This window comes from Pristiophorus japonicus, chromosome 14 (genome assembly GCF_044704955.1).
Source record: "Pristiophorus japonicus isolate sPriJap1 chromosome 14, sPriJap1.hap1, whole genome shotgun sequence".
NCBI classification, from domain to species: Eukaryota; Metazoa; Chordata; class Chondrichthyes; family Pristiophoridae; genus Pristiophorus; species Pristiophorus japonicus.
The window spans coordinates 18,860,985-19,005,163 of NC_091990.1; the positions used below are offsets into that span (position 1 = coordinate 18,860,985).

A 144,179-nucleotide genomic window follows, 5' to 3' on the forward strand; every position below is an offset into this window, starting at 1 on the left:
GCTAAGGGAGGCGTTACATACCTCTCCTAGGGTGTTAGCATGGGAAACTCCCGAGCTAAAGAGCCAGGCCAGGAGCACTCTGAGAGATGCCTGAGGGCGCGGGGGAAGAGGGAAACAATCCCAAAACATTGCCCACGCCACCACAACACAAATCGCAAAAAAAAATTAAAAGACAAAACAATCACATTTACATTAGGAATCCATCACCTACCTCTCCACTGTCGGCATCGATTTCCCAGGGGGTCGGCACGCGGTGCGCTTTCCGGAGGACCGGTCGGGGCAATAGTCCAAACTCGCGCCAGTGTCGCAATCAGGGGTGTTGCACACTGGGCGCAGCTCTTCCGGGCGGTGCTGCTCTACACCGTCGCTAAACCGGACCCGAGGATCACTGCAGGGCGCTGGAGGCTGACCGCCGCCATTGCCACCGCCCCCGGGACCAAAAACAGAGCGGAGAGGAGCCGTAAACCCACCCATAAGAGTAGTGGTGAGAGAGGAATCGCTGTTCTCTGAACATTTAAATTAAGGCCAGGTAGCTTTGCAAAGTGTCAAGGAAGAAGAACAACAACTTGCTTTAATGTATTGTACGACAAAACATTTGACACTGAGCTACATAAGGAGAAATTGGGGCAAGTGACTAAAAGCTTGGTCAAAGAGGTGGTTTTAAGGAGCGTCTTAAAGGCAGAGTGGTTTAGGGAGGGAATTCCAGAGCTTAGGGCTGAGGCAAAGGAAGGCACAGCCACCAATGGCTGAGCGATTATAATCAGGGATGCTTAAGAGGCCAGAATTCGAGGAGCATCGATATCTCACGGGGTTGTGGGGCTGAAGGAGATTACTGAGCTAGGGAGGGGCAAGGCCAGGGAGGGATTTGAAAATGAGGATGAGAATTTTGAGGAGTTGATTAACCGGGAGCCAATGTAGGTCAGCGAGCACAGGGGTGATGGGTGAGCTGGACTTGGTGCGAGTTAGGACACGGACAGCCGAATTTTGGATCACCTCTAGTCTGCGTCGGGTAGAATGTGGGAGGCCAGCCAGGAGTGCATTGCAATAGTCAAGTCTAAAGGTAACAAAAACATGGATGAGGGTTTCAGCAGCAGGTGAGCTGAGGCATGGGGGGAGACGGGCGATGTTACGGAGCTGGAAATAGGCGGTCTGGGTTATGCTGCGGATATGTGGTCGGAAGCTGATTTCCGAACCATGAGCACCGTGTGAACCAGGTGTGACACCGCGTTGGATTTACGCTTCGGGCAGCGTCAAAACTTAACGCGTTGTGAGACTCCCCCTCTACAGAGTCTCGCTGCGCTTTGCCCCAGAGCCTGATCCTATCCCCACTCAGTGGCCACACATGCACTCACTTCCTGCTAGGTGTTGCTGGCTAGTTATCAGGAGATGGGGAACTTTAGTACAGGACATCAAGTAGAAAAGAGAAGGATTAAAGATAAAGTACATTGAGGCTTAGTGTTGGCAGATGTGGGTTTTTAAATTTTGCAGGTCGTAGAAATTCTGGGAAAGAAGAAGAAAGGCCTGCATTTAAAAAGCACCTTTCATGATCTCAGGACGTCTTGAAGTGCTTTACTGCCGATGAAGTATTTTTGAAGTGCAGTAAGTTGCCTCTGCTTCATTGGCAGCACCTCCCGAACTCGCGACCTCTACCATCTAGAAGGACAAGGGCAGCAGGCACATGGGAACACCACCACCTCCAAGTTCCCCTCCAAGTCACACACCATCCTGACTTGGAAATATACTGGCCGTTCCTTCATCATCGCTGGGTCTAAATCCTGGCACTCCCTTTCTAACAGCACTGTGGGAGCACCTTCACCACACGGACTGCAGCGGTGCGGTTCAAGAAGGCAACTCACCACCACCTTCCCGAGGGTAATCAGGGATGGGCAATAAATACTGGCCTTGCCAGCGACGCCTACATCCCATTAATATTTTTTTAAGTCACTGTTGTAATGTAGGAAACGCGGCAGCCAATTTGCGCACTGCAAGCTCCCACAAACAGCAATGTGATAATGATCAGATAATCTGTATTTAGTGGTATTGATTGATGGATAAATATTGGCTCGGACACTGGGGAGAACTCCGCTGCTCTTCTTCGAAAGATCTTTTGCGTCCACCTGAGAGGGCAGATGGGACCTCGGTTTGACATCTCATCCGAAAGACGAAAGAACAGGAGACAATGTGATGAAGGAGCGAGGCATGCAGGGTGGTACATTTAGGGTTCAGTAGGAAGGGACGTTGTGAAGAGTATTGACCAAAATAGTATCAATAAAATAGAGGTGGAGAGAGATGGCTTGGAGGCCAAAGAAGCATCGTCTATTGTACAATAGTCTTCATCCTGTATCGTGTCCAGAGGCGGAAGAAGAGACTTCTCAAGGCTGCGTTCCACCTTCTGTAAGTTCAGGGAAGTTGAATTTTAGATTCGGGCTGTTTTTAGATTGTTACTGAAGTGCTGCATGATGCCTGTGGATTCCCTGTACACTTTAACACAGAGGCCAGGGGCTTGTAATAGCCTATTGCTAAGTGATTGATTATATTGTATGCTCAGTGTTTCTTGTTTGGTGGATGATGTGCCAGAGGCTCCTATGATGACTCATTAATTCCTGCGATGTTAGCTTACTCTCATGATACACAAGACCCACAATAATCAATCAGTTCATCAGTTAACCAATTGCGACCAGCGCTGTGAATGATTACCTTCTATACTTTGTTCCACATCGATCAGGAGACTAGCGTGTCACAAAGTAATATATATTACCTGTCACCTTTTCTGCCTTATCCCTTTACTCATAATACAGCACTCATAATAATATGTGAAAATCCAGCCATTGGAGACAAAAGTACCGACTGTACATCACACCTCTCGTCAATACTGAGTTCCATCAATATCAGCCAGCAGACCACCTGTTAACACTACTGTAATAGTCTAGAAAAGCATAAAATACTGAATGATTTTGGGAACTCTTGAAAGTGTCCAGAACCCTAAATGTTTATTCAAAAGCAAAATACTGTGGATGCTGGAATCTGAAATAAAAACAGAAAATAAATGTTTCTTGTTCACATTCTATATATCTCACATTCACACTTTCACACTCGAATGCACACTGTCACTCTCAAACTTGCTCTTTTTTTTGCTCACTTTCTCTCTCACTCACATACTCTCGGAAACGTGCACAGATACGCTCACAGACACACACACCCACAGACACACACACAACACAGATACTCTCACAGACACACACACACCCACATACACTCTCACACACAGACACACACTCACAGACACACACACACACACAATCACAGACACACACACACCGACACACACACAACACAGATACTCACACAGACACACACACCCACACACACACACAGACAGACACACAGGCACATTCACACACACACAGACAAACACACACACACACACACAACACAGATACTCACACAGACACACACACTCACACATAGATAGACACACAGATACAGGCACATTCACACACTCACAGACACACACACACAACACTGACAAACACACAGACACACTCACACAAACACACAGATACAGACACACACACACAGCCAAACACACACACACCCACACACACACAGATGCACATAGACACAGATGCACATAGACGCAGACACACATACACAAACACACACATGCGGTCAGTATGCTGAACAGATGCCAAGCTAAAACAGTTGCGATTGAGTCAGTTGACCCTTTAAAACAAAAAGGAGCTAGAGAAACACCTGTCTGGGAAGAAGAATAGAGATTACAGGGAAGAGCATAAACTGAGATCATCAAATACTCAATATAGCATGGTGGTCCCCGCACTGTTAAAGATAAAAAGAAAAACTTGCATTTCTATAGATCCTTTCATGACCTCAGGACATCCCAAAGCGCTTTGCAGCCAATGAAGTACATTGGATGTATCGTCACTGTTGAAATGTAGTTAGCGTGACAGTCAATTTGCACACAGCAAGATCCCACAAACATCAGTGAGATACTGACCAGATAATCTGATTTTAGTGATGTTGGTTGTGGGATGAATATTGAGAATTCACCTGCTCTTTTTCTGGGATCTTTTACATTCACCTGAGAGGGACCTCAGTTTATCGTCTCATCCAAAAGACGGCAGCTCCGACAGTACAGCACTCCTTTAGTACTTCTCTGAAGTCAGCCTAGATGTTATGCTCAAGTCTCTGAACTGGGACTTCAACCCACAATCTTCCATCTCAGAGACCCTGACTTTGCACTCAGAAATCGGACGCGACACATACCAATTTCTACCCCGTCACCTTTTTTCACCATTTTGAAATCAAACTGCAAGAGCTGATTTGATCATTGATCGTATCGAGTATGAAGAGAACAATGACATGCTTCCCATCTACAGTACAGGGCTCGTCCCTTTTTCTTGCGGGTCAGCATTTCAGGATGGGTCTTTACTTCAGACGTGCATCCCTTATTCTTGAAGCTAAACTTGTAGTTTTGTAAAAATATTCGCCGTGGATTAATCCCCGGGAAAGGAGAGCTGGTGGATGTACGTAAGTTTTTTCTCTCCTTTGCTGTGTCCAAAATAGTTTAAGGAATTTGATAACAGGTAACACCGTTGGGGACGGTTCATTAGTCAGGGAGTCCAGGGTTATGGGGAACGGGCAGGGAAGCGGAGTTGAGGCCAATGATCTTATTGAATGGTGGAGCAGGCTCGAGGGGCCAAATAGCCTACTCCTGCCCCTATTTCTTATGTTCTTATGTTCTTATGTCAGAAAGCTTGCTCGTTTTAAATGGAGATTGCCTCCATCACGGAGCGAGAAGAGATGGAAACAGGTCCGTGTCCTTTTACATTTTGGTGGGGTTTTTTTTTAGAGACGGTAATGAGTCATTTATGACATGGTTCGCTTGGCAATTGAATGGAAAAGGATTGGCTAAACATTTCTCAAGACCTTGCATCTTTAATCTGCACAAATGAATTTTTAGGTACTTATCAGTCGGAATTAATCAAACGCAATATGTTTTAGCTGCAAATGTGAAGAAAATTTTTTGTTGGCTGTGAAATATTTCCAGTGTGACTTTTTTTGACGCTCTCTGCTGAACTCGAGCTTCTTCTTCAAAACAGCCAACCTATTTTGCTCTACGGTTTCATGTCAACCCCCTCCCAACCCCCACTCCAACTCCATCTCTTGTTCAGATGGAGCCCTGTACTGTGCCCCCTGATTCTGAGCTGAGCTTCAAACCTCCCATCCTCTCCAGCACTTACCTCCAGCTCTGCAACATTGCTGGTCTCTGTTCCTGCCTCGCCTCAGTGTTCCCAGAGCCCTCTCCTTTTCATCGTTGGCTGGCGAGAGGCGGGAGAACCAAGCTGCATTCTTACTCTCCATCCCCTAGTCTGAGACGGTGCAATTGGCCTTCTCCATTGAAGTGCTGTGGTCCGTGTACTGATGGTGCTGGTTTTTGGGAATTTCAGGATCTTGACTTCAAATGGAAAGGAGAATCGGGCGAGGGGGGGGGGGGTTTGACGGGCGGCCGATCCATGACTTGGATTTGACTCCCATGGTGTTCCAATGATGCTGCTGCTCTTTACCTTCTCTGTGACCGAGGTCGCTGGTGCTGTCCAAGTCAGCTTTGGTGGGTTGCTGCAGTGCATCCCATAAACACCCATGAAGGCATGGGCTACGATGGTCAGGTCACATGGTGGGAGTGTCTGAAGAGTGAATCCCGAGGGATATCTTTTACGGCGCTGTGGCATTGAAGTGGTGGTCAGAAAAAGCGATATAAAGACCGCTTAAATGTGACCCTGAAACATAGTGCAAAATAGACTTTCATAAGTGGGAACAAGGTGCTCAAGATAAGAAAGCATGAAGATAAAACATCCACGGAGGCACCTCCTACTATGATGCCTGTCGTATCATTGATACTGAATGTAAACGCGAGCTGAATAATTGTTGAATAATTACTTTGCGTCAGTATTTACAGTAGAAGAGGAGGATAGTATGCTGGAAATCCCAAAATTAACTAATATTGAATCGGGGACAGAGACTCAATAAAATTAACTTCGGTAAAATAGCAGTAATAAAGAAAATAATAGCACTAAAGAGTGACAAATCCCCAGGGCCAGATGGTTTCCATCCCCTAACTATAATCTTCCAAAGTTCCCTAGAGTCAAGAACCATTTCTTTAAATTGGAAAATTATACATGTCACTCTGCTTTTTAAGAATGACAAGAGAGGGAAACCAGGTAATTATAGTTAGCCTAACGTTTGTTGTGGGGAAATTGCTAGCGTCTATAATTAAGGAAAGGATGACTGAACACCTCGAAAACTTGCAGTTGATCAGGGAGAGCCAGCATGGATCTGTGAAAGGCAGGTCATACCTGATAAACCTGATTGAATTTTTTGAAGAGGTGACTAAAGTAGTGGACAAGGGAATGCCTATGGATGTTATTTATATGGATTTCAGAAGGCATTTGATAAAGTCCCACGTAAGAGACAGTTATCTAAGGTAGAAGTCCACGGAGTTGAGGGAAAATTATTGACCTGGTTAGGAAATTGGCGGAGTGGCAGGCAACAGAGAATAGGGATAATGGGCAGGTAATCAAATTGGCAGAATGTGACTAGTGGTGTCCCGCAGGGATCCGTGTTAGGGCCTCAACTATTCACAATATTTATTAACGACTTAAATGATGCCATAGAAAGTCATGCATCCAAATTTGCCGAGGACACAAAGATAGGCAGCATTGCAGGCAGTGTAGATAAGAACATAACAACATAATAAATAGGAGCAGGAGTAGGCCATTCGGCCCCTCGAGCCTGCTTCACCATTCAGTAAGATCATGGCTGATCTTCTACCTCCACTCCACTTTCTTGCACTATCCCCATATCCCTTGATTCCCTTAATATACAAAAATCTATCGATTTCTGTCTTGAATATACTCAAAAGACAGAATATACTCCACAGCGCTCTGGGGTGGAGAATTCCAAAGATTCACCACCCTCTGAGTGAAGAAGTTTCTCCTCACCTCAGTCCTAAATGGCCGACCCTTTATTCTGAGACTGTGACCCCTGGTTCTAGACTCCCCAGATGAAAGCATAAAATTACAAAAGCATATTGATAGATGAAGTGAATGGGCAAAACTGTGGCAAATGGATTTCAGTGTCGGCAAGTGTGAGTTCATTCACTTTGGACCTAAAAAGGATAGAACAGGGTACTTCCTAAATGGTAAATAGCTAAAAACAGTGGATGTCCAAAGAGACTTGGGGGTTCAGGTACATCGATCATTAAAATGTCATAAACGGTACAGAAAATAATCAAAAAGGCTAATGGGATGCTGGCCTTTATTTTTTTTATATTCGTCCCAGGATGTGGGTGTCTTTGGCAAGGCCAGCATTTATTGCCCATTGCAAAGTGTACTTAAGAAGGTGAGCTACCTCCTTGAACTGCTGCAGTCTGTATGGCAAAGGTACTCCCACCATGAAGGAACGGCGATATATTTCCAAATCAGGATGGTGTGTAACTTGGAGGGAAGCTTGCAGGTGATGGTGCTCCCATGCGCCTGCTACCCTTGTCCTTCTAGGTGATAGAAGTTGCGAGTTTGGGAGGTGCTGCCGAAGAAGCTGTGGCGAGTTGCTGCAGTGCATCTTGTAGATGGTACACACAGCAGTCACAGTGTGCCAGTGGTGGAGGGAGTGAATGTTGAAGGTGGAGGATGGGATGCTTATCTTGGATGGTGTCGAGCTTCTTGTGTTGTTGGAGCTGCACTCATCCAGCAAGTGGAGAATATTCCATCACACTCCTGACTTATGCCTTATAGATGGTGGAAAGGAGTCAGGAGGTGAGATACTTGTTGCAGAATACCCAGCCTCTGACCCGCTCTTGTTGCCACAGTATTTATGTGGCTGGTCCAGTTAATTTTCTGGTCAATGGTGGCCTTCAGGATGTTGATGGTGGGGGATACGGCGATGGTAATGCCATTGAATATCAAGGGGAGGTGGTTAGACTCTCGTTTATTGGCGATGGTCATTGCCTGGCACTTATGTGGCACGAATGTAACCTGTCACTTATCAGCCCATATATATCTAGAGTATAAGGGGGCAGAAGCTATGTTGCAGTTGTACAAAATCCTGATTAGACCACAGCTGGAGTACTGTGAGCAGTTCTAGGCACCACCCTTAGGAAGGATATATTGGCCTTGGAGGGAGTGCAGCGTAGGTTTACCAGATTAATACACAGACTTCAAGGTTACGAGGAGAGGCTGCACAAAGTAGTGTTTTATTCGCTAGAATGTAGAAGGATAAGCGGTGATCTCATTGAAGTTTTCAGGATATTAAGGGGAACAGATAGGGTAGATAGAGAGAAAGTATTTCTGCTGATTGGGGAGTCTAGGACCAGGGGGCATAGTCTAAAAATTAGAGCCAGACCTTTCAGGAGTGAAATTAGGAAACATTTCTACACACAAAGGGTGGTAGAAGGTTGGAACTCTCTTCCGCAAACAGCAATTGATGCTAGATCAATTGTTAATTTTAAATCGGAGATGGATAGCTTTTTGTTCACCAAAGGTATTAAGGGATACGGGCCAAGGCCAATATAGAGTTAGATCGCAGATCAGCCATGATCTTATCGAATGGCGGAACAGGCTCAAGGGGCTTAATGGCCTACTCCTGTTCCTATGTTCTGATGTTCTGAGGAAGTCTCGTCTGAAGAATCAAGGTCTCCAACCCATTGTATCTGAGATCCGATGTTCAATCCATGGTTACTGTTTCTGAGCAAAAATAGGTTTTATCAATCATCAAAGAACTCACTGCAAAGAAATTCACTGATATTCCGGCTTTCTTTGAAATCGAAGGATGACATGCTGCAGCTCCAGTGTGCCGGGGCGGTGAGTTGGTTGATGGATATTGAGTCCACACCTTTGACACCTCCAGTTTTGACTACTCTAACACTCTGCTAGCTGTCCTCCCAAGTTCTGCTCCGCACAAATAATTGTTCAGAACGCCACCTCCTGCACAGTCCCAATTTGCTAACATATCTGCTGTTGTCTTCATTTAAGCCCCTTCCCCCCCCCCGAATACCTCTTTCTCACCCCCTATTAAATAGTTTCCTCAAAGCCTTGAACATTCATGATTACGCATTCAGTCACTGCCCCCAACTCCTGGTTGTTTTCGCTTTTCTATGAATTATTTCAACAACAACTTGCATTTATATAGCTCCTTTAACACAATAAAACAACCCAAGGTGCTTCTCAGGAGCGTCATCAAATAAAATCTGACACCGAGCCACATAAGGAGCTATTAGAACAGGTGGCCAAAAGCTTGGTCAAAGAGGTAGGTTTTAAGGAGCGAGAGAGAGGTGGAGAGGCTGAGGGAGGGAATTCCAGCACTTGGGGCCTAGGCAGCTGAAGGCACGGCCACCAATGATGGAGCAATTCAAATCAGGGATGCACAAGAGGCCAAAAATTGGAGGAGCGCAGAGATCTCAGGGGGGTTGTGGGGCTGGAAGAGGTTACAGAGATAAGGAAGGGTGAGACCATGGAGGGATTTGAAAACGAGGATGATGATTTTAAAATCGAGGCATTGCCGGACCTGGAGCCAATGTATGTCAGTGAGCACAGGGGCTGATTGATGAATGGGACCTGGCACGAGTTAGGACCACAGGCAGCAGAGTTTTGGATGAGTTCAGATTTATGGAGGGTAGAAGATGGGAGGCCAGCCAGGAGAGCGTTGAAATAGTTGAGTCTAGAGCTGACAAAGACATGGTTTAAGAGTTTCAGCAGCAGATGGGCTGAGGCAGAGACAGAGAAGGTGAAGGTTGCTGCTGTTACCAACTTCAATTTTAAAATCTATTTTGTTTTATCTTTTTCTCTTTGTCCATTAACACCGTTTGACCAGAGCTATATTTGCAGTGATTTGCTGCTTGTGAACTGTGACCCCTGGAGTTAATCAGTTGAACAGCAACCAAACTTGCCCCACCCAGCATTAAATGTTCTTTTTTTGGGGGTCGGCTTTTCGTCAATGCAAAAAGTTTGTTGAGTTTTCTGTGGTAGCTGCAGGACGCAATTTTTTAAAAAAATCATTCCAAAGTTGTGTGCAGCCTTTAAACCAGCACCGAGCAAAGGGCACAAGGATTCCCTCCCTGTAATAACTGGGTTGCAGCAAAAAAAATCATGACAACAGGAAATGTTGTAGTGAATGGAAAAAGGAGGCAGCACTGACTGCAGAACTTCCTCTTGCATCACAGACCAAATAAGGTGCACTGAAATAACTTTACTACGAAACCGTGTCAGTATCTTGTTGTCATGTTTCTACCTCATGGACTGCTGTACCGTGCAGAGCTGCACAGACAGAATCGAGATAGCAGAGTGTGGGGGGGGGGGGAATTCAGGATGATCCTTCCCAGAGGACAGTCACACACCACACACACACACAGGTACAGCGACTTGTATTTTATTTTGGTTGTTGAATGACTGCACGTTAGTGACCAGTGGGTGGCTGGGTCAGACTGCAAAGGAGTTTTATCTGTTCCTCTTCTCTCGTTCTCTCTCGCTCTCTAGTGTGTAAGTGTCACTCTATGGCTGTGCCGTGTCATTCAAGTTAAACTCGAGATTATTGTGGAGCCTGCTTTAAAATACTGTTGAAGCGTGACGATGTGTAAATATTAACACTCACTGTTTCCGCATTGAGATCAGATCTCTGTTTCAGCCTGTTCCTGTAAGTAATAAAACTGGTAGTTAATCTGCAATTTTCTCATTTGACATGGAGGCAGAAGCTGTCTCCCAGCTGAATAAGCTTTCTAGTGTTTCCTTAACATTAGTTGCTTAGGAGCTGAAGGCTTTTCTTTCTGCCCTACAAAGCGTGAGAGACTTTGAACACGACAAATGTCAGAGCAGACTGGATATTCTGTGTATTGAGTATGTTGGTGATCACACCTTTTAATGCAGAATTGCCTTTGAACAAGGAGCATGATTTTTTAAATAATCAACAGAGGACAAATATGAATGATCTGTGGTCTTAACAAAAAATGATTGTTTTATCCGTTACGCCAACTTGTTTACAGTTCAGCCCCATTCTATGTCTTTATCGACCTAATACTGTAAGTGTTGTGGAATGATTAACTGCTATTGTTGATTTGCTGACTTTAATTGCTGTCTGCTTCAGTAAGTGTCTCATTTTCTGGGGGGGGAATCCCAGTATTTCCCTAGTTGAATTTTTATTTCGTTATTTCTGTTCCGTCTGCTTAATTTTGTTCTATTTTTTGGTTTAATTTTTTTTTAATTGACCACAAAACCTAGACCCCCCCCTTCAACCGGCGTGTGATTTTAAGTGAAAGTTCTACTTTCCGGCACTAACTTTTCAAAGTGCCCTGGTATTTTCCCACCAGCTGTTTTATTTCATGTTGAATTCACAAAACTCTTGTGTCTGATTCTCTGAACGAATCCACAGTACCCCGATTATACAAACAAGCTTCAATAGCAAGTGAGCCTTTCCAGGAATGTTTCGGTGGGGTGTGGGGTGTGGGGGGGGGCAGTATTGCTGGTTGGGGCGGGGGGGGTGCGCGGGGGGATTGGTGTCACGTATCGGGGAGTGGAGCGGGAAACTGTAGTCTAAATCTAAAAAGGCGGGCTTGATGAATTAACACTTTTTGCAATACTGCACATCTGTTGTGTTCCAGTTTAAGAAATGCAAATGTATATTTGCATAGAGTTATGCAGGGTCTGGGCGCATTTTGTTTCGGGGTGAGAATCAGTTAGTCATAAAGTAGTTTGAATTAGTGTGTGTTTAATATATATGTGTGTCTATAAAATATCTGTGTGTATAAAATTATGTATGTGCATATAATATATATGCATGTCTATAATATATATATATATATATGTTTGTGTGTGTGTATAATATACATACATTACATTGACTCTACAGCACAGAAACAGGCCCTTCGGCCCAACTGCTCCATGGCGGCATTTATGCTCCACACGAGCCTCCTCCCACCTTTTCTTATTTAACCCTATCAGCATATCCATCTATTCCTTTCTCCCACATGCTTATCTAGCTTCTCCTAGAATGCATCTATGATATTCGCCACAGCACTCTTATGTGGTAGTGAGTTCCACATTCTCACCACTCTCTGGGTGAAGAAGTTTCTCTGGAATTCCCTAATGGATTTATTAGTGACTATCTTATATTTATGAACTCCAGCCTTGCTCTTGCCTGCAAGTGGAAACATTTTCTGCATTCTACCCTATCAAACCCTTTCATTACTTTACAGACCTCTCTCAGCTCACCTCTCAGCCTTCCTTTTCCAGAAAGAAGAGCCCCAGTCTGTTCTATCTTTCTTGATAGGCGTAACCTCTCAGTTCCAGTATCATCCTTGCTTTGCACCTTCTCCACTGCCTCTATATCTGTGTATATTACATATATATATGTGTATGTATCTGTATATAATAGATGTGTGTGCATGTGTCTTAAGTATACAGGTGTGTGTATGTGTGTGAAGATGTACATATGTGTGTACATGTGTGTATATGTATATGTCTAGATGTATGTGTGTATGTACATGTTTACATGTTTGTATAGACAGCTATGTGCCTGTGTCGATATAAAACGTATGTATGTATGGGCAATGTTTTCCACTCCCTGTTATTCTTGGCAGCAAATAACATTTGTTCTCTGCGGGAGCTCTCATTCTTGCAGTCCATCTAAGAAACAGACTGTATGTTCCTCTGCGGATGTATATTAAGCTGACCCCAGTGCAGTGTTGGTTCTGTGGGGCTCATTTTAATCGCCGGAAATGTTTTGGGGGATTTTTATTTGGGCAGCCAGCCAAAGCACCAGGAAAATCTGAAAGTGAATGACGAGGAAAGGGCCTCCCAAACAATGCTGATCTGACACAGCCGAGGGCTTTCGATGTCCTAGTGTCTGTATTAGAGGAGGACCAAGGGGGAAAGATTGGCAGCTGTTTCAAAGAAATGAACTTAGCGGAAAAGGAAAAACAAACAAACACTTGATTGCAGCTTAAGTAAGAGCAAGATAAGAGATTGGGTGCGCACCAGTCTGCTAGTTCACACAGACAGTGAGGTGTTAATGCACCGGGTCACTCCCTCTTGCAAATGCTGATGATGTCATGAAGGGCCATTCCCTATTGCCAAGCCAGTAATGTCACAAGGGTTCCCTCTTCGAGTCTTCTGCTGCTGTTGCTCGCCCTGTCTCCAAGCTTGCCCGTAGGCAAGGACAACTTGCTCAGTGTAAGAAAGCGTAGCGAGTCACCATCCATGGAAGCACCTCCGACTGTGAGGCCTGTCGCAATGCAGATGCTGAATGCAAACGGCAGCTGAGTCGACCTTGCCTGAAGAGTCAGGATCCCCAAACCGGTATATTCAATCCACAGTCGCTCATTGCGAGCAAGAATAGGCCTCCTCAGTCACCAAAGACCTCGCTGGAAAAAAAACTCACTGATATTCCGGGTTTCGTCTTCAATGTTGAACGACGAATGGCCAGACACCCTGATTAAAATCAGTGACCTTTTTTTAACCTATCCTTCTGAATTAATACAATTACAGACAAACTTTGTCCTTTTTTTTTAATATATTCATTTTCGGGATCTGGACGTCACTGGCAAGGCCACAGCATGTTGCCCTTACCCCGCCCGAGTGTCCATTCTTCATGGGCGAGCCTTGACGCTGAGAGTCAACAGGTTATTCAACCGTGAGAGCATCGCAGATCAACAAAGTCCCGCCTTCTCCCGGTGCCTACTCCTGTCCTCATCAACTCCACTGTACGGTTCAGTACCAGGCATGTTAACGCACTGAGCTTATGTTTCTTAAAAGTGGGCAAGGGGTCTTCTCATTAGCTGAACAAGCTTATCCAGCAAGCACAGGCAGGTGGGTCTAAAGGTCGATCACCGGGTTTATCAGGAGTTAGCTGATCTCAGCTGGGTTGGCGGCCAATGCAGTCCACTTGGCCTCAGTGCCGCCCCCCCCCCCACCCCTCCCCTCCCCCCCCCCCCCCCCCCCAGCTTAGGGAGAAGAAATTCCGAGTTCTGGGCTCCCACCCCTGATCGTCCTTCCTGCTGGAAGTCCATGTGTGGAGGTTGAATGAGGATAGGGTTGGGCTCGGCTCTGATCAAATGCCTGGCTGATGCTGTCGGGACTTGTGCGTACGTGAATCAGATGCCGTTGGGCGAGGTGCAGGGAGGTGACGTGTGCCTGTGGGGCAGTGACCTAACAAAGAATCATTGCTTTCAGAGGAAGGAGGTGAGGGGAGAAAATTGGCAAGAAAAAACATGTGCAAAGACCATTAATAACCCTGCCCCCCCCCCCCCCCACATGTACGGTTGCCAACTCTGATTGGACATTTTCCTGGAGGTTTCCTCACATGACCTCTTGCCTCCAACCGCCCCTCGCCATTGGTCGCCCGGCATGTCCATCTTCACAAATTTCTGCCTTCCCATGCTAATTGGAACATGAAGGGGCTCTTAATTACCCAATTTGCTGACGCTTGACTGTTCGTCAAACAGCCTTTTTTTAATCCCGTCCCCAATAATTTTGTACTTAATAAGTGAAAGCTTTCAAAGAAAATGAAAAAGATCTCTCTCAATATTTTTTTTAGTTGTCTCTGTGACTTTCCCCCCCCCCCCCCCGGGTTTGCTTGCAGTACTGCCCTGGAGATTTGTCTTTAATTCCTGGAGACTCCAGGGCAACCCCTACCCACGCACTCCTTTTTTCACACCATGTTTAGGATGGAGGTGATCCTTTATCGCCCTCATCTCGTCCTCTTAGCACCACAACCCTGGCGATTAGCAGGCATGAATCAGGCCATGAGCTGCAATGACAACTTGCATTTATAGCGCTCCTTCAGCATCGAATTAAAAGTCTCAAATTGCTTCACTGCAGTGTGAATTGACGCCAAGCCAACGCAGGAGATAAGCAAAAGATTGGTCAAAGAGCCTCTTAAAGGAGACCAGTGAAGTGGAGAGACTTTGGGAGGGAGTTCCAGAGCATGAGCATGGCGACCAATAGTGGGACAAAGGGCAGGGTTTGATGCTCAATGGGCCCGGAATCAGAGAGTCTGGGGGAGGGTTGTCACGCTGAAGAAGATTACTGATGAGGAGAAAACCCTGTCTCTGCTCACACATGAAGAACGGCATTTACAGTCAGGCAAGGGAGGGCTGTCGGTACTGATGGTCTGAGTCAGCTGACTCCAACCACACCTAAAGGTCATTCCGCGATCACTTGAACCTTCGGGTAAAACATTGCTGCATTGAGGGGAAGATGACGACTTTGAATAGCAGCATATCTGTCGGCGGAATTCCATGTGGGAAACCTAGTCGTCGCCAGTGAGAGAGGCCAGGGAACACGGAGCAAAGAATTTAACCATTTGACATAAAAAAAAAATACGGGCCTTGTAAACGGACATTTGAATGGTGAATGTTGTGAAGAATACGATTAGAACTTCATTCAGTCTTCGGGTAAAGTATAAAGCGAGCTATTGACACGTTCGATGGCAGGCGTGGTATTGAGTGTACAGGATTGGCCCCAGCCTGAGCTTTTTGGTTTGTGGCATTATAACATGCCTGTGTGAGCGTGGGTCAATAGTTCAGTACGATAGACCTCACTACAGTCAGTAATTTTGCATTGCATGAAGAGACATGATTAGCACTGGAGCACTGTTTGCAATCAGTATCCTCCTTGTTACAGCAACAATACAAGCTTCCTGCTTCCTTCTTGGAAAGCTGTAGGATTATGAAAGGTTTTTGTTGATGTATATATTTCTTTACAGCGACTGTAATGTTGCGCCTTGCCTTGGCTATAATAACAGGGTGTTGCCCTGTATAGAGTTGTGACACCACTGTATTTTCCCCAGTGCACTTCTGAGTTGCACTCTCCTCCACTTCGTGCTTGCTCACTGCCCCCTGTTTTCTTTCCGATGGAGCGAGTGGGATGTTCTCGTCTGTGGAATCGCCGAGGATTACATCAGTGTTGCTCCTTGGTCATCCTGGCAGGAAGCCCACTTGAGCAAATCGCTAAGGGATTCCTCCCCAGCCAGTTCTCTCAACCCACCTCCGGATGACCTAGCCATGATCAGAATGCTTGTCCCCTCGGGTTCAAATGTCAGCCAAGACTGGGATTTGAGCTCGAGACACGCACTGCAAGTCTGAGCTCCTGCAAACGGCAGATTTCTCCTCACTGCCGCCATGACGTTTAAAAAAGAATGTGCTGGCTGTTGAAGAATTTGTCCATCATTTTTCAGTCCCGTTCAGCCTCACAGCCTTGCTGAGTTAAAGATTTCCACTGACTCTCACTGCACTGTTGACGGCACAGGGTGTCCAATGTCCCTGATGAACGTCCTGGCTAGCTTCAAAGGTGGAAAAAGGGGGCAGAGATACCACAGTGACACCAAGTGGCATAGACTAGGCTTTTATTCCCTCGAGTATAGAAGATTAATGGGTGATCTGATTGAGGTGTTCAAGATGATTCAAGGAGTTGATGGGGTAGATGGAAACTATTTTCTCTGGTGGGGGGAGTCCAGAACAAGGGGGCATAATCTTAAAACTAGAGTGTGGTTGTTCAGGGGTGATGTCAGAACTTCTTCACACAAGTGGAAAACTGGAAGAATGGAGAGTGGAAATCTGGAACTCTCTCCCCCCCCCCCAAAAAAGCTGTTGAGGCTGGGGGGCGGTCAATTGAAAATTTCAAAATTAAGATTGGTAGATTTTTGTTCGGTGAGGATATTGAGGTTTATGGAACCAATACAGGTGAATAGAGTTAAGATTCAAATCGGCCGTGATCGAATCGAATGGCAGGACAGGCCCGAGGGGCTGAAAGGCCTCCTCATGTTCCCGGTCCACAATCCCGCACTATTGTAGATTAGTTCTTCATGCAGCTACTTCCTGATCTTGCCCGAATTCAGGCCAGAAGCTTCTCATTGGCAAGTAAATCCCAACAGCAGACACCACTGGGCATTCTCCTGCCTGGCTGCAGAGTGTCTGGCTCCAGAGTGACAATGGAAGAGGTCCTGAGGTGTCCCAGTTGCCTGCCCTGACGTTCAAGGTTATTAAAGAGCAGTGTTCATTTGAATCAGCCAGATGGCCCTCTCACAATCTGTATATTTCTCCGTTCCTACACCGTCGGGTCTTTCAATAAGAAGGCGATGGACCTGAGTTGACAAGGTCACCATTGGCTAATTCGGGAGAGTTGCAAACATTGGAACTGCACATCAAGCTGGTAGAGCTATCTGAGTGAGAAAGGTCGAGAAACGTTTCTGGTAGAACCCTTCAATAGAACTGGCCAAATCAAGCCAGAAACGTTAAGGTATCTTTCTCCTTTTGAAGCTGATCAACATGTTATGTTGTTCCAGCATTTTCTATTTGTATTTCTGACTAGCGGGAACTCATGTGTTTTGTCCCTGACCAGTCAAATTTCTGCAATCCTTTGAGTGCTCTCACGTCTATCTGTATATAAGCTTAGAAACTACTATTAGCGATAGTTGTTCGGCAACGCCTCGATTTTAAAGTTCTCGTCCTCGTGTTGAAATCATGCCATTGTCTCACCCCTCCCTATCTCTGTAACCTCTTCCAGCCTTACAACCTCCGAAATCTCTGTGCTCCTCCAATTCTGGCCTCTTGTGCATCCCTGATTTTAATCACTCCACCATTGATGGCCGTACCTTCAGCTGCCTGGACCTAAGCCCTGGAATTCCCTCCCTAAACCTCTCCGTCTCTCTACCTCTCTCCTCCTTTGACTCTCAAAATAACCTACCTTTTTGACCAAGCTTCTGGTCACCTCTTCTAATATCTCCTTATGTGGCTCGGTGTCAAATTTTCGTTTGATAATGCTCCTGTGAAGCACCTTGAGATGTTTCGCTATGTTAAAGGCGCTATATAAATGCAAGTTGTTGTAGTGGACAAAGGCTATTTTATAAACACCTCTAAAACAGCTGACAAAAGGAATGTCATACGGATGCATTAAGCCTTTGTCGTGATACCAACAGCAGTAATTTGTAGCCTACAGTGTGCAGTGTCTCGGATTCAGCATCGGAAGTGTAAATCCAGGTGAGCCCTGTTCACTCGTCGCCCATTTAAGACGGGGATGAGGAGGAATTTCTTCTCTCAGAGGATCGTGAATCTTTGGAATCCTCTACCCCAGAGAGCTGTGGGGGCTGGGTCATTGAATATATTCAAGGCTGAGATAGACAGATTTTTGAATGATAAGGAGTCAAGGATTATGGGGAGTGGGCAGGGAAGTGGAGTTGAGGCCAAGATTAGACCAGTCATGATCTTATTGAATGGCGGAGCGGGCTCGAGGGGCCATATGGCCTACTCCTGCTCCTATTTCTTATGTTCTTATGGTAAACTACAGGTAGAAGAAAGCACACAGGCCATTAGTGACTGAAACAAACACGTGTACCTGACCGGAAAATAAAAATTACACTTTAGTCTGATCTCCTCGATGGACTGACTAACTTTTCTCATCACTGACTTTACCTTGTGTGGCTCAGCTGCAGTTAACTTGTTCTAAATTGCCCCATTCGTTTATTTTTATTAAGTGTATCTTCCCTTCATTATGCTCTGTCACACACTATGTTTAAGGCGTGTTCTTGCACAGATAGTTCTTAACCAAGCAAAGGGAGGTGTAGTGAGAATGTCTGAAGTATTTATTTAAAGTCGGGCTGATTGTCCAAACGGGCACTTCCAGCGAGAAGTGGCCAGCGCAGGTCAGGGTCTCATGGCTGTGACACTCTGTCCGTTTAAATTATTGGATGGAAACGTGGCAGATGTGGGTCTTGGTCTCCCAGCCTGCGCGCTCTGAGAATGCCCCACCCAGAATCAGCCCTCACGTGCAAGAATGGCTTTCCTCACCAGTGAAATAAAATTCAGGTCACCCGTGATGATGGACAATAATCTGTGATTCTTCCATGTGTCAGCCGTGGCTCAGTGGGTAGCACTCTCGCTTCTGAGATGCCGTCTTTTGGATGAGGCGTTAAACCGAGGCCACGGCTGCCCTCTCAGATAGATGTCAACGATCCCGCGGCACTATTTTGAAGAATAGCAGGGGAGTTCTCCCCTGTCTCCTGGCCGATATTTTTCATTCCTCAACCAACATCACTAAAACAGGTTATCCGGACACTATCACATTGCTGTTTGTGGGAGCTTGCTGTGCGCAAATTGGCTGCCGCTTCTTCCAACATTACAACAGTGACTACACGTCAAAAGTACTTAATGGGCTGTAAAGCACTTTGTGACGTGCTGAGGTTGTGAAAGGCGCTATATAAATGCAAGTCTTTCTTTCTATGATGCACGGCGGTGAAGGGCGATTTCACTCGCATCAAATCTAGGCTGTCCTTTTTATCACTGATGTGTCCTTGGGTTATGTCAGTGGTGCCACATATTAACTTTGGACGGGTAAGCAAACCTGTCCATTTCCTATGGAGAAGTGGCTGTTCTGAGCTTCGGTGCCAGAGGATCATTGGACTTGGCACAGACTGTCATCACCAATTGTTGAGAACCTGCTGTATTTCAATGGGAGGTGAGTCTTGGTGATATACAATACCGTTCAATTCAAAGGCCCCCAGTGAGAGTCAGCACCTTCAGTCGAGGAGGTTCCCCAGTATGAGTCAGAACATTCGGTGAGTCAGCACTATCAGGAGGGGGGAGGGGGGGAAACTTGGAAGGACAAAAATTGGAACTGGATTATGATTGTGATCTTTCTGCCCCAGTTTATTACTGCCTTCCGGTGTGAGAGAAGGTGCAGCAAATGAGATCCCCAGTTCCAAATGGAGGGTTGCATGGCAGAGATTAAGCATTGAGAAACTCCTCGGTCCCATGTGATGCCGCTGTTGTTGTTTGGTGTCACTAACTGGTCTCAGGTGGGGCTTGTGTGATCAGATAGAAGGCAAGCCACAGGGTGGGAGGGGGGGATGGAGGGGGGATGGAGCAGTGAGTCCATCAGACAGCAGAGTGTCATGGAGTAGAATCCTGTCACCCTCCCCCCCCCCCGCACCCCCCACCCGGACTACGATTTTAATTAATGTCCAAAATGAAAACAAATTCCCGAGGTCCTGTAGCTTTAACGACATGAAAGACTTGCATTTGTATAGCACCGTTCACAACCTCAGGACAGCGCAAAGTGCTTTACAGCCAATTTTTGAAGTGTCGTCACTGTTGTAATGTCGGAAACTCGGCAGCCAATTTACGCACCACAACATCCCACAATCGTAATGCGATAATCACCATGTAATCTATTTTTGGGATATTGGCTGAAAGATTAAAAAAAAGGATACCGGGGGAGAACTCTCCTGCTCTTCTTTGAAATAGTGTCGTGGGGTTTGTCACTTCCACCTCAGAGAGCAAACGGGGTCTTGGTTCAATGTCTCATCCGAAAAACGGCAGCTCCGACAGTGCAGCACTTCCCTCAGTACTGCACTGGGAGTGCCGGCCTGGATTGTGTGCTCAAGTCTCTGGAGCGGGACCTGAACCCACAACCTTCTGACCCAGAGGCGAGAGTGCTACCCACAGAGCCACGGCTGACATTTACAAACTAGTCGCCCCCCCCCCAACTCTTTACCACACGGCAGGAAGACGATGGAGGAGGAATGCTCGGCGTTCCCACTCCGTCAAGGTGGCAGTGCCTGCGCTTTTTTATTCCACGCACTTGGAAGGACCCAGCCCTTTGCGGAGAGGCAGCGTGGTTCTGGTGTTACACTTTAATGATAGCTTCTATTTTGGCCGTCAAATTCTAGGTTTCGTTTTTGTTGAGATTCCAGCTGTTGTTTCAGCTTCGATTCAGACAGGAGCCACAATCAAAGAGGCACGGGAATAATGTGATATTCAGCCCCGACGAGGCTGCTGACACTAAACCAGATTGATTTATGAGTGATACCCAGTCAGCAGAGTGTCGCACTGACTGTACTATACCACATTGTTCAGTTTTGGGCACCAATCCTCAGGAAGGATATATTTGCCTTGGAGAGCGTACAGCGCAGAATTTTACCGCGGCTGAAAGAGTTAAATTATGAGGACAGTTTCCACAGACCAGGCTTATATTGCGTTGAGTGTAGATGATTAAGGGGTGATCTAATTGAAGTGTTTAAGATGATTAAGAACATAAGAAATAGGAGCAGGAGTCGGCCATTCGGCCCCTCGAGCCTGCTCCGCCATTTAATATTCATGGCTGATCTTCTACCTCAGTTCCACTTTCCTGCACTATCCCCATATCCCTTCATTCCCTTAATATCCAACAATCTATCGATTTCTGTCTTAAATATACTCAACGACTGAGCCTCCACAGCCCTCTGGGGTAGAGAATTCCAAAGATTCACCACCCTCTGAGTGAAGAAGTTTCTCCTCATCTCAGTCCTAAATGGCCGACCTCTTATTCTGAGACTGTGAGCCCTGGTTCTAGACTCCACAGCCAGAGGAAACATCCTCCCTGCATCTACCCTGTCAAGCGCTGTAAGAATTTTAAAGGAGTTGCTAAGGTAGATGGAGAGAAGCTATTTCCTCTGGTGGGGAGAGTCGAGAACAAGGGGGCATAACCTTAACATGAGAGCCCTGCCATTCAGGGCTGATGTCAGGAAATACTTCGTTACACAGAGGGTACTGGAAATCTGGAACTCTCTCCCCCCAAAAAGCTGTTGAAGTCAATTGAAAATTTCAAAATTGCGAAGATATAACTTGGTTAGTGAATGATCACGCTCTTTCTACTGGCTGATGTGAAATTGCTATTTGTTATTCCTGGCCAACGCTAATAGTTCTGAGTAATTCAGTAGGATTATTATACACTGTCTATAAACCAAACAGCTATGTTTTTAAATGAGTTTATGACAACTGTAGAACTTAAGAGAGCCAATAATCATTAAGCGAATGGCCTTTTTATCGTCATGAACCATCTCGGTATGCAGAGGGTTCCAGAAAATTCTCTCTTTGTTATTCTCCAACCACAGCACAAGAGACCTCAGTACTGGGACCCACAAATAATATGGAAACCTGTCATGGCTGGTGTTACCTCAGGACACTGTCCAGATAGATTTATTCGAGCTGCAACTGGATTTTCCTCACAATTTCCAATAAGAACATAAGAATTAGGAACAGGAGTCGGCCATCTAGCCCCTCGAGCCTGCTCCGCCATTCAACAAGATCATGGCTGATCTGGCCGTGGACTCAGCTCCACTTACCCGCCCGCTCCCCGTAACCCTTAACTCCCTTATTGGTTAAAAATGACTCGATAACCTGTTTTTTCTGTTTTTAGTTTTTTTTCCATTCATTTTCGGGATGTGGGCATTATTGGCAAGGCTGGCATTTATTGCCCATCCCCTAGTTTGATAATGAGGCCTCTTCAGAGACCTCTCTAGGCTGAGGGCAGTTAAGAGTCAGCCACATTGGTGTGGGTCTGGAGTCACATATAGGCCAGACCGGGTAAGGACGGCAGATTTCCTTCCCTAAAGGACAACCGTGAACCATCTGGGTTTTACTTTCAATGACAACTGACTGCTCCATGACCACTTTCACTGATATCAACTTTTTATTGTCCAGACTTTAACAAATTACTTCAAACTCTCAAGCTGCCACGGTTGGGTTTGAACTCAGATTCTCTGGATTATTAGTCCAGTAACGTAATCATTTCACCACCTGCACCCTACAGTGCTTTGAATCGGGACTCTTGATGAAAAAGAAAGAAAGACTTGCATTTAAATAGCGCCTTTCACAACATCCCAAAGTGCTTTACAACCAATGAAGTATTTTTGAAGTGTAGTCACTGTTGTAACGTAGGAAACGTGGCAATCAATTTGTGCACAGCAATGTGTTGAATTTCTTTTTGATATTGAGTGAGAGATAAATATTGGCCAAGAAACAGGAATTACTCACTTGCTCCTATTCGAAATAGTGCCATGGGATCTTTTACATCTACCTGAGAGAGCAGACATCTCATTGGTTTAACATCTCATCCGAAAGGCGGCACTCCTGACAGTGCCGCACTCCCTCAGCACTGCAACGGAGTGTCAGCTTAGATTTTTGTGTTCACGTCTCTGGAGTGGGACTCAGTGTTAGAGACGATGGTGCTACCAACTGAGCTTGAACACGAGGGTCGAAACGTCAACCTTTCTTTTCTCTTTATGGTTGCTGGTGGATCTACTGCCTATTTCCAATATGTCCAATCTTTTATTTCAAATTTCCAATGTTTGCGGGTTTTTTTTCAAATTTGACTTGCGAAACCAGCCAGCTGCTTGGTGAGGTTACACTTGGAGTACTGTGCACAGTTCTGAGAGAGAAGCACTGCAGAAAGTGCCAAAAAGATTCACAAGGAAGATAGCAGAGCTGATAGGGTACAACCATCAGGGAAGACCGAACAGGTAGGGGTTTTGTTCTCTAGAAAAGAGAAGGGTGAGGGATGACCTGAGGGAGGTCTTTAAAATTATGCAAGGATTTAATCGGATAGATGTAGAGAAGATGTTTCCGCTTGTGCAGGAGTCACAAGAGGCCATAAATATAAGATAGCCATCAATAAATCCAATAGAAAGAAAGACTTGCATTTATATAGCACCTTTTACGACCACTGGATGTCTCAAAGCGCTTTACAGCCAATGAAGTACTTTTGGAGTGTAGTCACTGTTGTAATGTGGGAAACAATAGGGAATTCAGATGAAACCTCTTTACCGAGAGAGTGGTGCGAATGTGGAACTCCCTTCCCCTTGGAGTAGTTGAGACGAATAACATAGATGCATTTAAAGGGAAGCTAGATAAGCACCTGAGGGAGAAAGAAATGGAGGGTTATGCTGATAGAGTGAGATGAAGTAAATAGAGTGGGAGGAGGCTCATGGGGAGCACCAACACCAGCATGGACCTGTTTCTGTGCCGTACAATTCTATGAAAGACGGGACTCTCAACAAAAAACAAACTGACGTCAGAGCTGTCTCCCGCTCTGTCTCTGGCACTGACACATCCACCTCTTCATTTCTCATACAGCGAAGTCGGGGAGTGCACCGTGACTGGGAAATGGGGTCAGAGTGCATGTGGGCAGGGGATGCACTGTTACAGTTCCCATAGGGCGGTCACAATGATACTGGTGATGCTGGTCCATGTTTTTACGGCGGTATCTCTGCAAGAAAACAGTTCGCAATTGCAGGTACGGGAGCGGTGATTCAGTCGTGGCCCTGCAGAGATGTTACAGTTGGAAAATGAGTTGGCCTGTCGACGTCATTCTGTGCTCCAACTCACCATCAGCAGCTCACTGTGGGTGGTCATGTGAATGTGGTGGCTTAAAGGGCAGCGTTATGGAGGCTGTCAGTATGAGTGTGTTGGGGGAGTTGTCAACTCTACTCCTCACTGCCCCCACCTCCAATTGGATGACGTTCAGGGTGGAGGGGGGTGGAGGGGAATTCCCCCCCCTAGCCGCCCTTCCCCCCCAGAAATGGGACTGGTGAGCTGTCAGGGAGGAGAGCCCAGAAGGCTTGATGTCTTGCTGGCTCGAGGTCAGAATATTGGTCCAGATTTTGCTAGGGCGTGCTCCGTGTGTTGGATTTTTCTCCTCATACCATCCAGCTCAAAAAAGGTTTGCGCTGTAACATGTTGGCAATGCGAGTTTATAACGAGGGCAACGGGGCATCTGGGTGAAGAACGTGACCAACAGTCTATCTCCTTAAGCAATGAGATTTAAGGATTGAGAAAGAAACAGAGGAAAAATCGGAGAAGGAAATCGGGTGAATTGGTGTCAAACCAAGTGAATAAAAAGAGGGAACGAAAGATTGGATTGAGAGACTGAGCCACAGCTGACACTTCTGTCGCTGATCTGGGATGTTCAGTCCTGTCACAAATTAAACTACCATAGAACGGCTGATCTCACCTTGGATAGCTGTAAGGGTGCACCTATCAACCATAGCACCCCCAGCCTAGGGGGAGCAAAATTTAGCCTGGTTTTCCTGCTCTTGATTGCTCTCTATTTTGCGTCAGCTGTGGCTCAGTGGATAGCACTCCCGCCTCTGAGTCAGAAGGTTGTGGGTTCGAGTCCCACTCCAGAGACGTGAGCACAAATTGTATGCTGGCACTCCAGTGCAGTGCTGAGGGAGTGCTGCACTGTTGAAGCACCCACCTGCCCTCTTGGGCGGACATAAAAGATCCCATGGCACTATTTTGAAGAAGAGCAGCGAGGTTCTCCCCAGTGGTCTAGCAACATTTATCCCTCAACCAACATGACTTTAAAAACAGATTATCTGGTTATCACATTGCTGTTTGTGGGACCTTGCTGCCGCGTTTCCCACATTATAACAGTGGTTACATTTCAAAAAAGTACTTAATTGGCAGCAAAGTGCTTTGGGACGTCCTGAGGTTGAGAAACTCCCCTGAAGGAGGCAGTGCCTTCAAGATAAGCCTGGGAGATGGCTAAAATATATAGCGGCGAAATCTTAATAGTCAGCACCTCTGACAGTGCCACACTCCCTCACTACTGCACTGGAGTGTCAGCCTTGATTATGTGCTCAAGTCCTGGAGTGGGGTTTGAACCCACGACCTTCTGACTCTGAGGCGAGGCCACTGAGCCACAGCTGATGCAAAATGGAGAGCAAATCATGAGCAGGAAAACCTGGCTACATTTTGCTCCCCGAACCCAGGGCGGCTATGGTTGATTGGAGCAACTGATTGCTGCCAGGGTTTCGGCGAGGGTTGCATTGAGTTGTGGATTGTTTGAATCTCATCAGGGGGGATGCCCGGTCCTCTGGGAATCACTGTTTTGTCATCTGAGGTAGTTTTCCCTTTATCTTCTGGCAATCGATGCTTAACTTTCACAGCTGCGGTCCTGTGCCAGTTGTTTGGCACTGAAACGAGGAGTGCACCCTTGAGAACAGCAGGGATGTCACGAAGGGAAGGCAGACTGTGAACTGGCGGAATTAACCCTTTGGAGGCACAAGGTTGGAATTTTGAAACATCCTCCACTATGAGGATGAATTCCCTTTCCAGCTACAGCCTTCAGCTTTATTAAAACCCTTCAGCTCACTGATCTCCGTTCTCTAACCTTGGCGTGAGGGGAGGGCACCTGCAGTGTGACCTTTGACCCAGGTCCCTCAATTTAAAGCACCGTCAAACGATGCCGGGGTTACGAATGCTGTTCGGCAATTACAGGCCCGTTTTTACTCTGTTTCTGTCCACCAGCCATTGCTCGACAGACTTTCTATACAGCAGACAAATAAAATACCCGTATTTACAATTGCTAAATGTATATAAGCAGATGTGTGTGTAAAAAAAGAATCAAATGAGCACACTGGCGCCATCTGGTGGTGTCTCTGTGCGACGCGCCTTTGCTTTCCTGCATTATGCTGCATTGCTGATGTAATCGTCCAGAAATTCCTGGGATTGTAATGATGCATTAATGGCGTTCGCCATTATTAATGCGCAAAAAAATCCAGCAATTTGCGGAGTAAAAGAGATACGTCGTGAATTCTGATTGTCCGCAAATTGCTGAACGATTTTCTGTTAGCCTCATCAAAGCCAATGAAAGAATAAAAGAACTTGCATTTATATAGCGCCTTTCATGACCTCAGGACATCCCAAAGCGCTTTACAGCCAATAAAGTACTTTTGAAGTGTAATCGCCGTTGTAATGCAGGAAACGCGGCAGCCAATTTGCGCACAGCAATGAGGTAATGACCAAATAATCTGTTTCAGCAATAATTGGCTGAGGGATAAATATTAGCCAGAAAAGTCCCTTCTCGCCGTGAGCCTCCCCGATTGAAGTTAATGCTGATCCTGAAATTGCTGGATTTATGGCATTATTACGAATTATTCCCACCACGGCCATTTAGGACTGGTAATTAATGCCGTCGAGGACCCTGATAATGTCGTGGTTGATGGCCCTGCCATGACAATGCTCAGCCTTGGAGGCCCAGACAAGGAACAATGAAGCTCTGGAATCTCATTCCAGCAGGAAGGGAATGGTGTCTAGAGGTGTTTTTTAAACCTTTTATTTGTCTTGGCAGCATTTTTGTGCCAATCTTGCCACCCACATTCCTGTTGGTGTCAGAAGGCATTCATTTTCAGGATGCAAAACTGTTTCGACACTCAGAAATGCAAATTAGATCGATTTCGTTCAGAAAAAAACATTTTGGGTTACAGTATATGAGCAATTTAAGACGTGATGTGTGGTGAGTGTTGCGAGCTCAGGAGGAAAATGTTGACTTTGAACCTCTGGTTCCCAAAGCTCTCCACCACTGGCAATTTCCTCACTTCATGGTTGGTTCTGATGTAGACTCATTGATAGAGACTGATTGCTGTGATTGGTCAACAACCTCATTGTCATTATATCATGCGACGACCAGGCTGGTAGATGGTGAACTAGATGGACTTTGGTCTTTTTTTGTCCAGCAATACCTATGGCAGCAGGTCCTTTGTTCCTGATCATGATGGACAGGATGGCTGGATCTATACTTATTGAGTCCAGAATGTTTGTACATTTTGTGCACCATTAACTCATTAACTTTTCAAAGACTAACAGTTCCCAAATATACCTGTGTTAGTTTGCCCACTTCTTCTCCTTGTTCTGGTTTCTTATTTTCTTTCTTTGATTTTCTGTCTTCATTTTTTTTCTCTCACTCTTAATCCATTCTCTTTCTTTCTATCTCTATATATTTGGTTTGACTCTTAATTCGCCCCATTTCCTTTTCCGCCAGTTGCTCCGTTTCTTTCTCAATTCTTTTCTTTCATTGGTCAAGGAGTTCAGCCACTGGCCCGGCATTGGTGAGGTCCCAGATGCAGCATTGGCCTCGCTGCGGTGTTATCGTCCCAGCAGTTTGCACAATGTCAGAGGTGAGCGTAAAAGCCCAATTCACACGATTTGCTACCATTGCAGCAATCTCTGGCCCAATGTTCTGTTTGAAGCATCTCTTCACTCGAGTACACCGTAAAACCCCCTTTATAATCACGTGTGGGAACGCCAGAGTGTGGACTACATGTGTTACTCCACAATCCATAAGTTCCGCTATGTATTCCCCGTCCAGTTAGCTTCAGTCTCTCCCTGGGAGATGATTTGAGTGTGGGATGTCCATTTTAAGGAAAAGTTGATTTCCATCGCAATGGAAGTCCCTAATCAGTGACAATAGCCTCCAATTATACACAATAGCTGTGCAGGGTTGGGCACGGGATATGGCAACCAGCGATGTAGCAGTGACAGCATGCGGCACGTCTAGGCTCACATTGACCGTGATAGATCACCACACAGCCTACAGCATTTGGAAGGTCTAACACTCTAAAGGTACCGTAAGCAATTCCGTGAGTGGGCTGGTGCTGTGATAAGGTGCTGATTAATTGCCTCTTTACGACAGTGGAAGTTGAGTACAGTTCTTTCTTGAGTTTCAGTTCTGGCCAGAGATCTGACCGGTCTCACTGATGGGGAGTAACCAGATCTGTCCTGCAGCTTAATGGGCACTGTGCCTTGCTGGCCCCTCTTACAACAGCGTGCGTTAAACTGTCGAACTGTAGGAGGCCCTGGACCGACTGCCCACTCCGTGAAGGTGAGTCGCAGTGAGGTGAAAGGAGGACAGGATAGTGTAAAGAAAGCTGGGAGGCACAGGGATAAATCCAACAATGTTGGAAATCTACAGTGAAAAGGAAAAATGCTGGGAAAGCACAGCAGGTCTGTAGGAGCTGGCAATGGGTCTCCATCTGGAACATTAACCTGTCTCAACTCTTTTCAGATGCTACATATTTCAAGCGTTTTGTGTTTTTGGCCTTGTTACCATGGAGGGGACTTGGTTAGAATTACCGGAACCTGGGGCTAGTGCCAGGAATATTACTTATCTATCGCAAAAATCACAGCGGTTTACAGAGTATGATAGAATTCACTCCCCACAATCCAATGGACTTCAGCCTCCCCTGTCACGGAGTACTGTGTTCAGTTCTGGGCACCACATCTTAGGAAGGATATATTGGCCTTGGAGGGAGTGCAGCGAAGATTTACCAGAATGAAACCTGGATACGAGGAGTGTTTTCACAAACTAGGATTGCATTCCTTAGAATTTAGAAAATTAAGGGGTGATTTGATCCAAGTTTTAAAGCTATTAAGGGGGTCTGATAGGGTAGATTGAGATAAACTATTTTTGCTGGTTGGGGATTCTAGGACTTGGGGGCACAGTCTAAAAATTAGAGCCAGATCTTTCAGGAGTGAAGTTAGGAAGTACTTCTACCCAAAGGGTGGTAGAAGGTTGGAACTCTCTTCCACAAACAGCAATTGATTCTAGATCAATTGTAAATTTTAAATCTGAGATTGATAGCTTTGTGTTAACCAAAGGTATAAAGGGATATTGGGCAAAGGTGAGTATATATGGTTGGGTCACAGGTCACCCATGATCTCATTGAATGGTGGAAAGGCTCGAGGGGTTAAATGGCCTCCTCCTGTTCCCACGTCCCTATAGGACAGCCCTGATATCTGAATATTCCAAAACCAATTCGCTGTGGAGTTACTTGATCATGTTCTTGCTGTGCAGAATTGAAGAAACATTGTCACCTGTTGAAGTTTGCTGTTAAGGATTTTACGGGTGTTTAGACCGAGTTGTGTACAATCACTTGGTCAGGCATGGCTCAGTAGTGACCACAACTCTTTTTGATCTATATTAATGACCTGGATTTGGATATACAGGGCATAATTTCACACTATGCAGATGACACAAAACTTGGAAATATAGTAAAGAGAGGAGGATAGTAACAGACATCAGGAGGACATAGATTTGTAAAATGGGCAGGCACATGGCAGATGAAATTTAATGCAGAGAAATGTGAATTGATGCATTTTGGTATGAAGAATGAGGAGAGGCAACATAAACCAAAGGGTACAATTTTAACGGGGGTGCAGGAACAGAGACGTGTGGATTCACATACACAAATCTTTGAGGGTGGCAGGACAAGCTGAGAAAGCATACGGCATCCTGGGCTTTACAAATAGAGACGCACAGTACAAAAGCTAGGAAGTTACTGTAAATCACTGTTCAGGCACACCGATCACATTGGGGCACAAAGGCAACTAGATCAAAGGCGTTTTGAAGAACCTTTCAATTTATAGTCCGTGATCCGTGAGTGCTCACCCGAAATTAGTCTCTCAACCTCGGCATGTACTCATTAGTCATCATCATAGGCGGTCCCTCGAAAGTGGGTGACTTGCTTCCACGAGAGTTCACCTCTGCTGCCTCCGATCCCAACTCTTTAGCACCCAACTTGCTCATCTCAGCTCTCTGCAAGCTGATAACATTGGTCCATCTCTATCCTCTGGCACCATCCATATCCCCTTCAAAAGAGCTGTCATCATCCCTTCCTCAAAGGGCCTGCCTTAAACGACTCCACCCTCTCCAACCATTTCCTATTATAGCCTCAGAATCACAAGAGGGAGTGGTAATCTTCCCTACCTCTCCAAAGCCCTGAGTGTGTTCTTGTAATTACATGCCCCTCTCCCCCACTACTCCCTCTTTGAGATCCCGCAATCTGGTTTTCATCTCACCCACAGCACAGAGACTGCTCCGGTCAGTGTCTCTCATCATCATCATCATAGGCGGTTCCTCGAACGAGGATGACTTGCTTCTACAGGAGTTCACAGATGTTTCAATGAAGGACCTGATGTTCCAGTCCTGAACTCCAGTTGAGGGGGTGGAAGATGCCTGTGCGTGGATTTTTTTAACATGTGGTGACCGTTGCACATCAGCCACCACACGGGCTCGACAGAGCTAGGCCTTTATCCAGTGGCAAGCATTAATCAGGACGACTGGAGACCTGCTCTGCTGCACGGACCTAGTGCGCACACATATCGCAGTGTGGGCTGGCCCGTGCTGCCCCTGGGCCCTCGGCTCTTCTGGGCCCCGCACCCTCATTCACCGCACCTCCGCCACAGTGCACCGGTGGTGGAGAGAGTGAATGTTGAAGGTGGTGGATGGGAGTGCCACGTGATCCAACGAGAATGGAGCTGTTGACCAATTGGGCAATCAATGAGTCTACAACAGATCCAGACACGAGGCGACAAAGCCCCCCCCCCCAGTGATGGAGAGCGTTGGGACCCACAGGTCCAAAGTCACCTCCCGAGCTCGCTGCACTCACCACACGTCATGTCTCTGATTCCTCGTAGATGCCGGTGAATGACTACATTATTAGGGTATTAATGGGTGCATTGTGTCTTTATGTTCTCAATAGCCACAGCTGACCAAGTGATTGTAAACAACTCGGTCTAAACATCCGTAAAATCCTTAACGGCAAAATTCAACAGGTGACAATGTTTCTTCAATTCCGTGCAGCAAGAACATGATCAAGTTAGTCCACAGCGAATTGGTTTGGGAATATTGAGATATCAGGGCTATCCTATAGGGTCACAGGAACAGGAGGAGCCCCTCGAGCCTGTTCCGCCATCCAATGAGATCATGGCTGACCTGTGACCTAACTCCATATACCCGTCTTTGCCCCATATCCCTTAATACCTTTGGTTAATTAAAAGCTGTCGATCTCTGATTTAAAATTAACAATTGACCTGCCGAGAGTTTACAACTCCCCAACGTACACCAAGCAAAGGCGACTCTATTTCACTTGAAAAGATCGATGGAAAAAGAAATTAGCCGTCGTGCCCACAACACCTCCCCTTTTGCCAAGAACTAACAGTGTTTGTTTCGCAATCGTTTGGGGGAATATCAGGCAGATCGTAACATTGTACAGATGTTCGGTGCCCCACCACAGGCTGCACGCAACAGCACTGCGCGGCTGATGTGCAGTTTGAAACCTTTTGGTGTATAGCCCCACTTTCTGGGTTACAGATTTGAATCTATAAGTGTTGTAAATTGAAAGTGTTACAGTTGTTTTCATTGGCCCTTCGCATTCCTACAACTGTTTGCATTGGCCACATCTGCTGTCAGACTGGGTGACTACTGAAATAACTATTGTGGTGAAGTAACAGGAAATATTTGCTTTGCTATGTTTTGGTAGGAGTTAATTTTCTCTCTCCCTTTTTCTTCCCCAATTACTATGGGTTTTTTTTAAGCTGCTTTTCAACTGATGGGTGATCAGAAAGTGGTGGGTGGATGGGGATGTTGGTGGAGCGGGTGGGAGGGTGGTACCAGGATTAAAGGGGATACACAGTAGGGGTTGCCAACGCTCCAGGATTAACCTGGAGTCTCCAGGGATTAAAGATTAATTTCCAGGGCACTGCTGTTGGCAACACCCGGGAGAAAAACCATAGGGAGGCTAAAAAGAAAAATAGTGTTTTTTTTTCATTTCTGTAATATATGCGTCTGTGAGGATACTAATAGCTTTGTAGAGCTTATTGCATTGTGAATGGCTTAGCCAGTCATGTGATGTTCACAAGACTCAATAAAACCCCAGCCAGTTGGGTCTAGGTCATACACGATGAGGTATGCAGTTGTGAACCAAGTGGATGAACTGATAATGTGTAGTGTGATTCGAACATAAGAAATAGGAGCAGGAGCAGGCCACCTGGCCCCTCGAGCCTGCCGCACCATTCAATAAGATCATGGCTGATCTGATCATGGACTCAGCTCCATTTCCCTGCCCGCTCCCCATAACCCTTCACTCCCTTATCGCTCAAAATTCTGTCTATCTCCACCTTAAATATATTCAATGACCCAGCCTCCACAGTTCTCTGGGGCAGAGAATTGTCAAACATTTGTTAATAAACCAACTAGTTCTTAACAGCAATATGTTGCTATAAGTTCTTAAGCAAAGAACCCATGAAGCAAATACATTACAATTTCCCTTGCTCATTTATTAGTTGTAAAAATATTGCAGATGGGATGAAAACAAACTCTTTGACTGACAGTCAACAATGATCCAATTGGATAACGAAGAGTCTGCTGGCTTTCCGATTGGCCGTGGGAAGGCGGGGCGGGGCGAGGGTGGACATGCCGCGGACGACCAATGCTGTGAGTGTGAGGGCGGGGCCAGTCGGAGGCAGAAGGTCAGGTGATGACACCTCCAGGAGTACGTCCAACCAGAGATGTACACCGCAGTGCTGCATTAAATTTTAAGGGAAAAAATGGGAAAAGAAAACGTCAGACGATTTCAGTGGTAAATGCAGGGACTACTGCACTTCTGCCTGCAGCAGTACCAGTACGCAGACTGTCAAAAGCCTCTCCCATTTTCCCTCATCAAGCTTTGTCTTTTCCTTTTGCAGATATAACTAAAACAGGAGCTTGTGAAGAACCAAATTCGGGAACAACAGGTACAGGAGCAGTTTCGATCAGACGTATTGAAATAGTACATAACTGTAATTGTCCTTCAATTATTTTCCAACTTTCTCTCCTCTGCTGTTGGGTGTGTGGTGATTCGTGGTAAATAATCCACACTCTCTCCTGCTACGAGGATAAATTCAATTCAAACCGTCCTAACCCTGAAATCTCCAAAAACAGCTCGAATCTCCTGCAGGTAGCGTTGCCAACCCTCCAGGATTTTCCTGGAGTCTCTAGTAAAAAAAAAAATTTATTCATTCCTGGGATGTGGGCGTCGCTGGCATGGCCAGCATTTGTTGCCCATCCTTAATTGCCCTGGAGAAGATTGATCTCCAGGACACCACAGGGAGCAACCACAGGGAGAAAAATCACAGAAGTATTGAAACAAATAATTTCCATTCAATACTTCTGTTTATTCGGGATAGTTATGAGTTGGGAAAGAAAGGTTGTTTGACTGACAGTCACAAATCACCCAATCGGGTAACAAAGAGTCTGTTCACTTTCCAATTGGTTGTGGGAAGGCGGGCGCCGTGAGGATTGACAAGTTGGGTGACCAATGGGGGGTGCGTGGGGGCGGGGCAGTTGGAGGGAGGAGGTCATGTGGTGAAACCTCCAGGATTCCATCCAGCCAGAGTTGGCAACCCCACTTGCAGTGAGTGTTACATCAGTCATCATGGACTTTTAACAGCGAGTTAGATTTGTATTTTTTCTTTTGCAACACAAAATTACAAGAAATTCAAGTCCCCAACCAGTTGCACTAACTGAATTTTAATGAGCTTCTTCCTCAGAATTTCCCCCTTTTGCAGACGTGTTATTTTGTGCTTTGTGCAACGTCAGACAGATCTGCTCCAACGCAGGTCACACGCAGCACAGGGGCACTGAGCTCTGACTTTGTGCTCAGTCCAAGTCCTCGAATAGGGCCAGCGTGTGGCTCAATGGGGAGCACTCTCGCCTCTGAGTCAGAAGATTGTAAGATCATAATCCATAAGAACATAAGAAATAGGAGTAGTCCATTTGGCTCCTCAAGCCTGCTCCGCCATTTAATATGATCATGGCTGATCCGATCATGGACTCAGGTCCACTGCCCTGCCCGCTCCCCATAACCCTTTATTCCCTTATCGGTTATCCAGGTTGACACTCAGCACTGAGGGAGTGCTGCACTGTCGGAGGTACCGACTTTTGGTTGAGACGTTAAACTGTCTGCTCTCTCGGGTGGATGTAAACGATTCTATTTCGAAGAAGGGCAGGGGAGTTCTCCCCGGTGTCTTGGCCAATATTAAAACACTCAACCAAGACCTAAAAACAAATGATTTGGTTATTATTGCATTTTGTGTGTGGGACCTTGCTGTACATAAATTGGCTGCCGCAAGTAATACATTACAACAGCGACTACGCTTCAGAAGTACTTAATTAACTGAAAAACGCTTTGGGACATCCTGAGGTCGTGAAATACGCTATATAAAGCAAGTTTTTTCTTTAAAGTAGTATCACTAGTATGATATTTCTGCTCTCTGTGCTCTCTCCTTGCGCAGTGAGATAAATGAAAGGCAATTGATGCCAGATCTGAGTGCTGGACTGGGACCAACATCGAGCCTCTGCAACACTTGGTTTACATTGGACCATTTGTGTTTCTCAGGGAAGATCGCTGCCCCCTTCGGTCTGGAGTGGGTCCAAAGATCCAAGCCTCAGGGGACCGGTGGGGTCAGAAGGCAGTCTCTGGAGCCCGGGTTCAACTGTAGCTCACTGTTCGCTAGGTCTCTCCTTCCAACTGGCTGACAGGACAGTGGTCATAAGAGAAATGAGCTTGGACAGACTCAAGTCAGCTCCCGAGGGCAAATATCCACAGCAGTGTGTGGACTGATTCAATATTTGGTTGGGCAGTTTCACTCATAGAGGAAATGGAACGATCATGCTGCAGCCACTCAGTGTTTGATATTAAGACCCATTGTTGGAGCAGTGTCGAAGAGTTTGCAGACTGCACCTGTCCCGCATTATGTCCAGCCAGTGTGCAAGAATTGAACATTCCTCTTTTCCAAGGTTATGTATTCAGAGGCCAAGAAATGTCAGTCTTCACAAAGACCAATAGCCAAAGCAGTCCAACTCTGGGCCAACAGGCTCAGCCTCTGCACTGCAGATTGATCACACATTTCCCGCCCACAGTATTATTTTTTAAGGGTTAGCCAACTCCAAACCATGAAGTAATCCCAGAAGCCGAGAGAAACCGGGGTTCTCCTCTCACAGCTTAAAAAAAAAATCATCAGGAAATATGAACAGAAGTAAAGGTCGAAATTGGATTGTGTGCGAATCGGGCCACGATCCCAGCGATCTCCATGAAGCCCGTGGCCAGACCAGGGCACATTGATCCACTGGCCTCACTGGGATAGTGCCGGTGAGCTGAGGCCGCTATTCGTCGCTGCCGAGGTTGGAAGCCCGCCAATCGCAGAGGCGACAGCAAGATCACATGGGCCTCCTGAGAGTCTGGGGGAGGAGGCAATTGGCGGGGTGGGGGGAGGGGGGCGGCGGCGGGGGGGAGGGCCGTGAGCGGTGGCTGGGAGCAGCTCAGATGCCTGTCCCTTTAAGGATGGCTGGTTTAGCTGCTGAACACCTGAAGAAACTTATCGCAGTACGCACGGCACATTCACAGACCAGTTTGGCAAACAGGTGTGAAACAGGCATTCGGCCCCTGATTTCCATGTGCAATGGGTTTAACCTCAGTTTCAGGTGCACACACTGAACGCCTACTTTGCAGCCCTAACCAATAAGGTGGGTGGCGCACGGCAAATTGGACCTTTAGGCGTCCATTTTAGGCCTGTAAAATGGGGACAGCGCCATTGAATTTCAAGGCCAAAATCTGTCCCTCACAGATGTAAGTAAGAAACAGAACTATGTGGAAATCAGTTCAGGTCAGATTGGTTTTAGTAAAACATCGTACAGAAAAACTAAAAGAAAAGAAAGAAAGACTTGCATTTATACAACGCCTTTCATGACCACCAGACGCCCCAAAGCTTCACAGCCAATGAAGTACCTTTTGAAGTGTAGTCATTGTTGTATTGTAGGAAATGCAGCAGCTCAGCAAGCTCCCACATACAGCAATGTGACAATGACCAGACAATCTGTTTTAGTGATGTTGATTGAGGGATAAATATTGACCAGGACACCGGAGATAACTCCCCTGTTCTTCAAAATAGTGCCATGGGATCTTTTATGTCCACCCGAGAGGCAGACGGGGCCTCAGTTTAACATGTCATCCAAAAGACAGCACCTCCGATAGTGTAGCACTCTCACAGTACTGCACTGGAGTGTCAACTTAGATTTTTATGCTCATGTCTCTGGAGTGGGACTTGAACCATCAACCTTCTGACTTCAAGTCAAGGGTGCTACCCACTGAGCCACTGGCTGACACAAACACTGAAATCTAAGGCAGGAAACTACACAGTCTAACAGTTTCAACTTTTGGGTTTGGTAATCTGTAGAGTGGGAATGCCCCTAGTGATGCCCAATCATCTGTGATAGATGTTCAATCTGTAATGCCAAGGCATTTTCGTGTGGAACTTCACTGCAGTCGTATTTACAACAGTGCTGTCTTCCAATGTAAATTGATTGGCAGCACGGTGATGGTTTTATTGAGTGCCCAACCCGGGTCCTTTTAAGCAACTTGTTTTCTTCGGAAAAGAGATGTCAAAAAGAGGTTTTCATGACATGTGAGTGAAATTGACATAACTGAGCCAAGCAAATTGCTCAATATGGCAAAGGGTTGAAATAATACCAAGAGGCACAATTTAAAGAATGGGAAGTTGGGAGGGATGTTAGGTGATATTTTCTCACTTACCGGGTGTGAAGTCATAGGTTCCCAGGGCAGAAACCGAGCCACATAAGGAGATATTAGGACAGGCAACTAAAAGATTTATCAAAGAGGTAGGTTTTAAGGAGCGGAGGGAGGCTGAGAGGTTTAGGGAGGGAATTCCAGAGCTTAGGGCCGAGACAGCTGCAGGCACGGTCACCAGTGTGGAGCATCGAAAGTTGGGGATGCGCAAAAGGTCAGAATTGGAGGAGCGTATGGACTTCGGAGGGTTGTAGAACTGAGGAGGCGACAGACATAGGGAGGTATTTGAAGCAACATTAAAAGCAGCAAATCAGCAGTGAACAGGTGCTGGTTGCACGCATCAAACATGAGGGTAACAGATAAACTGAGGGCACAGGAAAAAACATAACAAGAGCAGGTCACAAAACCTCCCAATGAAAGAAGGGTAGCGGAACCAGTCTAATCTCACTTTCCTTATAAACTGGACACGTGTTACTGGAAATAACAAGTAAATAATGTGACAAAGATACAAAAATGATTATTAAATGTATGTTTAAATGGCCATTATAAAATTGCACTAACTGTTAGTGATCCAATATTCCTAGACTCAACACCCATCCCGGTGGTTCTTATGGGGATCAAATGTTACCGGTGTGCTTCTTAATCTGTTGTTCTTTCTGATTTATCGCACTCAAAGCAGGGGAACGGGACTCAATTTCTAATCCCGGATTCCAACAATCCTCTACATCCAACAATCAACTAATTAGCTCCTGAGCTTCATCAGTTGTGATTACATAACATAACTAACCACAGCATTATTCTGCAGCTTAGCATATATGACCATTAATGTGTAAATAAAGACCGCAGTATTTTACAATAATCAGGAGTCGATAATTGTTAGTGGTAACACTCTCGCCTCTGAGTCAGAAGATTCGAGTCCCGTTCCAGACACTTGAGCACAGTGCTGAAGGAGTGCTGCACTGCCGGAGGTGCCATTTTTATGGATGAGACGTTAAACCGAGGTCCCGTCTGCTCACTCAGGCAGACGTAACAGATCCCACAGCAATACTTTGAAGAAGAGCGAGGGAGTTCTCCCCGGTATTCTGGTCAACATTTATCCCGCAACCAACAACACTAAAAGCAGATAATCTGGTCATTTATCTAATTTGCTCTTTGTGGGACCTTGCTGTGCCCAAATTGGCTGCCGCATTTCCTACCTTACAGCAATGACTGCATGTCAAAAAAGTACTTAATTGGCTGTAAAGTGCTTTAGAACATCCTGAGGTGCTGATAGGCGCTACAGAAATGCAAATTCTTTCTTGGGGAAAGCATCTCTAATGATTAAAACCTACTTGAGGCTCGTTATCTCTGAAAATAGAGCTTCTGTAGACAGTGAGGAGATACAGTGATTAGCATGCCTGTTATTAATAGCAAAAGCAGCACTTTGAAGCAGCATTTTATAACGAGGCTGTCTGCTCCTGCCTCTGCAAGTTGAGGGAGCTGGTTGGTATTTGGGATCAGCACTGATGCGTTTAAAAAAATAATTGTATGCATTTCCAGTTCCGATCAAAGGGTAAAAACTTAAAACACCTTCTAGCCCAAAGGTGCCATCAACGCCAGGGAAATGTTTGATTAAAAATAATGAGGACCGTCAGACAAAATGGAGCTCTGTTTGCTTTTTAAGAGCGATACAATCAAAATAAGTCAATTTTTTAAAAAAACGTTTAAAATGAGCAATTCTCATTCTGCAGATCCGGTTGAATACGGTTGTGTTGGTCTTGTTTGTGTGAAAGAATACAACAAAAACTCTCATTAATTGTCTGCGGCAGTCAGACTTAATCTACATGTTGATTCCCTTTTAATTGAATAGTCGGTCGGTCGTAAGTATTGTTGGCTATTTTTTGGGACGTGATCGCAGTAAAGCACAAGTGTGTGCACTTCAGCCAAATAACTCGCATGCTCCAGAATATAGAAACCTCGGAGACAGATGTGTTTGTGGTAGGCACTGCATATAGCACACAGTTCATGGGGCATAACAGCTAGAAAATAACGATATGGCTACAATGAAATTCTTCTTCGGCAATCCTTTGTATCGAGGATGACTTACTTCCACACCAAAAAGGGATGAGTTCACAGGTGTTTCAATGAAGGACCTAATATTCCAGATCCCAAACTACATGTTGAAGGGTGGAAGATGCCTGTGCGTGGATTTTTTTAACGTGTGGTGGCCTTTGCACACCAGCCACCACATGGGCTTGACAGAGCTAGGTCTTGGTCCAGTGGCAAGGATTGACCAAGACGAATGGAGACCAGCTCTGCTGCACGGACCTAGTGCGCACACATATCGCAGTGTGGGCTGGCCCGTGCTGCCCCTGGGCCCTCGCCTCTTCTGGGCCCCGAACTCACGCCTCTCCTGAGCCCCGATCATGTCGCTCTACAATCTCTCGCCGCTCCTTTGTCCCGACCTCGCCGCTCCTCTGCTGCTTGCCACCTCTCCTGCTGTATCTGCCCACGCTCCAATCAGTGAAATGAAATTAACTGATCGCCTTCTGCACCTAAAATTTACACAAAGTTGTAATCCCTGAATCAATGCTAGAGTTGTGTCCGGGCCTACTAAAATCCATACAGGACAGACCAGCGATAAGGAAATACAAGCACAAACAGAACTAAATTGCTTGGAATTCATGGGATTGGCTCACCAGCTCTGGTTGGACCTATTCCTGGAGGTTTCATCACATGACCTCCAACTGCCCCGCCCCCCACACTCCCGCCATTGGTCGGACAACATGTCGATCTTCGCGGTTCCCCACTTCCCCACCCAAACTGTCTCATCGTTACCCGGTTGGATGATTCTCAAATTTCAGTCAAACGGCCTTTATTCCCCCCCTCATCTCCAATATTTTTGTAACTAATAAACAAAAGTCTTAAGAGAAAAAAATAACGAAAACACAATTTTCACCCTTAAAAGTTCAGTCTAAGTGGATGACACTCAATTTCAACTGCTAAATAAATAAATAAGAGCACCTGCAGCTTGTTTGGCACAAAATGCATGGAGTCGGTACAGAATGGCAAGTCAGCCTGTGCTTAGAAGGTTTGACATTGCAGTGGTTGCTTTTCTGAGTGAATCACATGGAATGAGATAAGCCAGTGTAGTTTTGTGAAACGAGAATAAATATATCAAATGGATAGAGGAGGAGGTAATTACATACCCCGGGGTCCTAACAGGAAAATCTTCAATAAATGGAGGAAATGGTGAGGTTGTTTTGCTTGGCGTGCAGAGATTTGAAATTGCTAAATGCTGTTTGCTCAATCATTTAGTATTCTGAAACCTTTACTTAGCATTATAAGATCTATCATTAGCACAATCCCTGAGTGATAACAGCTTCCCAATAGTTGGCTTTACTCCAGTTTGGCCCACGGAATTCCTTCAGCTTCAGGCGAATTTCTCTGTGACGTCCCTCTTCACAGTCCTCGCAGCCCGCATCCCCGCCCATCCACACAGGCACCACCTCTCCCCTATCCCTGCCACTCCCCCCACTCTCTGCATTTTTGACCGTAAAGACAGTTTTTAGGCTCGTTAAAAACCACCGGAACTCAGTAGAGATCCGCACAAAAGTGTTGCAACTTCCCAAACCTTAACGATTGTAATTTTTCACACAAACATTTATTTAGTTCGTTAACCCAGTTCTCTCTTTTGTTTGAGAATCAGTTAATGCAGCAAGCTGGAAACTCAGCTAGATCCAAGCAGAGAATTTGACCCCCTTCCGTGGCTCAGTGGGTAGCACTCTTGTTTCTGAGACAGAAGGTCGCGGGTTCAAGCCACACTTCAGAGAGTTGAGCGCATACTCCAGGCTGACACTTTAGTGTAGTGCTGAGGGAGTGCTGCACTGTCTTTCATCTGCCCTCTCAGGTGGATGTAAAAGATCCCATTTGAAGAAGAGCTAGAGTTCTCCTCATGTCAAATTTATTGCTACAATAAACGGACAGACCTATTTCCCTTAGGTGAGGGGGTCAACAACCAGGGGGCATAGATTTAAAGTAATTGGTAGAAGGTTTAAAAGGGATATGTGGGGAAATTTCTTCACCCAGAGGGTGGTGGGGATCTGGAACTCACTGCCTGAAAGGGTGGTAGAGGCAGAAACCCTCACCACATTTAAAAAGTACTTGGATGTGCACTTGAAGTGCCGTAACCTGCAGGGCTACGGACCAAGAGCTGGAAAGTGGGATTAGACTGGATAGCTCTTTGTTGGCCGACGCGGACACGATGGGCCAAAATGGCCTCCGTCTGTGCTGTAAATTTCGATGATTCTATGACAAAAGAGATGACCACAGGACGTCCCAAAGTAACTTTCAATTAATGACGTTCAGCAAACTCCCACAAACAGCAATGTGATAATGACCAGATATCTGTTTTAGTTTGAATGATGTTGGTTGAGGGATAAATATTGGCCTGTTAATTTGAAGAGCATGAGTAATTACAACTATAGTAATCTTTGGTTGACAGTTACATCATTTAGCAGTTTGTTAACCAAAATGCTGGCAAATAAAAATTAAATCGTTAAAGGTAGTTGCAAAATGGTGAATTAGAAGTAGTGTTACCAGTTATATTATAGTCATGATAAGCTTTTGAGGTCAACAGGAATCCAGGCAGGGAGTTAAGGATATAATGACCATGAGATGACTTTCACGTGACCTGGCAACGGGTGATAATCATCCCCAGTCTCCAATGATGTTGAAGCTTCAATGCCATCTAACTTTCACAGTCAGAATACAATTAGCACCCAGAACAGGCGTCCTGGCTCAATATATTGATTTAAGCCATTAAGATTATTGTAGAAATAATCCAATTTGCTGTGACCTAATACCGCGTGTAGAAGCTGCTTAATTTCCAACCAGGTGATCGGAGGCTTTATCGCCAAGTTGGCCTGCTGCTCAAAGACCCATTTTTCAGCCGGCTGATTGGGTGGTTGCTTTGCTGACCACCTCTGTTCAGTCCGCAAACGTGACCCTGAGCTTGCGGTCGCTTGCCATTTTAATTCTCCGTCCCACTCTGACCTCTCTGTCCTCGGCCTCCAACACTGAAGCTCAATGAAATCTCGAGGAGCAGCACCTCATCTTTCGATTAGGCGCTTTACAACCTTCCGAACTGAGCATTGATTTCAATAACTTCAGATCCTAATCATTGCTCCCATTTTTGTGGGCAGCTGCTGCTGGTAATGGTTCTACTGTTGCCATTTACAGCTCCTCCAGACCCATCATTTGTTTCTCATTTGTCCCGTGACCACTCCCTTTTGTTTGCACCGGCATCTCTTTTGTTATTTAATCACTCCTGCCTTCCACCTTCCCTTTTGTTCTTTCCTCCACACCTCTTTGTCCCTGGCTCTGTACTTGCTTAAAAACTCTGCAATCGCCAGCTTCTTCCACTTCTGACAAAAGACCATCAGCCTGTAAAATTAACTCTGTTTCTCTCTCCGCCGATGCTGCCTGACCTGCTGAGCATTTCTAACATTTTCTGTTTTTACTTCAGTTAGCTTTTTTGATTGGTTGATGAGACCTTTGACCTGTTTTACTGGAGGTGGACGGAGACTGTGGTCCACTACCCCCAGTGCAAAAAGCCACCTCAGTATTGATGTGGAGGCTATGGGGACTTTGTTTTTGCTTTTAATTTGTTCATGGGATGTGGGCTGCGCCACATTTATTGCCAAACCTGGTGGTGACCTTCTCGAGTAACGATTGTATTACAATCGGCCACTTCAGGGGCCGATCACTCAGTGTGGGACTGGAGTTGTTTGTCGGTTCCTTCCCCTGAAAGACATCAGTGAACCAGTTGAGTTTTTACAACAAAACTGCATCTTATATTGTCACTTCTGTCTTTTAAAACTAATGCAGTCGGCAAGAGCTTAGGTCAAACAAATTGGTATGAATCATTGATTTCTCTCCCCATTTCCTTTTTTCAGGAATGTGCCAATTTATTTCCCCGTGAATACCCCTTTCCCCAAAATAAAAGCAAACATAAGACAGGGAATGTACCAGTCAGAACGTTTTTTTAATCATGCGCATGAGTTGAGTTGCTTTTGAGTGTGCAAAAAAATTTTGGCCTCTTGTACATCCCTGATTTCCATCGCTCCACCATTGGCGGCCGTGCCTTCAGCTGCCTAGGCCCCGAGCTCTGGAATTCCCTCCCTAAACCTCTCCGCCTCTCTCTCCTCCTTTAATACGCTCCTTAAAACCTGCCTCTTTGACCACGTTTCCGGCCACCTGTCCTAATATCTCCGTATATGCCGCAATGTCAAATTCCTGTGAAGCACCTTGGAACGTTTTACGATGTTAAAGGTGCTATATAAATGCGTGTTGTTGTAGTGTGTCATACAAAGGCAATAATTGACTGCGGTTTGTGGATTTTATTTTTTATCTTGAAGGAATACTGTCAACGCCAGGTTACAATGGAAGATGAGAGAAGCTGCAAAGGAGGTCCCAGAAAAATCGTTTGGAATGACAATCTTGAAGTTGTATGTGATTGATAATTGCCTTCAAAGGGACTCGCCATGAAGTGAACTTTAAATAAATGTCCCTTTTCTTTGCATCAGTATCAAGCAGGAATACTTTATCAGAATCCGAACTCAATAAACATTTGGAGCAGGTCAAACATTCTTGGCTAATGTGAGCAGCACAGGGATTTTCTAAAAGACAACAAATTTAGCAAATGAATCCTGCCAAACTCCAACGAAATAGTACTTGAAGCCTTTTGCTGGGTCATGGAGCCTGAGTCAAGCACTGCACGCCAGAAGAGTACAGGAAGGTCTGATCATAGTCCAGGCAGGAAGTCAAGCAGGGGTGAAGTCTCTCCCCCAAGTGTAAGGTCAGCCATTGCCTATCAGCCAGGCCAGCTTCATCCCCAAGGAAGCCTCGGTGGTGACCCCATCCCACCCCAGCCGTGTTTTCCAGGGCCGCTGCAGATTCCCGCGGAGCGCGCCCAGCAACAGGCCCCGACGGCGGACCAGCCAAAGCACACCAGCGCTTATCCCTACGAGCCGTCGCACCACGCCTCGCCCCAGCTCCTGCAGCAGCCCATGCCACCAGCATTCATGGCCCCTGTGAAACCAGAACTGGCCCTGGAGAGACGCTCGTGGCAACTGTTCGACCCGAGGGGGTCCGTCACCTCTGGGCCTTTCGTGCACTCCGGGCTTCACTCACACGGGCACCTCCTCGCCTCCCGTGGCCCCATCATTCCCAAAGAGGACCCCCAGTCTGCCCAGCCGGCGTATGGCCACCACACCACTCAGGTGACTTTGAAACCTGAGGAGGCGCCCAGGAAGGACAAAAAGCCTCAGAAGCCTGGCAAGTACATCTGCCAGTTCTGCAACCGACCGTGCGCCAAGCCCAGCGTGCTCCAAAAACACATCAGGTCACATACGGGTGAGCGGCCCTACCCTTGCCATTCGTGTGGGTTCTCTTTCAAGACGAAAAGCAATTTGTACAAACATAGGAAATCTCACGCTCATAAACTCAAAGCAGGGCTGGTCTCGGGCACAAAAGGAGAAGCGTTTACAAGCACCTCCAGTCTGGAGATGGAGAAACTCAGCGGGGACGAGCCCGAGGAACATACAGAAGGAGATGAAAGCACAGACTCGGAAGACGAGACTTCTGGGATATTGGGCCACTCGCTCGACTTGCCGTCCAAACATAAGCACATTCCAGGCTCTAGTTCATTCGGCGCGCAGGAATTGAGCCCCAGGCAAGCAGCCTTCATGTTAGCGCAGCAAAGCGAAACCCCATCTCTCGATGAAGGCTCGCAGGTTTCAGAATCCTCCCTGGACCTCTCCTTCAGCCACAAGTCGGAAGACTCGCACACGATTAAGCAAAAACTAGCACTGCGGCTGAGCGAGAGGCGCAAGGCGTTGGCCGATGAGCAATCCCAGACCTTTCTGAGCCCCGGGAGCAAAGGGAGCACAGAGTCGGGCTACTTCTCCCGGTCAGAAAGCGCAGAGCTGCAGATCAGTCCCCCACAGACCAGCGCAAAGTCCTACGCTGAGATTATTCTCGGGAAGTATGGTCGGTACGGCCAGCGAACGTCCATGATCGCGGCGAGCGCCACTCAGCGGACGCAGCAAATGGCCTCGGAAGACAAGCCTGGCGCACTTTCATTTTCCGTGCCTAAAGCCCAAATGGAGCAAAACGTTATCGAACACATCACCAAGCTCATCACCATTAACGAAGCTGTGGTGGACACCAGCCAGATCGACAGCGTCAAGCCTCGCAGGACCTCATTATCGAGACGCGGTAGCATTGAGTCTCCAAAGCCAAGTACCTCCAGAGATGCTTTCCAGTTCGACCTGAAGTCACTGGGCCCCAGTAGCATGAGCTCAGATCCAAGCAGGCATGCATTCTCAGCAGTCCACCATGTCCACAGTGCCACCGAAACAGTGCCTCTGACGAGAAGCAACTCCATGCCTTCTGCAAGTAGCACCTGTTTCCCGCCAGCGTTCAAGGGAAGCTACTCGTTCGACGATAGGATGACGGAGCCCGACCAGGTCTTCAGTCACGGGCTGATATCTCACCACCGCATGCTGAAGAGGCAGAAGGCAATCGAGTTGCCTGCGGGGATGGAGTATCAGACAGAGGAATGTAGTTATTCAGGGAAAGAGTCGCAGGCGCTGCCAAGCAGGTCTGGCGAAGAGCAGGAACCCGCCGAGACTGACCCCACCAAAAAGAGCAAGAAAGGCCCGCGGGTGAAAGGGCTGATGTACGAATGTGACATCTGCGGGGCGCGGTACCGCAAACGGAACAACTACGAGACCCACAAGAAATATTACTGCTCCGAACTGCACGCGCCGAGATCCCGGCCCTACCTGGCGCACGTTGCCCGGGAGACGGAACACCAGGCTCTACCTCACGACGTGCAGCCGCAGATAGTGCACTACAAGCTGCGCCCGTCGCTGGAGCTCACGCCGGCGAGGAAGAGGAGGAAAGAGAAGAGCTTTGGGGACGACGAAGAGGTCCCAGCAGACTATGGCAGCCGGGCGACCTCCTCTGCCGTGCCGAGTGCGGCTGCTGGTGCCGGGGTCAGTCAGTCCTCGGCGCCTCCGTCGTCTCAGACTGCTGGCGGCCCGACGGTGCTGACCCTGCCGATTGCCAAAAGCGAGTCCCTGCAGGCGACGGAAGCAAGTTCAGAGCCAGGACTCCGACCGAGGCCCGCGTCAACAGAGACATCATCGTACGCACCTCCGGCCCTGAGCTCCGACAGCAGCAGCAAAAGAACGACCGGGAAGGAAATTTCCGTCATCCAACATACCAACGCATTGAGCAGGCCCAGCTCGTTCGAGAAATCCGAATTTCTCGAGCAGCTCAGCAGTGTGAGTTCACAGGAAAGCCTGTCCCTCGAGTATCCTTCCCAAACCGGTGACGCCGAACCAACCGGAGCTTGGCAACCAGTCTCTCAGCACCCTCGCCATCGCCACCATCACCACCATCCCTTGCAGGCCCGGTTGGTCCGCCAACGGAAAATCCAGGTACCCGAGATCCTTGTAACGGAGGAGCCAGATAAATCGGAGAGGGAGAAGGAAGCCAGCGCGAAAGAGCCAGAGAAACCCCCCGAAGAGTTCCAATGGCCGCAGAGGAGCCAAACGCTCTCGCAGTTCCCGACGGAGAAGCTCCCGCCGAAAAAGAAGAGATTGCGCCTGGCGGAAATGTCGCAGTCGTCGGGCGAATCGAGCTTCGAGTCGGTGACGCTGACCCGAAGCCCGAGTCAGGAGAGCAGCATCTCCCATGGCTCCAGCCGCTCGGCGTCGTTTGACCGGGAGGAGCACAGCAAGCCGGAAGCCGCCTCGTTGAAGGAACTTGCCGGGCAGCCGCCTGAGATCCACCCCAGGCCTCCGGGCTCACACATGCTGACCGTCCCCAGTCACCACCATCACCAACGTGAGATGAGGCGGTCTTCCTCGGAACAAGCCTCCAGCGGGCAACGCCCTTCCGAAGCCTCCGAAGCACGCAGCAAGTCTTTTGACTACGGCAGCTTGTCCTCTGAATCCTCCTTGGGCCCCAAGCTCCTCTCCCCTTTGAAAGAACGGAGGCGGTGCTTCCTGGTTCACCAGTCGTCGCTGAGCGGGTACGCCGAATCCGAGCAAGACGCCAAACCCGGTACGCGGCAAGAGAAGCACGAGCCAGCGCACGCGTTAGGCAAACCTTCTGTCCACGGTCTAAGTCCTCACTATCATTCTCCCCCTCCTCCGTTGCCTCACCCCTGCCAGCTGAGTGATTCACAGCCGCAGTCCGATATGCCCCAAGTGTTTTACCCTCCGCCACCAACCGAGGCCTTCCAGGTATTTCAGCCGCCGTTACCACAGGCAGTGCCGCCACAGAAGCAATACTTGCCGCAGCAACTCTCTGCTTTTCCAGGTCAGCATCTCCTTCAGCAACAAGGGCAGATCTCGTCACTGCTCTCATCGCCGGGGATGTCAGAGGTGCTTTCAACTCCCGTCCCCGTGCCACACGCCCCGTACCCCCTGTTTCCGTCGCCGCAGCTGCCCATCCGGCAAACACAGCTCCAGCCGGGACAACAGCTTCTGCCACAGCCGGTGGAGTTGCCAGCTCACCCTTCCTCGCTCCTGCACATGCAGCGGCCGGCTCCCGCCTCCGCTCCTCCGGCCATCTTCCTACCCGTGCACTCGCAGCTGGCCTTTCAGTTGCAGGCAGAAGCCGGCGGCCATTTCCGGGAGCAAAAGCACCCGTCCCACCTGTCTCCCCCCATCCGCGTGGCCCCTCGCTCGCCGCCTTTCCATCCGCAGCCCGAGTACGGTGCGGCCGGCCCCGCCCATTCCTCGGCCATGCCGTCGGCGGGCACGGCGTCCCTGTCGGTCTCGCAGCCCTCCATCACCGAATTTCCCGAGCATCTGCGGCCTGTGGTGTCGCTCGTGGTGCCCGTCCGGGTCCAGACCCACATGCCGACCTACGGCAGCCCGATGTACACTACTCTGTCTCAGATGTTGGTGACGCAGTCGGCAGAAAGCCCTTCGACGGTGGTCATCTGCAGAGTGGAAGACAGCAGGCCCAAAGGCACCCTTGTGTGCACTGCGGCAATGCACGGAATCGGCCTGGACTTGGCACAGATGATTGCTGGCCACCACAGGGACTTGTTCCAATCACCCTACTTAAGAATACCATTACCCATGACCGAAAGAAAGGGTTATATACCACTCGCATCACCAACAGAGGGCACGTACGGAACAGATAGTTATCCGTCTACCATTGGTGGAAGCAAGCGGATGTTGTCTCCAGCAGGTAGCCTAGAACTGACGATGGAGACCCAGCAACAAAAACGCGTCAAGGAGGAAGAGATTGAAGAGGAATCGGAAGAGAGCACTGAACCGGTGAAACTTTTAAGTGCAATACATTCAAGGGTCGAGGACACTGCAAGACTGCAGAAACCTCAGCCAGCAAGACAACGCCCGTCTGAATCGAAGGCATCGTCTACTCAAACCTCCCAAGAATGGGATTCTGGTTCAAAGCAAACTCTGTCCCTCTTACAGTCCTCCGTGCAGTCGCCCGGGCCTTCGGAGAAATACAAGCAGTGGCCGGGACACCAGTACAGAAGCAAAACGCCTTTAGGGCCAGTGAAGAAAGAAGATTCCCAGGAGACGGTCCGAGAGAGATCCCCTCTGCACTTGCAAGAGCTTCAGCAACTCGCCTCCAGCACTTTACCCGAGCCAAGCACCAGTCCCAGCGCCGTGAAGTCCAGCACCTTTCTCATCACGGACGTTGGCGACGTCCAACAGGTCCTCCACTTCCCGAGCCTTCACACAACCACTAACGTCAGTTGGTGCTACTTGAAGTACACCAAGCCAAACCCCATGGAGCAAACTGACCGGAGGTCATCTGTCTACGCCAGTTGGTGCATCAGCTTGTACAACCCCAACCTACCCGGCATGTCCACCAAGCTGAGCCTCGCGCTTCTCAGATCAAAGCAAAAGACTAGCAAGGAAATCTACACCATGGCTGCAGTTCCGCACCGAGAGACAGGAAAATTGGTCCCATCGAGCACGAGGAAACTCCGAGTTAGTGAGGTAAGGCTGCAGTGAGACCTGCCTTTGATGTTTAATGCTGTATGTTGCTAATAGGTCCATTGAGAGCAATAATCTTAAATCTTCGGTAAATGTAAAAATATAAACCACATCATTAAAAAAGGTGCCCTGAGCTTGCAATTGGGACTTAGTGCAATTTATTTTTTTTCTTCTTTGTCGCATATTCCACCAGAATCTAGTTACCTCTTTGTAAACTTTAGTAAACATTTACTAAGATTAAAATCAGTAGTGTGTGTGTACACTGTTGTAAAAAGAGAACTGTATTGGAGAAAGTGTTGAAGGTGGCTTTTGCCCTATGTGAAATTAGTTGGCCAGTCTCAACACAAAACGATCCCCAGGTTGTCACTGTCACTCAGAAAGACCACAGGGTGACTGATGTGGGAAATGCAAAAACACCACATTATTGCAGCAGGGGTTGCTTTTCTGGATCACCACACCATCCTCCTCCAATGCCTCTCTCCTCCATTGTCTGGCTCAGTGAGACTACCCTTGTTCAGTTCAGTCAGCCGTGGCTCAGTGGGCAGCATCCTCGCCTCTAAGCCAGAAGGTTGTGGGTTCAAGTCCCACTCCAGAGACTTGAGCACATAATCTAGGCTGACACTCCAGTGCAGTGCTGAGGGAGTGCTACACTGTTGGAGATGCCGTCTTTCGGATGAGACGTTAAACCGAGGCCTCATTTGTCCTCTCAAGTGGACGTAAAGGGTCCCATGGCACTATTTTGAAGATGAGCAGGAGAGTTTCCCCCTGTGTCCTGGCCAATATTTATCCCTCAATCAATGCCTAAAAACAAATGATCTGGTAATTTATACATTGTTGTTTGTGGAAGCTTGCTGTGCGCAAATTAGCCACCGCATTCGCTGCGTGCCAACAGTGACCACACTTCAAAAGTACTTCATTGGCTGCAAACGCTTTGGGACATCCTGAGGTCATGAAAAGCGCTCTGTAAATGCAAATCTTTCTTTTCTTGTTCTTCCACTCTTATTTAGCCAGAGGATCTTTACCAATTACTTTTCCTCATAGTCACACAAAGTTTACCTCGAGAGTCCACCATGGAACCATCCTTGGTTTGAGAAGTCTTCCTCACCCATATGCTGCTTTTTGGCGACATCATCTACAAATATGCAATCAGCTTGCGCATACGCACCGATGACATCCAGCTCTCCTTTTCCATTATCCTGACATTTCTACCGCCTCTGTGTTGTCACATTGCTTGTCCAATGAGCCACAATTTCCTGCAGCGAAACATCGGTAAAGCCAAACCCATTGTCTTGGGCCTCAAACTAGGTACCCTCACCATGACTCCACCCCACTTCCCGCTCACTGTCTCAGACTGAACCTGCGACCCTCAAAGTCCGATGTGACCAGTACCCTCTCCAGCACAAATCCAGCAGTCTCTCTAATGCATGTATGGCCTGGTATTGAACACAGTGCTCCTTGTGAGGTCTGACCAATGCATTAGCCACACTTAGCGCAATTTCTGGTGACTTGTATTACGCTGTTCTGGCTTTCATTCCCAACATTTTGTTCGCTTTTGTTAATTGTTTCACCAATTTGTCTGGACATTGACCATTACAAGTCTGCTATTACTCCCAGATCCCTGTCGACGACTCCTTGTGCTGATGCCAAGCTTGACTTTTAAAAGCACGCAGATTGTAAGAGGAAGGGAAGAGTGAGAGAGGTAAGCATGTTGCCCAAAATTAAACTAATTATACAATTCGAATCTTCCTGCATAGATTCATATTCCTTCCCTGCTTTCTGGTGATGGTAGAAAAGAAGTCTGCAAAATAGAGAAGGAGGAAGAAAGGAGAGAGAAGCATGAAGATGAGACCTCAACACCCAAGAGGCTGGAGCCAACGAGAATTAAGATCTTTGAAGGAGGGTAAGAGCAATGTTCGAACATGTCTGTGTATTGTAGAGCGATGGTGGTTTTGGGCTGAAGTGCGTGACCTTTTTAGTGAAGGGAATTTGCCTGGGGGATTCAGTACCGTAGCCCACACATCGTTAGAATGGTTACATTACAAACCTTTTAGAATATGGTTGGTCTGAGGCGATGTTTCAAATACCAGAGGATACAAGTTAAATGTTGAGGCAGATTTTTTTCTTGGAACCAAAGCAGAACAGATTTATAGTGCAATTTGCCAGAGAAGCTATTTGAAATGGTGGGTTCAAGAGGCAACCAACTGTGTTTCTAGAGACAAAATGGATGGAGGGACATGGTGAGAAGGTGGGTAGCTGGCAGTAGGGCGATCTGCGGGCCTAAAGGCCTTTTGTCTGTTTTTAAGTAAACACTCTGCAACACGTACAGCAAGACAACTGACACCGAAGTTGCAGTCAAAACTGTGGGTTACTTTCGCTCATTTGAAATCTGTATTGGATTAACACTGGCTTAATATGAGGCATTTGCCACGTGTTGCCTCCCATTGGCACCATTTGTCACAGCGAACATCATTGTCTAGCTAAGGGTTCACGGTCTGGGTCGCAGATTGCTCATGACCAACACAAATGATCACCAGCATTATCCTGGAACAAAGTGAGCAAGTCCCCACTTTCCCCTCATTCAGATGTGGAATGTCTCACTTCTGGGATTGCGTCATCTTTGAGTGACGTGCCTGGAAACTTTCTAAAATCGAAACCAGACACCAAAGGCCTGATTTTCAAAACAGAAGTCCACTTTCCCCCCAATATATCTGTGCCTTACTACGTGGAGCATTAGTCAGTCGGGCACACAATTAATTCTCATTACTGGCAAACAATGAAATTCACGTTATGGCCCCCACCCACCCTCTGCTTGTTCCTGTCTGGTTTTTGGCTTGGCAATGATCGTAATCCTGCTTTTCCACGTGATGCTTCATCTATTGGTCTGGCTGAGAAATGTATAAGTCATCCACTTGAGACATGGTGAATTTGTTTGGCCATTTGCCTTAGGATCCGCACCCACCAATCAATCTACAGGAGAGAGCCCGACAGCTTAACCTTTGAACCCTTTGGCCAGGAGATGCATCCTGAACTGCATATGCTGGCACAACTTTTTGATCACGTCTCTTAGCTGAAAGTAGGCTTCCAGTTGTAAAATTACATTACTTTTGCACGTGTGTGTGGTTTTCTTAAAACCAAATTTCAATATGATGTTCATGTAGTCGTATTACTTAAAACCAATTTGTGCGACGTCACTTGAAGTCAATCTTCAAGGGAAGAGGGATCAAGCCTCAGGTCATCACTCCTTTACCTATAGTGGTTAGAATGTGGAACTCACTACCACAAGGAGTAGTTGAGCCCAATAGCATAGTAGATGCCTTTAAGGGGAAGCTAGATAAACACATGAGGAAGAAAAGAATGAAAGGATGTGTTGATGGGGTTAGATGAAATGTTGTGAAAGGAGGCTCATGTGGAGCATAAACTCCAGAGCAGACCAGTGGGGCTGAATGGCCTGATTCTGTGCTGTAAATTCTATGTGATTCTACGTAGTATTGTGCAGTTAGTATAGTCAGGAAGAAAAGTCGGTTCTTAAATATAAACTTTGGCTTTAAAACCATTAAAAAAAGACACATTCCCAGTAGTTAATGTTAGAAGTGAAGTAAAAAGAGAAAGAAGGGCAGTTACTGACCTGGACCTGCAATTTACTGCCCTCTGATTGACCTCGGTACTCCGATTGGCCTATTTCAAGCAGTGGCCATTAAAAGACAAAACAGTTTGTCAGTCAAATGCAAACACGCTTCAGACCCCAGACTGTGTGCAACATCATAGGAGGACTGCATGTATGTTAAGATAAAGACTGTTGGGGTGATTTGTGTAAGTGCCAGCTACCAAGCTCACTGGCTATACTTTCCGGGAAATCGCAGGTCCACTGCCCATTTGTTTTCTGTCCATTGAAGTTAACAGCGAGAGGATCCAGGCAGCATTCATTCTATGTTATTTATTTCGTGAAGAAATGTCGTCAGGGATTTCTTTACATTTTCCCCACTTTGGTTTCACTCATTGCTTCAGTCACGTCAGTAACGAGAGCTCGGGATTGTCCAGGACCTTTCCGGGTGAGAACTCGACTGAAAACGTGTCACAGAGGGAATTACTCTGTCGGAATGATGCTCTTGGAGAATGCCTTTGGTTTGGATGTTTTGAGCCATTGTGAAAGGTCAAGTAGCTATTCACCATGTGTGTGTGTGTAATAGGCCCACATTATCTCCCACTGAATAAACACTTCACAGTCATTTGGAGGATGCAGATAACCTTTAAAGGTCAAGTTGCTAATGATAGTTCAGAAGCATTTGTTTGAGTGCCAGTGATGATTCTGTATTTTATGTGCCGAGCTAATTTGGATTTTCAGAAGCTTGAAGTCTCATATCATGAAACGTTATCCCAATATTGACTTTAATAGTGTCGCATGATTACCCGGTAGAAAGCTAGATTTCCCAGTATTTAAAGTACATTAGTGCCTCTGTGAAGGTAACATTAGATGGACTGAAGATCAATATTTGTTTTGCTCAATGAAGTGTAACACTGGCTGTAGCGACAATTGACATAGACTTGGACCAGTGACACTGTCGACTACTGCTAATTTGATAACTGATTTATTTGTACAGAACTTTATTCATGCACTTGCTATGCTTACCACCATGCACCCAGTTCAATATAATCTAGGCAGACACTCCAGTGTAGGACTGAGGGACTGCTCGCTGAGGATGCAGTCCTCTGGATGAGACACTGAACCGTGGCTGAGGTGAGGTGGCAAATGAAAGATATTCAATAAAAGAGCAAGGATTTCTCCGGGTTTCCTGACCGAAATGCCTTCGTCTCTGTAAGATTAGGATCACAGGTCACACACAGATTGCCCAAAGGGTCTTAGGAGTCATAAGGCATTTTCTTAAGGAGCGGTAGTTCAAAAATAGTCAAACACAACACACAATTAAGATAGACATAGTAAATATACAACCCGTGACAGATGGGAGCGACCTATAGCCCCGGAATGGAACGGACGAACGTTGAGTCAGAACGGTGGTCTCTGAACAGATCCCGAGCTGGTGGAGGAGTTAGGCCGAAGCCCACACAGGAGGTCCACCTCAGAGGTTTGAGCTTGACCAAGGTGTTAGGCCAAAGCCCGCATGAGATCCACCTTGAGGAAACTCAGTCTGCCTGTTTCTCTCTCTCGGTTGCCTGTTTTTATACCGTATTTCGGTGGGCCGGTGGATACCTTGCATCAATCATTTTTTTACCCATTCAATTGTCCAATCATAGGGGAAAGGGTACCCAAGAGGTCATTTTCTTCCTTATCGCTGTCTGAATGACTTGTTGTCTTTCAAGCGACAGCAGGGCCGAAATTGTCCCAGTTGGGGCGGACTCCCTGATGATCGGGACATTGCCCTTGTGATTTTTTCGGGCAAAATAAGCCAATTTCACTCTATTCCCCGGCCCATGGATCCCGGCAGTAATTATCCATCTAATTCCAATTATCCGCCCCAAACGGGACAGAGGGCAATTTCGGACCCAGCTTGATTATTTTTAAGGCTCCTTGCTAAATCCTTTATAGCTACACTTTCAAGGCCTGTTTTTCTGTCTTGACCTTGGCTCTCTGTGTCTGCGGAGCTGCCACAAGTATTTCTTATATAAATTATTTCTTTTATAATTCGCAATTTCTTACAATTCATGATTTCTTACATCTCTCAGAGCAGCTAAAAGCAGACCCCACTCGTTGGTGCTTGTGGGGCTTTGCTGGCACCTTTGCCTACATAACAACAATGACTGCACTTTCAGAGTAATTTATTGTGTGAAGCATTTCACTGTGACCGGTGTACTCTTGGTATTGGGGCGGGGCTTCCATCAAGTCAATCCAAATCCCTGCGGCATCAGTACAAAGCACGAGGTGCTTCATGCTGAACTTCTGAAGTGGGACTCGATACCTGCTGGTCAGATCACCCGGGACACCACAAAATAAACCCCGCATTCGGACACAGATTCATGAATTCGAACCATTGAAGCCGTTTTGCACTGCACAGAGCAGGTTTTTTTATTACATAGAACATTGCAGCACAGAAACCGGCCATGACGGTGTTTATGTTTTGCACAATCCTCCTCCCACGCTACTCTATCTCACCCTATCAACATATCCTTATATTCCTTTCTCCCTTAGTTACATCAGTAGTTCCCCCTTAAATGCATCTATGCTCCTCGCCTCAACCACTCCCTGTGGTAGCGCATTCCACATTCTAACCAATCTCTTGAATAAAGAGGTTACTCCTGAATTCCTGATTGGATTTATTAGTGACTAACTTATACTTATGACCCTGGTTCTGGTCTCCCCCGACAAGTGCAAACATCATTAAAACAGCGGCAATATATATATATATATATATATATATGTAGGCACGCCACTCTTGAAACTCAGGCACTCAGGGCTAAAAGTTGGGTTGGTTAGTGCCACCCGTAGGGGCGTTAATAGGCCGCCAAGCGCTTACCGCCCGAAGCCACGCTGTTAGTGCCTGCTGCGAACTTTATTGGTGGTTTAGTGGCTGCGCTATCAGTTAGCGCTGCGCACTTTAGCACCACCCGTTTGGTGACGTCGGTGCACGACGTCTGTTAGCTCCCGAACTTCACGCCTCTCGCCTGCTGTAGCGCCTCCCGCTGTCACTGACGGGGAGAGCAGGCGTTCCGTGGAAGCTCCCCGGGGCGGTATTATAAAGCAGGAGCAGGTGGGTGTTCAGTGTAAAAATCTTTGAACATTGCTGTGATTCTGTAAGGTACGGCGGACTGCTGCGGATATTTCCAATGCTCCCTTCAACTTTCCCTCGTTTTTCGGATGAGCTGACCTCCCCGTTAGGCGCTGAGATGCCCGTTTCCTCGCGCCCGAACTTCATTATCCCTGCAGCGCTCCCGCCCCGTAGTGCCCGAAGATTGCTCAGCGCGCCATTCCCCTCTTGGAGCGCTAATCAAGTGTGAACCAGGGGTCACAGTCTAAGGATAAGGGGTAAGCCATTTAGGACCGAGATGAGGAGAAACTTCTTCATTCAGAGAATTGTGAGCATGTGGAATTCTCTACCACAGAAAGTTGTTGATGCCAGTTCGTTAGATATATTCAAAAGGGAGTTAGATATGGCCCTTACGGCAAAAGGGATCAAGGGGTATGGAGAGAAAGCAGGAATGGGGTACTGAAGTTGCATGATCAGCCATGAACTCATTGAATGGTGGTGCAGGCTCAAAGGGCCGAATGGCCTACTCCTGCACCTATTTTCTATGTTTCTAATAGTGAATATCCCGGTTGGAGACGGTAACCATTGCCCGGCGTTAAAGTTAGCGACCAGGCGGTGTCACCACCTCAAGCCAACTGTACTGAATTTTTAACCCTCAGACTTTTAAAACTAGGTTTAAGATGAGTTGTTTGCCGAGCCATCTGCCGGAAATCCAAGTGTGTGTGGCTCTTTGACCATTTTCTGACTCTGAAGCTAAAGTTAATGGCCTAGAAATCCCGGTCGAGGTCTTCCCGCGGGCAAACCACTCACTTCAGGACAGAAAATGCGCACTGACCTTAAGCTGCTGGGCCCGCTCGAGATCCCGGTCCAGAGTGCGTGTCACAGCGTGTGCATGTCGGGATGTGCGCAGGAAGCACGTGAGGCTGGACACCCAATTACAGGTAAGTATTTTCTCATTCATAGTAATTGGAGTTTGTAAATCCGAATCTCCTATTTCTATCAATGAGAAACACTCCAAAACAGACAAACACTATGTAAAACATTTAAAAAATACCTCACATAAATACACTCATAGAAATTAAAGTTGTTAAAAATGTTTTGTAAAGAAAAAAAATTGCCGATTTTTAAAAAAAAGTTTTAATTCTGGTTAAAAATAACCAGGGTTTTTAAAAATATGTTTTTTTAAATGTTTTAAGTGTCTTTTAAAACTCTTATGCCTGTAAAAATAGGCTATGCGCCTGCTTTTATCAGGCGCAAGAGTTTTGAGGACATTTACTTGGCAAAATATGCGTAAATACCGCAATCTTGCCCGTACAAAGGTTCTCGCTGTCAGTCTGCAGAGGATCTGTCAAGCTCCAGATCGGAAAAGCCAGTTTTCAGCGTATGCGCATTGCACACACTGAAAACTGACTTTTCTGGTGCCTTCTCGGGTCCGTAGAAACTTCGTACAGTCCCAGGACGTCGGAATTTCTACCCCATTGTACTCCCACTGCTCTGAGTGCACTGAGGCAGGGAAATCTGCCCACAGAACAATGATGGGACTTTTGGCAAAAACCACAATGCAAGAGAGGGAGTAGGAAGAAAAACACAGGGATTAGGGAAGGAAGTTCCAAAAGTGTGCGTTTGCATATTCTTCTCTTCCTGTTTGCTTTCGGGTTAGCGTTTCTGATTAAAGAGGGATTTGCTACCAGGGCTCTGCTGCTTGTAGAATCTCTCCCTGCTCCAGGGTGGGATCAGCAGACACTTAAAGGACTGATTTATGGGCACCCTTGCAGCTTGGAGTCCCACCAGCCAGATGGCCAGATCGCAGATATGGCTCTGTATTCCGACAGTCCTGTCTCCAACCCTTGCTCCCATCGAGCGAGCACCAGTGCACAGCTGGGAAAGCTTGCACTAGCTCTAAACATTATGAACTGTTCCACTGTTCATTTCACAGAGCCATGAAAAACTTAATTAGCAGTGGCTATTTTTCACAGCTCCATTCCCAGCCTGTTAGCGTCTACATAAGAACATAAGAAATAGGAACAGGAGTAGGCCATTTGGCCCCTCGAGAGCCTGCTCTGCCATTCAATAAGATCATGGCTGATCTGATCTTGGCCTCAACTCTGCTTCCCTGCCCGCTCCCCATAACCCTCGACTCCCTTATCATTCAAAGATCTGTCTATCTCCACCTTAAATACATTCAATGACCCAACCTCCACAGCTCTCTGGGGTGGAGAGTTCCAAAGATTCACGACCCACTGAGAGAAGAAATTCCTCTTCATCTCTGTTTTAAATGGGCAACCCCTTATTCTGAAACTATGCCCCCTGGTTCTAGATTCCCCCACAAGGGGAAACATCCTCTCTGCATCTACCCTGTCAAGCCCTCTCAGAATCTTGTACGTTTCAATAAAATCCCCTCCTCTTCTGCACACATTTACCTTCGTTCACGGCGCAGAAATACAATTGCCGACAACAGTTCAGTTACCATCATTGTCCAACCCGCCCGCTATATGCCACGCAACAGCAGGGCACGGCGCTGGCACCTGGGCAGTCAGCGCCTGGATTGCCAGTGCAGCTGTGGATGTCGGGGGGAAGGTCCGTACTGCCCAGTACTGTGGGAGAGACATCGCTACCTGGTACATATCAGCTGCGTGGTGAGGATAGCGGCAGCCTAACCTGGTCCCAAATTGGCAGAGCCTCACATTGTGCCATCGCAGCTTCCATGCACCGCTGCTGGAGGCACCAGTCAAAAATCCCCTGCTGAAGCAATGTTTCAGCACTTCCAGTCGCATGAGCACTGGACTGTTTATAGTGCCTGAGCCACCTCTGACCTCAGTGTTCGTCATTGAAGGCAACCTTGTAGTATAAAGCGGGCATCTAATGCCAACGGCTGACTGAGCTGAGCCAGGATCAGTTGGGACACGTCCAGCTCGTGTTGGCCTCTGTAGTGATGAATGATGAACTAACAGCAACTGACTGAAACATGATTCGATGTGGTTCTGGTGCATTACAGTCGCCTGGTTTGGTTGAACTTGCACTTCACTTATTCTTAGCAGGGTTTCAAATCCGTTGCCATATTAATCCGTGATGCGTGTCCCCCAATCACAGTCCAGGGGCCACTCCATTATTCTTCCAGTGCTCACTCAGTAAGAAGCAGGGGAAAAGCTATGTAAAAAGAATTTATTTGCAATGGGCTGTCACACTTATTAGCATTTTTTTTGATCTGTTAATTCCCCCTGGGGACTGAAATGAGGTCAGTGGTGAGGCAACTGGGTGCTGTCTATGGAGATGAACACCCACTGACCAACTCCCCTGCGTAAGAGCAAAAGGCATAATTTGTCAGCTGATTCATTGCTTCAAAGCGATCACAGCCCGGCAGCCCATTCAGCCTTGGCTCAGTGGGTAGCACTCTCGCCTCTGAGTCATAAGGTCGTGGGTTCTCCAGGGACTTGAACATAAAAATCGGGGCCGACACTCCAGTGCAGTACTGAGGGAGTGCAACACTTGGAGGTGCCGTCTTTTGGAGGAGATTTTAAACCGAGGTCCCATCTCTGCCTTCTCAGCTGTACGTAAAAGATCTATTTTGAAAAAGAGCAGGGGAGTCCCGATGTCCCCGGGAGAACTCATTTCCTCAATAATGGGCATATAATTGGCAAATGAATTTCAACACAGATCATTGTGAGGTATTATATTTTGGTAAGAAAAATAAGGAGGTCACATATTACTTAGAAAATAAGAATCTAAATGAGGTAGAGGAGCAAAGAGATCTAGGAATACAAATACAGGTACTCAAATCACTGAAAGTAGCAATGCAGGTTAATAAGGCCATAAAAAAGCAAACCAAGCACTAGGGTTTATTTCGAGAGGGATAGAATTAAAAGGTAGAGAAGTTATGCTAAATTTGTATCAAACCTTGGTTAGACCACACTTGGAGTACTGCATACAGTTCTGGTTGCCATATTATAAAAAGGATATAAAAGGGTGCAAAAAAGATTTACAAGGATGATACAAGAAATGAGAGATTATTCCTAACCAGAAAGGATGTACAGGCTGGGTCTCTTTTCTCTTGAAAAGCGAAGGCTGAGAGGTGACCGAATAGATGACATTAAAATTATGAAAGGTTTTGATAGAGTAGACATAGAGAGAGTGTTTCCATTTGTGGGAAAGAGCAAAACTAGAGGCCATCAATATAAGATAGTCAACAAGAAATCAAACCAGGAATTCAGGAAAAACTTCTTTACCCACAGAGTGGTGAGAATGTGGAACTCGCTACTGCAGGGAGGGGTTGAGACGAATACTATAGATGTATTTAAGTGGAGGCTAGATAAACGTCTGTGAGAGAAGGGTATAGAGGATTATGCTGATAGAGTTAGATGAGGAAGGATGGGTGATAGCTCATGTGGAGCATAAACGCCAGCACGGACTGGTTGGGCCGAATGACCTGTTTCTGAGCTGGTTATTCTATATCATCCTATGTAACCACGTTAAAAAAACAAACCAGATTATCTGGTCATTATCTCATTGTTGTTTGTGAGACCATGCTGTGTGCAAATTGGCTGTGGCATTTCCTACACTACAAGAGTGACTACACTTCAAAAGTTCTTCATTGGCTGTAAAGCACTTTGGGATGTCCTGAAGTCGTGAAAGGCGCTATATAAATGCAAGTCTTTTTTTATCAGTTGAGTTAGGAGGGTGGGGGAGAGTGAGAGGAAACTCTTCTTAACCCTTTGAGAACTAAGGCAGCATTTTGGCTCTGCATTGTCCTTTTTCTTTGCTCACGGAATGAATGTTTTATGTGTACACCAAGCTTGTTTTCTTTGTGTTTAGTGACCGACAGAACCTTTTTTTGTTGTAATTCTTCCCCTCCTCGTCTGAAGACTTTGACTCCTGCGGGGGAATGGTCACGAGTGTCAATTACTCCTCGCTACCTCACCCCGAGCCCGAGACAGTGAGGGTATTCAGCTATCGGGTGCATCGGAACAGATCACGATCCAGTCCTCCCCCCAACAATTATGTAGGTCAGCGAGCACCGGGGGTGAAGGGTGAACGGGACTCGGAGCAAGTTATGACACGGGCAGCAGGAGAATAAGCCTGGCACGAATGCTCACACTTTCTAGTGGTTGATTCCAGAGCTTGGAGTGGGAGCAGATTGTCCCTTGGCCTGTAGATCAGGTCTGGTGTATGCAACAGAAAAATTCAAAACAGATTGGCAAGAGAATCAGAAGGGTGATGAGAATTTATTTTACATAAGAACATAAGAAATAGGAGCAGGAGCAGGCCATTTGGCCCCTTGAGCCTGCTCTGCCATTCAATAAGATCATGGCTGATCTGATCATGGACTCAGCTCCACTTTTTTGCCTGTTCCCCATAATCCTTGACTCCCCTGTCGTTCAAAAATCTGTCTATCTCTACCAACAGTTTACTTAATTAGTTGTTATGCTCTGGAATGCACTGCCTGAAAGGATAGGGGAAGCAGATTCAATGGTAACTTTTAAAAAGGGAATTTGATAAACACTTGAAAAGGGAAAATGTGCATGGCTATGGGGCAAGGGGAGGGGAGTAGGACTAATTGGATAGCTCTTTCAAAGAGCCGGCACAGGCACGATGAGCCGAATGGCCTCCTTCTGTGCTTTATGATTCTATGTGGAAGTGCCTTAGAAACATAAGGAAAAACCTCCCTGCCCAATAGAGCTGATCTCACCCAGCCGAGCTTTCTGAGCTACCCGACGGCATTAGGTTGCATGACCCATCCAGACATTTACCACTCGTTCGTAGAATCTTATAGCACAGAAGGAGGCCATTCGGCCTGTCGTGCCTGTGCCATCATTGAGCCACCCTGACACTGAGTGGCCCTAGAGAGTGGTGTACCATCACGCAGTGCCACGGAGGGGAGGAAGGCAGGTCTACGCCCCCACCTGCTGAGTCCACCATCTAACTGGGCTGTCTGGATAACTACTGAGGGGGAGGGGAGGGGGAGGGGGCGGTGGTGGGGGCCAGCATCTCGCCACAGTTGGGAAGAAATCTGCAATGAGTACTTTGGTGGTTCTCACTCCTGGAGTGAGCCAGGTGTTCCACGGGGCAGACAACAGGTGAGGCAGAAATGACCATTTGCAGCAGAGCGCATTTGAAGGTAAATTCATAGCCAGCCTAAACATCAGCAAATAATTTACTTAAGGCCTTCACGGTTGTATTCGCACTACATCTGCAAGCGTTTTTCTACAAATGAGTTTTTACCCTGTGGTAAAGTCTGCGATGGAATAAATATCATCTGTCTTGGGGTAATCCCTGGTGTATTTTATAAATAGTCCACTCTGTTGCACCAGTGTGGAGACACCAGGCACATCCCAGTCTGTCAATAAACCGGTCCAAACAAGCCCCACTGTGATTGTGTGCTTCCTAGAAGTGCTATTCCAAGCGGCCCGACAAAGAATTTGAGATGGTGAGGAATTTGTAAGCTGTCTACGGAGGATAAGCAACAGCAACTTGAGATTAACCGTGGCTCAGTTAGTAGCATTCTCACCTCCGAGTGAGTAGGTTGTGGGTTCAAAACCCACTGCAGAGACTTGAGCACAAAATCTGTACTGAGGGAGTGCTGCACATCTTTTGGATGAGACATTAAACCGAGGCCCCTCTAAGCCGGATGTTAACATAGAAACATAGAAAATAGGTGCAGGAGTAGGCCATTCGGCCCTTCTAGCCTGCACCGCCATTCAATGAGTTCATGGCTGAACATGCAACTTCAGTACCCCATTCCTGCTTTCTCACCATACCCCTTGATTCCCCTAGTAGTAAGGACTTCATCTAACTCCTTTTTGAATATATTTAGTGAATTGGCCTCAACAACTTTCTGTGGTAGAGAATTCCACAGGTTCACCACTCTCTGGGTGAAGAAATTCCTCCTCATCTCGGTCCTAAATGGCATCCCCCTTATCCTTTGACTGTGTCCCCTGGTTCTGGACTTCCCCAACATTGGGAACATTCTTCCTGCATCTAACCTGTCTAACCCCGTCAGAATTTTAAACGTTTCTATGAGGTCCCCTCTCATTCTTCTGAACTCCAGTGAATACAAGCCCAGTTGATCCAGTCTTTTTTGATAGGTCAGTCCCACCATCCCGGGAATCAGTCTGGTGAACCTTCGCTGCACTCCCTCAATAACAAGAATGTCCTTCCTCAGGTTAGGAGACCAAAACTGTACACAATACTCCAGGTGTGGTCTCACCAAGGTCCCATGGCACTATTCGAAGAAGAGAAGATAAGTTCTTCCTGGTGTCTTGGCCAATATTTATCCCTCAATCTCAGTCACTAAAACAGATTGTCTGGCCATTATCACATTGCAGGTTGTGGGTCCTTGCTGTGCGCAAATTGGCTGCTGTGTTTCCAGTGACTACACTCCTAAAATACTTCATTGGTTACAAAGCGATTCAGGGCGTCCTGATGTCATAAAAGATGGTATATAAGTGCAAATTCTTTCTTAGAATAGAGTAAAAGACTGGTTCAAAGAATTGGGTGAGTGTAACTTCATCAGAACTACGTAAATGAGGCTGGTGTAAATCTCAGGGAGATCTGATGACTTATTTGGGATTCAGAGTAGATGTTAAACACCAGACCTTTGGCTCACAAGCTTTGCGCAATCAGAGGGGTTCTGCTGGGGCTGGGGTGTAATCAAGGAGCATAGAAGGAACGTACTGAGCTCGCTTCCACAAGGGAAGCTTTATTAATTGCTGGCAAGATTGTTATTCTAGAGACCATGTAGAATTTGTTGTGTGCAGTGTAAGTGCTTTTTCTTGAAAGTGCATAGTCTTTGGGTAGAAAATGATTACTTGCAGATGGGCTTACAGTGAGAGTTTGTTTAAAAACATTCCACATTTACAGGCTGACCATGTGGTGACTCCCTATGGCCTATCAGACAGCAAGCCTTACAACTACCGTATTTATTGGAATATACAGTCAGGACAAGCTTGATTTCTTTTTTTTTGAACCAGTGTTCTCCCCTTCTCTCCTGAAGGCAGCGGCTCCTGGTAGAGAACCAATTCCACCGACGCAATCAGTCCCCCTTGGCCATTCTTTATGCCAGCAGGCTGTGACAGCTAGAGTTACCAACCTTGGTCTGACATATTCAAAGGATTGCAAAGTATTGACAGCACAGAAACAGGCCATTCAGCCCAACAGGTCCATGCCAGTGTTTGTGCTCCACACAAGCCTCCTCCCACCTTACTTCATCTAAACTCGTCAATATATTGTTCAAACCTTTCTTCCTCATACACTTATCTAGCATCCCGTTGAAGTTGAATGCATCTCTGTTATTCGCCTCAGCCACTCCCTGTGGTAGCTGTGATACATATAGCACCACCCAGTGGACTACTGTGGCATTGCAGCCATTGCTGTTTACAAGAACAAACAGGTCAGGTCACCTGACAGCTTCCTGAACTTATCAGCCATCTTAAAGCTTATGTGTTTGTGAGGTCATACCAAAAACAGAACATTGGCGACGAAGGACAGGATAATCGGGTACCGAAAACATAACAGTAGCGAGTTCCACATTCTCACCACTCTCTGGGCAAAGAAGTTTCTCCTGAATTCCCTGTTGAATTTATTAATGATTATTTTATATTGATGACCCCTAGTTCTGGTCTTGCCCACCCTTTCATAATCTTGAAGACCTCTATCAGCTCACTCCCTCAGACTTCGCTTTTCTAAAGAAAAGAGACCCAGTCTGTTCAATCTTTCCTGATAGGTATAACCTCGCAGTTTAGTTATCACTCTTGAAAATCTTTTTTGCATCTTCTCCAGTGTCTCTCTATCCCTTTTAAAATATGGAGACCAGAGCTGTGCACAGTACTCCATGTGTGGTCTGACCAAGGTTCTCTGCAGGTTTAACATAATCTCTGCTTCTCAATTCTATCCCTGTAGAAATGAAACCCAGTGCTTTGTTCTAGCCTTATCAACCTATGCCACTAAATTTAGTGATCTGTGTATCTGTTGTTGATCTGGTGCTATCATCACATGACTTCCTGCCATCAACTGCCCCACCCCCACACACCCGCCATTGATAGGCTGACACGTCCATCCTCGCAGTGCCCCACCTTCCCACTGCCAATCGGAAAGCGAGCAGACTCTTCATTACCTAATTGGATGCTCCTTGATTGTCAGTCAAACAAACTTTTTTCCCCCATGACCAAGTAATTTATCAAAAATTTTCAAATACTTTTTTTTTTCAACAATATGTTTTAGTGACCATATCCTTTTCCTCCCGGGTTGCTCCTGGAGATTAATATTGAATTCCTGGAGACTCCAGGGCAACCCTGGAGGGTTGGCAACCCTAGTGACAGCTGGAGACAGAGAAGGGCGGGGAAAGTGTGAAAAAAACATAAAGCAAAATAAAAATGCAAACAATGAATCGGACTGTAAGTAGCTGCAAGCCCAGTTAGTCACAGTCCGGGCTCACGAGAACAGTGGCCCTATTTTAAACAAATGTAGGTGAAAGGGCCAAGGGCTGGAGTGCAGAAAGAAAGAACTTGCATTTATATAGCGCCTTTGATCACCACCAGAAGTCCCAAAGCGCTTTACAACCAATGAAATTCTTTTGACGTGTAGTCACTGTTGTATTGTAGGAAACACAGCAGCCAATTTGCGCACAGCAAGCGGCCACAAACAGCAATGTGGTAATCACCATTTTTTTTTTAGAGATGTTGGTTGCGGGATAAATATTGGGCCAGAACAATGGGGAAAACTCCCCTGCTCTTCTTCGAAATAGTGGCCGTGGAATCTTCTACAGCCTTCTGAGAGGGCAAACAGAAACTCAGTTTAACGCCTCATGCGAAAGAAAGTGCAGCGCTCCCTCAGTACTGCACTGAAGTCGGCCTGTATTTTGTGCTCAAGCCTCCGAAAACCCAGCAGGTAAAATGGCGCTGGGCGTGACCGCACCCGACCGCCATTTTAACCAACCGCATGCCCTGCTCCAGCCACACAGGCAGGGTTAAAATTGATCCTGAGGTAAATTGAGATATGGTGATTCGGTTAGATGATTGGCAAGGGAGCTCTTTGTGAGGAAAGGGAGAGGAAGGAAGTGAGAGAAAATGCGAGAGATCAAGAGGAAATGAATATAAAATAACATTCTATATGTTGTTATAGAAAGAGGAAATGACTATAAAATAACAAAAATGCATATTTTTTTTCTGTGAAATCCGCCTCATTTTTCATCAATACCTAACTGCAACATAGGAAACAACTGACATTGATACAGTCTGTTAAATATTTAATGAAATGTGACCCTGTTCTGACTCAATAATTTTGACGCATAATTAGCCAATTCCAATAACTTAATGTGGATAAAGATGCATCTGAGAACTGTCAGCATCGGGAGTGAGATTTATGATCAAAACCAGTGAGACTGATTTGCAAACCCTTTTAAACAGATGGAGCTGTGTTTATGTTTAAGAACGAGATACATCAAGATAGGTCACATTTGTAGAACCTAAAAACACACAGGAACAGGAGTAGGCCTTTCAGCCCCGCGAGCCCGTTCCGCGATTCAATTCGATCGTGGCTTTTTACATCCACCTACTCGGGCAAATGAGCCCTCGTTGAACATCTCATCCAACATCTCTCAATACTGCCCTGAGGGAGATGATGCCAAGGAAATAGGCTGAGCCCCTGGATTGTGGCTTTGGGTTTTTTTTTAGCCACCGTCACACAGTCCATCTACAGAAGAAAATACACAGATACAACGTCTCAAATCCGACAACCTTGGGACCGAGACCGTGCCGATTTTCGGATTTTTCCGGATTTCGGACCTTGCTGTTGGCACTCCTCGCCACCCACCGAATCCCTCCGCTCCTCGCCACCTGCCGAATCCCTCCGCTCCTCGACCCCCGCCGATTCCCGCCAATTTGCGCTACCCGCAGCCCCCCGATGCTGCGTTTTTACTTTTTTTAACCGGTTTCCTCATCCCTTGCCGCTGGATTGGAGACGCCCAGTGGTTAGGCCGTCGCCATCTTGGCCGCCTCCCCCATCTTGGCCGCCACCCCCACTACAGGTACAACGTCTCAAATCCGAAAACATAGCGGCGAAGCAGATAACTAGTCCGGCCCACCGGTTTTTCGAAAATAATTCCGAATTTTATTCGACTGAATATCAAATGGGATTTTCTCAAAAATGTCCAGTTTCCAGACAATTCCGATTTTCGGTCAGACGGATTTGAGACGTTGTGCCTGTATGTGTACACAACTATTTTTTGTTAACAAACTGACACTAACTGGAGGAATATATCATTGTTGTGATCAGGAATGCGCTGCCTGAAAGGGTGGTGGAAGCAGAATCAATAGTAACTTTCAAAAGCGATTTGGATGAATACTTGAAGAGGAAACATTTGCAGGGCTATGAGGAAAGGGCAGGGGAGTGGAACTAATTGGATAGCTCCTTCGAAGAGCCAGTACAGGCACGATAGGCCAAATGGTTGTCTTCTGTACTGTATCATTCAAGTATATATATCATTTTTTTTTAAGAGCAGATTTTTTTTTTATTGCAAACTGACACTAAGTAGGGGGATAGACGATATCTGGTTTGTCAACCTCTTCATCCCAGTCCAACAGACGAAATGGCAGCCAAAGCTGACCCACAGTGTCGTTCCTGTGGCCCACACCAATTAAACATCATTAAAACTCGGCATCTGTGCAAATAGTTGTCCACATTCCCTCGTCTTTGTGCTCAGTTACATAAGAACTTCTGGAAGAACTGAAAATCAATCAAGGAGCCTCGGAATTCGGTGCAGCAGAATAAGTAGATTTGGTAGCTCCAAGTGCAGTCCGACAATAAAAAGCCAGACTCTAGGCTCCAGCACAAACCCAACATTCTTCTTTGCCAGACTCTCAGTGCAGTACTGAGGGAGCGCTGCAGAAGTTCTTAAACCTGATTTTTTTTTAAAGTGTGATTGATAAAGGATATTTGTATTGGGGAACTACAAATGGATTTAGAATTCCCATCTAATTGTTCAAATACTAAAAGAGAAGACGTCAACAAAAAAAGATGAGAGAAGAAGCCTTGGAGCATTATAAGGGCTGTCAATCATTATAATATAATGGCTCACAGACCAAAATGTACATAGATATAACACCAGGAAAGATTGACGATCTTTTCCCCAGCAATGAATAGACTGAGAGGTGACCTGCTGGGGATCTTCAAGATTTTGAAAGGGTCGATGTAGATAAGGTGATTCCACTTGCGGGGCAGACCAGAACTAGGGGTCTTAAATATATCCAATACAGGAGAAACGACTTTACCCAGAGACTGGTGAGAATGGAACTCGCTACCACATGGAGTAGTTGAGGCGAAAAGCATAGATGCATTTAAGGGATAATATGCTGAGATAATAATATGCACTTAGAAAATAATGTGAAGAGGACGCCTGGATTGGACGTCACCAAGGTCCAGGTCGCTGATTGGAGCCTGGGCAGGTACAGCAGGAGCGGCGAGATCGGGGCGCAGGAGTGGCAAGAGATTGCAGAACGATGTGATTGGGGCCCAGAAGAGGCGAGGGCCCAGGGGCAGCACGGGCCCAGCCCACACTGCGATATGTGCGCGCGCTAGGCCCGTGCAGCAGAGCTGGTCTCCAGTCGTCTTGGTTAATCCTTGTCACTGGAACAAGACCAAGTTCTGTCAAGCCCGTGTGGTGGCTGGTGTGCAACGGCCACCACACGTTTTTTTTTTTTAAATCCACGCACAGGCATCTTCCACCCTTCAATATGTAGTTCGGGACCTGGAATATTAGGTCCTTCATTGAAACACCTGTGAACTCGTCCCTTTTTGGCGTGGAAGCAAGCCATCCTCGAGACGAGGGACCGCCTATGATGAGATAAGTACATGAGGGATAAAGGAATAGAAGAATACGTTAATAGGATTAGATGAAGTAGAGTGGGAGGAGGCTCGTGAGGAGCATAAACACCGGCATAGACCAGTTGGGCTGAATAGCCTGTGGCTTTACTGGTTATTTATTTCATTTCTTCACACTGTAGGACTTGAGCTATCATGAAGTCTGACACTCCAGTGGATTCTGTCGTTGCACTGTCAGAGGTGTTGTCCTTCATATGAGATGTTAAACCAAAGCCTTATCTGCCTGCTCATGTGGATGTTGAGCATTCAGTGACGCTGTTCAAAGAAGTGCGAGGAGTTCTGACCCACACTCAACAAACAGCACCAAAAACAGATTCAGCTATTAAATCAACTCATTGCTGTTTGGATGATTTTGCCACGTGCAAAATGGTTGCCAGATAATAACAATCTGGAGCCCGCTGCCTGAAAGAGCGGTGGAAGCAGATTCACTAGTAACTTTCAAAAAGGAATTGGACATATACTTGAAAAGGAGAAATTAGCAGAGCTATGGGGAAAGAGCAGGGAGTGGGACTAATTGGATAGCTCGTTCAATGAGCTGGAATGAGACGAATAGCCTCCTTCCTTTACGATTCTAATAGTCTCTGCTTTGAGACATTATGTAAATGCAAATCTTTTTTCTTTCTTATTTGTACAGAATGCAGAAAATATATATTGATCAATTTTATTTGTAATTTAAACATTGAAGGCACTTAAGTTGGCTTTATCTCACAGATAATCTACAATCTTGTCGCTTTCCCGCCGCTGGTTCCCTCCCCTTTGTGTCGCAGGTTCAACCAGACTGTTCACAACCTTGCCTACCCCGAGCTTAGCTTCCGACTCCATATCCTCTGCATCACCAAGGCCACCTACTTCCACTTCTGTAATTTCGCCCATCTCCTCCCCTGCCTCAGCTGCTGACATTCTCATCCACTCCTTTGCCACCTCCAGACTCGACTATTCCAATGCGCTCCTGGTCGACCTCCCATCCTCCACTCTCTATAAACTTCAGCGCATCCAAAGCTCTGCTGCCCATATCCAATCCCACACCGAGTCCTGGTCACCCAACACTGCTGTCTTTGCTGACTTACATTGGCTCCCAGTCCCCAACTGTCTGCAATACAAACTCTCGATGTCGGGTTTAATCCCTGTGTAGCCTTGCTCCTCCTTACCTCCCTAACCTCAGCTAGCCGCCCCAGAACTTACCGTTCATGCGAATCAGGACTTCTCAATCTCCCTCCTCCATTGGCCCCACCATAGGCCCCATGCTCTAGCAGTCTCTTCATAATCCCTAGAACCTCCCTCTTCTCCTTGAAGACCCTTCTTCAAACCCACCTCTTTGACCAAGCTTTTAAGTCAACCCTCCTAATATCTCAAACACAAAAGCAAAATACTGTGGATACTGGAATCTGGAATAAAAACAGAAAACGCTGGAAATGCTCAGCAGGTCAGGCAGCATTTGTGGAGAGAAAGCAGAGTTAACGTTTTGGGTCGATGACCCTTCGTCACAACCCAGACCAAAGGGTCGTCGACCCGAGACGTTAACTTTGCTTCCTCTCCACAGATGCTGCCTGACCTGCTGAGATTTCCAGCATCCTCCTAATATCTTCTTCTTTAGCTCAGCGTCCATTTTTTTTTGTCTTTGAGTGATGTGTCTGGAAACTTTCTAAAATTTAAACCAGACACCAAAGGTCTGATTTTCAAAACAGAATCCACTTTTCCCCGATATATCTGTGCCTTACCATGTGGAGCATTAGTCAGTCGGGTTTTCAATGAATTCTCATTCCAGGCAAACAACGGAATTCAAATTATGGCCCCCACCCAGCCTCCTCTTGTTTCTGTCTGGCTTTCGGCTTGGCAATGACAGTAGTCCTGCTTTTCCATGTGATGCTTGATCTACTGGGTCTCCTCTGTAGACTCTGTGAAGCACTTTGGGACATTTTTCTATGCTAAAGGCGCTATCTAAATGCATGTTGTCCATGTCACCTTTTCTTTGATCTATATTTCACTGTAACGATACTTGATGTGGCAGATCGGTTATTCAGGCATAATTAAATATTTTACACTGTGACAATGATTTTAATTCTGCCAAACTGGGCAAAATTTATGGGCTGGCTTTTCAGCTTTGCTGATTTCGGGGCAGTGATGGCGGTAAAGTTTGGTCCGGGAACAGTTTGTGCCTCAGTCTGCGAAATTGGGCCCGAAGTGTGGGGCGGAGCGCTAAGGGAGGCGTTAAACACCCCTCTGAGGGCACTAGGCCGGCTGAGCATGCAAAAATCCCGAGCAAAACAGCCGGTCTGGGAGCGCTCTGAGAGAGGCTTGGGGAGAAAAAAACTGAAAGAAACACCAAAAAACATTCCCAATACATAACCCACGTCACCTTAACATAAATGGCAAAAAATAAATAAAAGAAAAAACAATCACACTTACCTGAGGTAGACATTATTTGCCTCACTGCTGCCGGCATAGGTTGGACGCCCGTTTTCACAGGCGGTCCTAGCAGGGCGCGCTATGCGGCGCTACGGATTGGGTGGGACTCAAAAATTGAGCCGGCGTCGCAACCGGAGGCGTTGAACACTGTCTTGCCTCATCCGGCCCGCCGACAATGGCCCCGAAAATCACGGCAGGGCGCCGGAAGCTAGCCACCCGCCCAGAAGAGCTCACCGCCGCCATTGCTGCCCCTCCGGGCCGAAAACAGAGGCAGACAGGACCAGAAAATTCAACCCCAAGTATCCGGGTTTAGCTTCCCACTGTTGATTGTGAGGTTGTATTGAGCTCTGTGCCAGCATTGTTGAGGTTAATACAGCGTTAATGTATCGGTATCAAATAAAAAAACTTGAATTTTTAAAGCACCTTTCGGCAACTCAGGATATTCTGAAGCAGTTCACAACCAATGAAATACTTTTGCAATGTTGTAATGTCACGAAACCAACTTGTGCACAACAAGACCCTACAAACAGCCTGACAAAGTTCCTGAGAGGTTTAACGTCTCATCCGAAAGACGGCACCGTCAACAGTGCAGCACTCCCTCAGTACTGCGCTGGGAGTGTCCCCCTAGATTATATGCCCGGTATCTAGAGTGGGGCTTGAACCCGTGACCGTTTGACTCCGAGGCGAGAGTGCTACCCACTGAGCCTCTCCACTAATTAACATTTATTTTTGACAGTGTAACGCCTCTGTTAAAGTAACAGACAAAGGGATGCTGTACATAGACTTTAATTGTTTACCAAGCTCGTGAACCCTACGATGGGTTGGTATATCCAATGCAATAGGCATGCATGGAAAAATTAAAGTTCAATCTGACTGTAGTCCAAAGCTGACTGTTGCTTCCCTCATTTGTTATGCGAGAGAGTGGCAATCAATTTTTTTTATTGATATATTGACTTTTATTTTAAAAAGACAGCTCCGGAGTGCAATGCAACAGATTCCAATTTTCCATTCATTACCCACTCCCAAGTTTTCAGCACTACCAATACGTTCCCTTCACTTTGCTGTGAACACGTAGTTCAGTGCCAGCTGGAGATCTGTCTAGCACCACTTGTCTGGTTTGCTGCTCTTGTAAACGCGAGGTCCAATTCGTCTGAGATTCTTGAATCCGTGCCAAATGTGGAGAAGTTCTGTTCTGCGGACTCTTGTTCCGCCAACGCTGCCACTGGACCTCACAGCGAGCCTTCAAATCACGGGGTGGTTTTTGCACTTTGGCTCTACGGAGGCCGACGATGGAGATTTCAGGGCAGATTTTACGACTGTGCGCTACAGGTGGGGTGCCTCGTCCATGTATGTCAGGAACCGCCATTAGTTAAAGTTAGCGGCCTGCAAATCGTGGACAGAGCCTCCAGAGAGCAGTAGAAAATTGGAAGCCCCCGAAAAGCTTGGGTTGCAGGTACAATTGGAGCTTTCAAGACTGAGATCGACAGGATTTGTGTCTTGGAAGAGTATCGAGAGAAATGGAGCTAAGGCAGGTAAATGGAGTTAAGGTACAGATCAGCCATCAATGGCAGAGCAGGCCCGAGGGGGCTGAATGGCTTCCTCCTGTTCCTCATGGTCCTATGTTCCATGACTTCTTGATGTGCGCTACGGTTGACAAGGCTCTTCTATGTTGTACAGTGCAGTAGTTAGTGTGTATGCAGTAAACCTTCAAAAGTCGCAGGGTTAGCGTGTCATACTGTACCATCATATAATACTCTGCAAGTTATGATTCCTCTTCTATCAGAAGTATGTTATCATATGTAACCTCCTCCCAAGTCTTGTGATGTCAGTGGGCAATGCCAGCTTGATGGTGGCTCAGATTACTGGGCTATTAACCCGCGGTTTCAAAAGCAGTGTTCAATTCACCGAGTCATTTTGAATGCTTACCAGGTCTGATGTTGGCACTGATGCAGAATGATGTGAGGGCATTGCACAGTTGTAGCTGTGGCTGTGTGTGAGTCAGCTCTGCTGTTTTCGCTAAAAGCACATCCCTAATGTGAAGCAACATATTCAGGTTGAGTTGCGATGAGCGATGGGGCTCTGGGATCAGGCCAGAGACTCACTGCACGACGATGTCATGAACTAGGGCCCTCTGGCAGGGGGGACAGGGGTGGGGGGAGGGGGCAGGTAGATCCCGATCCACTTTTGCCCAGCTTTCAGTATTGGGAGATGCAAAAAAAGAGTGGAGAACATATCTTAAAAAGGCATAAACTTCATTAATAAGATAAAATCCCTTGTGTATGTGCCACAGTATAGATGTGAATCATGTGATATATCAATATGCCAGCAGTGTTTATAAAAATTAGCATGTGTTGATTTTGTTAGCTGCAATTATCCTGCGTGACAATAGGGATTGGACACTCGGTGTCATTTTAACCTAACCCACCCATCAGCAAACTGACAGGATTGGGTGCAACGCTGGTTTTACTCCCCGCCCGATTTTATTCTCCATTGAAGTCACTGGAGAGCAATATTGGGCGGGGGGGGGGGGGGGGAGGGGGGGGGCCGGTTGGAGAGAGGGTGAAACTGGTGTTTCACTGATCCCGTGGGTTTCCCGCCCGGCAAGTTGGGTTAAAATTGTCCCCCCCCCCCCCCCCCGTAGCCTGCTGTTCGCAATCCTGCTGAGAAGTGGGCATCTTGGGGAGGACGGAAGCAAAACACTGCGGATGCTGGAAATCCGAAATACAACTCCAGCAGGTCCGGCAGCATCTGTGGCGAGAGAAACAGAGTTAATGTTTCAGCTCCATGACCTTTTCGTCAGAACCGGAAGAATTAGAGAATTAATAATTTTTAGTAAGTACAAAGGCAGGGGAGGTGGGGGGAGCATGGGGAGAGGAGGAATGAACAAGAGGGAATGTCTGTGGAAGGTTGGAGTGACTAAATGACAAAAGGGATGATGGTGCAAGGCAAAAGCAGGTGGTAATGGGTCAAGTAAAGAAACAAAAGCTGGGTCCAGAGGAGATATAAATGTCAACAGCAGAACCTGCTGTTGGAGAATGTGAAAGGGTGGCAGAGGCAGAAATCTTCACCACATTTAAAAAGTACTTGGATATGCACTTGAAGTGCCGTAACCTACAAGGCTACGGACCAAGAGCTGGAAAGTGGGATTAGGATGGATAGCTCTTTTTCGGCCGGCACAGACACGATGGGCCGAATGGCCTCCCTCTGTGCCGTAAATTTCTATGATTCTCTATATCCCTATACTAAAGTTCCCCTTTAACCTGGGTCAGGAGAGCCTCACTAAACAGCGCAAGGCGAAGTATGTTAAAAATGCTTTCAGCCCAGTTGACAATACTCACTCTGTTGCCAGTTAAAACAGTCACTGTCTGCCGATGCATATCTAATTTGCTGACTCAAAAACAGAGCTCAGATACAGATGGTGTGCCGTACTGTAAACCCCCTTTGTACAGCCCGGAGCTAAAATAAAGAACCTTGTGTCGTTGCGTTTGTTTTCCTGATGCAAATGATATGAAAATATTACAACTGTAGTCCAAGAGAAAGTGGCTTCACGATTGCATCTGTTACCCCTGTGAGCAGTAAGATCTCACTCGAGAACGGGTTACGGTTGCACCGTAGACTTCTGGCTACATTGTAGACTTCCGACTCAAAGCCGGTGGCCGCATGTGTCGGAAAAAAGGGAACTGTTTCAGGGGAAGCGTTCACTAGTTTCACAGGCAGTACCTCTGCCCGCACCATAAACCGATAAAGTAGAAAGCTCCTGGCTTGTTTAAGTCCCTCCCCCAACCGCTAACATTTTAGGCGGGGGGGGGGGGTGGGGGGAATGTGCCCATGTTAAACTCAAACCAAAGAGCGGCCCAAAGATCTGCTTGTCATCTGGTGTATCGGGGCCATGTTATGGTGCCGGTGGGGGATCAATATCTGAATAAACAAATTCTCTATTTTTGTGAGCACTCGTAAAGGTTTACGAGAGGAATCAAGTCAAAACAAACTCTGGTGAGAAAACCCGCATCTGCATCTGGGCCAAACGCCTTGCGTCCAGCCCAAACGTAATTCAGCAGAGCTGCCAGAGGGAAGTCATTCACAGTCAGATTGATGTCATTTTCAACACCCAGATCACAAGGTGATTTAGTGCCCGACATGTTAGTTCTTGAGCTGTGAAATTAATGGCCTGAGCTGCCCCTTGGCAGTGCTTGGAGACCTAGCACAGTACACCAAACGCTGCGTTAAGTGCTCACTACCCCCCACCCCCGCACTCACAGGTCGACCAGATTGGGTTTTAGTTAGTTGGATTCTTTTGAGGTTTCCATCCTACTCGGAACCATAACTGTTCCCCAATATCAAAGTGTGTGTGTGGGGGTGGTGGGAATGTGTGGGTGGGTGGGTTGCGTGTGTGTGGAGGGGATTGTGTGTATGTGCAGTTGTGTGTGTGGGGTGTGTGTGTGTGTGTGTGTGGGGTGCATCTGTATAGGGTTGGTGAGTGTGTGTGTGTATGTCTGGGGTGCGTGTGTGGTGTGTGTGTGTCAACTGGGTGTGTGTGTCTGAGCTAGGTGTGGCTGTGTGGGGCGGTGTGAATGTGGGGTGTGGGTGGGTGGGTGATTGTTGGGCTGTGTGTGTGTGGGTGCATGTGCGTGTGAGAGGGTGTGTGGGTGTTTGGGGGTTGGTGTGTGGCGATGTGGGTGTGTGGTGTATGCGTGAGTGTGGGGTGTGTGTGTGTCGGGGCGGTGTGTGTGTGTGTGTGGGGGGGTGGATGTGTGGGGGTGTGGGTGGGTGAGGATGTGGGTGGGGGTTAGTGTGTGGGTATGTGTGTGGGGGGTGGTTAAGGCTGTGGGTAGGGTGGGTGCGGGGGGTGTAGATGGGGGTTGGTGAAGGGGTGGGGATTGTGGGGTAGGGCTTAGTGTGTGGGGATGGATATGTGGGTTCATGTGGGTGGGTGAGGGTGTGGGGATTGTGGGGTGGAGGGTTGGCGTGTGGGTATGTGTGTGTGGGGATGATTGTGTGTGGGCGCGGTGGCGGTGTAGGTGGGGGTTGGGTTTGTGTGTGTGGGATGGGTGTGTGTGGGGTGGGTGAGCGTGTCCGCCGACAGGATTGTGTTGCTTCCCCAAGGTGCTTCATCAACCTTCGAACTCTCCTGCTGCAAGAGTCAAGCACGGAAAGGCAGGGAGGGGGAAGGGCAGAAGGCGACAGGTAACTGTTTAACATAAAAACAGAAAATGCTGAAAAAACTCAGCGTATCAGGCAGCATCTGTGGAGGGAGAAACAGAGTTAGCGTTTCAGGTCGATGACCTTTCGTCAGAAGTGGAAGAAGTTAGAGATTTCACAGTTTATAGTGTGTCATGTATTCAACTATCATTGTAACCCATGTATAAGCTGACCTAAGTTGTACACCTTGAGAACATTGACCACAAGGGGGTGAACTTGTGGGAGACTTTTCTAAGCTGGACTTTCAGGTATAAAAGGGGAAGCTCCATCCACCTTCATCACTTGAGGTCTTGGTAATAAAGGTAACTGGTCACAGAGTGACCTTCTCTCAAGTATGGGCCTCGTGTGCATTTATACTGTATAGTAAGGACATATCATTGGCGACGAGAAACTAGGATTTAAACCACGCGAGCATAGCCACTAGCAGCACAGAAGAGAGGTACTGTGTTGGTGATGATTGGGAGGACTTTATTGAGAGACTACAGCAAAGTTTTGTCACTAAGGTGGGCTGGGACAGGATTCGGCCGACAATCGCAGGGCTCATCTCGTACTCCCTGATGAAGGACCTTCTAGCGCCAGAGAAGCCGGCGGACAAGACGTTCGAAGAGCTCAGTAAGTTGATCAGGGAACACTTTAAACCGGCGAGCAGCATGCACACGGCGAGACACGGGTTTTACACGCACCGGCGGCGAGAAGCGCAAAGCGTTCCAGACTTCGTGGCAGATCTCCGGCGACTGGCGAGCCTATGTAAGTTCACAGATGCATGCAGAGCGGAGATGCTGCGAGACTTTTTTATTGAGGGCATCGGGCACGCTGGGGTTTTTCAGGAAACTGATTGAGACCAAAGACTTGACCTTGGAAGCGGCGGCTCTGATAGCCCAGACGTTTATCTCAGGGGAGGAAGAGACCAGAATAATGTATGACAAAAATCTTGGTTTAAATGCGGCAAATGACCAGGGAGTCAACATTGTTAACGCGGCACACGGTTCTCTAGGCAGACAAGGGCAATCGGACATGCCCCAGTATGCAGTCGAACCCAAAGGGAGAATTCAACAGAGACAATGGCTAGCTGAACGGCGATTCATGCCATCGCAATGGACAATGCGGCCAGTAATGGGGCCATCAACACCTGTTAATGGTGCGCTTAAGGACAGTTACAGAGACAGTCAGAGACGATCGACTGGTAATGGACCTTTAGTTTCCAACAATGGGACCCCCAGCTCATGCTGGCGGTGTGGAGGCAAACACCCAGACAAAGCTTGCAGATATCAGCAATATACCTGCAGAAACTGCAACGTCAGCGGTCACTTGGCGCGTATGTGCAGGAAGCCTGCAGCCAGGTTGATGTACGAGGAGGACGGGCCCGATGTAAGCCCTACGAGGCCAAATGAATACTGGGGGAAATCGCTGGAAGCTGAAGTTCAGTGAGTTCATGTGGAGCACATATACAGTTCATATACCAGGATGCCACCGATAATGATGGAAGTGCTTCTCAATGGCATCCCATTATTAATGGAGCTAGACACGGGGGCCAGCCGGTCCCTGATGAGTATCAAACAGTTCGAAAGGTTGTGGGTGTCCAAGGCCAGGAGGCCAAAATTATTGCCGATTGACGCACAGCTACGGACATATACAAAGGAGATCATTCCGGTGCTAGGCAGCGCCACGGAAGTCGTGACCCACAAAGACTCGGAGAACAGGTTGCCACTCTGGATTGTCCCGGGGACAGTCCCGCACTACTGGGGAGGAGTTGGCTTGGTGTCGTGAACTGGAAATGGGGCAATGTCAATGCAATTTCTTCTGTGGAGCGAGTATCATGCTCACAGGTCCTGGACAAATTTGACTAATTATTTCAACCCGGCATCGGCACTTTCATGGGGGCCAAGGTAGTGATTCACATAAACCCGGACGCCAGGCCAGTACACCACAAGGCCAGAGCGGTGCCGTACATGATGCGGGAAAAGATAGAATGCAAATTGGACCACCTGCTGAAGAAAAGCATCATCTCGCCAGTCGAATTCAGTGACTGGGCGAGCCCGATCGTGCCGGTGCTCAAGGCGGATGGGTCGGTCAGGATATGTGGCGATTACAAGGCCACCATCAATCGGGTGTCACTTCAAGACCAGTACCCACTACCGAGAGCGGATGACCTCTTTGCGACGCTATCTGGTGGCAAACCTTTTTCAAAATTGGACCTGACCTCAGCTTACATGACCCAGGAGCTGGCGAGTGAGTCGAAGAAGCTGACCACCATCACGACACACAAGGGGTTGTTTGAATATGACAGATGTCCGTTCGGGATTCGTTTGGCCGCCGCGATCTTTCAGCGAAATATGGAAAGCCTCCTCAAATCGATTCCAAGGACGGTGGTTTTTCAAGACGACATCCTCATCACGGATCGCGATACTGAAGAATACCTCCACAACCTGGAGGAGTTGCTACGCAGACTAGACCGGGTAGGGCTGCGACTGAAAAAGGCGAAGTGCGTCTTCTTAGCTCCAGAGTTAGAATTCCTGGGGAGGAGGGTAGCAGCAGACGGGATCAGACCGACTGCATCCAAAACGGAAGCGATCCAGAGAACACCCAGACCCCGTAACACGACAGAGCTGCGTTCGTTCCTGGGGCTCCTGAACTATTTTGGTAACTTTCTTCCCAAATTGAGCACACTGTTAGAGCCGCTACATGTGCTCCTACGCAAAGGTCACGATTGGGTCTGGGGGGACAGCCAGAAAAGGGCTTTTGATAGAGCACGCAATTTGTTATGCTCCAACAAACTGTTAACGTTATATGACCCGTGTAAGAAACTTGTTTTAACGTGCGATGCGTCGTCCTATGGGGTCGGGTGTGTGTTGCAGCATGTGAATGCCAATGGTCAGTTACAGCCGGTAGCTTATGCCTCCAGAAGTCTGTCCCAGGCAGAAAGGGGCTACGGGATGGTAGAAAAAGAAGCGCTAGCATGTGTCTATGCAGTAAAATAAAATGCACCAGTATCTGTTTGGCAGGAAATTTGAGCTGGAGACAGATCACAAAACCCTAACATCCCTTTTGGCCAACAACAAGGCCATAAATGCGAATGCATCGGCCCGCATACAGAGGTGGGCACTCACGTTAGCCGCCTATGACTACACAATTCGGCACAGAACGGGCACTGAAAACTGCGCCGATGCACTCAGTGGTCCCACTAGCCACCACTGAGGGGGCAACTGAGCATGATGCTGAGATGGTCATGGCTGTTGAAGCTTTCGAAAGCGAAGGCTCACCTGTGACATCCCGTCAGATTGTTGGCCTTCATAGCGAGGGGATTTGAGTACAGGGGCAGGGAGGTGTTGCTACACTTGTACAGGGCCTTGGTGAGGCCACACCTGGAGTATTGTGTACAGTTTTGGTCTCCTAACTTGAGGAAGGACATTCTTGCTATTGAGGGAGTGCAGCGAAGGTTCACCAGACTGATTCCCGGGATGGCGGGACTGACCTATCAAGAAAGACTGGATCAACTGGGCTTGTATTCACTGGAGTTCAGAAGAATGAGAGGGGACCTCATAGAAACGTTTAAAATTCTGATGGATTCAGACAGGTTAGATGCAGGAAGAATGTTCCCAATGTTGGGGAAGTCCAGAACCAGGGATCACAGTCTAAGGATAAGGGGTAAGCCATTTAGGACCGAGATGAGGAGTAACTTCTTCACCCAGAGAGTGGTGAACCTGTGGAATTCGCTACCACAGAAAGTTGTTGAGACCAATTCACTAAATATATTCAAAAAGGAGTTAGATGAAGTCCTTACTACTAGGGGGATCAAGGGGTATGGCGAGAAAGCAGGAATGGGATACTGAAGTTGCATGTTCAGCCATGAACTCATTGAATGGCGGTGCAGGCTAGAAGGGCCGAATGGCCTACTCCTGCACCTATTTTCTATGTTTCTATGTTTCTGTTAAAGTCTGGACAAATAAAGACCCGCTACTGTCTTTAGTTAAGAAATGTGTCCTGAATGGGGACTGGGCAGCCACGTACGGGGCATGCCCTGAGGAATTTAAACCGTTTCATAGGCGCAAGGATGAATTCTCGATTCAGGCTGATTGCCTACTGTGGGGAAACCGCGTAGTCATACCCCAGATGGGCACAGAGGTGTTTATCAGAGAACTTCACAATGAGCACCCGGGCATTGTCACGATGAAGGCAATTGCCAGGTCACAAGTTTGGTGGCCAGGGATAGATGCAGACCTGGAACTTTGTGTTCACAGGTGCAACACGTGTGCTCAGCTAGGCAACGCACCCAGGGAAGCCCCGCCAAGCCATGGTCACGCATCCATGTGGACTACGCAGGTCCTTTCATGGGAAACATTTTTTTGGTTGTAGTAGACGCCTACTGCAAATGGATTGAGTGCGCCATTTTAAATCCAAGCACATCCTCTGCCACGGTAGAAAGTCTACGGGCAATGTTCGCCGCTCATGGTCTACTGGATGTCTTGGTCAGCGACAATGGCCTGTGCTTCACAAGCACTGAATTCCAGGACTTCATGGCAGGCAACGGAATCAACCATGTCAGAACGGCACCTTTCAAGCCGGCCTCAAACGGCCAGGCAGAACGAGCAGTGCAGATAATCAAACAGGGGATGCTCAGAATCCAAGGGGGTTCCCTACAAAGCCGCTTATTATGCCTCCTGTTGGCCAATAGATCCCGACCACACTCACTCACAGGGGTTCCACCCGCAGAGCTGCTAATGAAAAGGACGCTCGAAACCAGGTTATCCCTTATACACCCTACTATGAAAGAAATTATTGAGAGCAGGCATCAGTCACAATGTGACTACCATGATAGGAATGCGAGGGCGCGATTTATTGATGTCAATGACCCTGTTTTTGTCCTTAATTATGCTGCAGGGCCCAAATGGCTTGCAGGCACTGTGATTGTCAAAGAGGGGAATAGGGTTTTGGTATTTAAACTTACCAATGGACAAATCTGCCGCAAACACGTGGATCAAACTAAAAGGAGGTTCAGCAACTCCATAGAAGAAGCAGAGGAAGAACACAACGTAGAGTTTACTCCACCACAGGTGACCGAACACCGGAACCAAGTGGAGGAGAGTCCAGTCACTGTGGGCAGTCCGGACAGGCCTGAGGCACCGCAAATAGCAGACACTCAGGCCAGCGCCCAACAACCGGAGCCCCAACTCAGGCGCTCTACAAGGGAGCGTAAATCACCAGAGGGACTTAACCTGTGATCCCAATATGACTTTGGTGGGGGAGGTGATGTCATGTAACCCATGTATAAGCTGACCTAAGTTATACACCTTGAGAACATTGACCACAAGGGGGTGAACATGTAGGAGACACTCCTAACCTGGACTTTCAGGTATAAAAGGGGAAGCTCCACCCACCTTCATCACTTGAGGTCTTGGTAATAAAGGTAACTGGTCACAGAGTGACCTTCTCTCAAGTATGGGCCTCGTATGCATTTATACTGTATAGTAAGGACATATCATAGTGCACCTTCATCCCTTTTAACAATTACCCATTCCTCCCCTCCACCCTATCAGAGGCCTTCCCCACTATCCTTTTCTTACTCCCCACCCGCCTTTTCCCTGGCTCTGTACTTGCTTATAAACTGTTAAATCCCTTCCAGTTCTGATGTAAGGTCAGCGACCTGAAATGTGGACTCTCTTTCTCTTGGCCCACAGATGCCACCTGACCCACTGAGTGTTGCCAGCATTTTCAGTTTTCGTTTCAGATTTCCGGCATCCGCAGTGTTTTGCTTTTGTTTAACTGCTTACTCCAAGTGTAACTCTGCGGGGAGGAGGGAAAATCCGGCCAGGGTTTATGTTGGGCGCTGCTGTTGTATTGGCTGGAAGTACAGCTTTGATTCCTTCTTTTAAATGGACTGAGCAGTCGACCGTGAGCACCTAGTGCCAGTCTCACTCAAGCCTGGGCCCATAGCCAGCTTACCTGTTTCACAACAGAAGACGTGCCATTAGCACTGAACTTTCTTTAATGTCCATCGCAGTCTTATTTTAGCCTTCTTCACCTTTGGCGGTGTGATATTTTTCCAAGATTCTGACTCGACACTGTGTCCCTTGTTTCCTTCCTCCCCCCCCGCCCCTGCCGTTAGCCTTTTTTGAGTTTTCTCGGTAAGGTTCATTAACTCTTGTGTTTTTGTATATTGTTTTTGTAGGTATAAGTCCAACGAAGATTATGTTTATGTGCGAGGGCGGGGAAGGGGAAAGTATGTGTGCGAGGAATGTGGAATTCGCTGCAAGAAACCCAGCATGCTGAAGAAACACATTCGCACACACACAGACCTCCGGCCATACGTCTGCAACTATTGTAACTTTGCCTTCAAAACCAAAGGTGAGAAAGTCTTTCCTCTTTCTATCGCCTCAGAATCTGGAGTCAAAACCCCCACTTCCCCCCCTCCACAACCCCCCTCCGCCCCCCCCCCCTCTCGCGGGCCCCCGCAGCACGTTTGAGCCGTGTCAACCTACACCGCGGTAATGGCCGAGGGGCAAACGTGTGAGTGGAGGGGCGCCGAGCCGTACGTGGCGGTGAGATCCACTGCTCCTCTGCAGTGGGTTGTTGGGATAGCTGATCTCTGCAGGAGGGCCAGGAGGCGGGCTGAAATGGCATCAGTGCCCCAGGGCTCGGGGTGGGGGGGGGGGGGGGGCGGAGGAGGGGGGGGGTCAGTCCTGCTTCCAATCACTACAACATCGTGCATTTATATAGCGCCTTTAACCTACTCAAACATCCCAAGGCATTTCACAGGAGCATTATCAAACAACACCGAGCCACATGAGATTTTTTAGGACAGGTGACCAAAAGCTTGGTCAAAGAGGTAGGTTTTAAGGAAGGAAAGAAAGACTTGGATTTATATAACACATTTCACGACCACCGAACGTCGCAAAGCGCTTTACAGCCAATGAAGCACTTTTTGAAGTGCAGTCATTGTTGTAATGCAGGAACGTGCCTTAAAGGAGGAGAGAGCGACCTAGAGGTTTCGAGAGGGAATTCCAGAACTTAGCGCCAAGGCAGCTGGAGGCACGGCCGGCGATGGTAATCGGGGATGCAGAGGCGGACAGATTTGGAGGAACGCTGAGATTTACCCGCCCTGCTGGAAAGTTCAGACATTGGGTGAGGACAGGATCAGGGTTGGCAGTGGTACCTCCGTCCCGAGTGGCCGTCCCAACTCTTGCTCTCCAAGGTCGCATCTCTGGCGAGGTACCTGAAGGTGTCCCCATGGAAACGGTCTTGCAACTTGAGCAGCCAAAGGACGAGGAGAAAACCCATCTGCCTTCTACTGACCCAGACCCCAAATTGGATGCAAACAAAATTGCGGCCCAATGCTAATTAATTTTTTATTTTTTTTTATTTGCTTCAGTCACCGGAGCTAACAGTTTGGCAGATGTGGGATGGATAAATTAAAGGAAGTTAGCGAAGCATGTGATGTTGAAGGTGTGTCGGTTAACTACTTCAGAAAGGAACTGGATACATTTCTGGGATTGGAGGGGATGGGACAGGTACAGAGTGAGAATGTGAAATGACCCAGAACACACGAAGGTCACAGTGCTGCAGAAATATGGTGCTGCGTTCGGTGTGACAAGCCCTGCTTGAAGCATTTGCAGATCGCAGGTGTATCTTTGAAAATAACGGATACTCCCCGAGGTTAATAGCCCAGTAGGTTCATCGGATCTTGATTAGGGCTTGAGACAGCTGCTGTGATTCCATCACAATTGACCATCTATTAAAGTAACTGGGAGCTAACTATTTTCTCTTAAAGATAGAACTTACATTTATATAGCACCTTTCACAATTTCAGAACGTCTCAAAGCATTTTACAGCCAATTAATTACTTTTGAAGTGTGGTCACTATTGTAATATAGGAAACGTGGCAGCCAATTTGTGCACAGCAAGGTTCCACAAACAGCAATATGATAATGACCAGATCATCTATTTTTGTGATGTTGGTTGAGGTATAAATATCGTTCCAGGACACCAGAGAGAACTGCCCTGCTCTTCTTCGGAATAGTGCCATGGGATCTTTTACGTCTGCCTGAGAGAGCAGACGAGGTCTCGGTTTAATGTTTCATCTGAAAGACAACAGCTCCAACAGCACAGCAACCTCTCAGTACTGCACCCAGGAGTGTCAGTCTGGATTATGTGCTCAAATCTCTGGAGTGGGACCCACAATCTCCTGATTCAGAGGCGAGTGTGCTGCCCACTGAGCCAGGGCTGACATGCAACTGCTCTTCCCCAAAATATTCAAAATCCCCAGGCACCTTGCCCGGTTTGGGGTTTGATCCTGCAGCTCAAGGCAAGTGGATGGAGTTCAGATACAGGTGAGCCATGGTCACATTGAATGGCGGAGCAGGCTCGAGAGGCTGAATGGCCTGCTCCTACAAACTGGATTCGCTCCCTCCCAGCTCATGAGGAGCACTGCTTGATTCTGAGGTTTGTGTAGCTACGCTACCACAGGGGGAATTGTGTTGTGTCATAAAGCAATACATTGAAAGTCTCGGAATATATTTTGAAAAGTAAATATTGAGTTTCCAGTTGATAGTCCTTTTTCGAATACTTGGCAGGCTGGAAGCGAGACCCAAACAGATGTTTCAGGGAATTTGGTCTTTAACCTGAAGGCACTTCCTGTTCCAATACAAGGTATTTCGCACTGTTTTGTTAACTGAGAGGCCCACCTGCCCTTTCTCGAGAAGTCATTTTCTTTGGCAGTTCTGTCCATTTTGCGGGTGGTACGTGCGGAGGAACTGCCGGCCTCGATTGATCTGTGTATTCCCAGAAATTAGCACAAATTCTTAGCCTTGCGTAACTCTCTCGTAACTGCAAGCTTCCATCTTGGTTGCTGCAGGAGAGCTTTTCCCAACATTCGCAGATGATTGTGTCATTGCCATAGAATCATAGAAATTTGCGGCAATTCGGCCATTTCATCCCCGGTCAATATATTTCACTGTGTATATTTTGGGAAACAAACAAACAGTTACACGGCTATGGTTCTGGTGACAGCATAAACCATGAGAGAAAAGAACTAAAGAACTTGCATTTATATAGCGCCTTTCACAACCTCAGGACGTCCCAAAGCGCTTTACAGCCAATGAAGTACTTTTGAAGTGTTGTCACTGTTGTAATGTAGGAAGTGAGGCAGTCATTTTGCGCACAGCAAGCTCCCACAAACAGCAATGTGATAATGACCAGATAATCAGTTTTTGGTGATGTGGGTTGAGGGATAAATATTGGCCCAGGACACTGGGGAGAACTCCTCTACTCCTCTTTGCAATTGTGCCATAGAGATCTTTTACCTGGGAGAGCAGACGGGGCTTCGGTTTAACATCTCATCTGAAATACGGCACCTCCGACATTGCAGCCCTCCCTCGGCACTGCAGAGGGAGTGTCAGCTTAGATTGTGGGCTCAGACCGAGGGCCATGTGGTTCTTTGTCGGCCGGCGCGGACACAATGGGCCGAAATGGCCTCCTTCTGCGCTGTAAATTTCTATGTTTCTAGATCTCGGGCGTGGGGCCAGAACCCACAAATTTGTGATTCAGTGGTGAGGGTGCTACCATTGGGCCATGACTGACACAAGGAGGTTTCTGAATATGATTTGCATACCCTGAGATGGAATGACAAGCCTATAAAGGTACTTTGCATTGCTCTAGCGCTGGAATCACTCGGGCCCCACTGTGCCTTCTCGCCCAGTGCCATCGGCGAATCCGGCAAGCGTGGTTTGGGGATGCCACTGGCTGCATGCTGGGGCCCAGCAGAACCGGCGGAACAGGCTTGAGAGGCTGAATGGCCAAGGGCAGTATAAACTCAGCTTAGTTCGTTTGCGGGCAACTATATTTTCACTTTAATCCACTTTAATCCACCGTCCGCCTGTGTCTTTATTCTCTGGGTTGGTGCTTGGGACCAGTACTTGCAAAATGCAACCTGTGGAGTTGGTGCCGCCCAGGTACGGCGCCACCTCCTGGACACTCCCTCCAGGTGCACGTGGGTCTGCTGACCTCCATCTGAATGCCAGTCAAATCTTTCAAGGTGGGAGAGAGGGGCCACTGGTTACTCTACAGCAGCTGCCAACTCCAAGCGCAGGAGACTACTTTCAGATGAAAGGCCCACCTCCGCATCGCTCCAGGTGCCCTCCGCACTTCTTATCTCCTTTGCAGCCCCCCTCCCCTCCCTTCTATTCCTTCCATGCTATTCACCTCAACTACTCCGTGTGGTGGCAAGTTCCACATCCTAACCACTCTCGGGGTAAGTCTGCTTCACCTTCACTCAGCATTGCCCCACGCTCTGGAACACCCTCCCTAATCTCTCGGCCTTCTTCCCTCTCCCCTCCTTCAGAAGCCTCCTCAAAACCTACCTCTTTGACCATGCTCTTGGTCACCTCCCTCAAAAATCACCTTGTACTCCCGCTTGCCCTTGGACTACCCTTGTTCGGTTCAGTCAGCTGTGGCTCAGTGGGTAGCACCCTCGCCTCTGAGTCAGACGGATATGGGTTCAAGTCCCACTCCAGAGACTTGAGCACATAATCTAGGTTGACACTCTTGTTTTAGTACTGAGGAAGTTCTGTACTGTTGGAGGTGCCGTCTTTCGGATGAGACATTAAACCGAGGCCCCATCTGCCCTCTCAGCTGGATGTAGAAGATTCCATGGCATTATTCTAAAGAAGAGCAAAGAAGATCACCCTGGAATCCTGGCCAACATTTATCCCTCAACCAACACCTAAAAACAAATTATCTGATGACTTTAACATTGCTGTTTGTGGGATCTTGCTGAGCACACATTGGCTGCCATGTTTCCCTACATTACAGTACTGATTACACTTCAAAAAGTACTTCATTGGCTGTAAAGTGCTTTTGAGTGTCCTGAGGTCATGAAAGGCACTATATAAATGCAAATCTTTTCTGTGAAGCACCTTGGAACATCCCATTAAGTTAAAGGCACTATAAAATGTACGGCCTTGGCTGGTGAATACACATTGGTGCCACTGTAGACATAGTGAGGAATTTTCCGTTGATCATTGAAATCGTATGTGCATTCTTTCAGAGCCCTGTTAGCAGTTTTATTGGACATAACGCAGAGGAAGTCCTGCTACATTTCCAACGTCACTAATACACAGCGAGCAGGAGAAATGTACAAAGTGTTTTACAAAGTTGCATTGCCGAAAGGCTTCACTTTGAGAAACACTGTGTGGTTCGAGGCCCGTGAATATATTCACAACTGTCAAGGAAGACTGAACAAGCTGGGGCTCTTTTCTTGAGTAAAGAGAAGGCTGAGAGGGGACCTGATAGAGATCTTTAAAATTCTGAAGGGGTTCAATAAGAGTAATGTATTTGTTTCGTGGGTTCTTTGCTGAAGAGTTCATAGCAACAAATTGCTATTAAGCACTAGTTGGTTTATTAGCAAAAGGTTTAACAATCACACGACACATTACCAGTTCATCCACTAGGCTCATAACCACCCGCCTCATCGTGGCTCCCCTGAACCTAACTGGCTGGGGTTTTATTGAGTCTTGTGAACAGCACGTGACTGGCTAAGCCATTCACAACTCACCAGTTCTACAAACCTGTGAGCATACCCAGAGGTGCATACATTATTATAAGGTAGACATAGAGATGACGTTTGCACTTACGGGGGAGACTAGAACTAGCGGTCATAAATATAAGATAGTCGCTAATAAATCCAATCTGGAATTCAGGAGAAACTTCTTTACCCAGAGAGTGTTTAGGATGTGGAACCCGTTACACATTGTAGTTGAGGTGAATAGCATTTAAGGGGAAGCTAGATAAGTGCATGATAGGGAGAGGAATAGAAGGTTATGCTGATCGGGTTAGGTGAAGTAAGGTGGGAGGAGGCTCGACCACCGGCATTGACCTATTGGGTCGAATGGTCTGCAGCTATGCTGTAAATTTCTTCATGCTGCTGTGTGCCATGTGCTCTGAACCAGTGCTTGTGAGATTGAGGCATCGCATGGGATAAACAGCATTCGCTCTGACGTGACCTGTAACATTTAATACAATTCCCTCACTCATGGGGTTATTCTTGACTTTATGCGCTGATGTAAAATGGGTCGGCAATGGCGAGTCGACTGCCCGTTTTGCGTCTCTTCCTGTCAGTATCATAATATACCCTGCTAATCAGTTTCAGATTATTTCTCAGCAATTTATATTCGGAGCTATCTGGGTGGATCAGTTGTTCATAGAATCATTGAAATTTACAGCACGGAAGGAGGCCATTTTAGCCCATCGTGTCCGCGCCGGCCAACAAAGAGCTGCCCAGCCTAATCCCACTTTCCAGCTCCTGGTCCATAGCCTTGTCGGTTGCGGCACTTCAAGTGCACATCCAAGTACTTTTTAAATGTGGTGAGGGTTTCTGCCTCTACCACTCTTTCAGGCAGTGAGTTCCAGACTCCCACCACCCTCTGGGTGAAAACATTTCCTCTCAAATCCCCTCTAAACCTCCCCCCAATTACTTTAAATCTATGCCCCCTGGTTGTTGACCCCTCTGCTAAAGAAAATAGGTCCTTCCTATCCACTCTATCTAGGCCCCTCATAATTTTAAATACTTCAATGAGGTCTACCCTCAGCCACTGTTCCAAAGAAAACAAACCCAGCCTATCCAATCTTTCCTCATAGCTAAAAGCACTTCCTCGGTCTAATCTTGAGCCATATAAACCAGAAAGACCCCCGGTGCATGGGAACACCATCACCTCCAAGTTCCCCGCCAAGTCACACACCATCCTGACTTGGAAATATCGAAGCAGTTCCTCCATCGTCGTTGGGTCAACACTCACTTACATTAGAGCGAGACTAAATTGAGTACAGTTATGTAGTGGTTATGTTACTGGACTAGTAATCATTGGTGATATTTCTCCAGCGACTTGAGGTGTCTACTGTACATGGTCCATGAGCCATACAGGAACTCCTTCACGGCAAATGAGCCAAAGGTGGGCAGCGGAAACATTACAAGGACACCCTCAAAGACTCCCTGATAAAGTGCGACATCCCCACTGACACCTGGGAGTCCCTGGCCAAAGACCGCCCAAAGTGGAGAAAGTGCATCTGGGAGGGCGCTGAGCACCTCGAGTCTCAACGCCAAGAGCGTGCAGAAATCAAGCGCAGGCAGCGGAAAGAGCATGCGGCAAATCTGTCCCACCCACCCTTACCCTCAACAACTATCTGTCTCACCTGTGACAGAGACTGTGGCTCTCGTATTGGACTGTTCAGCCACCAAAGAACTCACTTCAGGCATGGAAGCAAGTCTTCCTCGATTCCGAGGGACTGTCTATGATGATGATGGACAAGTAATCATGCTGTAATAATCCAGAGAATGTGAGTTCAAGTCCCACCATGGCAGTTTGAGAATTTAAATTCAGTTTAAAAAAAAATGTCAGAAATAAAAACCTGGTAAAAGTGAGCATGAAGCTGCTGGATTGTCATAAAAACCCAGCTGATTTACTAATGTCCTTTGGGGAAAGAAAGCTGCCATCCATACCCAGTCTGGTCTATATGTGACTCCAGTCCCACACCAATGTGGTTGACTCTTCACTGCCCTTCGAAGTGTCACAGCAAGGCTCTCAATTGTATCAAGCCACTACATTCCCAAACTAACAGCACTGTGGAAGCACCGTCACCACACGGACTGCAGCAGTTCACGGAGAAAGCCCACCATCACCTTCTCAGCAGCAACTAGGGATGGGCAATAAATTCCAACCTTGCCAGCGACACCCACAACCCGGGAATGAATCAATAAAAACATATCCCTGGCAAGCCTTATCCCGACAGAACTCAGAGTCTCGGGCAAAGAATGTAGTCTCTCTCCACCCGCTGCTGCACAGCAAGACTCACCGCCAACAGTCGGAGCTCGGTTGATAAAGACCTGGCCCTTTGGGACATTAAGATTGGATCCCTGGCTTGTGCTGCATTAGCTGACCCAGTCAGAGTTGCGCAAGGACTCTGCAGTTGGTTTTAGTTGCTCCTGGACCTGAGGGGCGAATATTCGGTCTTCTCTCCTGCCCTTGATCACGCCTACCCAGTGATCCCTGCTGGATCTCTTTACCAAACAGACGTTTCTCCTGTTGGTTTCTTTGTCTCGGAAAGAGCCGGCACAGGCATGATGGGCTGAATGGCCTCCTCTGTGCCGTATCATTCTGTGTACCATTCTACAAACTGGGGAACGATTGTCTTGTTTCATCATTTTTTGTTGGCAAGTACCGAGAAAATCCAGTTTCTCGAGGATTGGGTTTAATTGTGAATATGCAGGAAGTGGAATCGCTTTGAGAAGTTGATGCGAGGGAGGAACTCCACTCAATTACAATTAGCTTCCCGGCCATTAGTGCAGCTGAGAGAATCAATCCGGGGTCTGGCTTTAGCATTGCTTCCATTCAACCGGTTGCCAAGAATGCAGATCTTGAAGGAATCTGCACTCCGTGTCTCCTGGGACAGTAGGCCTTCCTTCCGAAGGATTTGAGCCCAGAGCACTCACAAGCTGCATTATATGGTGCAGACTGCACTCTCGGGTGGACTTGGCAACATTCCGCAGCCCCGGTAATGGTAATCACATTTGTACGATATCGAGTATGGAGGCGACAGAAGCACAAAAGTCAGCCTTTTATCTACTCTTGTGTCTCTGAGTAACTCCTGTTGGCTACCAAAGCTGCCAGACTATATAAAAATAAAGGGGAGCTCAATAAAACTGAGGAAATACTTCATACAAAGCTGCTGTAATACGGTTAGCATTTGTTGCGCAAAGGGTATTCAAAAAATATGTGTATTAGTCATGGGCCTGGCCTCACTGACCCTGGACAAGTGGGGAGAAAAGATCAGCCAGATTTCCCAACCCTGGTAGTTATCTACTGTCTCCTGCTGGCAAGCGTGTGTGCATGTCAGTGTATATGGGCTGAATTTTCGCCACCATTCTGCGCTGTTTTTCTTGGGAGCAGACTGAAATCTGCAAGTTTCGCCAAAGTTTCTGCGCCATTCTAAAGTTGATGAGTCCGATTTTTTAAGTTCCCGATTTTTTTAACGTCATTGAGGTCGGAACCTGCCGGGTGCAGAGATTGTTGTTTCCACTGGTCGGGGAGACTAGAACTAGGGGGCGCAGCCTCAAAATACGGGGGAGCCAATTTAAAACCGAGTTGAGAAGGAATTTCTACTCCCAGAGGGTTGTGAATCTGTGGAATTCTCTGCCCAAGGAAGCAGTCGAGGCTAGCTCATTGAATGTATGGATTCATATCACAGATAGATAGATTTTTAACCAATAAGGGAATTAAGGGTTACGGGGAGCGGGCGGGTAAGTGGAGCTGAGTCCACGACCAGATCAGCCATGATCTTGTTGAATGGCGGAGCAGGCTCGAGGGGCTCGATGGCCTACTCCTGTTCCTAATTCTCATGTTCTTAAGTTTTTATTTCTGGCCATTTAAGCGAGTTTGGCCAAGTACGATTTTTTCTAAAACAGCGCACTACACCGTTCTGAAAAACTTTACCAACACTTAAGAAAATTGGCGCAGGGAAGAGAAAATCAGCGGAGAGAAGACGCCATTGTTTCGTTGGAGCTGAAGACACGGCACCAGGGGGCGGGGGCCTTTACCCAGGATAGAAGCGGGCCAGTGAGATCTTGGAATGCTTACACCTGTTATGAAAATAGAAGTTCTTGTGGAGAGAAAAATCAGCAATGACACTCCAGGATAAATTCAGCATCCTTCGTTACCCTAGCAACGTCAGTTTTTCGGCGCAGACCTTAAGCTCCACCCACAGATCTTAAGGACAATCTGCGCCGCTCCAAACTGAAAGGTTATCCCAGGATGGTGGGACTGACCTATCAAGAAAGACTGGATCAACTGGGCTTGTATTCACTGGAGTTCAGAAGAGTGAGAGGGGACCTCATAGAAACGTTTAAAATTCTGACGGGTTTAGACAGGTTAGATGCAGGAAGAATGTTCCCAATGTTGGGGAAGTCCAGAACCAGGGGTCACAGTCTAAGGATAAGGGGTAAGCCATTTAGGACCGAGATGAGGAGAAACTTCTTCACCCAGAGAGTGGTGAACCTGTGGAATTCTCTACCACAGAAAGTAGTTGAGGCCAATTCACTAAATATATTCAAAAGGGAGTTAGATGAAGTCCTTACTACTCGGGGGATCAAGGGGTATGGCGAGAAAGCAGGAAGGGGGTACTGAAGTTTCATGTTCAGCCATGAACTCATTGAATGGCGGTGCAGGCTAGAAGGGCTGAATGGCCTGCTCCTGCACCTATTTTCTATGTTTCTATGTTATGCCGGCGAAACTTGGAACATTTGTTTCGGCGCAGTCAGGCCACTAAAAAAAATCCGTCGTACCTCTACAACTGTGCCAAAAAAAGTCCATGTGGAATTTTGGGCCCTGTGTATGTGTGTTAATGTGTATGTGTGTGCACACGTGCGTGTGTGTGTTAGTGTGTATGTGTGTGCACACGTGCGTGTGTGTGTTAGTGTGTATGTGTGCGCATGCATTGCGTGTGTATGCACGTGTGTGTTGGTGAGTGTGTGGGTATGTATGCACACGTGCATGTGTGCGGATGAGTGTGCGTGTATGTAAGATCGGGCTCAGCTCCCATGACCCCCTCCCCTACCACCCCACCATGGTCGAATAGCCCAGCATCACACTTGAACATTGGCCCCTTGTGGTGAGCTGCTGAAGGATTACCTGCCTGCACGGGAGTGTATCCAATCACGAGTTAGAGCCTTCGGAAGAGCGGGGCATGGGGGTGGCGGGGAGGGAATGGGAAAAAACTCGGATAAAAACCAGACCCCAATAAATAAAATTAGAGTAAAAAAAAAAGTCAAAAATTCCTGCTAGTACATAGTTAAACAAATTATTAGATATAGTTTTGTCACATTTCAAAAATAAGAATTTGTATTTCAGATTTCTATCATTCGCAGTTTTCTTTTTACCGCGATCGTAATTACGTTTCAGGAGGAGCTCGTGTCTGAAAGTAATTTTTCACCGGAAAACCAATTTGCATTTTATCCCATTGTCCTCAAGCAGGGCAAACTGACACTGTTATTCAGAGTGTAGACAGGCTTGTATTCAATCCAAATACAGGACGCGAAGATCTATTCTATCACAATGCTGGTCATGGTCACACGCTAAATTAGCTGACACTCTCAAATTAGGCTTCTGAAGCGCTGAGGGCCACAGTCATAGCAGAAGAGCAGCCTCAAATTGAGTGCTAAGTTGACAATCCCGGTTTTCGTGAGAACTTGTGCCAGAGGGACTAGAGAGGGCTGGAGATGTCGCAGTTGTGTGTGAGGGTTGTCCTTCTTTGCTTCATGTGTTGTTAGCGGGACCGGCTTCATTTCTGAAATCAAAAGAGAAAATGCTGGAATAACACTCAGCAGCAACAACAACAACTTGTATTTATATAGCGCCTTTAACCTAGTGAAACGGCCCAAGGGACTTCACTGGAGTATTATGAGATTTAACAAATTTGACACCGAGCCTCATAAGTAGAAATTAGCGCAGGTGACCAAAAGCTCGGTCAAAGAGGTATCTTTTAAGGAGTGTTTTGAAGGAGGAAAGAGAGGTAGAGAGGCGGAGAGATTTAGGCAGGGAGTTCCAGAGCTTGGGACCTAGGCAACAGAATGCACGATCAGCAAGGGTTGAGCGATTATAATCAGGGATGCTCAAGAGGGCAGAATTAGAGGAGCGCAGATATCTTGGAGAGAGTTGTAGGGCTGGAGGAGATTACAGAGATAGGGAGGGGCGAAGGTATGGAGGGATTTGAATATAAGAACATAAGAAATAGGAGCAGGAGTAGGCCATTTGGCCACTCTAACCTGCTCTGCCATTCAAAAAGATCATGGCTGATCTGATCATGGGCTCAGCTCCACTTCCCTGCCCGCTCCCATAACCCTCTACTCTCTTATTGCTCAAAATCTGTCTATCTCCAGCTTAAATATATTCAATGACCCAGCCTCCACAGCTCTCTGGGGCAGGGAATTCCACAGATTTACAACCCTCTGAGAGAAGAAATTCCTCCTCATCTCAGTTTTAAATGGGCGGCCCCTTATTCTGAAACTATGCCTCCTAGTTCTAAATTCCCCCATGAGTGGAAATATCCTCTCTGCATCTACCTTGTCGAGCCCCCTCATTATCTTATATATTTCAATAAGATTACCTCTCATTCTTCTGAACTCCAATGAGTATAGGCCCAACCTGCTTAACCTATCTTCATAAGTCAACCCCTTCATCTCAGGAATCAACCTAATGAACCTTCTCTGAACTGTCTCCAATGCAAGTATATCCTTCCTTAAATACGGAGACCAAAACTGTATGCAGTACTCTTTTGGTCTCCTTATTAGGATGAGAATTTTGAAATCGAGGCATTGCTTAACCAAAAGCCAATGTAGGTCAGCGAGCACAGGGGTGATGGGTGAGCGGGACTTGGTGCAAGTTAGGACAAGGGCAGCCGAGTTTTGGATCACCTTTAGTTTACGTAGGGTAGAATGTGGGAGGCCAGCCAGGAGTGCGTCAGGAGTGACAGCAGATCAAGCAGTGTCTGTAGGGCGAGGAACTCAGTTAATGTTTCAGGTCGATGACCTTTTATCAGAACCATGTTTTCAACTGGTACCAGCCTGTGCCTTGGCTGGCCTGAGAGTACATAATGATGTCTGCAGGCGAAAGACAAGTACTGTTATGTTGAATGTTCTAGAAAACCTTACCTCCGGCCAAACATGTGGTGCAAAGGTGGCCGGAATGAACCAGCACAGAAGGAGGCTATTCGGCCCATCGTGCCTGTGCCAGCTCTTTAAAGAGTTATCCAATTAGTCCCATTCCCCTGATCTTTCCCCATAGCTCTGCATATTTTTCTCCTTCATGTTTTTATCCACTTTCCTTTTGAAACTTATTATTGAATCTGCTTCCACCACCCTTTCAGGCAACACATTCCAGATCATAACAACTCGCTGCGTAAACAAAATCTCCTCATCTACCCTGGTTCTTTTGCCAATTACTTTAAATAAGAACTTAAGAACACAGGAACTAGGAGCAAGAGTAGGCCATTCGGCCCCTCGAGCCTGTTCCACCTTTCAATAAGATCATGGCTGATCTTCTATCCCGACTCCACTTTCCTGCACTGTCCTCTGTTGCCGATCCTGCTACCAGTGGAAACAGTTTCCCTTTATTTACTCTGTCAAAGCCGTTCATGATTTTGAACACCTCCCCTTATCCTTCTCTTTGAGGAGAACAACCCCAGCCTCTCTAGTTTCTCCACGTAATTGTAGTCCCGCATCCTTGGTACCATTCTGGATGAGATCAGATGCCCTTCCGTTGAAAGACTGCTGTCGATGGAAAGTGGCCAGTACTCCTGAAGCCAGCTCTGCTGGTCAGTGGAGAGGGCGGATTCCGAACCCAGGCAGCAACATTGGAGCAACCACGCGCTGAGTTCAAGGCTTCTGCCAGAACTTTCAACTTTGGCGGGACGTAAAACGGGCAACATGGCTTCAGTCGCCTGTGGTACACCAGGGCGGGGTGTTCAGCAGCCAGCTTATCCCGTATTTGGACGAGACGTTAAACCGAGGCCCCGTCCGCCCCCTCAGGTGGACATAAACGATCCCACGGCACTGTTTTGAAAAAGTGCTGGTGTGTTCTCCCTGGTGTCCTAGGTCGATATTTATCCCTCAACCAACATCACGAAAACAGAATATCTGGTCATTGTCGCGTGCTGTTTGTGGGAGCTTGCTGTGCGCAAAGTGCCGCTTTTCCTACATTACAACGGTGACTACATTTCAAAAAGTACATCATTGGCATGGGATGTCCTGAGGTCGTTAAAGACGATATATAAATGCAAGTATTTTCTTTGGATCGCCAGTTTTACGCCCACGCTGAATTTGAAAGTTACGCTCTCCATCTTTCTGGCTGCAGACATCTCCCCGTGTCTAGCAGATGTCACACAGGCTAGCGGTGTAAGACTCACACTGCTGGCATGTCCAGCGGACTGAGGTGAAGGACCAGAAGATACACTATCCCCCTCCGACAATAACATGATTAATGGTGGGCTCATATGATTTTGGGCTGGTACCACTTCAGGCAGGCAAATAAGAACATCCAGTGGGGGAGCTGTTTAATTCCCTCTGCTGGCAACTTCTAGGGCACCTGTTAACATGGTGCAAACAGATGTGTGTTATTTTATGAAAATTTAAGCATTGAGGATTAAACCCACTGATCCGAGCTCTTCAACAGTTACTTTATTGGACACAGCAGTGGAGTTTCAGCAGCAGTTATTAGCAGCAGCCTTTCATTGGTCTCTGCTGGTATGGAAGTTAGTGCCTGCTCCCTCATTGGGGCCAACCTTCTCATTAGACCTCTTGTAAAGGTGCGGAACAGGAAGTCAAACTGCAATAAAGGCTGAAGACGTGAAGAATGAGTTTGAATGTGAGATTAGATGGCGGAGGAGTTCAGAGTGATATTTGCAGGCACCCCAGCTGCCTCGATCTTATCAGAGCTAGCACAGCCTCCAGTTTTTGGGGTGTTCTCAATTTCTGTTGTGCAGTGTGTACACGAGAGATACACGACCTACCACAGCACAGCAGTCCATCTATATTATCACAAAGACTTTTGCCTTGTCCTATGTGCGTGCATGCTATTCCGTGCTAGCATTCTCTGCCATCAAACCAAATATGACTGAGCGGTCAGCCGTGGCTCAGTTCGTAGCGCACTCGCCCCTGAATCAGCAGGTCATGGGTTCAAGTCTCACTCCAGAGACCTGAGCACAAAATCCAAGCTGGCGCTCCCAGGGCTGTCGGAGGTGCCGTCTTTCGGATGAGACGTTAAACCGGGGCCCTGTTCTCTCGGGTGGATGTAAAAGATCCCACGGCACTATTTCGAAGAAGAGCAGGGGTGTTCTCCCTGGTGTCTTGGTAAATATTTATCCCTTAATCAACACCACTAAAAAAACAGGCAATCTGGCCATTATCACATTGCTGTTTGTGGGAGTTTGCTGTGCGCAAAGTGGCTGCCGCGTTTCCCACATTACAACAGTGGCCACAATTCAAAAGTATTTCATTGGCTTAAAGTGCTTTGGGACATCCTGAGTTTGTGAAAGGCGCTATATAAATGCAAGTTCTTTACTGTACCAAAGTGAGATATTCTAAGTAAAGAAAGGGAATGGAACCTGGGCCCTTTTGCCTGAATGGATCATTGTCACATCACACGGTGCATTCATTTACCCTCCCCTCCCGCGAGCCAACGTGCTTGGGGAGGAAACTGCATTGCAAATTGCTAAATGTATGTAAAGCACACAAAACTGTCAACTCTGAACTGTTTTGCTGTCACAGATGATGCATTGTTAAAAACCGATTGACTCTCCAGAGTGACAGGTTATCTTGCAGAAACCTCACCAGTCGATGAATGATGGGCCATAAAATAAATGAACAGAGAGAAAAGAAATGCCAATGATTGAGCCGTTAGATCACAGCGCTGATGTCGCTGGGTGATTGATCAGCTTGCCCCTTCACCCAGCCAGTGTTGAGCCACGTTAGGCCCAGTATCATTATGCTGATTTATGAAGTTTAGGAAGGAGATTGCCCGAGGAATCAGATTAGCCTCATCTGGGACGTTAATTGAGCAGATACTGGCCATTTGCAGCCAAGTGATAGCTTAACAGTACAAGACGTGATTTACTGCGATGACGCGGCTAAACCCATCACTGTTTGTGTTCTGCAGGGAACCTGACAAAGCACATGAAGTCAAAGGCTCACAGTAAGAAGTGCCAGGAGATGGGAGTGACTGTTGCATTAATGGAAGACGTGGAATCTGAAGAAGGTACCTCAGGCATGTCGCGTCATTTAACCCCAGCGGGAATATTTCATGATTTTTTGGGGGGGCTTTTACTTCACAGCGGCCTTCGATCCAACTGCAGGGGTCATTGTCCTCTGGCAGAAACTAGTAACCAGTCTTTTGGTTTGCGTGCTTTCATAGGTCACTTTAAAGGACAAATCGCAAAGGACTGAAAATTGTTACCATTGGATGCATAATCTGTTGGAAAAGAGCATTTGGAATAACTGCACTGGTCTCTATGTGTGATGACTTGGAATTAAAGTGCGCTCCTTGGCAAGTGTGTATCGCAAAATTGCACATTCCTACTCCATTAACTTTAAGTGCAGGCTGGGAGCATGCAATTTAACAATATGCAATCCCAGTGTGTGCCTGCGAGCTCATACATGCTTATCTCAGTGTAAATGCATTTACATAAATTCCCTCTTGTCGGCATTTTTAATGGAACTCCAAGCTCGATCTTTTGGGATTTGCATACAATTGGAAGAGCAGTTGAGGAAATTCTTAAGCCCGTGCTTTTGGGAGGCAAAATGAGAAGCAATGTGCAGTTTACCAACAGCAACTTGCATTTATATAGCGCCTCTAACGTAGTAAAACGTCCCAAGGCGCTTCACAGGAGTGTTATCCGAGCCACATAAGGAAATATTAGGACAGATGACCAAAAACTTGGTCAAAGAGGTCATTTTAAGGAGTGTCTTAAAGGAAGGGAGAGAGTTAGAGGTAGACCTACCTCTTTGATCAAGCTGTCCTAATATCTCTTTATGTGGCTTTATGTCAAATTTTTATTTGATAATGTCTCTGTGAAGCACTTTGGGGTGTTTTACTACGTTAAAGGTGCAATATAAATGTAAGTTTTTTGTTGTTGAATCTGGAATACCCAAGCCTTTTATTCTGCGGATCTGTATAATCTCCCTGTGCACAAGGTGGATGGTTCACATGCATGAAAAGCTGTGCTGATAATCAACACGTTTGAAACAACACTTCATGTTTGCCGTTGGCACATGGTACTCCAGAAGTAATTTGAAGACCTGCCTACACTTCCATCTGAGGCCACGGCCCATGAAATAAACTCGCAGAATGATTGAGTTCCAGACACCTTCCTCTCGTGTGAATCATCAGCTGAGTGAGCTTGCGCTCGAAGAAAAATGTCTAATGGAAAACCTGTTTCTTTCTCCCCACCCCCCCCAGAAATGACCAAGTATGCCAGGCATTTTTCAGTTGCTTTTGAACAGATGCCGGTGTTCGTTGATGAGATAACACATCTTGTCATAAGAGGGGATTAGTCACAAAGTCTGAGGACTAATTTTTACTCACAATCATTGGTTAGCAGTTCTTTATTTTGGAGAGTCTGGTGCAGTTTTACTCCCCCAGTACTGCACTGAAGTGTCAGCCTAGAGGCGAGGAACTAACATTCTAAAGATGCCTTTGCCTTCATCAGATCATAAATTTGGGTTGCTAAATTTGGCTGAAGGAGATACCATGGCTCCTCTGAGGTGAAAGGTCAGAGGGTAGAATTTCTGGTTCCTGCACCTGGGGTTATTGAATCACCTGGGAACAGTGAATACAGGAAAATTAGTCTGACTCCATCAGAAGCTACACTTCTCATATCCCAAATTCCCTGTGATCGCTACGTCCAGACAATCCGCTATGCTCCAAGCGCAAGAACAAAAAACTGATGTGGGTATTGACACCACTGCCCCAGCCAGTGAGTTGGAGGCAGAGTGGGACTCAAAGCAAGACTTACAGCCGAGTCTATTTTACGGTAAACAAAGTCTATTTAAACAGCGCACTACAACAAAGTCTATTTATTCAGCCAACAGAGTCTATTTACTCAGCAAACAGAATCTATTTAAATAGAATCTCTGTGCACTACAGCAAACTGAACTCATGATCAAAACTACAGCAAAGTCTCCTGATAAAAACAAGGTTATTTCTCCAGCAAAATGCAGTGAATGGAGGCTAGTTACACAATACAGATTATGTCTGTAAAATCAATCCCAGTCACTTGCAGCAATACGGTCTCCAGGCGTGATTGACGGGGGAATTACCCAATCATCTCTGTTCTGGCTAGGATTAGTGGTGTCAATATATGCAGCCAAAAAAAACGGACCCAATATATGTCAGTGATTTGTGTCCCTGGCTGTGTTGCCTCTAAAGAAGATCTTTGTTCCGTAAAGAACATTATGTTCTTGTAAGGAATTTAGTGTTGTTCCTACTGGCCCAGAGCCTTCTGTTATCAGATGTGCTCTGAAATAAAGTTCAGAAGTGTCGTCATTAAGGAAATGTTCGAGGTGAGATTTGTGATCGAAATGAGTGAGACAAATTGCTGACTCATTTAAAAACGCGGAGCTGTGTGTGTTTTTTTCAGAGGCAGGTACATCAAAACAATGAGTAAGAGTTTGATAAGAGTTTCAAGTCCTACTCCAAAATAATGAGAATGTAATCCAGGCTGACACTCCCAATGCAATACTGAAAGAGTGCTGCATTGTCAGAGGTGCCATCTTTTGGAAGGCATGTTAAACTGAAGCCCCGTTTGCCCTCGCAGATGGACATAAAAGATCTCGCGGCACTGTTTTGAATGAGAGCAGAGAGAGTTCTCGCCTGTGTCCTGTACTAATATTAGCCAGTATTTAACCCTCAACTGACACAACTTAAACAAGTTATCTGGTCATTATCACATTGGTGTTTGTGGGATCTTGCTGTACGCGCTTTGGCCGCCACATTTCTCTACATTACAACAGTGACAACACTCCCAAAAAGTACTTATTTGGCTGTCAAGAGCTTTGGGATTTCCTGAGGTCGCGAAAGAGCTAGAACTGACACCAAATATAGTTAGCAGCTGTTCTTATCATAGTTAAGGGTAATTATACGGTAACTACTAAAGCAGTCATACCCATCTATATATTTCAACTGCCCTGAAACTAGGATCATCAGACTGCAATAAAATGTAAGATTGATTCTCCAGCTCCCCCTGTAGCCAAGTGCTTGAGAACATTGTCGTTACACTCAGCCAGACGGCCCCCAAGTACCACGATCTGTGCTGATGTTGGTACTTTCAATCAGGGCCAACTTATGGTGCTACCATTAGTGCCATTGCCCGTTGTGCCAGGATGGGAAGTGCCACATGTATGGACAGCATCAGCCCCGATTGCGATGCACACCTGCACTCGAATGTCTAGATCGCGTGTGCTTGGGCAAGGAACCGGAGGGGCTGAAGGAGCATCTGTGGATCCACCCTATCCTGCAGATTCACTGCCTCCGGGAGAGCAGGGGACAAAATTGAGTGTAGGCACAGATTTAAAAAGGCTAGGTTCAGGTTTAGATCAACAACAACAACTTGCATTTATATAGCGTCTTTAATATAGTAAAACGTCCCAAGGCACTTCACAGACAGGAGCGTTATCAGATACAATTTAACACCGAGCCACATAAAGAGATACTAGGACAGGTGACAAAGAGGTAGGTTTTAAGGAGTGCCTTAAAGGAGGAGAGAGAGGCGGAGAGGTTTAAGAAGGGGAATCCAGAACTCAGAGCCTAGATGGCTGAAGGCACGGCAGCCAGTTGTGGGGCCCAAGGGAGTGGGGGACACACACGAGGCCAGAATTGGAGCAACGCAGAGTTCTCGGAGAGTCGTAGGGTTGGAGGAGATTACCGAGATAGGGAAGGGGCGAGGCTAGGCTGTGTTGATTTAAAAAGCACCTTGGATCACTGAGTGTATTGGGCCCGTTAACAGGAGCGCTGTGTGGACAAGGTTAGTGTTTCGCTGTTAAATGTTTTCATTTCTGTGGCTGCGGATAAGCAGAATTGGACACTCGCACCCGGAATGACTACACCGGGCAGCTGTGGGAAGGTGGGTTAGCCTGAGCCTGAGGAATGTACATTGAAAGAATCGAGTAGTTATTCTCAGGAGCACGATACTGTTACCGACGGGACAAGAATAAATGGGGCCTTTTGTTAGCCAACATCATGGGGGTAGGATTTCGAGTGGTCTGCGCCTCAGTCAGTCATTAGTGAGCACACACGACCTGTCAGTGATCACAGCGATATCACAGAATTAAATAGAATGTACACCGCAGAAACAGAGCATTCGGCCCAACTGGTCCATGCCTGCATTTATGTTCCACACAAGTCTCCTCAACCCTACTTTATCGCACCCTATCAGCATATCCTTCTATTCCTTTCTCCCTCATGTGTTTATCCAGCTTCCCCTTAAATGCATCTCTGCTATTCGTCTCAACCACTCCCTGTGATAGCAAGTTCCACATTCTCACCATTCTCTGGGTAAAGAGGTTTAGGCTGCTGGGGGCGGCGGGTTCAGCTATAGTGAAACAATGCACGGGTGATCACAGGGAATACATACACTAGTGAAACAATGTACGGGTGATCACAGGGAATACATACACTAGTGAAACAGTGCACGGGTGATCACAGGGAATACATACACTAGTGAAACAGTGCACGGGTGATCACAGGGAATACATACACTAGTGAAAGTGCACGGGTGATCACAGGGAATACATACACTAGTGAAACAGTGCACGGGTGATCACAGAGAATACATACACTAGTGAAACAGTGCACGGGTGATCACAGGGAATACATACACTAGTGAAACAGTGCACGGGTGATCACAGAGAATACATACACTAGTGAAACAGTGCACGGGTGATCACAGAGAATACATACACTGGTGAAACAATGCACGGGTGATCACAGAGAATACATACACTAGTGAAACAATGCACGGGTGATCACAGGGAATACATACACTAGTGAAACAATGTACGGGTGATCACAGGGAATACATACACTAGTGAAACAATGTACGGGTGATCACAGGGAATACATACACTAGTGAAACAGTGCACGGGTGATCACAGGGAATACATACACTAGTGAAAGTGCACGGGTGATCACAGAGAATACATACACTAGTGAAAGTGCACGGGTGATCACAGGGAATACATACACTAGTGAAACAGTGCACGGGTGATCACAGGGAATACATACACTAGTGAAACAGTGCACGGGTGATCACAGAGAATACATACACTAGTGAAACAGTGCACGGGTGATCACAGGGAATACATACACTAGTGAAACAGTGCACGGGTGATCACAGAGAATACATACACTAGTGAAACAGTGCACGGGTGATCACAGAGAATACATACACTAGTGAAACAATGTACGGGTGATCACAGGGAATACATACACTAGTGAAACAGTGCACGGGTGATCACAGAGAATACATACACTAGTGAAACAATGTACGGGTGATCACAGGGAATACATACACTAGTGAAACAGTGCACGGGTGATCACAGAGAATACATACACTAGTGAAACAGTGCACGGGTGATCACAGGGAATACATACACTAGTGAAACAATGTACGGGTGATCACAGGGAATACATACACTAGTGAAACAATGTACGGGTGATCACAGAGAATACATACACTAGTGAAAGTGCATGGGTGATCACAGGGAATACATACACTAGTGAAACAATGTACGGGTGATCACAGGGAATACATACACTAGTGAAACAATGTACGGGTGATCACAGAGAATACATACACTAGTGAAAGTGCACGGGTGATCACAGAGAATACATACACTAGTGAAACAGTGCACGGGTGATCACAGAGAATACATACACTAGTGAAACAGTGCACGGGTGATCACAGAGAATACATACACTAGTGAAACAGTGCACGGGTGATCACAGGGAATACATACACTAGTGAAACAATGCACGGGTGATCACAGAGAATACATACACTAGTGAAACAGTGCACGGGTGATCACAGAGAATACATACACTAGTGAAACAGTGCACGGGTGATCACAGGGAATACATACACTAGTGAAACAATGCACGGGTGATCACAGAGAATACATACACTAGTGAAACAGTGCACGGGTGATCACAGAGAATACATACACTAGTGAAACAGTGCACGGGTGATCACAGGGAATACATACACTAGTGAAACAGTGCACGGGTGATCACAGGGAATACATACACTAGTGAAACAGTGCACGGGTGATCACAGGGAATACATACACTAGTGAAACAATGTACGGGTGATCACAGAGAATACATACACTAGTGAAACAGTGCACGGGTGATCACAGGGAATACATACACTAGTGAAACAGTGCACGGGTGATCACAGGGAATACATACACTAGTGAAACAGTGCACGGGTGATCACAGGGAATACATACACTAGTGAAACAGTGCACGGGTGATCACAGGGAATACATACACTAGTGAAACAATGCACGGGTGATCACAGGGAATACATACACTAGTGAAACAGTGCACGGGTGATCACAGGGAATACATACACTAGTGAAACAATGTACGGGTGATCACAGAGAATACATACACTAGTGAAAGTGCACGGGTGATCACAGGGAATACATACACTAGTGAAACAATGCACGGGTGATCACAGAGAATACATACACTAGTGAAAGTGCACGGGTGATCACAGAGAATACATACACTAGTGAAAGTGCACGGGTGATCACAGGGAATACATACACTAGTGAAACAGTGCACGGGTGATCACAGAGAATACATACACTAGTGAAACAATGTACGGGTGATCACAGGGAATACATACACTAGTGAAACAGTGCACGGGTGATCACAGGGAATACATACACTAGTGAAACAATGTACGGGTGATCACAGAGAATACATACACTAGTGAAACAGTGCACGGGTGATCACAGGGAATACATACACTAGTGAAACAATGTACGGGTGATCACAGAGAATACATACACTAGTGAAAGTGCACGGGTGATCACAGAGAATACATACACTAGTGAAAGTGCACGGGTGATCACAGAGAATACATACACTAGTGAAAGTGCACGGGTGATCACAGGGAATACATACACTAGTGAAACAGTGCAAGGGTGATCACAGAGATGTTATACACTACTGTAACAGTTCAAGGGTGCAGTATACCCAGTGTCTTACCATTCGAGTGGTTAAAAACTCGAACGTGACAATACACTGGTTTCTGAAACTCAGCTGGAGTGGGAAGCCGTCCAGTGAGAGGGTTTGCTGGGCCACCAGTCCCAAGCTGCACTGAATTGTAAATTGGATTGAATTTCCAGACAGTCGGAAACAAAAGCTTCTTTCCGGAGCTTCTGAACTTTTGTGCTGTGACACAGGGCTTGAAGCCAGAGGGCCACGCAGTCCTGGAAAGGCAGCTTCGTCCGTCAGAGGTGGCCGTGTGGTAGAAGTGGTTCAGGAAATCAGCGGGTCGATCTTGGGTGCCAGCAGACAATGAGAATGCACGTCGCTGTGAGGGGAGGTGTCATAGCTCGGGGGAGTTTCTGAAATGAATTTCATCGCCCTGTTGTCAGTTCTTCTCCTCTGGCAGTGCACAGAATCTGGTCAAATTCCCTCGCAGGCTAATATAATGCAGTGAGTTCAAACGGGTTAAGGACTGTGTTACACTGGCACGTAAAGGGATTTGCAAGTGCAATGTCATCCACTTTGGATTCAAGAAAGAAAAATCGGAACGTTTTCTTAATGGCAAGAGACAAGGGGTAGACATTGCCCTCCGCCCGAAAAGGGACACACCTACTGTTTTTTAAAGTTTTTCTCCACCCCAGTCCATGGGACGGTGATACCGGAGTAATTCAGCACTTTGGGGTTTTTTTCTCCGTGGCGTGGTGTTCCGGTCGGGTGCGGGGCGAAAGTGACCTCGCAGCGGGTCTGCCGCCCCAATCAGTCATCAGCGCGCCACTGATGAGGTCAGCGCGCCACTGATGAGGTCAGCGCGACGCGGGCGTGCCTTCAGTTAAAGGGGAGGGCCGCTGCGAACTCTGCAGCTATTTTAGTTCGGTCCAATGGGAGGGTTTCGGCCGGACCAGCAGCCTGGCACCCAAGAGGGGGCGCTAGGCTGCCTGTTGGTGGCCCGGCCGAACCCGGGGGGCGGGGGGCATAATTGTCGGGCCGACCTGCCAGTCAGCTGACAAAACAAAAAATAACATGGCGGGGGCATCGGCCTGCGGCGGGGCCTCTCCCACGGGGCAATTTCGCGAGGGGGTCCCCGCCAGTCGGAAATAGGTCGGCGCATGTGCGCCGTGGAGGGAAAACAGGCGGCGCGGTCCCAGATACCGCTCCGCTCCTGAGGAAGGGCAATTTCTAAAATGGCAGCCCCTCCACAGAGAGTCGGCGGCCATTCCGTGCCGCCCCGTGGCCACCGCTTTCAGGCGGTCAGAGGCCTTATCGGGAGGGGCAATTTCGGCCCCGAGGAACCATGGAGGAGCAAAGGGCCTTGGGTGCCCATGTATACACATCACTAAAAGCTAATGGGCAGGTCAAAAAGGCTCAATGAATGTTGTCCTTTATCTCCAGGAGGCTGGAATGCAGATGGGGGGAAGCTAAGCTTCAGTTGTACAGAGCCCTGGTCAGACCACATCTGCAATATTCCATTCAGGAAGGATATAGTGGCCTTGGATTCACCAGAATTATTAGGACAGGTTGCATCAACTTAGCTTGTATTCCTTTGAGTCTAGAAGATCGAGGGTGGGACCTAATCGAGGTGTTTAGAATGTTAAAAGGATTCGGTAGGGAAAATACAAATAAATTGTTTCATCTGGTGAGGGAATCCATGACGAGGAGAAATAGGGGGCAAAAATTTCCCCGCCCCCCCCCTCCCCCCCGCCCGATTGGGGAATTGGGCTTAAGGAAGCAGAGCCCAATGTCCGGCACTCCACTTCCTTTGGGGGCAGGTCCTGGGGCGCAACCAGGCAAAACGCTAACACCCTTCAACGTCCCTCTCCTTCGATTAAAGGGAGGGCCGTTGCGCACTCTGCACGGCTTCTGATGGCCTCCACTGGGCCACCAGGGCAGTGTGGGACCGGGCCAGCAGTCCAGCACCCAAGACAGAGCGCCAGGCTGCACGACCACACTAGGGCCACCATCGTCGAGCCGATCCGAGCGGTGGACGACAAAAAAAGATGGCGGCACAGGGCGCTGACGCCCTCCCCTTTAATCAGCGCTCCGAGATCGGATGTCCGCCAGCCTCGTGGCCCCGAATAAAAATATGTCGATCTCACTTCTTGAAAATTGCAACTGACCCAGCATCCACAGTTTTTTTTTTAAAGAGGAGGCAATTTCAGATTCCCACAACTCTTTGTGTGAAAAAGTGCTTCTTGATCTCAATCCTGAACGGCCTAACTCTAATTTTAAGATTATTGGGATGAAATTGTCCTGTTTTATAACCACGTCAGCGCATCCGGGGGGCAGTTACTGCCCGGGGGGGAGGGGGAGTGCTACCACCTCTCGGGAAATTGCCCGGGAGTTTGCGGAGGCTCTTCCATGGCGGCGGCGCGCCTTGCGGTTAGCGCCCCGAACTGTCGCACAACTGGCGATGACATCATCGCCGTGCGTGGTAACCCCTCATCGCCCCCGACCCCTTAATGCCCCGATGCTGTCATAATCTTAAAGTTAGAGTTAGGCCGTTCAGGATTGAGATCAAGAAGCACTTCTTCACACAAAGAGTAGTGATAATCTGAAATTTCCTCCTCTTAAAAAAAAAACTGTGGATACTGGGTCATTTGCAATTTTCAAGAGGGAGATCGACATATTTTTATTGGGTAAAGATATCAAGGGATATGGAGCAAAGGCGGGTAACTGGGGTTCAGGGACAGATCAGTCTTCTAATTGAATGCGGAATGGGCTCAAGGGGCTGAACAGCCTACTCCTGTTCCTATTTCACAATGATGCATTAACTATTGTTCTACCAAAGTTTCACACACCCACCAAAAGTTAAAAGTTAAATTTAACCGCAATATTTAGGGGCCATAATATAAGATTGTCACTGATAACTGCACTTGGGAATTTAGGAGAAACTTCTTTTACAGAAAGTGATTAGAATGTGGAACTCGCCACCACATGGAGTAGTTGAGGCAAATAGCACATGCATTTAAGGGGAAGCCAGATAAACACATGAGGGAGAAAGAAAGAGAAGGAAATGCTGATAGGGTTCGATGAAGAAGGGTGGGCAGAGGCTCGTCGGGTGTATAAACACCGGCATGGACCTGTTTTTTAAAATGTATTCATTAATTCTCAGGATCTGGACGTCGCTGGCAAGCCATCTCTAATTGCCCTTGAGAAGGTGGTGGTGAACCGCCTTCTTGAACCTCCTCAGTCTGTGAAGTGAAGGTACTCCCACTGTGCTGTTAGGGAGGAAGTTCCAGGAATTTGACCCAGCAACAATGAAGGAACGGCGATATATTTCCAAGTCAGGATGATGTGTGACTTGGAGGGGAACTTGGAGGTGGTGGTCTTCCCATGCGTCTGCTGCCCTTGTCCTTCTAGGTGGTAGAGGTGGCAGCTTTGGAAGGTGCTGTTGAAGAAGCCTTGGCGATTGCTGCAGTGCATCCTGTAGATGGTACACATTGCAGCTACGGTGTGCCGGTGGTGGAGGGAGTGAATGTTTAAGGTGGTCGATGGAGTGCCAATTAAGCGGGCTGCTTTGCCCTGAATGATGCCGAGCTTCTTGAGTAAGAAGTGTCTGCAGCGCTAACCCAAATATTCTGGTAAAGTGCTCTGACATTGAGAGTTATAAATAGACGTTTGTGTACGGAGGGATGGTATGAGACTGCGAGTTTCCGATTGTGTGTTTGAAACGACAGCAGAAAGGAGGGCTTGGAAGGACATTGATTCATGACGTGACAGAAAAAATGTTTGTTGCTTTTGGACAAGCAACCTGACTTTGGAATGTATCTGGCTCTTCCTGAGCTGTTCTGCTTTCTGTCAGTGTCTTGTGTAATCTTTATTAGTTAAAATATATATATTATATATATACATATGGGCTTCGCTTTTAAAAAAAAATGTCCTTTCATCACTTGACCTGATCTTTTATTCACTTTTCTTGGAAGCAACACTGGGGATATAATATTACCAGATTTACAGTGATCTGACTGAAAGTTACAGTAGCGACTTGGGGTTAGATTTTTTGCCCGCACAAATTGCAATGCACACTCACTGCCTTTGAGGTCCCATGTCCAGCCAGAGAATACCACCGAAAAGCAGATTATATTTTCTCTTGGAAGCTGGACATTGTAAAATCGTTGCCAGTATTCACACAGAGGTGCTGCAGTAAATTGCTGGCCATGTTTTAGAATGCCATCACAGGTCGCAGAAGACACATTAGAGGCATGAGTGATTGTTTGGTAGAACTCAGAGGTTGGGTCTAATTTCAGTGCGAGATTTCTGTAATGCTTAGACTGTACTTATTTTAACTTTCTGTCCTAATTAATTCTATAAAGAGCAATGGTTTCCAGATAGCGATGGGGAGAGGGGAGGAGAGCAGCTCCCAAGCCTGTGACCTCTACCACCTAGAATGGCAAGGGTATCAGGGTGGGGGGTGAAATCCCCTGCAAATATTGACACAGTCCCAATGGACCTCCTGCTAGTATTGGCACGCATGCTTCTAAAAGGATAAAGCAGCCCACTTGATCGGCACCCCATCCACCACCTTAAACATTCACTCCCTCCATCACCGGCGCACCGTGGCTGCAGTGTGTACCATCTACAAAATGCACTGCAGGCACTCACCAAGGCTTCTTCGGCAGCAACTCCCAAACCCATGACCTCTACCACCTAGAATGGCAATGGTAGCAGGTGTATGAGAACACCACCACCTCCACATTCCCCTCCAAGTCACACACCAACCCGACTTGGAAATATATCGGCGTTCCTTCATCGTCGCTGGGTCAAAATTCTGGAACTCCCTCCCTAACAGCACTGTGGGAGTACCTTCACCACACGCACTGCAGCGGTTCAAGAAGAATGCTCACCACCATTTCCTCAAGGGCAATTAGGGATAGGCAATAAATGCTGACCTTGCCAGCGATGCCCACATCCCAGAAACGAATAAAAAGAAACTGGTGCAGGTCCTGATCTGTCACTTCTAAAATGAAAGATACCTGGGTGCTTTGAGTATTTTTGCTTTTGCTTGTTTTTATGAAAGGGGTGAGTGTGTGAATCTCTACCAATACAAGGGAATCAAGGAAATGTTCATATTCTTTGATGCTAATTATTTCCCAACTTTTCTGATTTAGGAACCAGTGAAGAAAAGTTGAAGAAAGCGGAAGAAAGTGAGGGCACAGACTTAGCAGAAGAACATCAGTTTTCAGATGTTGAGGAATCAGATGACGATGATGACAATGATGATGATGATGAAGAGGAGGAAGAAGAGGAGCCATTTTTGAAGTCTTTGGAGATTGCAAGTACCAGTCCTCAAACAGCTGGGACTGCTTCAACATCATCCAGAGGGGAAACCACAGTCTCATCATTCGAGACCATCTCAAAGCAGGGATATACTTTAACCAGTCAGTATTCATTGATGAGTTACCCAGTGTCATCATCTCAACTTCAAGCCACACAGCTAATGAAATCCTCAGAGTCGGCTATGGTTCCTGTGTGTCACGGCAGCTCACAGGCACAACTTGAAGGAAGCATTCTGATGCCATTATTGACGTCTACGGAGCATTTTTTATTGATGCAAGGAGATCCTATGATGAAAAGGCAGACTTCGCTAAGTGCAGATATTTCACCATCAAGGGATACATTACCTAGAAGGCCATGGTCGCCAAAGAGAGAGTCATCACCTGGTAGTCTTTTGTGCCCAGGAGGGGACATCCCATCTGGAAGTCACTCATCGCCAGAGAGAGAGGCATCACTTCAAGAGCATTTGCCCCCAAGAAAAGAGATGTCGCCTCGGAAACATTTCTCACCAGGTAGGGAATTATCACCCAGGAGATGCCTGTCACCAGGAAGAGGTATATCACCAAGGAGACATTTGTCTCCGGGAAGAGAGGTGTCACCTAAGAGATGCTTATCGCCTAGGATAGAAGTGTCACCTGGGAGAGTTTCACCTAGAACGCACTTGTCACCAGAAAGAGAAGTGTCACCTGGGAGAACTTTGTCACCAGGTATAAAAATGTTGTCGACAAGATACCTGTCTCCAGCAAGAGACGTCTCTCCAAGGAGTCAATTGTCACCAGTGAGAAAAGAATCACCTCTAAGACACTTGTCCCCAGTGAAAGACGAGTCGCCAAGCAGAAGCCGGACACCAATTTGGCAGAGCACCCAAGGCTCCTCTTCCCTTGCACAGCACAGTGGCTCATCTTCATTGGGTCTACCTCCAAGGATGTCTAGCAAAGAGCTGGAGCAATCTGAAGTTAAACTGGTAAGCAAGATAAAGGTTCTTTACAATGTTTTAGCCGGGCAGGGGGGTTTTCGCAGTGCTGAAGAACAGCTTAACCTTTAGTAGTGCCGGGCATCTCTAGTTTGGCTGTGGAATTCTTTTTCTGAACAATCAAGGTGTTTTAAAAATCTGGCATATTAAATTCATCAGACTATGCAATCACCTAATCATTCTTGCGATCACTGGCAAGGCTGGCATTTATTGCCCATCTCTAATTGCCCTGAGAAGTGATGGTAGACATTCCTCTTGACCCACTGCGTTGTCATTGATACAACGGAGTCGCTTGCGAGGCCACCTCATTGGGAAGTTAAGAGTCAACCACTGGAGTCATATATCAGTTTCTTCGCCCTAAAGGACATTAGCAAACCGGTTGGGTGTTTACCATAATCTGACAGTTTTATGGTCACTTTTGCTAATAGCCAGCTTTTTATTTCCATATTCAAATTCTCAAAGCTATAGTGGGAATTTAAATTCAGTTCTCTGGATTGTTAGTCCAGTAATATTAACCCCTACACCGCTGTACCCTTGGCCTCTACCACCTTGGTGTAATTCTAAGCTGTGTTTCCACTGTTTCATCGACAACCCAGATTAACTGTGACCCATGCAGCGCTCATTTTCTGGGAACAGACGAGCCTCTTCCTTAAATTATTTTTCTACTCTTTTCCCCGGTCTGCGCTGGAGTCAGATGCGGACTTTTTCTGGTCTTTTGGCGAGTTCCACTCTACTAATAGATGTGTGAGGTGGTCGCTCTGATGCAGATTCTTGTTCTCCCTTGCCCCAATTAAGTTCTAAACTGTGTGTCTGCGTGCGCATCTCTGTGTCTTTCTCTTTTTCCTTTTTCTCGTGTCTTTTCCTTCTTTTCCTCTGTCTCCCCTCCTTTTTCTCATTCTTTCTTGGTCCATTTCTCTCTCATTTTTTTCACCAAATTGCCCATAGCTCGGCATTAAACACTTAATATAGCTCACAGTTCCCACAAGCTAGTTGCCGCAGGGACAGAAGAGCATTGCAATGCTGCAGTATGGTCACTTTGCAGAGGCTGGGCAGCAGTACATTATTGGGGCTGTGTAGAGGAAGCTTTACTCATATCAGGCTATGTTGTATCTGATCTAGGAGTCAAGACGATGACAATGGTCTCTCAGAATGGAAAAGTGCTTCATTCCCTTGCTTCATGGGTTCTTTGCTTAAGAATTCATCGCAACACATTGCTGTTACGAACTAGTTGGTTTATTAACAAAGGTTTAACAATCACACTGCACATTACCAGTTCATCCACTAGGCTCACAACTGCATACCTCATCGTGGATGACCTAGATCCAACTGACTGGGGTTTTATTGAGATTTGTTAACATCACGTGACTGGCTAAGCCACTCACAATGCACTAGCACTACAACTCTTTTGGGGGGGGGGAAACAAAATAAACATTAGATCAAGTGCCCCCCCGATCTGGGGGGACACTCCAGACACTTTTAACTGCCCTCTTATTTAATGTTTTTTTTTGGTATTTTTTATGTTTTTTTGTGTTTTTTTTTTTATTTTTTGGGGGGCATTAAAATTATATATTTTACAAGTGCCCTCTATAAAAGGGGAGGGGGACACTAAAAACCCAGCAATAAAGCAAATTAAACTTTAAAATATATAAAATCAAATAAAAATTTGGTTGCTGGGGGTGATAATGCACTCCAGTCCCTCCGGCGCCCACCTCTCGCGGAAGGCGCAAGCGTACCGGTGGACACCGCGTGCTCCATCTCTAGGGACACCCTGGCCCGGATGTAAGCAGGGAGAGAGGCAGGCAGTCGGGCTGAGCAACCCCCTCGACCGCCCGCTGCCTGGACCGGCTGATGGCACCCTTGGCCGTGCCCAGGAGCAGTCCTACGAGGAGGCTCTCGGACCTACCCACTCCCCTCCGCACAGGGTGCCCAAAGATCAGGAATGTGGGACTGAAGTGCAGCCAGAAATTGAGGGCACTAGCACTACAAACCTGTGAACATGCTCACAGCTGCATACATTGCACGTAGCAATGCTAGTATTTGCAGCACAGAAACAGGCCATTCAGCCCGACTGCTCCATGCCGGTGTTTATGCTCCACACGAGCCTCCTCCCACCCCTCTTCATCTAACTCCATCAACATATCTGTGAATGACATTTCCATGAATTGGGTGTAATTCAACAACCAAACATTTAAACTTACATTCATTTTAAAGACTCAATCAACTACAATAATGTGCATTTATATTGCACTTTTAACGTGTAAGATGTCGCAAGGCGCTTTCTAGGAATGTTATCAAAACAGAAATTTAACACCGAGCCACATAAAGCGATATTGGGACAGGCGAGCAAAAATTTGGTCAGAGAGGTAGGTTTTAAGGAGCGTCTTAAAGGAGGAAAGAGAGGCAGAGTGGTTCAGGGAGGGAATTCCAGAGCTTCGGGCCCAGGCAGCTGAAGGCATAGTCGCCAATGGTGCAGCGATAAAAATCAGGGATGCGCAAGTGGCCAGATTTGGAGGAGCACAGAGAACAGTGATAAAAGCATTGTAAGAAGTTTGCCATAACAGTAACTTGAGTGCTGAATGTCTTTTTGAACTTGCACATTTTGTTAAATGCCATAAATGATTTTTCTGCTTTATTGGGTTTACCTCAATATGTGACAATAGCGTTACTGTCAACACAGAAAGATGTATAACCTCCCCTTCCTTCTCTGTTGTGCAGAAGATGTCTAGAATGGGATACCACAGCATGTATGATGAGCCAAGTACACCGTCCCAAGCCTTGCATTTTTGCTCTTCGAGGAATACTCAGACTGCACTGGAAGGACAAGGTTATGGTGGGCTGACTGGGACCGCACAAGATTATGTTTTCAGTCACCTTCCTCTGCACTCACAGCAGCTGGTTAGGACACCCTATCCCATGATTCCAATCGGTGGAATTCAGATGGTTCAGTCAAGGCCAGGCTATCATTCGGGCTTGATGCCTTCTCCAATCGTCTCTCTACAGTCAGGGTTTCCTGTAAACCTAACTGCGGCCGGTCCGTATAGTACAAGTAGGACGGAGGCCACAGTACATTTAGAAGAGGAGGTTTTGCTTGGGCCCAAATCAGCCGAAACAACGACTTCCAAACCTTTGCCTTTACAGCTACCTTCAGCTCCCACCGCCCATGTTATGACGGCACCTTCTCTTACTAGAGGTAGTAAACATAGTGTCACTTTACGGAGGACAGAGACTGTTGAGTTAGAAGAAGAAGCAGCATACAAACAGGAGGAATACAGGGTACCAATTTATTCTGAACCCAGCACTATCTCTGCTTTGAGCCGCTCGGGGCAAGATGCTGGCTCAGCCAGACTGGACAGCCCCAGCACCAGCCACGAGCACTCTCCAAAGCCTTCGACAAGTGGGGAAGGAACCTCGAAGGATTTAAGCAAGAAGCAGTTTGAGTGTTCGGACACCTACTACGAGACGGCCCGCACTTTAGCCACCACGCGCCCTTTACACGGAAGCAGCAGTAGTAGCTCCTCAGAGTCTTTGAGCCCTTCCCACTCTTTCCCAACCGGTGCTGGCAGGACTACTTCAAGTGGACAGTGTCACCCAGTTAGAACACAAAGGGGGAGCAGCCCGGAATCTAAGGGTGAAGGCTTCTCGTCCCTTGATACAAAAAAGGACAATGAGACAGGAAGTTCATAGCAACCACAGCCATGCAGATTCACCTTTGAAGAAATGCAACGGGCATTTGTCAACACTAGTTTTCCTTCAGCATACTCACGAATGTTGTTCGAACAAAACATTCACTTATATATATATTTGTAAACATGACCAAAACCGTCAGAAGATTCCTGTTTAAACTTGTCCGAGTCCAGTATTATTTAAACGTACACAGTTACTTGTGCCTTTCTCTTTTATTTTGTGGCTCCAAATGTATAAGAGGACAGGGGAAGGGGAGAAAAACAATTATTGAGGCTGTGAATATTTTTAAGAGCTATGTAATCGATTCATAGTAGCTGTCTTTTTTTTTCATTTGAGATTACCTTGAGTCGAATGATGTGAAACTAAAGGGAAAAAAAACATTGGTGTGATGATGCACTGAAGACTTATTTTTATATTGATAAAATGTAAACTGCTCCTGTGTACAGAAATAATTCTATGAGGCATATTTATTGTATTCTGTATTTAATTGTTTATAAATGGCTACATTTTTCCCAGCATCCTGGTGGTCTCTCTGTGCGCTTTTTACAGCTTCTTAAGCAGAAATGACAACTTTAAAAAAAGATTGCTTTATTTTGACCATGGTCGTGTCTGCCCCTTTGCAATGATTGACTCTCAGCACTTAGGCAATCCTGGTAAGGATTCTTTCACATTTAACACCTTCCATTAGTCTGGACAAAGCGGAATTTCAAATGTTGCAGACAACAACAAAAATCAATTAAGTAGCGACATAGCGCTGGGGTCAACAGCACAGAACCCAGACTGTGAAGGTCCTTTTTTCTTTTTCGGAATATAGCTTTTTAATCAAACACGGACCCAACAGATTAACCATTCGTGTACTGAACTGCAAATCATATCCTCCATGACAGCACCCCCATGAATAATCTACTTCATGCTTGGGAGGAGCAGGAGATTTTGGACCTGTGGTTCCCAAAGCTCTCCCATCGCTGGGGGTTTTCCTCGCCTCATGTCTGGGTCTGTTGTAGACCAATTGATATGAGATTGATTGCCATGGTTAGTCAACAACTCCATTATCGTATCATGCGACTACCAGGATGGTAGAAGGTGAACTAGATGGACCTTGGTCTTTTTCGTCTAGCGATGTTCATAAAATTTGAGGCACAGAAGCTTTTAATAATAAGTTGTAGGATGCACAGTTCCCAACTCCAAAGATGCTTTCGGAGAATCTCCTACGTTTTCTTATTTTTGATGTATGTTGTGGCCTTTTTCGGGTGTGGGGGGCGGGCGGGGGGAGAAGCTGAGGACTGTTATGGTTGACTGCACTATCAGCAGCATCTTTTTTAGTACCTTGTCTCATCAGAAAATTCCTTTGTCCGCGGTCTGCAATACTTTGGTCAATTCTATTGAATGTAATTTTAAAAATAAATGTAATGTACGTAAAATGCACTTGGAAGCATTTCAGACACTTTCCGGTGGAATATAGTTGATGTGAAAGAGTTCTTAAGTTTTATATTTGCTCTTATGACATTCCATCATTTTGGCTGCACTTAAATGCTAAGCACAGTATTATTTTAAATTTAGTTAGCTACCGTAAACCTAAAAGTTCCCCATCAAACTACAGTGGTCTGAAGGTTTACCTGGGGTCCTTGTTCTCTTATCAAATCTCCCGACCCCCAACATCACTTTTCCCTACTTATGGCCCTTTTCACTTTAAAAATGTTATCCTTTTTAAGTAAAATAAGTGCTTTTGGCACTGAAACGTAATCTTTCTTTGTATTCGATATGGTTCTGCCTGGAAAGTGCTCTGTTACAGCCAGGTAAACCTCGTTCCACTGTGTGTGATAAATTTAAAGAGACAGAGTCCTGGTTTCAGAATCACAGAAATTCCGTGCTATCTCATTCAGGCTTTGATGTGAGTTTAAACATTGCAGCACAATGTTACTGACGTAAGGCCAGCTGACTGACTTTTCAAATGAATTCATGCAAAACATCACTGAATGTTACTTATTTCAAAACTAAGGAGAGGGGGTACATTTTAAAATGAGCACTATTTTCATTTACATAAGCCTCACACCCAAGCTTGCAAATGGGCCAGTGAAAAGGGATACTGTCTCTTTAAAAAAAAAAGGAATCAATTTGATGCCAAAATACTTGGCGGTCTTGAAGACTTTATAACAGAGGGGCGGGGGTAGGGGGGTGGGGAACGCAAGATCTTAAAATGTACACTTGCATGATATCAGCAGTTTGGCACTTAATCCCACTTTAATTCCTGTACTGTTAACGTGAAATCCGTCTTGGTAAATTTAATATTTTTCAAGAATATTGATTGTTCTCCTTTTCAGAGGTTGTGTGTAATCTTCAAAAAAAAATTGTTGTCAGTTTGAAAGAAAAAGTTTCTATACATTTTTTGTTAAAGAAAATGGCAATACATTCCAAAAAAGATAACTGTAAATCTGTATAGTTCTACGATGTCATTGGTCAGTTTGCCTGTAATTATTTTGAAACACCAATTTCTAGTACTTGCACCTTGCAACACTTGTATGGGGTATATCCATAGATAAATGCAGGTAACAAAAAAGCACAGAGCTCATTGTAAAATAAAAAAAAATACATTTAAAAAAAAAAAGGAGAAAAGAAAAAACTGCAAAAAAAACCCCAAACAAAAACCTAGAAGTCAGTATTTGATGTCTGTGATCCCTATTGTACATCTACACATCTGTACTGTGAATGGAAATGTTTTTCACAGGTATTCTATTTGTCTTTGCCACATTTCAAAGTTGGTAAAGGAGTTGGGGATATTTTTTAAAAAGCATGTTGGAATAAATTTTACAAACTCGATGTGTTTCCAGGGTTGTCTCATTGCCCATCTCCCCGGGTGTTGGCTCGATTAACCCTTTGTTGCTTGGCTTTTAAAAAAAATATAACAGAATATTTTGAAGAGATATCTTGCCCTTTTTGCTGATTTACAGAAACTCTGAATGATGATCAGTGCCAATCTATAAATTCCGATTTTTTTTTTCTCTCTCTCTGGGTGTTAATTTGTAAATTGTGCATTGTGAGGCCCACTGGGAATGAGACTGCCCAAAATGGATGTCACACAGTGTGGGTGGTACACATCCAAGAGAGGGGACTAAAGCCCAGTGTCTCAGTTGAACCTGGACTGCCTTGTAGAGTGCCACTACCAACATTCTCCGACCAGGGCAGGCCAAATCAGATCAAGAAGTATATCAACTAGTGGTCCAAAGCATCTTTGTCCCCACTTCAGAGACTTGAGCGCATACTCTAGGCTGACCCCCCCAGTGCAGTACTGAGGGAGAGCTGCACTGTCGGAGGCGCCGTTTGTCAGATGAGACATTAAACCGAAGCCCCTTCTGCCCTCTCAGATGGTCACGAGAGATCACATAGCATTATTCGAATAAGAGCAGGGGAATTGTCCTTGGTTTCCTAGGCCAATATTTATCCCTCAACCAACTAAAACCAGATTATCTGGTCATTATCACATTGCTGTTTGTGCACCTTGCACATTTGCTGCTGCGCTTCCGACATTACAACACTGACTACACTTCGAAACAAAAAGTACTTCGTTGGTTGTGAAGCGCTTTGTGATGTTATGAAAGGCACTATATAAATCCAAGTCTTTCTCGCCTTTATTCAAAACAGGCCTGGTTATTCACGTTGCACATACCAGGTGAACCCAGATATCGACCAATATTCAGTGCTATTAAAATGTGGTTCAGCACAGCAAAGAGTAGTTGCCTTTACCACGTTTGGAGCCTGACACTTGAAGGAGGTCTCCAGACCATGCCGACTTCTCCACAAGGGTCAGATTACATCTTTAGATCAATTGGATGACAACTTTCCCCTCAACCAGACTGACCAATGCCACCAGCTCCAGAACCCAACAATTCTCCTCAGACTCCAGCATGAAATGATTGCCCCGTTAATCCTTCTCCTCCCGCGTTGCACCCCCACCCTTCTCCCCCAGCCTCCCGGGAATATTTCCTCTCTGTGCACGTCTGCACTGGACATTTCCTGGAGGGCTGCTGCCAACACCAATCTTCGGCGCATGTTTTAGTCACGTGCCCACATTCAGACAATCTGGATGGGGGCCTGGGAAAATACAAGGATCATAACTAGACTCTCAATAGCAGACCACCCAGCCTAATGCTTCCTGGTCCTACTCACAGGAAAGCAAGACTTCTCCCCGCTGCCTCTCCCCCTAAACAGCTGAGCACCGCTACCCTCGGTGGCTGCAAAAGAAAGAACAAGTTTGCATTTATATAGTGCCAATCATGGCTTCAGGACGCCCCAAAGCCCTTCACAGCCACTGTAGTATTATGAAGTGTTGTCACTGTTGCAATGTAGGATAAAATATATGTCACTTCTTCTCCGCGCCCCTGCTATTGGCTGAGTGCGGACTTGCCTATGAGACATATCCCGGTCCAAAGATGTGACGTTCGGTCTCCACCTGAAATTGGGAAAATGTCAAGCAGCCTGGTTGGGGGCTATTATTGGAGTCACACCTAACGCAACCCTCCACCCCCAATACTCCAGTCACCTCCAAATAGAAGAAAATTAACCAGGACAAGGGGGTGAAAATAAACCAACAACTATCGTCCAGTAATACACAGGTAAGGACGGCAAGCACAATGGTCGCATAGTGGTTATGTTACTGGACTAGTAATCCAGAAGCCTGGACTAATGATCCAGAGACGTGAGCTCAAATCCCTCCATGGCAGCTGGGGAATTTAAATTCAGTTAATTAAATAAATCTGGAATATAAAAGCTGGTATCAGTAATGGTGACCATGAAACTACCGGATTGTTGTAAAAACTCATCTGGTTCACTCATGGCCTTTAGAAAAGGAAATCTACCATTCTTACCTGGTCTGGCCTACATGTGACTCCAGACCCACAGCAATGTGGTTGACTCTTAACTGCCCTCTGAAATGACCGAGCATGCCTCTCAGTTGTAACCGCTACAACAAAGTCACTGTGGGAGTACCTTCACCACACGGACTGCAGCAGTTCAAGAGGGCGGCTCACCACCACCTTCTCGAGGGCAATTCGGGATGGGCAATAAATGCCGGCCTTGCCAGCAACGCTCACATCCATCAATGAAATAAAACACTTCGCCAATCCAACTGGACCCTAGAGACTTAAATCAAAGAAATGTTTTCAACTCTTATACCCAGATTGCTGCCAGTACAAGTACAGCTACCCAAAGACAACCATTACCACCCACCCCACCAATGTCTGGGCTCATATATTTAGTTCAGTTATTCCAATCGTTATTTTGATTGCAATTTAAGCTGAAAGGTTCAATAATTTTGCTCACAGGATAGCAACTTCCTTCAGATTTTCGAAAAGTCAAACAAACTTGCGTTTATGTCGCACCTTTCAGAACCTCAGGGCTCCTCAAATGCTTCACAGCCAATTAGGTATTTTAGAAGTGTAGTCACTGTGGTAATGCAGGGGAAAAAGCAGCCAATTTGTCCACAGCAAGGTCCTACAAACAGCAGAAGACCAGATAATGTTTTCGTGTTGTTGATTGAGGGATAACTGCTGTCCAGGACACTGGGGAGAACACCCCTGCTCCTGAAGCTACTTTTCCTGCCTCCTTTAATGAAGCCACTGGCTCTTATTGGGAGTGTGGGTGCCAAATGACTTCCAGTACCTCAATCAGGTGGCCATTGTATGTCTACCTGAAGACCGAGGCATCACTGTTATTGCAGGATGGGATCGTTCCGTGTGAGCAACAAAACTCGCCACATTGAGGCCCGGAGAGATTTTAACACCCCGGCATAATTTCCATATCCAGGCCCCCTACTCCCACCCAAACCTGGCAGGAATCACTGCTTGCTCGGTGAACGAGAGCGGGAGCAGAACTTTGGGCGGTAAGAGGCAGCCACCGGGGACCCACGGGAATGGTCTCTGGAACTCGGGTAAGTGCTGAGAGCGGGCAGAGTGTTGGGGTGTGATCAAGATCGAGGGATGTTTGGGGGGGGGGTGGGTGGGTGGAGTCAAGGGAGGCTCCAGGATTTCCTCGTTGACCCCAGAGGACGGCTCCTGCTCCTGGCCCACATGGAAAACTAAAATGTTTGGGCCTTTTCTGGCCCACAATCCAGCTCACGGCAGGTTTGGCCAGGCGGGGGAAGGGGGAAGCTGCCACTGCTCCCCCTGCATCAGGCCTCCAATTAAAATAGCAGATTGGGCCCCGATGACCCGATATATGGAGCAGGATCTGCATATTTAAAGGGGACCTCGCTGGCTTGGGGCGGGTGTCATGGCTCCTTGCAATTTAAAATGGCAGTTGGCCATATTAGTGTCGGAAAGGAGTGGGTGAGACCTCACTCTATTTTAACTGCCCCGTCCCAGGCCTGATTTCCACCAAGCTCTTTAGTCATGGAGGATTTCACAGCTCAGCCTGGAAATATATCAAGACATAAGAAATAGGACCAGGTGTAGGCCAAACGGCTCCTCGAGCCTGCTCTGCCATTCAATAAGATCACAGCTGATCTTCTACCTCAGCTCCACTTTCCTGCCTGATCTCTACATCCCTTGATTCTCTTGGTGTCCAAAAGTCTATTGCTCTCAGTCTTGAATATAATCAACAACGAGCATCCGCAGCCCTCTGGGGTAGAGAATTCTAAAGATTCATAATCACTCAGCTCAGTCCTAAATGACCGACCCCTTATCCTGAGACTAGACTCATATTTCTAGACTCTCCAGCCAGGGGATTAAGCCTCTCAGCATCTACGCTATCAAGCCCTCTAAGAATTTTATACCGTCATCACCCAACAGCCAACTTTGTGCACTTCGAAACAGTGGATTGAGATCAAACGCAAGTTCCCTTAGCTGGGTTCTCCCCATCCTCTCCTCACTTGGCATGAGGTCACAGGCATATTGTCTTCAGATCATACAACAAGAAATGTTAAATAATTAACAGCAATCGCGACCACAGGTGAGGTAGCAAATAAATCACAGGAATACAATGAGATGCCTTTTCTGAAGTGATGTGCTTTGATGGGTTGAATTGCAAAGTTTCAGAATTGAAAAACAAACACAATCATATCATTTTCAGAGTCACCTGCCCCAAGTTGACAAAGGGCCAATAATCAAGGGCTCGAATGGCTACCCATCTGAAAAGAAAGACTTGCATTTATTTAGGACCTTTTACGGTGTCCCAAAGTGTTTTACAGCCAATTAAATATTTTGGAAATGTAGTCACTGCTATAATGTAGGAAATGTGGCAGCCAATTTGCAAACAGCAAGCTCCCAAAAGAAGCAATGTGATAATGTGACCAGATAATCTGGTTTCGGTTGAGGGATAAATTTGATTTAGGGATAAATATTGGCCAGGGCACAGAGGAGAACTCCGCTGCTCTGGAGATTAAATGGGCAGGGTAGAGACTGATGGAATAGATTGTATGTGGTCTGTAGAAGGAATAGGCCTCGTAGGTTAAATGGCACATTTTTCAATCCACATTTTCTTACAGAACAGTTCCCTAATTGGACTTCTTCAAAGGTTGGTTATTCGTCTACTCTTAATTGTCTGTCCAAGGGAGACCATTGATGACGGAGAGGTTCAGCAGAATAATTTTGAATCGTGTTCAAATGATTTGGGGTTTTGATAGGGTAGATAGGGACTGAGGCAGGGGTGGGTGAATTCGGTTAGATAGCACCCCTAAAAGGTTTGCAGTCACGAGCGTCGACATTCGTGCCACTTGGCAAATTCAGTGTGCCGGTAAGATACAGGTCAGCCATGAGCTCATTGAATGGCGGGATAGGCTCAAGGGGCTGAATGGCCTCCCCCTGTTCCTATGTTCCTTACCAAAAAATCAGAGATGAAAGAAGACTTTCCCGCTGCAGCTATAAAACTAAGTTACTCTCCACTGCTGTCGATACAAGGAAGAATTCTGCTGGGGTTTTTTTTAATTCTAGGAAGTGACCCAAATAGTTTGGATGTTATAAAACTGCAGTAACTCCCCGAATTAAAGAAAAGTGTGTGGAGTGATTTTATCTTGAGCCAGACCTTCTTCGCAATAAATATACAAACGTGACTCTCACGCCCTCACCACCGCTGGCACTGCCTACTGCTGCACAGATGGCAGAGGTGCAAGCTTCTCCTCGACCGGTCTCTCTCTCTCTCTCTCTCTCTCTTTCTTTGGCAGCTCGTGAATGGCAGTCTATGTTCAGTCTGGGGTGAGCTGTTTAGAGCAGCGATTCCACTCTGCGAGGGAGGGCGGGGGGTGGGGGGGGGGGAGAAACAGCTGTCAGTTAGCACTCCAGCGAGAGCTGACAAGGTTTGGTCAACCCCAACAGCTGGATCAGATTGGCAGGCAGAGCTGGGACCTAAACTCGTGATCATCTTGGTTGCAACGCAGGTGTTCTTCTGCTTGTGATGCAAGGTTATTGCTGATTTAACTTGTATTTGTGGCTCTCAAAGCCCTGAAGTGTATTTCATTTTTCCAATAAACTGTGGGGTGGGGTGAGTGGGTGGGGGGACTCCTGTACAGACAAATGTATCTGGTAATAATTAAAATGGATATGTAATCACTGATGATATTTACAATTAGCAATATTTACCTAATTAGCAATATTTTTACAAGACTTTATTAACAGAATGCTTATTCTTTTTAACCGCATATTGATCACAGTGTGTACAATTTTTAAAAGATTCACAATATTGGAAAATGCAAACCAGACACATTAATGGAGTGGATTTTGCTGAATTGGATTAACCAACATCAGCACAGTGTTTTCTTGCACTTCCAAGTAATGCATTGTATGTGAAGCACTTTGCGATTATTCTGAGGGACAGGCCTTATAGATGCTACATAAATGCAAGAGGGCCAAGCTGTGTTGGATTTTTCAGTCCAGCTCATAGATTAAAAAGCTGATTTTCTGATGGTATGAGACAAAGGGAATTGGATAAATACTTGAGGGAAGAAAGAAATTGCAGGGCTACAGAGAAAGGGCAGGGGTGTGGGACTAACTGGACAGCTCTTTCAAAGGCACGATGGGCCGAATGGCCTCCTGTACTGTATCACTCTATGATTCTAAATTATATGTAAAAATTCAGCCAAGTTTTCATTAACATTCCAAATAGACAATACTATTAAAAGAAAAACCGTGTCGGCTGTGCTTAGAGAGCAAGCAGCCTCTTCAATGCCTCAGTTTGGATTCTCTGCCCCCCTCCCCACCCCTCCCCCCCTGTCCCCTGCCGCAGGCTATTAACTGAAGACCTTGTCAGCGCCCTTTACATAATCATGGCCCTCATCACCCGGCGGTCTGGGCTAAAGACCAATTTTCCAGTTCATTGGTATGGTATTCTATTATACAAACAAACCCTATTAGTTTCCTCTTGGTGACAAGGAGCCTTTGGATTGTAACAGAGCAGGAAAGCCTCACTAATAACTGTTTGACAGTTCTCACAGCTAATGCTCAATGGCAGCTTTTTTCCAAGAGTCAACTTGGCTTTCACCCCTGGTTTCCCTGCTCATTTACCAAAATGACAGCTCTCTCCATTGAGCACGAGCTTTTCTCGTTTTCATCCGAGTGCCTTTCACCTGCCGCTTGGGAATGGGTGTTGCATGGTCTGACACTGAAGCTGGAAAGCCACCAAAAGTGCCTGGGCCCCCTGCCTGCTCCGTCAGCCATTCGCCCCACTATGGCAGCTAATGAGACAGGCCAAACCCTCAGGAAGAATAAGAAGTTGCCAACTCCTCACACCCACCCGCCCACCGTCCCACCCACCTCCCCCCAACACAGTACAGTTCGTAGAATCGGAAAATGATATAGCACAGAAGGAGGCCATTGAGCCCATCATTCCTGTGTCGGCTCCTTGAAAGGGCTGTCCAATTAGTCCCAGTCCCCAAAGCCTTGCTAAGTTTTTTACCCTTCAAGTATTAATCCAATTCTCGTTTGAAAGTTATTATTGAATCTGCTTCCACCACCCTTTCAGAAGGTGCGTTCCAAATCACAGCAAGTCACCGCGTAAAATAAATTCTCCTCATCGCGTCACTGGTTCGTTTGCCAGTTCTACTACTTCCACCCAATAAATAATGGTCCCTGACGCCCACACTCTCCCCGCCACCTTCACCCCAACTTCCCTCCTCAACTTGCCAAAGATCATCACAATTCCTGTCTTTATGCAGTGCTACCAAACAGCACATATGCAGCTGTGTATCCATTTACTTTTTGGGAGCTGAGGCAACGGGGATTTGCTGGCCAAAAAATTGCTCTCAAGGCCGGATCCACAGTAAACAGTTTGCCCATTAGGCCCCTGACCCTGGGATCGCAGCCGTGGCTCAGTGGGTAGCACTCTCGCCTCTGAGTCAGAAGGTTGTGGGTTCAAGTCTCACTCCAAATCTATCCTGACACTCCAGTGCAGTACTAAGGGAGTGCTGCACTGTCTTTTGGATAAAACTATGCCTTTTCTGTCCTCTGCGGCACTAGTTTGAAGAAGAGTAATATTTCAGCATAGGCAGTCCCTCGAAACGAGGATGACTTGCTTCCATGCCAGAAAAGGATAAGTTCACAGGTGTTTCAATGAAGGAAATTCCAGGTCCTGAACTACATCCTGAGGGGTGGAAGATGCCTGTGCGTGGATTTTTTAATGTGTGGTGGCCATTGCACACCAGCCACCACACGGGCTTGACAGAGCTAGGTCTTGATCCAGTGGCAAGGGTTAACCAGGATGACTGGAGACCTGCCCTGCTGCACGGACATAGTGCGCACACATATCGCAGTGTGGGCTGGCCCGTGCTGTCCCTGGGCCCCTGGCCCCGAACCCACGCCTCCCCTAGGCCCCGATCACATTCCTCCACAGTCTCTCGCCACTCCTTCACCCCGACCTCGCTGCTCCTGCTGTATCTGCCCACGCTCCAATCATCAACCTGGACCTTGATGTTTTTTATCCCTTTACCAACACCAAAAAACAGATGATCTGGTCATTATCACATTGCTGTTTGTGGGACCTTGCTGTGCACAAATTGGCTGCCTCGTTTCCTACATTACAACAATGACTACATTTCAAAAAGTATTTAATTGCCTGTAAAATGCTTTGGGATTTCCTGAGATGGTGAAAGGTGCTATATAATTTCTTTCTTTTCTCCGGTCCACCTGAACAAAGCTGTACAGGATAACTGAAAAGTGCCATTTTAATGGAGTTGGGACAGAAAAGAATTTGATGATTTAGGAAAAGGAATTCTTGGAGTGAAATGTTGAAGTTGGTGGGCAAATGCCAAACGTCTTTGTATTACTTTCTTCTGACCAATTAATTTAAAGCTAGTGTCAATTGCAATGTAGAAGATGCAGAATAATATGAAAGGTGTGATTGCGCACAATGAAACGGGCAACACCCCTGTCATCAGGGGAGTGAGAAAAGGAGGGAGAGATAGAGTTGGGAATGAAGGGAATGAGAAAGGGAGGGGGGGGGAGAGAGTGAGGAATGAGAAAGGGAGAAAATGGGGAATGAGAAAGGGAGAGGAGGGAGAGAGTGGGGAATGAGAAAGGGAGAGGTGAGAGAAAGTGCTGAATGAGAAAGGGAGAAAATGTGGAATGAGGATAGGAGGCAGAGAGAAAAAATAGGGAATGAATGGACTGAGAAACAGAGAGGGAAGGGGAAGAGTGGAGAGTGAGAAGGCAAAGGTATAGAAAGAGTGAGCATGTTTGATTCAACATAATCACGTGCATTTACTCTGAATGGTGGTGGGATGCCCAATCTGCCATCGGCACTTCAGATGATCACGAGCAACAGTGCTCACAGTTTGGGGGGTGGGTGAGTTTCCCCATCACCACCATAAAGTCGGAAAATTTAAGGCAAATGTTTTTTTTCACATCCATCGATCATCAAGCAAAAATTGACCACCTTTAATATGAAATTCAGAATCCTTTTCAGAGAGTTAAGAGAAAATTATGCTCCTGAAAATGGACAGAACGGGATCTTGATTGTTACTCCAGGGTCACTCCTATCAGTTGACCTCCAGCATTGACCCTGTCAGTGTCAGGTGGGTGAGTGGGAGGGCACCTCATTTGCAAGGGGCCGATGAATGCTCGTACCACTACGAATGCATTGTGGGCACCTGTCTGGCCCATGGTGTCAGCAACTCTGACACTTGCCAGCTACAGCGGAGGGGTAGCCAAGGTGTGTGTATATCCATCCTGCCTCGCCACCCCCCTTCCCCCCACCCCGGACATCTAATCTGACTGCACTTTGGCCCCCGGTGTCAGGAAGCCAGCACTAAAATTTTTGGATGAGGTGGGAGGGGGGTAATTCTCATTTGTAGTGGCCCTAGCCACTTCCCTGGCCTGGACCCCTTCCTGTTGGGGTAACAATCTCCATCTTGCTCAGCGTACTGGCCTGCAGTATTATACCAGGTCCATTATAGGCCGGGGAAGCAAGAATTCCCCGTGTAGAGAGTCCTCCAACTTCCCCTCTGAGATGACCGGCCTTGGCTCTGCCACTACGCAGGCCCAGAGAGATTTCCTCACAGCCTCAGAACCCTGCATATCTGGGTCCCGGCCTTTATACGATGCTGCCAGAATCCTGTGAGAAGTTGAAGTGGGATGGCCAAGGAAATTCAACCCCGAGAACCTTCAGAACCCTTGTGGAATTCCAACCCAACCGTGGCTATTTTTTAGGCAGCATTCTAATGATTGATTAATTTTCTTGTTGAAATGTCTGGAACCAGATAGTTGGGAGTGAGTTACAGATTGCAATGTAATTTAAGATTTAAGATAGCACGATGAATGCTGAAAGTGCAGCCTGAGTGCTTTATAAATATCCTCTGTACCTGAGTTTGGATTACAGCATCAAAAGGATTTCCTATTATCCATTACCATTCCAATTTGTCACTCAGTTTCTACGTAGGGGTTTACTGGGGCAGGTTTGGTCCCTCTACCGTTTCACTTTTTGTTGGGGGAGGGGAGCAGTAGTGAGACCAAAATTGCCATGGAAAATCCATCGGCAACTTCCCATCAGTAGCCATTTTGGTCCGGGTCTTGAAAGAGCAACCAATATTGCAGCTGGAAACAGGAGCCTCAGCAGAGTCCACACTATATGCAAACCGGAGTAGGAGCATTAAGAATAGGAGGAGGCCATTCAACACCTCGGGCCATTCAATTAGATCATGGCTGATCTGTACCTCAACTCCGTTTACTTGTCTTTGCTTCAAAAATTCGAGACCCTTACCAATAAAAATCTATCAATCTCCATCTTGAAAGCCCCAATTGACAGCTTCTTGGGGGAGAGTGTTCCAAATTTTTCACCACCCTTTGGGCCCAAGTTTCGGGCCGCGCCGGACCTGGACACTCGTTTTTCGCGCCACAAAGTGCGCCTAAAAAAAACTTACCTATTCTCCGGCTCCCTGCAGGTCCTCTGGAGCTGGGCGCAGCGCAGCACGAGCTGTAGGGGGCGGAGCCAGGTCCCTGCGTTTAAAACAGTACTGGGACCTCTGCACATGCGCGCTACATTGGGTGTGCATGGGCAGTAGCTCCAGGCACCCAAAACTGTGGGAGGGGCCTGAAGCACGCAGCCCCTAGCCCTGGCCGAATGGCCTCACTGGGGCTGCGTGGATAAGGCTCCTCCCACCCGACCGGACCTGAACCGACCCGACCCCCGCTCTCCCCACCCCCCCCGGCGACCCGACCTCCGCTCCCCCACCCCCCCCGACCCGACCCGACCTCCGCGCCCCCCCGCTCCCGGACCTCCGCGATTCTCCCCTCACCCCCCCCGGACCTCCGCGATTCTCGCCCCCCCCCCCCCCCACCCCCACCGGACCTCCCCCGAGACCCGACGCCACCTACCTGTAAATCCAGCCCGAAGTCTTGGGCCCGGCCGTTCAGCCTCCATCCTCTCTCCCTTCTCCCCCTCTCTCCCCCCCTCCCCTCCCCCCCTTCTCCCCCCTCCCCTCCCTTCTCCCCCCCTCCTCCTCTCCCCTCCCCTCCCCCCTTCTCCTCTCCACCTCCTTCTCTTCCTCTCCCCCCCTTCTCCTCCTCTCCCCCCCTTCTCCCCCTCTCTCCCCCTCTCTCCCCCTTCTCCCCCTCTCTCCCCCCCTTCTCCTCCTCTCCCCCCCTTCTCCTCCGCTCCCCTTCTCCCCCTCCCACCCCGCTTCTCCCCCTCCCCTCAGAAACACAGACACTGACAGACAGAGAGTGAGAGACACACACACAGACAGAGGGATAGAGACGCTGACAGAGACACACTAGGGGGGCCGTCCCAGTACGCTGTTGGAGGACTCCCGGTGCTGCAGTCGGTAAGTAGAAAATGTTTTATTTATTGATTTTTTAAAAAAAATTCTTTTGTATTAATTTTTTGATTGATTTATTGGTTGATTTATTGATGTATTTATCATTTATTATTGATGATGGCTCTTTATTTGTAAAACTGAAGTGTTTAATGTTTGTAAACTTCCCTTTAAACTCTAGGCCCCCCCCCCTTTCCCTGCGCCTAATTTGTAACCTACGCCTGATTTTCTAAAGTGTAGACAAGGTTTTTTCGAACGTACAAAAATCTTCACTTACTCCATTCTAAGTTAGTTTGGAGTATGTTTTCACTGCCTAAACTTTGAAAACGGGCGTAAGTGGCCAGACACACCCACTTTTGAAAAAAAAATTCTGTTCCAAAGTGAAACTGTTCTAACTGACTAGAACTGGAGCAAACTAAATGCTGAGAATTCATATTTCTAAGATACTCCATTCTAAACCAGTTGCTCAAAAAAAACAGGAGCAACTCAGGCCGAAACTTGGCCCCTTTGTGTGAAAAAGTGCTTCCTTATTTCCCTCCTGAACAGCCGAGCTCTAATTTTAAGGTTACTATTTTATTCCTGGGATGTGGGCGTTGCTGGCAAGGCCAGCATTTATTGCCCATCCGTAGTTGCCCTTGAGAAGGTGGTGGTGAACTGCCTTCTTGGACTGCTGCAGTGCGTGTGGTGAAGTTGCTCCCAGAGTGCTGTGAGGGAGGGAGTTCCAGGATTTTGACTCAGCAACGAAGAAGGAACAGCGATATATTTCCAAGTCAGGATGGTGTGTGACTTGGAAGGGAACTTGCAGGTGATGGAGTTTCCATGCGCCTGCTGCCCTGGTCCTTCTCGGTGATAGAGGTCGCGGGATTAGGAGTGGCTGTCGAAGAAGCCTTGGCGAGTTGTTCTTGTGCATCTTGAAGATGGTACACACTGCAGCCACGGTGCACTGGTGGTGCAGAGAGTGAATGTTTAAGGTGGTGGATGGGGTGCCAATCAATCGGGCTGCTTTGTCCTGGATGTTGTCGAGCTTCTTGAGTGTTGTTGGAGCTGCATTCATCCAGGCAAGCGGAGAGTGTTCCATCACACTCCTGACTTGTGCCTTGTAGATGGTGGAAAGACTTTGGGGAATCAGGAGGTGAAGCACACACTGCAGAATACCCAGCCCCTGACCTGCTCTTGTTGCCACAGTATTATGTGGCTGGTCTAGTTACGTTTCTGGTCAATGGTGACCCCAGAATGTTGATAGTGGGGGATTCGGCGATGGTAATGTTGTTGAATGTCAAAGGGAGGTGGTTAGACTCTCGCTTGTTGCAGATGGTCATTGCCTGGCACTTGTGTGGCGTGAATGTTACTTGCCACTTATCAGCCCAAGCCTGAATGTTAACCAGGTCTTGCTGCATGCGGGCACGGACTGCTTCATTATCTGAGGAGTTGTGAATGGAACTGAACACTGCGCAATCATCAGCGAACATCCCCACTTCTGACCTTGTAATGGGGGGAACGGTCATTGATGAAACAGCTGAAGATGGTTGGGCCTGGGATACTGCCCTGAGGGAGTCCTGCAGTGATGTTCTGGGGCTGAGATGATTGACCTCAAACAACTACAAATGTCTGCCTTTGTGCTAGTTATGACTCCAGCCAGTGGAGAGTTTCCCCGATTCCCATTGACTTCAGTTTTAGTCGGGCTCCTTGATGCCACACTCAGTCAAATGCTGCCTTGATGTCAAGGGCAGTCACTCTCACCTCACCTCTGGAATTCAGTTCTGTTGTCCATGTTTGGACCAAGGCTGTAATGAAGTCTGGAGCCGAGTGTTCCTGACGGCATCCAAACTGAGCATCGGTGAGCAGGTTATTGGTGAGTAAATGCCACTTGATAACACTGTCAGCGACACCTTCCATCACTTTGCTGATGATTGAGAGTAGACTGATGGGCCAGAATGGATTTCTCCTACTTTTTGTGGACAGGACATACCTGGACAGTTTTCTAAATTGTTATTACGTACATAGTACCCCTGATGCAATTTTTATGGGTGGCACCCAGACTGCAAGCTCCGCCCACTACAGTGGGAGCACAGCCAAAGCAGTGTCCCTTACGGGGATCGCTGAAGGCTGCGAGGAAACGGCTGCTGTGTGCTTTTCTGACTCTTTTTTGGGTGGATCATAACTCTGTCTGCACTAGAAACTGCTGCCACTCACTTACTTACCTTCCACAGCTCCCTCCAGTCGGCCTCGCCCTCCCCTTAAGATTGGAACTGCCGGCACAGCTCTGTGGAGAAACGGTTGCATTCCGTATTGACTCCTGGTGCCCGTGTGAACTTCCGGTGCCCATGTCAACTCCCGGTGCCTGTGTGAACTCCTGGTGCCCGTGTCAACTCCCAGTGCCCATGTAATCCATTCGTTCAACGTGTGTTTATGTTCGCGCAGGAGGATTAACAATTATAATGTTATTATCACTGAATTAACAAGATATAAACAAGATACAAGAAAAAAGTGACAGTAATGAGTCAGTAATACAGCTTCTGTACTCTTCTGTACTCTCATGTTAACCATATGTAATGTCGCTCGTTCATATTTATTCGGGAGTTCGGGAGATCGAGGCCCTGATAAAAGGGTGCGGAGTTTGGGAGGAGGAGCAGCAGTTAAGGAGATCAAGGCCGAAGGTAAAACAAAGAAGTAAAAAGAAATCAAAGTGTGACATCACAGCCAAGCGGGTAAGTGATTGGCTGGTAGATTGGTGAGTATTTTATCTTTTTCTTTTTCTTTTCTTATCAGTAGAAAACCTTTGGAATTGTTGCCAAATTAAGTAAATTTAAGGGTTAAGTCATGGCGGGAGAGCTCAGACCCATGTCATGCTCCTCCTGTGCTATGTGGGAAATCGGACACTGGGACTATTATGCGTGCGGGAAGTGTATCCAGTTGCAGCTCCTGTCAGACCGCATTGCGGCACTGGAGCTGCGTATGGATTCACTCTGGAGCATCTGCAATGCTGAGGATGTCGTGAATAGCACGTTTAATGAGTTGGTCACACCCGCAGATAAAGGTTACAAAGGCAGATAGGGAATGGGTGACCAGCAGGTAGAGCAGGTGTAGGAAAGTAGTGCAGTGGTCTTCTGCGGTCATCTCCCTCCAAATCAGATTTACCACTTTGGATATTGTTGGGGGAGATGGTTCATCAGGGGAAGGCAGCAGCAGCCAAGTTCATGGCACCATGGGTGGCTCTGCTGCACAGGAGGGCAGGAAAAAGAGTGGGAGAGCTATAGTGGTGGGGGATTCTATTGTAAGGGGAATAGATAGGCGTTTCTGTGGCCGCAATTGAGACTCCAGGATGGTATGTTGCCTCCCTGGTGCAAGGGTCAAGGATGTCTCGGAGTGGCTGCAGGACATTCTGAAGGGGGTGGGTGAACAGCCAGTTGTCGTGGTGCATATAGGTACCAACAATATAGGTAAAAAATGGGATGAGGTCATACAAGCTGAATTTAGGGAGCTAGAAGTTAAATTAAAAAGTAGGATCTCAAAGGTAGTAATCTCACGATTGCTACCAGTGCCACCTGCTAGTCAGAGTAGGAATTGCAGGATAGCTCAGAAGAATACGTGGCTTGAGGAATGGTGCAAGAGGGAGGGATTCAAATTCCTGGGGCATTGGAACCGGTTCTGGGGGAGGTGGGACCAGTACAAACCGGACGGTCTGCACCTGGGCAGGACCGGAACCAATGTCCTGGGGGAGTGGTTACTAGTGCTGTTGGGGAAGGGTTAAACTAATATGGCAGGGGAATGGGAATCTATGCAGGGAGACAGAGGGAAGTAAAATGGGGGCAGAAGCAAAAGGTAGAAAGGAGATAAGGAAAAGTGGAGGGCAGAGAAATCAAAGGCAAAAATCAAAAATGGCCACAGTACAACATAATTCTAAAAGGTCAAAGAATGTTATAAAAAAACAAGCCTGAAAACTCTGCGTCTCACTGCGAGGAGCATTCATAATAAGGTGGATGAATTAATTGCACAAATAGCTGCTAACGGATATGATGTATTTGGGATTATGGAGACATGGCTCCAGGGTGGCCAAGGCTGGGAACTCAACATCCAGGGGTATTCAATATTCAGGAAGGAAAGACAGAACGGAAAAGGAGGTGGGGTAGCATTGGTGGTTAAAGAGGAGATTAACGCAATAATAAGGAAGGACATTAGCTTGGATGATGTGAAATCTGTATGGGTAGAGCTACGGAACACCAAAGGGCAGAAAACATTAGTGGGAGTTGTGTACAGACCACCAAACAGTAGTAGTGAAGTTGGGGATAGCATCAAACAGGAAATTAAGAATGCATGCAATAAAGGTACAGCAGTTATCATGGGTGACTTTAACTTACATATAGATTGGGCTAACCAAACTGGTAGCAACACGGTTGAGGAGGGTTTCCTGAAGTGTATAAGAGATGGTTTTCTTGATCAATATGTCAAGAAACCAACTAGAGAGCTGGCCATCCTAGACTGGGTGTTGTGTAATGAGAGAGGATTAATTAGCAATCTTGTTATGCGAGGCACCTTGGGGAAGAGTAACCATAATATGGTAGAATTTTTCATTAAGATGGAGAGTGACACAGTTAATTCAGAGACTAGGGCCCTGAACTTAAAGAAAGGTAACTTCGATGGTATGAGACATGAATTGGCTAGGATAGACTGGCGAGTGATACTTAAAGGGTTGACGGTGGATAGGCAATGGCAGACATTTAAAGATCACATGAATGAACTTCAACAATTGTACATCCCTGTCTGGAGTAAAACTAAAACGGGGAAGGTGGCTCAACCGTGGCTAACAAGGGAAATTAGGGATAGTGTTAAATCCAAGGAAGAGGCATATAAATTGGCCAGAAAAAGCAGCAAACCTGAGGACTGGGAGAAATTTAGAATTCAGCAGAGGAGAATGAAGGGTTTAATTAGAAGGGGGAAAATAGAATGCGAGAGTAAGCTTGCAGGGAACATAAAAACTGACTGCAAAAGCTTCTATAGATATGTGAAGAGAAAAAGATTAGTGAAGACAAATGTAGGTCCCTTGCAGTCAGAATCAGGTGTATTTATAATGGGGCACAAAGAAACGGCAGACCAATTGAACAAATACTTTGGTTCTGTCTTCACGAAGGAAGGCACAAATAATCTTCTGGAAATACGAGGGGACCGAGAGTCTAGCGAGAAGGAGGAACTGAAGGAAATCCTTATTAGTCAGGAAATTGTGTTAAGGAAATTGTTGGGATTGAAGGACGATAAATCCCCAGGGCCTGATAGTTTGCATCCCAGAGTACTTAAGGAAGTGGCCCTAAAAATAGTGGATGCATTGGTGGTCATTTTCCAACACTCTGTAGACTCTGGATCAGTTCCTATGGGTTGGAGGGTAGCTAATGTAACCCCACTTTTTAAAAAAGGAGGGAGAGAGAAAACAGGGAATTATAGACCGGTTAGCCTGACATCGGTAGTGGGGAAAATGTTGGAATTAATTATTAAAGATGTAATAGCAGCGCATTTGGAAAGCAGTGACAGGATCGGTCCAAGTCAACATGGATTTATGAAAGGGAAATTATGCTTGAAAAATCTTCTATAATTTTTTGAGGATGTAACTAGTAGAGTGGACAAGGGAGAACCAGTGGATGTGGTGTATTTGGACTATCAAAAGGCTTTTGACAAGTTCCCACACAAAAGATTAGTGTGCAAAATTAAAGCACATGGTATTGGGGGTAATGTATCGACGTGGATAGAGAACTGGTTAGCAGACAGGAAGCAAAGAGTAGGGATAAATGGGTCCTTTTCAGAATGGCAGGCAGTGACTAGTGGGGTATCGCAAGTTTCACTGCTGGGACCCCAGCTATTTACAATATACATCAATGATTTAGACGAAGGAATTGAATGTAACATCTCCAAGTTTGCAGATGACACCAAGCTAGGTGGCAATGTGAGCTGTGAGGAGGATGCTAAGAGGCTGCAGGGTGACATGGACAGATTAGGTGAGTGGGCAAATGCATGGCAGATGCAATATAATGTAGATAAATGTGAGGGTGGGTAGAGGCATAGGTTCATCGCCAGGCTGATTGTCCTCCCCAAGATCCTTGTCCTCCTCCTCCTCCTCTTCCGCCTCCCCTCACTCCTGAGGTGCACCGATGGTCCCATCTGGCAATTGTTGTCCTCTCCTAATAGCTAGGTTATACAACATACAGCACACCACAATGAACTCAGCAACCTGCTCAGGGTGGTATTGTAGGTTGCCTCCTGAGTAGTCCAGGCATCTGAAGCGCTGTTTCAGCAATTATCTTTTCGACGATATTGCGTGTGGCTATATGGCTTTCGTTGTTGCACTTCTCAGCTTCTGTCTGAGTCTTTCACTGGGGGGGTCATGAGCCAGCTGGCAAGGTCATATCCTTTATTCCCCAGCATCCAGCCGTGACCTTGTGGCTGACTCTTAAACAGATCAGAGACAGTGCTCTTACTCAAGATGTGCGCATCATGGATGCTTCATGGTAAATTTGCATTTACTGATATGATTATTTGCTTGTGGTCGACAACGAGCTGCACATCCCTTTCGGTTACAGTAAACTTCTGCATCCTGTAAAGATGCTCGCAGGGCAATGTGCATATAGTCTATTGCTCCTTGCACCTTGGGAAAGTATGCTATTCTCCAAAACCCCAAAGCCCTCTCACTCTGTGCCTCCCTGGTCATAGGGAAGCTTATAAAGTCCATCCTGCGTGCGTAAAGGGCTTCAGTCACCTGTCGAATGCAGCAATGTGTGGCATGCTGAGAGATGCAGCAAATGTCGCCAGCTGAGGCCTGAAAGGAGTCTGATGCATAGAAAGAAAGTGCCGCAGTAATCTTAACCTCAATGGGCAGTGTGGTCCTGATGGTGCTGGTAGGCTGCAGATCCTCCTTTCGGAAGCGCAGCCTTCGAACGCACATGTTATTGGACATGTCCAGGTACGATAGTTTATCCCTGTAAATGTGTAAATGCATTGTGGGTAAGGTCTCCTTCTCCTCAGCAGTCCACCACCTCTTTGATTGGGCACATAATGCTCTTCAATGAACCTTCTCCCATCTCTATTCTGCAGCATGTGAGTAGCCATCAATACTGGTTGAGCAATTACAGGCCCCATTACTATAAATGCCCTACTCTGTCTTCAAAATTCTTAAATTGTCCTCAACAAACACAATATAAACACGAAATTAACCACAATGTGAGTTGATGATTGGCAAGATTCTAAAATGCCCTTAAAATCACTCACGAATTACTTCAATGCTCCCATCAACTTGAAACAGGTTTTTATTAAACTTCCTCCAATTTACAAAATGGCATCCAGACCGCCGGGTTAAGGCCAGGTGAGTGCAGCTTTTCTTGAGGGTCTTTTTAGGTGAGCGATTATTTGGGCGGTATATGGGTGAAATGCCGAAAGTAGCGCTCAGTGATTATTTGGCCGTTAGTTTCCATTATAAACAGTATTCTGGGCCTTGCATGAGTGATGATGTCAGACTTTATTAAAAAAATGGGCGGGCGATTCAGCTCATTCCTGTATGCCAAAAGTTTCACCGCTGATAATCGGACGGTAGTTTCCATTTATCATCAAATATGGGCGATAAACTGAATCTTGACGATTTTATGGGTGTTAAATGGGCGGTAAATGGGCGGATATATACTGAAAGTCTAGCCATAGATATATCTTTACAATTCACACTGACTGTGTTATTCAATAACCAACCACAGTTTATAATATGGCACCCAGAATTGTACACAGTACTCCGAGTGTGGTCTAACCAAGGTTCGATACAAGTTTAGCATAACTTTTCTACTTTTCAATTCTATCCCTCTAGAACCCTCTGGGAGTTTCCTTGGGGGGGGGGGGGGGGTTTCCTGATCGGGCACCATAACTTTGGCTGAAACACCAGATAAACGGGGTTTGCTCCGATCAGCTGCCAAGAAGTCACGGTGGCTGATCAGAAGAACCCACAAGGACTCCATTCTGGAAAAGCAAGCGTCTTAAATACCATCTTGCAGTGATTGTATTTCAATTGTTGATCTGTTATTGAGAACATCATGTGTCGAGCACAAGGGTGGTCCCGCTAACTCGCGCCCACCAGGACCAACTCTGTTAAAGGGAAACTGCAGTTGCCAACTCTATGGTTTGCATTATAAAACAATGGATAGCTGGGAGTGATCTCGAGGCCCCAATCTCCCCTTTCGGGTATCCTCGTCTGTGGAGTTAACAGTTCATTGAGAGGTGTTACGCACACACACACCCACACATCCACACACTCACACACACACACAACCACTAACACACACACACACACACACACTCTCTCACACAGATTCACACACACTCTCTCTCACACACACACACACACACACACACAAACTCTCACACACACACACACACACACACACACACACACACACAAAGGGAACAAAGGTTGGCATAAAAAACTGATAAAAGTTAAACAAAATAACGTACGGTCACGGCATGACCAAGTCTCACATGGACTTCGGGCCTGTACCGACAGAGGCTGCTAGATATATTGGGCCGTTTGATAAAAGCCAAACATCCATCCATAGTGGGTGCAGATTCACCTGTGCAAATGCTGGCCTAAAGTCAACATACGACCTTAACCATCCAGACTTATCTTCTGCCGTCGAATATATCACTCCTGGTGCAATTGATCTCCAATAACATTTTCGTTACAAAGAGATGGAAAACAAGTTTAATTTTTCAGGCTTGGTGCATCCTTTGAACTCACCAGCAAGTCTACAAAACGTGTTTCTTTTTTTAATTTCAGGATTGGTGTCCAGACATCTGAAAATTGATTTTCTTTTGCTCTCTGCTGCTACAAACCAAAATGCATGAAGACACGATCGGACGCTCTGAGATGATTCTCTCGGTGAACTGGTAATCTTCAGTACTGTGAAAGCTCTTTTAATTTATCCTGTGACAGTAAGTTTTCATCTGTCCTCACCGATCACTTGCAATTTAATGCAGCAGCAGGTCAGAGTGCAAAGGTAAGAGTTTGGTAAGTGGGAGAACTTTAAGGGTTAATCCCTTTTAAACCATTTCAAGATTGGTGTAAATTACTAGTGACAATTTCTTGTAGCTTCTAAAGGTAAAATAAGATTACAAATTTAAGTAAAACTGCAATATTAAACAGATAGGATTCTTGTAGGTTTAAGCAGAGACAAACAAGCAAGCTAGCTTAGTTAATTAGACAGCTAGTAAAAACTGGTTCCCTAAACAGGCCAGTGGTGAGTGAGCTAGGAACAGTATAAAAAGAGGGGGCTTGATGCAGTCTTGCTCGGAGTGAAGTGGCAGATCAGAGTTTGCTAAGTGGGAGCAGGAGGTGTTGCTTTGACTTGTTTTTCCCAGCAGTGCTGACTCCCCAACCTGGGAGAAAAAGAAAACGAAGTGTGACATCACATCAAGAGGATAAGTGATTGGCTGGTTGATTGGAGAGTAGTTTTTCTTTTTTCCTTATCTTGTCAGTCAGAACCCTTTGGCATTGTTGCCAATTTAGGTTACTTTAAGAGTTAAGTCATGGTAGGAGAGCCCAAACCCGTGTCATGCTCCTCTTATGCCATGTGGGAAATCAGGTACGCTTCCAGTGTCCCTGACGGCTGTGTGCAGGAAGTGTATCCAGCTGCAGCTCCTGTCAGACCGCATGACGGCACTGGAGCTGCGGATGGATTCACTCTGGAGCATGCGCGATGCTGAGGATGTCGTGGATAGCACGTTCAATGAGTTGGTCACACCGCAGGTAAAGGTTATAAAGGCAGATAGGGGATGGGTGACCATCAGGCAGAGCAGGAGTAGGAAGGTAGTGCAGGAGTCCCCTGTGGTCATCTCCCTCCAAAACAGATATACTGCTTTGGATATTGTTGGGGGAGATGGTTCGCCAGGGGAAGGCAGCAGCAGCCAAGTTCATGGCACCATGGGTGGCTCTGCTGCACAAGAGGGCAGGAAAAAGAGTGGGAGAGCTATAGTGATAAGGGATTCTATTGTAAGGGGGATAAACAGGCGTATCTGTGGTCGCAACCGAGACTCCAGGATGGTATGTTGCCTCCCTGGTGCAAGGGTCAAGGATGTCTTGGAGCAGCTGCAGGGCATTCTGAAGGGGGAGGGTGAACAGCCAGTTGTTGTAGTGCATATAGGTACCAACGATGTAGGTATAAAGCAGGATGAGGTCCTACAAGCTGAATTTAGGGAGCTAGGAGTTAAAGTAAAAAGTAGGACCTCAAAGGTAGTAATCTCACGATTGCTACCAGTGCCACCTGCTAGTCAGAGTAGGAATTGCAGGATAGCTCAGAAGAATACGTGGCTTGAGGAGTGGTGCAAGAGGGAGGGATTCAAATTCCTGGGACATTGGAACCAGTTCTGGGGGAGGTGGGACCAGTACAAACCGGACATTCTGCACCTGGGCAGGACCGGAACCAATGTCCTAGGGGGAGTATTTGCTAGTGCTGTTGGGGAGGGGTTAAACTAATATGGCAGGGGGAAGGGAACCTATGCAGGGAGACAGAGGGAAATAAAATGGGGGCAGAAGCAAAAGATAGAAAGGAGAATAGTAAAAGTGGAGGGCAGAGAAACCCAAGGCAAAAATCAAAAAGGGGCACATTACAACAAAATTCTAAAGGGATAAAGAGTGTTAAAAAGACAAGCCTGAAAGCTCTGTGACTCAATGCGACGTGTATTCGTAATAAGGTGGATGAATTAACTGTGCAGGCAGCTATTAACGATTATGATATAATTGGGATTACGGAGACATGCTCCAGGGTGACCAAGGCTGGGAACTCAACATCTAGGGGTATTCAACATTCAGGAAGGATAGACAGAAAGGAAAAGGAGGTGGGGTAGCGTTGCTGGTTAAAGAAGAAATTAACGCAATAGTAAGGAGGGACATTAGCTTGGATGATGTTGAATCTGTATGGGTAGAGCTGCGGAATACCAAAGGGCAGAAAACGCTAGTGGGAGTTGTGCACAGACCACCAAACAGTAGTAGTGAGGTTGGGGATGGCATCAAACAAGAAATTAGGGATGCCCCGTGCAATAAAGGTACAGCAATTATCATGGACGACTTTAATCTACATATAGATTGGGTTAATCAAGTTGGTAGCAATGCGGTGGAGGAGGATTTCCTGGAGTTTATTAGGGATGGCTTTCTCGACCAATATATCAAGGAACCAACTGGAGAACTGGCCATCCTCGACTGGTTCTTGTGTAATGAGAAAGGGCTATTTAGCAATCTTGTTGTGAGGCCCCTTGGGGAAGAGTGACCATAATATGGTAGAATTCTTTAATAAGATGGAGAGTGACACAGTTAATTCAGAGACTAGGGTCCTGAACTTAAGGAAAGATAACTTCGATGGTATGAGACGTGAATTGGCTAGGATAGACTGGCAAATGATACTTAAAGGGCTGATGGTGGATAGGCAATGGCAGACATTTGTAGATTACATCAATGAACTTCAACAACTTTAAAGATCATATGGATGAACTTCAGCAATTGTACATCCCTGTCTGGAGTAAAAATAAAGCGGGGAAGGTGGCTTAACCGTGGCTAACAAGGGAAATTAGGGATAGTGTTAAATCCAAGGAAGAGGCATATAAATTGGCCAGAAAAAGCAGCAAACCTGAGGACTGGGAGAAATTTAGAATTCAGCAGAGGAGGACAAAGGGTCTAATTAGGAGGGGGATAATAAAGTATGAGAGGAAGCTTGCAGAGAACATAAAAACTGACTGCAAAAGCTTCTATAGATATGTGAAGAGAAAAAGATTAGTGAAAACCAACATAGATTCTTTCTAGACAGAATCAGGTGAATTTATAATGGGGAACAAAGAAATGGCAGACCAATTGAACAAATACTTTGGTTCTGCCTTCACTAAGGAAGACACAAATAATCTTCCGGAAATACTAGGGGACTGAGGGTCTAGCGAAAAGAAGGAACTGAAGGAAATCCTTATTAGTCAGGAAATTGTGTTAGGGAAATTGATGGGATTGAAGGCCGATAAATCCCCAGGGCCTGACAGGCTGCATCCCAAAGTACTTAAGGAAGTGACCCTAGAAATAGTGGATGCGATGGTGATCATTTTCCAACATTCTATTGACTCTGGATCAGTTCTTATGGACTGGAGGGTAGCTAATGTAACACCACTTTTTAAAAAAGGAGGGAGAGAAAACAGGGAATTATAGACCAGTTAGCCTGACATCGGTGGTGGCGAAAATGTTGGAATCAATTATTAAAGATGAAATAGCAGCGCATTTGGAAAGCAGTGACAGGATCGGTCCAAGTCAGCATGGATTTATGAAAGGGAAATCATGCTCGTCAAATCTTCTAGAATTTTTTGAGGATATAACTAGTAGAGTGGACAAGGGAGAACCAGTGGATGTGGTGTATTTGGACTTTCAAAAGGCTTTTGACAAGGTCCCACATAAGAGATTAGTGTGCAAAATTAAAGCACATGGTATTGGGGGTAATGTATTGACGTGGATAGAGAACTGGTTGGCAGACAGGAAGCAGAGAGTTGGAATAAACGGGTCCTTTTCAGATTGGCAGGCAATGACCAGTAGGGTTACGCAGGGTTCAGTGCTGGGACTCCAGCTATTTACAATATACATCAATGATTTAGATGAAGGAATTGAATGTAATATCTCCAAGTTTGCAGATGACATGAAGCTGGGTGGCGGTGTGAGCTGTGAGGAGGATGCTAAGAGACTGCAGGGTAACTTGGGCAGGTTAGGTGAGTGGGCAAATGCATGGCAGATGCAGTATAATGTGGATAAATGTGAGGTTTTACACTTTGGGGGCAAAAACAGGAAGGCAGAATATTATCTGGATGGCGGCAGATTAGGAAAAGGGGAGGTGCAACAAGACCTGGGTGTCCTGGTACATCAGTCATTGAAGTTTGGCATGTAGGTACAGCAGGCGGTGAAGAAGTCAAATGGCATGTTGGCCTTCATAGCTAGAGGATTTGCGTATAGGAGCAGGGAGGTCTTACTGCAGCTGTACAGAGCCTTGGTGAGGCCACACCTGGAATACTGTGTTCAGTTTTGATCCCCTAATCTGAGGAAGGACATTCTTGCTATTGAGGGAGTACAGCGAAGGTTCACCAGATTGATTCCTGGGACGGCAGGACTGACAGATGAGGAGAGACTGGATCAACTGGGCTTGTATCTATCTATCTATCTGGATGGCGGCAGATTAGGAAAAGGGGAGGTGCAACGAGACCTGGGTGTCCTGGTACATCAGTCATTGAAGTTTGGCATGTAGGTACAGCAGGCGGTGAAGAAGTCAAATGGCATGTTGGCCTTCATAGCTAGAGGATTTGCATATAGGAGCAGGGAGGTCTTACTGCAGCTGTACAGAGCCTTGGTGAGGCCACACCTGGAATACAGTTTTGGTCCCCTAATCTGAGGAAGGACAGATAGGTAGATTTTTAACCAATAAGGGAATTAAGGGTTACGGGGAGCGGGCGGGTAAGTGGAGCTGAGTCCACGGCCAGATCAGCCCTGATCTTAAATGGCGGAGCAGGCTCGAGGGGCTAGATGGCCGATTCCTGTTCCTAATTCTTATGTTCTTATGTATCCACTGGAGTTTAGAAGAATGAGAGGAGATCTCATAGAAACATATAAAATTCTGACGGGATTGGACAGGTTAGAGGCAGGAAGAACGTTCCCATTGCTGTGGAGTTCCAGAACCAGGGGTCACAGTCTAAGAATAAGGGGTAAGCCATTTAGGACCGAGATGAGGAGAAACTTTTTCACTCAAGAAAGTGGTTAACTTGTGGAATTCTCTACCGCAGAAAATTGTTGAGGCCAGTTCGTTAGGTATAGTCAAAAGGGAGTTAGATATGGCCCTTACGGCTAAAGGGATCAAGAGGTATGGAGAGAAAGCAGGAAAAGGGTACTGAAGTTGAATAATCAGCTATGATCTTATTGAATGGCGGTGCAGGCTCAAAGGGCCGAATGTCCTGCTCCTGCACCTAATTTCTATGTTTCTATGTAATCGTTGTGAGGCAGTGGAGGAGCAGGACATGGAGAAATTTGTTGGCTCCTCATTTGACTTGCAGTCATTGCAAGTTCCTCAAAACCTCTGCGTAATCCAAGGGGAAGAGGGTGATGTTCTGTGTTCAATTTTTGATGGCTTTTGCTAATACTCATTGAGCAGTGGGACATCGGTTTGGGGAAATGGAATACCTATTTATACTGGGTACCAGGTATCAGAATCAAACACAACAATGTATCTGTAACATGGCCTGCTATACAGTCAAACTCGTTCATCTCTGTCCTGACTCAGAGGCGAGAGTGCTACCATGGCTGACACCAAGCTATTAAACATTGCAAACATCATGACTGACAATTTTTTCCTCTCTTCCTTTCCTAGGCTTTTTACTAGCCTGTGATGTGTTGAGATCACATATGATGCAATGTTATCATTAGTTTGGTACAAATGTCATGTGTGTCCTTGGGCATCATCGAGTTACTAACACGTGATGGTACCGCTGCACAAAGTGGCAATTAAGACGCTTGCTCTTCCAGAATGGAGAACTTGTGGGTTCTCCCGATGTTCTCCCGTGACTTTGGCAGTTGATCAGAGCAAACCCCGTTTAAGTTGGTTTATCTGGCCTTTCAGCCAAAGTTATGCTGACCGATCAGGAAAAATCCCTGAAGAAACTCCCAGACAGTTCTAGAGGGATAGAATTGAAAATTTGAGAAGTTATGCTAAACTTGTATCGTACCTTGGTTAGACCACACTTGGAGTACTGTCTACAGTTCTGGTCGCCATATTATAAAAAGGATATAGAGGCACAGGAGAGGGTACAAAAAAGATTTACTAGGATGATACCAGAAATGTGAGGTTATACCTACCAGGAAAGGATGAACAGGCTGGGTCTCTTTTCTCTTGAAAAGGGAAGGCTGAGGGGTGACCTAATAGAGGTCTTTATAATTATGAAAGGTTTTAATGGATTAGATACAGAGAGTTTCCACTTGTGGGG

General features: G+C 46.7%; 1 protein-coding gene and 1 long non-coding RNA gene across 3 annotated transcripts; both read left to right on the plus strand.

Annotated features, from left to right (window-relative positions):
- Nucleotides 1-10,342: 10,342 nt before the first annotated feature.
- On the plus strand, nt 10,343-43,562 carry LOC139279768 (uncharacterized). Of its 2 annotated transcripts, none has more exons than XR_011596521.1 (3): nt 10,343-10,423; nt 33,125-33,172; nt 43,401-43,562. It is a non-coding gene; the product is annotated as an uncharacterized lncRNA (long non-coding RNA). The 2 variants fall into 2 exon arrangements; XR_011596522.1 differs by lacking the exon at nt 10,343-10,423 and adding an exon at nt 28,077-28,481.
- A 174-nt stretch (nt 43,563-43,736) lies between these two features.
- LOC139279766 (transcription factor HIVEP3-like) lies at nt 43,737-115,436 on the plus strand. The gene is made up of 6 exons (XM_070898970.1): nt 43,737-49,040; nt 50,792-50,937; nt 82,377-82,552; nt 97,900-97,998; nt 110,124-111,253; nt 113,978-115,436. The coding sequence occupies exons 1-6, from the start codon at nt 43,737-43,739 to the stop codon at nt 114,944-114,946; spliced, it is 7,824 nt and encodes a 2,607-aa protein (XP_070755071.1). The 3' UTR covers nt 114,947-115,436.
- The last annotated feature ends 28,743 nt before the right edge of the window (nt 115,437-144,179 follow it).

Coding starts and splice junctions, on each gene's coding strand:
- LOC139279766 (XM_070898970.1), top strand. CDS start 43,737: ATGGAGCCTGAGTCAAGCACTGCACGCCAGAAGAGTACAGGAAGGTCT. Junction 49,041..50,791: donor GGAAACTCCGAGTTAGTGAG/GTAAGGCTGCAG, acceptor CTTCCTGCATAG/ATTCATATTCCTTCCCTGCT. Junction 97,999..110,123: donor AGACGTGGAATCTGAAGAAG/GTACCTCAGGCA, acceptor TTTCTGATTTAG/GAACCAGTGAAGAAAAGTTG.